Source organism: Erythranthe guttata, chromosome 14, assembly GCF_056151865.1.
Source record: "Erythranthe guttata isolate IM_541 chromosome 14, IM_541, whole genome shotgun sequence".
NCBI lineage: Eukaryota > Viridiplantae > Streptophyta > Magnoliopsida > Lamiales > Phrymaceae > Erythranthe > Erythranthe guttata.
This window is the reverse complement of record NC_142546.1, coordinates 22,765,974-22,887,869: the sequence shown is the minus strand read 5'-3', so window position 1 is coordinate 22,887,869 and position 121,896 is coordinate 22,765,974. Positions and strand designations below refer to the sequence as shown.

Here is a 121,896-nt window from a genome sequence, read left to right as displayed (position 1 = left end):
ATGTCAATCCTTACTTTATTCCCAAATCAAAATGTCAACCCTTACCTACACAACTAACATTCCTAACTAACTTAACGACGTGCCCCCTACTAAATTCTTGGCAAGCTTTTTTCCCCCCTAATTTGTCACCAAACAAATTAAATAATAAAAATAATATGAAAAAAATAATTAATTTCCTCGATTTATTATTGCTATTGTGCAATGAATCTAACCACGGAAGAACAATTAATATTCAAGAAAAATAAACAACTTGTTAAAGCTTAGCTACTATAAGATCAATGAACCATCCATATTTACCAAAACAAAAGGAATCTTTTTAAATATGCCTTTTTGAGGTATAATAACTAATCTAACTAACTTTGTTCCTTCTCCTTTTTCATTTTCCGGCTATCTTCTTCATCCATACATGCATACATATATATATAAAAATACCCTCTCCTAAAATAGTAGGAATTTAAAAAAAAAAAAAAAAAAAAGAGATATTTCTTTTAATGGCATCATCGGAGATGTCAGAATTATCGAGAGGGGAATCCGTAAAATGGATTCTTGAGAAAATAGATATTGATAGCATGTCGGAGGTACCGATTTTGGGAGAAGGGCAAGCGGGCCCCGCTTCGAAAGAGGGATATTTGAAGAGAAAAACTAGCAGTATAATGAAGAGGAACCGGGTTCAAGATTCGGGTCCTAAAATGGGTAGGACCGAATCCACTGCGGCCAAGGGTTTGATGAGCCTCCGGTTTCTTGACCGGACGAGGACCGGGAAAGAAGAGGACGCTTGGAAGGCGATCGAGAAGCGGTTCAATCAGAATTCCGTTGACGGAATGTTGTTTAAGGACAAATTTGGGGTCTGCATTGGTACTTTATTTATTTTAATTGTGTGTATTTTGTTTGTTGATTATATTGTGCACGTGGTGAATTTTATTTACGAAACGTGTTTTGTGTGTGTGTGTGTGTGAAGGGATGGGAGACAGCAAAGAATTTGCCGGGGAGTTGTTCGAGGCTTTGGCGAGACGAAGGAATATCGTGGCGGAAAACGGGATAAATATCGAACAAGTTAGGGAATTCTGGGAGGACATGACAAACAATGACTTGGATACTAGGCTTCAAATTTTCTTTGACATGTAAGAAAACTTTCAATGTGTGTTTTTGTGTGTGTGTGTGTGTGTTTTTTTTTTTTATGGAAAAAAAAAAGTCAAAATAGGTTGATGAATTTAGATTTGACTTTTTTTTAGGTGTGACAAGAATGGTGATGGGCAGTTATCAGAAGATGAGGTTAAAGAAGTGAGAATCATCAAACTAATTAATTATTATTACACACCTTTCTTTTTGTTTAATTTCTCTTTTTTTATTATTATTTTTTTAATTTTATGAATCAAGAAAATGTTTCTAATTTTTGTTATTTTTAAGGTTTTAGTAATGAGTGCCTCAGCAAACAAGCTGTCCAAATTCAAGCAAGAAGCTTCAACATATGCTTCTTTAATCATGGAAGAGCTTGATCCTGATCATCAAGGATACATAGAGGTTTCTCTTAATTTATATATATTTATATTTATTTAATTTTTTGAAAAGATTTATAAATATATAATTACCTCGAAAAACAGATGTGGCAACTCGAAACACTATTGAGAGGAATGGTGACCTCGAACGAAGGCAAAAAGCCCTCGGAAAAAACCGGAACACTCGCAAGAACCATGATCCCTAAGGAATACAGAACCCCAATCAGCAAATTCTTCTCCAAAAACACCGAAAGATTCTACGAGAATCGTAGGAGAATCTTCGTCCTCGTTTTTTGGACGTTCGTAACACTCTCCCTATTTTCTTGGAAGTTCTACCAATACAAGCAACGGGCCGCTTTTCGAGTCATGGGATATTGTCTCTGCTTCGCCAAAGCCGCAGCCGAAACTATAAAATTCAACATGGCCCTCATTCTCTTGCCCGTCTGCCGAAGAACTCTCACAAAACTCCGAGAAACTTTCCTCGGGACAATTATACCCTTCGACGACAACATTAATTTCCACAAGCTCATCGCCATCGAGATTCTACTAGGGACAGCTGTCCACATAATCATGCACATGAGCTGCAATATCGTGAGACTTACAACGTGCCCGAAGGACCAGTTCGACGCTATTTTCGGACCGGCTTTTCATTACAAGCAGCCGACTTACTTGGGCGTGGTGGGGACCACCGTCGGAGTCACCGGTGTTCTAATGACTGTTTTAATGATTTTCTCGTTCACACTCGCGACGCATTCTTTTAGAAGGAACGTTGTTAAATTGCCGTGGCCGTTTCACCATTTGGCCGGGTTTAATTCGTTTTGGTACGCTCATCATTTATTGGCTATTGTGTATGTGCTCTTGATCATACATGGCTACTTCATATACCTCACTAGAGAATGGTACAAAAAAACGGTACGTTTTTTTTTTTCACGAATTTCTTTTTCGATTTTTTTTGTCTATGAATAATTTATATTAAAACGTATATATATTCGCAGACGTGGATGTATATTGCGGTACCGGTGCTGGCCTACACTAGTGAGAGAATACTTACGCTGTACGATCGTAACTACAAAGTTGACATTATTAAGGTAACCACATTATTCAAAACGATTTTCTTTTTCTTTTTTTTCGGATTACGAATTCGAATTCTTGTAATTACAGGCTGTTATATATACCGGGAACGTGTTAGCGCTGTACATGAGTAAGCCGCCGGGATTCAAGTACAAGAGTGGGATGTACCTTTTCGTCAAGTGTCCCGATATTTCAAGTTTCGAGTGGTAACATACATATAAATATAAACAATGTTCTAATCGAATTCTTGTTAATTAACGACGTCGAATTATTATTTTTATATAAAAAAAATCGATTCGGTTGTAATTTACAGGCATCCGTTTTCCATCACTTCTGCACCAGACGACGATTATCTAAGTGTTCATATACGTACATTGGGCGACTGGACTACAGAGCTTCGAACCCAATTCGCAAAGGTCAATTACATATTTAATCGAATTTATGACTATGAATTTAAATGTTCGTACAAAAATCCATAACCAATGTTTATACAGGCGTGCGAACCTCAATGCACACAACCAAGAAGGGGAAATCTAGTGAGAATGGAAACCAAGGCATATTCGGACACTCGACAAGAGTGAGGAAACTAACTTTGATCTCTACACTTTTAATTCTTTTTTCATGTTGCGTATATCTTAATATAATTTCGTGACAAAAGGTTCCCGAGTATCTTGATTAAAGGGCCGTACGGAGCGCCAGCTCAGAATTACAAGAAATACGACATTCTCTTGCTCGTCGGATTGGGAATTGGTGCCACGCCATTTATTAGCATTATTAAAGACATAGTGAACAACGAGTCTGTAAGTATATATACTACTTATTATTTTTAGCCGAATGCAGTTTCGGATTTCTTTTTACGCAACTTAAAAAAAACATGGGATCGAAAAAGAATCAAAACTTTCATTTTGCAGGTGCTAACGGATGATCTAGGTGGCGATAAGAAAGGTCCGGAAAGAGCGTATTTCTATTGGGTGACGAGGGAACAAGGATCTTTCGATTGGTTTAAAGGGGTTATGGACGACATTGCAGAATACGATCATAACGTAAATCGTCAAAATCTTTTTTCTTTATTCTTCTTGAAATTTTATTTTTTCTTTATCAAAATCTTTTTTCTTTTATTTTTTGCAGCATATTATAGAAATGCACAACTATTTGACTAGTGTGTACGAGGAGGGAGATGCCAGGTCAGCCCTAATAGCAATGGTGCAGTCACTGCAACACGCGAAAAACGGGGTGGACGTTGTCTCGGAAAGTAGGGTAAGAGATTCTCACTAGTACTACTAGTCCATGCAGAGCAGAACAGAACATATATTTTTTTTTTGTTTTCCTTTTATTTTTTTTTACTGATTTTAAGGTTGTTGTCTGATCGAACTCGCAACCGAAATACATATAGATACGGACACATTTCGCACGGCCCAATTGGAGGAAAGTTTTCGGCCATTTAGCGAGCGTACATCCTTCGACTCGGATCGGTAAATAAATCCATCACCATCATTTAACTTCATATATAATTAGATAATATCATTAATTCTTATATATTAATGAAATTGTTTTATGTCTGGAAAATTATAAAATTAATTTATTTTCTCAGGTGTTTTCTACTGTGGAAGTCCGACGTTAACGAAACCGCTAAAAAGGCTGTGTCAGGAGTTCACGATGAACACGTCTACACGGTTCCAGTTTCACAAGGAAAACTTCTAGAAGAATGTATTGATTGATTGATCAATTAATTTGGGCTTAAAGAGATGAAATGCTGATCAAGAACAGTTACACTGGCCTGGATAATTTAGGATATAAGTTTTCGTGTCGAGGTTTAGGAAGCAAGACTCGATGATTGTTTTATGATCAGTGATAAGATATTATTGATTTTTTTATTCTTGTAGATATATGTACAATTATAGTTGTGACTGTGATGCGATGACATGCGCTTTCTGATGCATAATCGCATCTTCAATTTCTCTTATTTAATCATCGAAAAAATGACACGAAAACTTGTTACGACCTTCGTGTTATGCTCAAAAGTATAAATAGAAAGAGAACTAAGTTGAAACGGAAAATAATGGAACGTATTTATTACAAACTTCAAACGATTACAATAAAGAGTGAAATCGGGAAACCTATAAACTGAAAAAGGCTTCGAGGGATCTACTCCATGAACACAGAACAGCTAGAGTTCAGAAGAAAGACGAAAGACAATTCACGAAAATCAGCTCCCATCTACGATGGGAAACTTGCTATTTATAATACGTTAAAAAATAGAAAGTGCTATAAATAAACGAAAGTCGTTAAACGCCATCGATCACTTAAGTTGAGATATTTATTAACTTTTGGAGCTAATAGGACAGACCCCCTTGTGTTATTTATAATCGTTGAAAAAATCATCGTGTTAAACAAATTAACAAAAATCTCCTTATGTTTTATTTTAAAAAACACAGCCCCTTATTTCAAAATTAGTTGTTAGGCTCACGTAAAATGAGTCAATGACTATAATTTCCCTAGTGAATTTTTTAATAATATTTTAATTTTAATAAAAGAAAATAAAAGGAAAAAAGAAAAAAAAAATGGACTCTATCTTCTTCCCGACGGGAAAGATGGCCCTTTTGAATAGGAAGGACTGAATTGAAAATTTTAAAAATTTCTTTTTGGTGCTGAAAATTCTGGGGTGAATCTGTAAGTTTTGAAACTTCTAATACAAAGGGTATTTAGGTCATTTCAGGTCCTAAAACGCACCCCCAGATGCTAATAGGGCGAGTGTAGAGCATGATAACCTGTCAGGGGCCTTTTCGGCTTTGACTAATTTTCGTAGGGGGTCCTTGCTAAAAAAAATAATATAGGGGTGTTTTAGGCAATTAGAGATTTCACAGGGGTAGTTTTTGCAAAACAAATTGCTGACTTGGAGGTTGCCACCTGTCTCCTTGTCAGAGCTCGAGTAATATTTATACTGGATGAATGTTAGATATCCACATTTAAAATCCATGTGAAATGGACTGAAAACAAGAATCTATATATATATAATTACATATCCATTTGTCACCCCTCCTATGTTTCAGGTACATTGTTGGAACCAACAATCATAGTATAACTAATTTAACTAACTCTTCTCCTCTCTCTCTTCCGTTGTATCTGCAACCCACATATATAGTACATACTATCTATATACACACTCTCCTGGAAGTTGTTTAAACTTTTTAACACAAAAAAAAGAAACAGAGAGATATTTTTATTTTGTAATGGCATCGTCGGAATTACCGAAAGGAGAATCGAGAAAATGGACATTGGAGAAAATAGAGATAGACGGAATGGCGGACGTAGAATCGGGCACCGCGAAGGAGAGATATGCAAAGAAGAAGGCAAACAGCATAATGAAGAGGAATCAGGTCCACGATTGCGGGCCCCACATGGATTCGTCGCCGTCGAGTGTGAACAGGGGTATAATGGGCCTTCGTTTTCTCGACAGAACAACCACCGGGAAAGAAGAAGAGGCCTGGCTAGCCATCGAGAACCGTTTCCACCAGAACTCCGTAAACGGAATGCTTTTTAAGGATAAATTTGGCGAATGCATTGGTATTTTTTAATTATTTTTTGATATATATATATATATATATATATATATATTTACATTATGTAATTTTATTTTATTTTTGGTCTTTTTAATTTGGTTGTGAATGTGCATGTGTTGTTGTGTGGGAATGAAGGGATGGGAGATAGCGAAGAATTTGCAGGGGAGTTGTTTGAGGCGTTGGCGAGACGAAGGAATATCGTAACGGAAAACGGGATAAACATAAAACAAGCGAGGGTATTTTGGGAAGACATGACTAACCATGACTTGGATACTAGGCTCCAAATTTTCTTTGACATGTAATAAAACTTCCCACTGTGTGTTTCTGTGTTTTTTTTTTTTTTTTTTTAAATTATTCTAATTTCTAATGAGACTAATAAATTTAGATTTAATTTTGCAGGTGTGACAAGAATGGTGATGGAAAATTATCAGAGGATGAGGTTAAAGAAGTGAGAATCAACTTACTTTTTTTATTTTATTTTTGTTTAATTTCCTATTTTTTTTAATGAATCAAGAATGTGCTAATTTTTTTGTTATTTTTAAGGTTCTAGTAATGAGTGCTTCAGCAAACAAGCTGTCAAGATTCAAGCAAGACGCTGCGAATTACGCTTCGTTGATCATGGAAGAACTCGACCCCGATAATAAAGGATACATAGAGGTCTCGATTCATTTTCTTCAACCGATCTCTCAAACTCTTCTCCTCTTTAATTAAATCCAATCATTTTTATATTTTTTCCGAAATAGATGTGGCAACTCGAAGCACTATTACGAGGCATGGTCGCCTCGAACGAAAAGGACAAAAAACCCCACGAAAAAACCGAAACACTCGCACGAACCATGATCCCTAAAGAATACCGAACACCTATGAGCAAATTAGTGTCGAAAAACACCGAAAATTTCTACGAAAATTGGCGCAGAATATGGGTCCTCGTTTTTTGGACAAGCGTGACGATTTCCCTATTTTCGTGGAAATTCTATCAGTACAAACAAAAGGCTGCTTTTCGAGTCATGGGATATTGTCTTTGCTTCGCCAAAGCCGCCTCTGAAACTATAAAATTCAACATGGCCCTAGTTCTATTACCCGTGTGCCGAAGAACCCTCACAAAGCTCCGAGAAACTTTCCTCGGGACGATTATACCCTTCGACGACAACATTAATTTCCACAAAATCATCGCCCTGGAAATTTTCTTGGCCTCCATTCTCCACATACTGATGCACCTTAGCTGCAACTTTGTTAGATTAGCATCATGCCCGAAAGACGAGTTCATCGCTATTTTCGGACGGGCGTTTCATTACCGCCAGCCGACTTACTCGGATCTGTTGGGAAATACCATCGGTAAAACGGGCATTATGATGATAGTCCTGATGACTTTTTCTTTCACACTAGCAACGCATTCCTTCCGGAAAAACGTCGTTAAGCTGCAGGGGCCTTTTCGTCATTTGGCGGGGTTTAACTCGTTTTGGTACGCTCATCATTTACTGGCCTTTGTCTACATCATGTTAATCATCCATGGACATTTCGTTGTCCTCACCCACGAATGGTACAAGAAAACGGTACAACACGTCAACTTTTTTTTTTTCGAATTTCAAACGAGTTTTTTTACATAATTCACGAATCGCTGTTGTTGGCAGACATGGATGTACGTAGCAATGCCGATGCTGGCCTACACGAGCGAGAGAATACTCGCCATTTACGACGACAACTATGAAGTTGACATCCTTAATGTACTATAATATATATACCATTTCTTTTTTTGTTCAAATTATTTTATTGGTTTAATTAATTTTAATTGTTCATAAATTACGGTTAATTCTCCAGGCCGTCGTGTACACGGGAAACGTGTTAGCGCTATACATGAGTAAGCCGCCGGGATTCAAGTACAAGAGTGGGATGTACCTTTTTGTCAAGTGTCCTGATATTTCAAGTTTCGAGTGGTAATATTATCATAACACATGAACTCAATTAATTCTATATTTTAGAAAAAATAAAAAATCTTAATTATTTTATATGAATTGTTAATAGTTATTAATTTGCAGGCATCCATTTTCGATCACATCGGCACCAAACGACGACTATCTAAGCATCCACGTACGCACATTGGGAGACTGGACAACCGAACTTAAAAACTATTTCACAAAGGTTTAATTATTAGATACTTTTGCTTTATGTATATATATATATATAAATATAGCTCTAAAAGAATAATCCTATGGAAACTTACGCAGGCATGCGGTCGATCTACGCAACGAAGAGGGGGAAATCGAATGAGAATGGAAACCAGGGGATATTCGGAGATTGACGAGGATCAGTACGAAATTTAATTCGATAATCCATATATATATAATATATATATACACATGATTATATTTTCATTTGCTGATAACAGATTCCCGATAATCATAATTAAGGGGCCGTACGGAGCGCCAGCTCAGAATTACAAGAAGTACGACATTCTTCTGCTCATCGGTTTGGGAATCGGTGCCACGCCTTTCATTAGCATTATTAAAGACATAGTGAACAATGAGCCTGTAAGTAATAATCATAATTAATTAGCCGAAAATATTTAAATATATATAAGTTCGTCGTCGTATCGATTAGGTAAGAAAAGGCGGGGAAAAGAAGGGTCCGGAAAGAGCGTATTTCTATTGGGTGACGAGGGAGCAAGGAGCTTTAGACTGGTTCGAAGGCGTTATGGACGACATTGCAGAATACGATCATAATGTACGTATGTAGGTCTACTAATTTAATACTAGCTACTCCGATCCAAGCATTGTTATAAACTCGATCGGAAAAAAATAATTTTAATTTAATTTAATTATCTCAATTATATATATTGATGCAGCATCTGATAGAAATGCATAATTATTTGTCGAGCGTGTACGAGGAAGGAGACGCTCGATCAGCCCTAATTGCAATGGTGCAGTCATTGCAACGTGCGAAAAACGGCGTTGATGTCGTTTCGGATAGCAGGGTAACAATTACGCATATAGATAATTATACACACACACACACACACACACACACACACACACACACACAAACTAACAAATTTGTATATGTACACAGATACACACACATTTTGCACGGCCGAATTGGAGAAAAGTGTTTACGCATTTAGTCGATGCACATCCATCGACTCGGATAGGTAAGCATAGTATATAAACAAACTGAATGAATATATATACAATGTAATATAATCATTTTTATGTTCAGGTGTTTTCTGTTGTGGAAATCCAACGATAACAAAACCGCTCAAAAAGCTCTGTCACGAATTCACCATGAATTCGTCGAGCCGTTTCCATTTTCACAAGGAGAACTTCTGAATATATTAGAAATTTGCGACGAAAGCTAATGCAAATTGCAGGTCTAGAAACAGTTACTCGTCGGGGCCTGGAAAATTAAAGTATATAGCGATCGATCTAAGTTGAAAATCGAGCTTCACTAGATCGAGTGTTCATGAATTATATATGATCATTCAATCCAGGCCAATGATTTTTTAATTGATTTCATGTCATTAAATGTATATATCTAAACAGTCATATATATCAGCCCTCTATGTACAAAACAAACCAACGTCTCTTACAATCGCAACAACAGAATTCGAGCAGTCGTCGTTTAATTAACATAGTTTCCATTAATTAAAACCAGAAGAAGGGGGAAATTTTTGAACATATATAGCTCCACTAATTATATTGTGGACAATATACAATTTAATCTATATCATTTAATTAAAATATTAAAAAAAAAATTATTTTGTGCCATTTTTTTCCCGAATTGAATATTTATGACTAAAAACAGTTCGGGGCCACTGCCCCCAAACCCCCTGGCAGAAATTTAGTCCCACGCCATTGGAATGGTAGGTTTGAAAGGAAATTTTATATATATATATATATATATATATATATATATATATATATATATATATATATATATATATATATATATATATGCACGTGATTTTTGAATGGTAGGTTTGAAGGAAATTATATATGTATATACAGACAAATGAAATCACAATATGCAATGCTTAACAGAAGAAAACAACCGATCGAGGCTACAAACTGATTGGCAAAAGTCAAAACTATTAAGACTGACACTTGATTTTTAATCACTACAGATTAAAGAACACGTGCGAAACAGAAAACAGCCAACAGTACAGTACAATTAATTAATTAATTAATTAATTAATTAATTATAAAATATATAAACTTGTCTGCATGGTAGTAGGGTAGACTAGTTTAGAGAGAGAGAAGTACAGAATGCAGAGAGAGAAAGTAAGTGCGTGCATGTTATATATGCCAATATGGCACCTATATTATTAATTTGAAAGATAGCTAGGGTTCATATATAAAGCTGCTGGCGGCGCATGCATGCAATGGTTAATAATTTTCTTGAATGCTTATTACACAGTAGTTGGTCTGAGGGGAAATAGCTCTAGGGTTTCCAGGGGCTTCTTCTTTCTGTAGTAGCGCACCGAATCCTGGCCGTTCTTCGTTTCGATCGAGCAATATTCTTTCGGAAGATCTTCCACCGTCCATGTTTGTTCACGACGGTTCATCATCATTCGGCCTCGATCTGCAGTAACCTCCTTTACACCAACGTGCACACGTATCAGTCAATTTAGCTTATAAAATAATTAGGAGGCAATAATGAAATCGCTTGGCTTTTAGTACGTACCTGTGGGAAAAGTCGTTGTTCGGGACAATTGAACAATATTTGATCATGGGCGAAGGGAGAAGGGGTAGTGTTATGATAATTGTTAATTAGTAGCTGCTGATGATAGTACAGTTGGGATTCCTGCTGTTGGTGCAGTTTGTTCCTGAGATTTTTCCGATCCCTGGCTTTGCGGTTCTGGAACCAGTAAAGCACGTTTTTGGATTGAACCCTACCGTAGAGGGAAAGTTGGGCGGTGATTCTCCCTATCTGGGAAGGGTTTGGCTTAGTCAACCCACTTCTGTACAGTGCGTGCAGTACCATTACCTGCTCTTGCGTTGGACTCCATCGACTACTACTACTACTAGTACTACTGCAATTAGCTCGTGAAGGAGACATGCATATATATATGTTTGTATGTATGTATACTTTATTTAAGCTGGTATATAGTTTTTAGGGTTTACACTACTTTACAGTTATATGTTATAATATGTGATATGGAAAAAGTGTAGTGTATGTATATATTTAAGGGCACCCCTGAAGTATAGCTCATGTAACACTTACCCCCTTAAACTATCATTTGTAACACTTACCCCCCTCAACATCAATTATTTTATATTTTAAAATTTTAAAAATAATAAACATAACAATCTAATAATTAACGGTTCATAGAAAATTGAAAAGTAACTAAAATTAATTATTGAAATTTTTTTAAAAAGTATTCTATATTGGGTAACAATGAATGAAAATATATCTAAAAAAATTAATGAACTAAACTAAATTTAAATACTTAAGATTTCTATTAGTTATTTATTGATTTCTTAAAATTTATCGATAGAGTATCTTTGATTAATTGGTCCAACAACAATTAGATGTTATTTATTGAATAAATATCCAACGCAAGATAATATTTTTAAATTTTAAAATATTGTATTTTTCAACAGATATTTTTAGTTGTATAATTTAATTATCTTTTTAATTATTCCTTTCAATAAAATAATTTTTTAAGGTATTAAAATTTAAAATACAAATTAAAGTGTGATTGAGGGGGGTAAGTGTTACAAATGATACTTTAAGGGGGTAAGTGTTACAGAGGGTATACTTTAGGGGTGCAAACTGTATTTAACCCTATATTTAAACAGAAAAGGTGGATTGGATTTGGGGGTTGGGGGAGAAGCTTTAGCTAGAGCTAGAGAGAGAAAATTGGACGGATGAGAGAGAATTAATTTTGTACCAAACAAAAGTGCTTGTCATTACTTACGTCGTCAGCTGCTTTCCAGCCGGGACATTCAATTCGGACAGGCGGGCATATATATATGGGTAAACTTCATTTTACATACCTGAACTATACCCAACGTATAAAATACCCCCCTGAACTTCAAAATGCATCAAAACAGCCCACATTTTTTATGGTCAACGTTAAAAATGTTAACACCGTCAGTTTTTTAATAAATCCGTTAGTTTTAAAGGGTTTTTACATTTTTGTCCCTAAAATCTTCTTCCTCCTTTCTTCTTCCTCCGGCCTTTCTTTTTCCCCATTTCTACTTTTCTTCCTTCTTCTCACAAAGGTTTCTTCCCAAACTTCATTTAAGAAAAAAAAAGAAAAAAGATTCTCACAGCAAAATAAAAGATCAGCCTCCACGACCTCCACAACCTCGTCTCTGTCAAGAAACGAGCTTCAATCTTATAATAAGATCAAATTGGATTTATTTTCAACTGGGTGGAATTTGGGTGTGCTCAAATTGGATGGGGTCAAATTAGATTCTGACCATTTTCTTGAATATTGGGCTACTGGGTTGAATTCAATTGCTTTATTTAACTACAAGTTCCAGAGCTTTTTTTTCTGTTTTTTTTTTTTTTTTTTTTTTTTTTTTTTTGTGTGTGTGTGTGCGTGTGTGTGTGTGGGTAGGAAAGTACTCATCTATTAGGATTATTGCAAAAAATAGTTTAATCGTTTAGAAACCCAGTTTTTTCCCGAACCCCCAATTTCATTTTCACATTTCCGGTGGAGAATTGTACTTTGGCGACGGAGCTCGCGGATTCCGGCGAAGCTTACGTGTTCCAGTAGAAATATTGTATATTCCATCGGAATTTTTATATATATATATATTAAACTCAGGGCCGGCCCTGGGGTGGGGCGAGCAGGGCCCACGCCCAGGGCCCAATTGGCTAGAGGGGCCCAATTTTTCATTTTTTATATATTATATATTTTTTTATATATAAAAATTTATTGTTTTATTATTAAAAAAATCATAATCTTTTATTTAAAAAAAGATCTTCTATTATTATTTTTAAATTTAGTATTAAAGTAGACATAAAATTTTAATATTTTATTTAGTCAAACAAAAATTTATTACATATTTCTCTAACATTTGTTCTTAAATTCCCGTATTATTAGTTATACAAATTTTATTCTCGCCCTGGGCCCCCGAATACGCCGGACCGGCCGTGATTAAACTAAGGGGTAAAAATGTCAAAACAAATGCAGAAATTATAAACATAATTTTATATGCAAAAGTCAAAGTGCCACGTCAGCACGACCAAACAGATTCTAAACGGAGGGGCTGTTTTGATTCATTTCGAAGTTCAGGGGGGTATTTTATACGTTGGGTATAGTTCAGGTAGGCAAAATGAAGTTTACCCTATATATATTTATATACAGACAAAAGGGTTCTTTTCTGTGATATTAATTATTATTATTAATAATTAACCAGCATCTCTAGGGTTTCTAATTGTAAAATCTACACACATCCACCAAAAGTTACAGCAGGTACAAATATTCTTACTGCATGCAGTTCGTATTAGACACTGAAAACCAAATTATTAAACTACGGTGTATTAATTACCTACACCCTCAACACATTAATTACTCCAAAAACCCTACTCGTTTTAGACCTTCGGAAAATCAACCGGACGTCAGATCTTAGACCAGCGGTGGTGAAATGATGAACGGAAAATGATAATTACTATAAGAGAGAGAGTTTGGGATAGAGCATAAATTGTTCTCATTTATGTTAAACCGTGTCTCTAATCGGGGACTTATTACAAGACTTTTTATCTAGGAAGATCTTTCTAATTGCTACCTAGTTTAACTCGCTCTAATTACTTAGGAAGATCTGATCTAGTTCCTTTTGTATTATTAGTCGTCATACCTCTTCACTTGTCATTTAAGATTTAAGATTAATATTTTAATAAAATCTTTTACGATAAGACTATTTTACTCCAAAATTATAATTTACTTATATTATTTCAGATTTATTATTTTTCAAATTGCCAAACTCTATCACGTTCCAATTGTATTTCTTCTTCTTCTCTTTATTTCCTCTCTACGCCTCCATCTCTCCCCTTGCATCTCAGCCCTGTCGCCGCCATCTCTCCCCTTGCAACTCAGCCCCGTCGCTGCCATCTCCCCCTTCCACCTCAGCTCCGATGCCGCCAAGTTCTCCCTTCTCCCTCCGTTTGCGGCCGCCTCTCTACTGCCGAAGCCGCTCCTCACGCCCTGATGGTGAAAAATTCTCTCCATCTACCCAGCACTCCGGTGATGAAACATTCTCAAACAAATCCCGTCTTCATCGCCGGATCTGGAGATCTTGGTGTTGTTGACGTTGCCGCCATTGCTATAAATTTCGATATAGTTGTATAAGACAAGAACAATAACTCACAAATCCCTATCTACCTCTACTCATCGTCTTCGCCGCCAGATCTGGTGATCCAACCGCCGCCGCATCTTGCCCCTTCCACTTCCACCCCACCGCCGTCTTCTTTTTAATCTTTTTTTTATGCTTTTGATGTTGAGTATCTTTCACAAAAAATAGTTGTTTATGCTATTGTCCTATATTTATAGTTGTTTTTGTTATTCCGCTATTTTTATAGTTGATTTCGTTATTCTGCTATTTGTTTTAGTTGTTTTCAATATTAAGCTATTTTTAGTCGTTTTTGTAGGTTTTTGTAGTTTTTTGAATAGTTGTTTTACAGTTTATAGTTGTTTTTTATTAAAAAAAAATGGCAAAGAAATAGTTGTTTTTGGAAAAAATGCCAAAAATAACTGAAAATTAAAATTAAGAAAAATGAAATAAAAAAGTCAAAATTGTAGTCAATTTCGGAAATAATAAAGTTGGTTTCAGAATCTGTATAGTTGGTTCCGAACAAAAAAAAGTGAAATTAAAAAAATTAAAATATTTTTTAAATAAAAAATTAAAAGAAAAATATTTTTTTAAAGCTATTATTGTTAGTTTTCAAATAAAATAATAAAAAACAAAAAAATTAAATTTATTAAAAAAAATTATGGAAATATTATAGTTTGCAGATGGCAATTTATGGAAAGATTTGGAAAGCGATTTTTTGGAATATAATCAATCACGCACGATCGTAGGGATCTTAAATTTCCAGATTTTGTGTGTATGTCTTCTATAAGGCTATTTTCGGGAATCATTAAAATAGTGGGTTTCCTACTAATATTAAAAATATGGATGGATCCCCTCTTTATTAAAAAAACACTAGAGGGGGTTATGACTGATACTCCCAAATTACTGAGGTCGAGATTTAGGATTGCTCCATTACTAATACTAATTTACATATATAATTTCGTTATCTATTTAGAATAACATCTCCGAATCTTCTGCTTCTAATGAGTAATGACTCTCGTACAACTTGCCATCTACCTCGTTGATTTGACCGCGAGCTTCTATCTTTGACGTGTATTGAATCGCTGGACCCAATAAATTTCATTCGGCTCATACATTTTATCCTTGTATTATTTTAATAAGCTGAATATGGGGTGTTCGGCCCAAACTTGTAAAACTCATCCCATCATAATATATATATATATATATATATATATATATATATATATATATATATATATATATAACTTTCCAAAAAAATACAAAAACCCCCCAAACTGCAAATAGCAAAAAAGAAAAAAAAACTCGAAAATTCGAAAATTCGAAATCAAGCTTGAAGGTTGGGCTTCGATTTTTTGATGTAATTTCGACTCTTTTATGTGAAATATGCATTGGGTAGGTCGATGACGGAACCAATTTCATGTTAAAAAGCCCTACAAATCGATTTGTGGGGGTTTTTTTTTCGCAAAAAAATGTTGGAACGCCCAAGATGGGCGCCCAAATGCAGCTTGCACGCCCAACTTGGGCGTGCACTGTATGAATAGGCGTCTAAGTTAGGCTTTTACGCGTTTTGGGGGGTTTTTGGATTTTTTTGGGAAGTTTTGGGGTTATAGAGAGATAAGGTGTTTTTTGTTATAAACCGCAAATATCAATTTTCAAACCACAAATAGCAGGAGGTCAACAATACCTGCCGGGGAGAGGAGTTTTTTTACGGGTGGAAAAAACGACGTCGTATTACAGAAAGTAGATTAAAAAAAATGTGAAAATCAAGCACACATGTCACAGTCGAGCTGGTTAGAAAATAAAAGAAAAATAAAAGATTTGGGGATGGTGATTGGACCGATGGAACGAGACGACGACGTTTGAGGATTAGTTGGGCCAGAAATAAATGAGAAAGAAAAGGCATAAAAAAAAAGATCTATCCCCATATATATATATACTTAATATATATATTTGGTTTTTTTTTTCCGGTTTTCCAGAACCATCATCTGTTCAGAAGTGGGGTCATTCAAAATTTGAATAATATATATTATACATCGGTAAAGAGAATAAAGGCGTGGTATCATTTTACATAATTAATGAAAATTAAATATGAAGTTAATTTATTATTGTTATTATTCCAATATTTTATTGAATCTGATAGTTACTTGAGTGCTTGGAACATTATATTAGGAGTAACTATTTTACAGCCCACAGAACCTACCAATAGGCATTGAGTACGTACAAAGTTAAGATCATTAATCATTACCAACTGCATGCATGAGAAAACTGATTTTTGTCCCCCTTTTAAATTTTTAATGGCTCTGCTCCGTTTTTCTTGTCTGAAAACTGCTTTTCGCCCAATACGTACGTACGTGATTGACACTCAATATATATATATATATAGATATATAGATATTCTGATTGTGTACATATATATATATATATATATATATATATATATATACTTCTTGAATCTCAGAGTACGTACGTACAGTGGCGGATCCAGGATTTTTGCCAAGGGGGTTCGAAATTGTGAAATAAAAAATTTAAATATCACTTTATAAAAATAGTGGACCAAAAATTTACAATTTACAAATTTTAGGTGAATTGTGAAAATATTTAAAGAGAAAAAAGTTGAAAAATGTTAAAGATTTGAAAAAAAATCCAGGATTTTTGCCAAGGGGGTTCGAAATTGTAAAATAAAAAATTTAAATATCACTTATAAAAATAGTGGACCAAACATTTACAATTTACAAATTATAGGTGTATTGTGAAAATATTTAAAGAGAAAAAAGTTGAAAAATGTTAAAGATTTGGAAAAGAATCAATTTTTGAGAGGGTGGGGTATCGAACCCGCAACCTATTAGTGAGTTAAAGTCTAACTTTACCACCTCAACCAATAGCCTTTTTTGTCAACTTATGTATAATAGTACATATTTCTTAAACTCAAGGGTGTGCAACTGCACACCCTAGACCATAGGTAGATCCGCCACTGCGTACGTACAACTTTATTTTTCATTGATGATTTATATATGTACACTCGCTTTCCAGTATTATATTTTCAACTAATTACGTATCCACGAAATCTACCTGAGAAATTAAATATCCAACAAGCTAACACATAAAACAATATATATAATGATGTTCCCCCAGCAGGTGCCTTAATTGTAATTAAAGATTAATTAATTAATTTTGTTCCAGTTAACTCTATAATACATTAAATTATTATAAACTCTTTTATTACTACCAAAAATAACAAGAGTGCGTTTTTTTATAATTTCAACAACGTCGGATACTCGGATCGCCGAAACCTAACGTGTCGATTCGTAAATATTATAATACCCAACGGAATTTTAATTCTACGTGCTTCATATATATTTTTGCCCTTCTATCTGGGGTTAGATACATACTATATATAGTGTTTCCCAATAAATGTCATTCAAAACGTGGAGCCTATAATCAAATCAAATCAGACCTACCGCTATTTATACTCCTACCTGCCTCCACTTACATGCATATATCTCTTGTTTTATATATATATATATATATATATATATATATATATCAATTAATCAATATATGAATGTAGGGCAAACTGTATTTCAAGATTTCATCATAAATATTCAAATCCTGATTCTAAGGTTTAATTTTCAAGAATAGTACAATAATTCCAAAATTGGAATTAATTTATAGTAAGTAGTAGTAAACCTTATAGAAAGTGTAAAAAAAGAAAGGATTTGCATTGATTATATAATTGCCTCTTAGGTAGTGTAAAAGGTCGCCTACTTAAATGCTTGCAGTTATTCACAAGCACGTTTCTTTTCCTTTTCCAGACATTATTTAATATTATACATACGCATTCATGACCCTATTAATTATTCACATGCAAAAACAATGACAATTTTTCCATTTTTCTTATTTAAAAAGAAAAATTAATATAAAGAAAAAAAGTTGAAGCATGTTTCAGAAATAAAACAAACACACTATTGATGTATTACAAAACAACCTGCATCACACAAATTTAAACTACAGCACTGTAAGAAAGAATGGAGAATGCCTTCAGAAAAAAAAAAGAGATGTCTTAACAACCAGTCACAACAGACTAGCTCACCACAACCTTGAAATACAAAAACAAGAGCACAAGTTACCGGATTTCAACTCTAACAGCACGCAAAAGGAACGAAGAACGCCAGAACAAATCAGCAGCTAAAACGCCATTGTCGCACAACTTCATCGTCACTGTGCACCTTCAGAGAGTGTGAATATTTTCAGTACTGTTGCAAGATGCTAATATTCTTTTTTCAGAATATTAATAAAAATTTAAAATCATAGAAAATATATAGTACCTTTCAGAACACATTCGTTTGCAAATCATCTAGTCCAGGATCTACAGTGGTTTCTTTCTCCTCGAGAATGGGAGCGTTGAGCGTGGGAGGGCTCTGAAGGTGTTTAATAAACAAATTAGCCAATAAATTGCGCTTAAGCATAATTACAATGATAATAATAAGAATATAGTCTGTATGATTGATTAATTACCATGCAACGAACAAGAGCCCAATTGATACCACGGAAGAAGGGATGCTGCTTAACTTCGTTAGCACCTTCTCGTGATCCTAGTCTGTTTTTGGGATCTCTGTGCAGCAATCGATACATTAACTGCTTCCCTTGGAGACTGACCTGTACCCCACCATATTATATTAAAACTCCGGTAGGTTGCTACTACTTCATAATGTCCTATTCATGATCAAATTATTCTTGCTGGATAAAAGAACAATCCAAAATAGCTATCAAAAGGCGCGCACCTCTTTACTTCTTGGAAACTTTAAATCCTTGTGTAGAATGTTTGCAAAGGTCTTCTGCCTCGTTTTCCCCCTGAATGGTGTATATCCGTAAAGCATCTCATACAAGAGAATTCCTACAGAGCAACAAGAATTCAATATCGGTCATACGAAACTCTTTCATATATAAAATATAAAATATAAAATATAAAATATAAAATATAAAATATAAAATATAAAATATAAAATATAAAAGAGCATTAACAAATTACCAAGAGCCCACCAATCCACCGCACTAGTATGGCCTGCCCCAGTAATGATTTCCTGTCGCGAACAATTGAACAGGTCAGCACTAAAAAAATCTATATTGAAATGAACGAAACAAATGAAGAAAAAAAAATGAAATAAAATTACGTATAGTCTATAGGAAAAGATACTAACCGGAGCTATATATTCTTCAGTACCAACAAAAGAATTTGATGCTCTCATTGGTTCCGCCATAAAGATTGGAGCAGGTTGACCTTTTTGACCTTTATGCCGTCTCTTTTCATTTATCTCTGGTATCAAAAGCTGCACAATGCACACAATAATACTCGATTATTTTGGTTGATCATGAGTCGTTGTACAAGGTAGATTGTAGTAGATGAAGACAGACCTGTGGTTTGCAAGATGTCAAACAGGACAAATCAAAGTCCGTCAAAGCGACATGCCCATTGTCTTGAAGTAGAACATTTTCCGGCTTTAGATCCCTGTATATTATACCTGCAGCAAGAAACACAAAACGGAATATAGTAGAATGCTCCACGCAATTTGTAGTAAAAGTGATATTACGCTCGGGATAGAACTTTTCAGTCTTCTCTGGTGGAGCAGCTCCTATTTTTTAATTTATACAAATAACATACATAAATAAAGTTTACCTTGACAGTGCAGATACTCCAGTGCCACAACTACTTCAGCAGCATAGAATCTATTAGAAATAACATAACCCTAATTCAGTTCTACGAATGTGCATTATTAGGGTTTTAAGAAAAACAGGTTATTATTTACAGCCAAACTGATATTCACATATATAACGCATGTATTGCAAACTGCAGGTCTATTACTTCTCTTTGCTGGAGATTATTCTAAAATCAGGAGTTTGGTGAATTCCACATTCATCTAGTATTGCAATATTAAAGCATAAATACTGAATTCCCTTTCAAGAGGAACGATCACTGCCTTGTAACAATTTAATACAGCCACTTGTGATAGTGACAATTAAAATTACAACACTAAGAGAAGATTGGATAACAAGACGAGAACAGTTTATGAATACAACCAATAGTCCATCACGTATTATTTCTTGAGTCTAGAACTATATATTTCACATATTTCATAATAATTATTTTGTATAGACTTTGTACCTTACGGCATCTTCCTTGAGAACTTTAGTTGGCTGCCTATCGAGAAGAAGAAAGAGCTCTCCACCAGGGCAGTAATCAGTTATCAAACAAACATGAGTTTTGGTCTGCAAAGCATTTAGTTTTCAGAGTAATCAGAAATAAGATATTCACAAGTAGTATTTTCTGTTGAAAAGAAAATTTCACTTTCTCAGCAAAGATTTGTTTTCCTGTCCACTGAAGTTCCTAAAATTGATATTGACACATGCAAGTGAAGGACATTCCTTGTTATCATCTAACCTGAAATGAAGCATAAAGAGCCGGAAGAAAGGGGTGATCTAACATGTCTAGGATTTCTCTTTCTGCACAAGCTCTGTGAACCTGCAGAATTGGAATAGGGGTGCCAGTAAAGCAAAAGGATTGTACAGACGATCTGTAAAATGCACGGTCTAACATGATGGCACTAAGCAATATTATGATATGCAATTTTGAGTCGTAAAAATATTTCAAGCTATAGAAAGATACAGTTCAGGTGCACAACCTTGCAAATAAACTATACAATTCAGCTCCGTACCTTGTTTCGATTAAGCATTATACCCTTGTCCATTGCTTTCATGGCGAAATATTGCCCCGTTCCACATAGTTCTACTAGATGGACACTGCAAGCATTTAAAGCATGAATTGTTTCGTCTATAATTCTAAAGAGTTCTACATACTAGCATGCACTTTTTCATGACATCATCGTGCCTTTATATAAATAGAAGAATTCCTTTGATACTGAACATCAGGTACTGATGAAATTGTAAAACGAGTAAAACATTACGAACAGTTATAAAATAATATATTTAAAAACACATACCTTCCAGTATCACCAGATCCTAATGGTTTTATTGGCTTAAAATGTTTCAAGCTAATCTCTTCCCCTTTATCTATAACCTACAAAAAAAAATGTACACATAATTCATTGGATCAGGAAAGGAAGTAGAATTTGATAATAGTATCCCGTACAAAATAAGAATATAGATACAATCTTTTATGATTCACAGATGCCTCCGTCTTTCTTGTGCGCATAAACAAGTCCAAGAAATTCAAAACAGTTAAACATATAATAGTACCTCTTGAATAGCATTCCAGGAAGGGCTATTTCTTCTATGAGGCTTTGGGCGAACAACCTTTGAATGATTTTTCCACAAGTCCTCTGGTTTCTGCATGTCGTGTTAAATCATTCGAGTCCGATTAGAAGTCAAAGACCAACAGAACATTCAAATGTAAGTATTTCAAAGTAAATCAGTAATTACCGCATTGGCATCCGGAAGCTCTCTGACAGCATCGTCAATATTTGCAGCAGTTTCTTTCACCTGAGAATGAATGCCAGTTATTATTTTTATCCGAACTTATTTGTTCACTGAATATACCTACATATTCTATATATCAGTATTCTCGCATCATTAATGATTAAAGTGGGCTTAAATCAGAAGTTATATGAATAAAATGCGTTTTAATAACCGAAAAATAGAAGAACAAAGTTGCACACCAGTTTTGCACTTTCTGTTGCTGTTGCCTCGGGGATACAGTTATGGAGCGGCTCAACATGTTGACTTCCATCTAATTGCACTCCAATAAAATACTGAACTTCTCCCTATTCAAAAAGACAGAAAACAAATAATTAGTATTAGGAATATACATTTTCGACTTTGTACATCAAAACCACAAGCAGTGAAATACTAATAAAATAAAAAAAATCAGGGGTTTCTCATGAACAAATACCTTTTGATCACGCATAGGCTGGAGATGAAACAGATTCCAAAACTTTTTGCCTGGGATATTAAAAAGGTAAAAAAAATGAGAAATATTTAGCCAATCAAATTCATTAGATCTCAGGGAAAACGTCACATCGTACAGCTTATTGTCAACTTAAATATACCCAACTGTGCTCATATTTTTTTTCTTCTAATTACAATAAATATGAATCTCCTAACAGAGAATACAGTCATTCATTTTCAAGAGAAAGGTAATATGTTCGGGAAATCATCAAAGTCGACTAAACATACCACTTTTAGTGTAGTTGATGAGCTGGACTGTGACATCCTTTTGGTTATCAATGGCATCTCTTATCTTTCTAACAGTAGCAGGATCAGTTTCAGGCCCTTGAAGAAATCTGCCAAATCACACAGTAACTTTTCAATATTTGAATTGCATAACGCCTTGATTATTAATTGCCATTCCATTGGTACAGTAGCACCACACTCAGAGTTCAAATATGAAGTTCTGACCAATAACAAAACTAAACTATACCTGCAATTTCTACCCAAGATTTCTTCTCGACTGTACTCCGTCAACTCCAAGAAACTATCAGAAGCAAATATCTGGAAATTGTATGAATTTAAAGTTGTCAATCAGAAAACTTAAAAAAAAGGGGAAAAAACACCTCACCCACAATTTGATCACAATATATATACACAAGAAATGCAGCTGAAATTTTACTTACAATGGGATTATCTGGTAGTCTAGGATCAGTAATGACAAAATTCTTCTCAATACGTTCAAGTGTAGTGGCCAAATCAATACCCTTTCTCATTTCCTTCTTCCTTACTTTGTCATCCAAACTATCTGGCCGCCCATCATCCTCACTCTCCGAAGAAAATCCGTTTTCTTTCTCATCATCTTCATCAGCGTCTTCAATTCTAAAATCAGGCTCCAATTCTAGGGTTGTACTCCCCCTTCGCCCCCCCTTTTTCAAAATCCTACATAATTAAAATAAAAGACTCAATCTATGCACATACTGTAAAAATAAAATGAAGAAAACGATGATTCTAATTTTAATTTTGTGTTGGTAATTTACCCCATGAAAGACCGGCGAGTGGGTTTCCTCTGAGGTTTATCAGGGAGCTCGTTGATTTTCTGCATGGAGCTTCTCGTACCGGCGTGTGAATGCCGCCGACCAGGAGGTTGGTGGCTATCGGAGCTCCGCCGTGTCTCGCCGTCGAATATTTCATGGTCGCCGGATTTTCTGATGTAGGGACGATTGGTTGATTCGCTGAGTGCCCTTGTTCGGGGTTTCTTCACTGCCTCTAACAGCTCCGTTACTGCACTTGACGCCTTCTCCTTCTGACGTGCTATTATTAAAAAATATTATTTTTTTAAAATAAAATGAATTATATTATTAAAATATTAATTAACTTGGAAAATTAAATGGAAAGTAGAAATAATCTAAAATAAATATAATAAAATTGAAATTAGTAAATTACCATCGTAACGGATCAACGACTCGGGTAGGCCATTGGGTCGGGTCGCTTTCTCTTTGATTCCTTCTGTATGTTTACTTACCTCCACTTGCATTCTACATTTTTAAATATTTTTTGACATGTAAGAAATTGATTTAAAAATCAAATATATTTATATTTTCTTATTAACATGTTTACTTGTTAAAAATTCAATTAATGTTTAATATTTTAATAGAAATTAGTATTTCTTGGGCTGAAAAAAGGAAGAATTATTTGCTGGATAAGAAAGATGGGTTGTATAATTAAGCCCTATTTAATCTGATATGACTCGTGCATGTTATGAGGGACCATGCAGATTAATACTACGTGGACCACAATTAATAATTCATCTACTTAATTTAATTAAACTATTCCTTAATCACAATTAGCAGTTAAGAGGCCGACAAAAATTCGGTCAGTCTAACTCAAGATTCTCTTAATCTCCTACTTTTTTTTAATCGGTCACACTATTCCAAATATGGAAATTATCTGCCCAACATTTTATTTGGCGTAATAAATAATATATTGTAGTAAATTGCAAAAAGAAAAAAATGTGAATCATTTTAAATTTAATATATGTGTTACCCAATATATTTGAGGACTTTTCCAGTTTCATCCTTGATTGGTGCAATAGTTAGCAAATTCCAAAAAGGGGTTCCATCTTTCTTGTAATTGAGCAACCTCCCACAATAAGTGGACCCCCCTTCTAATGACTCCCTGATCTTCGCCACGTCCTCCGGGTCGGTGTCCTTCCCCTGCAAGAACCGGCTGAACCCGGTTCATAAGACGAAATGTCATGCATACCCTTCTCGGTAATAAAAATACATGATCGGAAAATCAGGATTTTTTACCAGTTTCTGCCGATGACCTCCTTGGAAGTGTAGCCTGTCATGTTGAAGAAACCGGCGCTGGCGTACATGATCGGAAAATCAGGTTTGCTCGCATCCGATACGACGAACGTTTGCTGGAACGTCGACAGGGCATCTTTCAGATCCTCCGACACCCTCGGAAACCCCCTCTCCCTCCCTACTCCGGCGCCGCCGTCGTCGGACATGTCGCCGGAGCTCCTCATAGAGTTGCCGGAGTCCCTCCTCGAGTTCCCCGGCTTGTTGTTGTCTTCGCCGGAAGTCCTCACCTTCACCCCCTGCGGTTTGCCGGTCTCCTCGTCGGTCTTCAGAACCAGGCCCCACTCCGCGGCCCTCTGTGCGGCGGCGCCGACGACTTCTCCCTTCGCCGGAGACTTCTGGACTTCACGATCGCTGAATATCTCAGCTATAGTCTTGGAACCCAGCTGCGGAGGAGGATGGGGAGCAAGTGATGACGGCGATGCCTCCGCCGCCGCCGCCGGCGTTTGCTCCTTGAGCGCCATCCATGATTTGATACCCTCAGCAGTTGTTCTCCCGGATTTGGAGGAGAGGTTTCTTTCGGGTTCCGGGTCGGGATTACTGGACCAGCTCTGCCACGTGGGCGGTGGCCGGAAAACGGGATTCGGCGGCGTCCGGGGAGCGGCGGCGGAATAGGTAGAGGGATTGAAAACTTCCAGCGATCCACGTGGATCCCTCGGTAGAGGTGGTGTAACTGCCGCCGCCGGCTTGTTGCGCGAGTTTTGATCGGTATTTTCCATTTCTCTGCATGAACATTATTAATTAAAATAAATATTAACACACCATATATACATATAAAAATTATTGCAAAATTGAGTGAAATTATTTAATATGACAAATATATTATTAAAAAATTGGTGGATTTGTTGATATTTTGCTATAGTTGAAAGGGGCTGGACTTAACTCACAAGAGGGCTGAGATTGCTCCACATGTGACACTAACATAAAGAAAGAAAGTTATGGTTCATACGAGACCTTATCGGGCAATAAGACAAAAGTTGGGGGGCAAAAATGGAATTTCATGTTCTGCTAGAAGACAATTTCTTGTATTATATTTTATTCCTGATTATCATCACTATAGAGCACTCTGATCAGCACCTCACATTCTTTGGGGGGGCAGTTTGGTCAAGATAATTATTGCATGTTGGAATATCAACATTTTTAAGTGGGAACAGCAAAAAAAATTGGTGATGAAAATTAAGAGTAAAATTCCAAATTAGTGGGTATAGTTCCATGAAATAATTAAAGATCGTTGCTGTCAAGATAATGACTTGAAAATACAACGTAACTCTCTCTCTATATATATATTTAATAAAGAAAATATTGGTAAAGAATTCGAACTCAGTTCGTTAGACTTCAGCACTCTCCTATTCTATCAATTAATAGTACATACTTTACACATATATCGACCGATAACATGAAATACGAGACTATAACGAAACTGCACACACACAAAATCAAGAAAATGAATAGTTGCAAACATGCAATATATTTGGAAATCTTTCACTTGATTGATTACATTTATGTATTTATTAAAAAAAGAAAAAAAGAAAAAAAAAATTCCAACTTACCTCAAAGGAGAAGTCATGATGATATTCAAACTTCCTTAAACTTGGCTGCAAGAAAAGAGACACTGATGCTGACAATGCAAAAATGGTGATTGTGCAAGAACATATATATAGCTAGAACATTAGAATTTAAAAAAGATTTAGCCTGAGAAATTAAATTAAATAAAATAAAAAAATCCCAGATGCAGAAATAAATTGTAAAAAAATAATTAATGGTGAGAATAATTGTCGAAAAAGGGTTTGCATCCCATGCCTGCCCACCTACACTTCACATGCCTCTAACACTGATCCCTATATATGCCCTCCAAATTTCTATTTATACATTATATTCATATATTTATTTATATATAATTATAATTATAATTTATATATATCCCATCAATTCTGGTCATTGAGTAGATCAATATATATTGCACAGAATTTTTTTTTGTCTCCTTGTTATTTCCCACATTTGGTTTATCAAATTTTCTGATAATTGTTAATTAAATATGTTTATTTATTTATTTTACAGACTGGAAAAAATATTAATTAATATTGAGTTGGCGACAAAAACATATATATTGCATGCAATATAAATTAAGAAAAAAATACAAGAGGAAATGGAGGAGACATGGTCTGGGACTCATTTACTTGTTTGTATCTGCCACTAGACTTTTCAAAAAATCTGCACATTTATATTACTATATATTTTAATTTGTTATTTTTATTACTAATTTGGATAACTATATATATTATATTTGATCTTGCGAAAATAAAATTATGTCTCAATCTGCAAAAACTTTTTAAGACAATAATTATTTGTTAATGTGGGGATCTGCATGCAATTATATTGTTGCTAGTTGCTACTACTTTGGCATTATAACTTTATAAGCCATTAGGGTAGATTAATTTTTTTCATGTTAATTATTAATTAGTTGTTAATTACAAACAAATCACATATTAATCCGAGACAAGAACCCTGTGAATATATCATGCTATATATCAGTGATATATTATGGGGTCCCTAATTTGTTTGCATGTGCATCGATTAGACATTATGGCATGTTCTATGTTGCTATAAATATGTATTGTAATAAAAATAATAATTCATAAAATTGTAAACAAAGACAATTTATATATTACGAAATTACCCCAACATTGTTTACGCAAAATAAGGGGTCAAACCGGTCAATATAAAGAGTTATGATTCAGGTTCACGTTCTGGTGTCTGGTTTATCTGTCCTATTGCACGAATGTAAAATCTATTGATTCCTTTTTTTTATTCTGCAACAATTCAAGCTATATATGTGGTAATGGTCAGATGTACGTTAGAATTGATTAATTAATTAATTCTGTAATTTAAATTAGATTAAATTAATATGGATAATTAATGATTATTATATGTAATTACGTTATCATGAGCACACATGTGACTTCCTTGGTTCCGACAAAAAAAAAATATACACAAGTGAAAAATAAATTAATATTTTCTGTGAGCAATAATTTAAAAAATTGTTACACAGGGGTGTATTGAGTCGAAAGTTAAAAGTATAGGCGCACAATTAATAAAAAATAAGGTGAAAAGGATTGAAAGGAAAAAGAATAGTTGTGGCATGTGGGGCCCGAGGCACGTGAAGCGCCTTTTTCAAGTGTGCAATCTTATCTATACGTCACATCGGGAACTCTCATCTTTGCCTCTTATGTATCTATAATCTATACATACAACCAAAACTCTATTTCCTTTATAAATTAAATCTAATCAAGTAATCATCTTTTTTTTGGGTATTATTTTTTGAATCATATAATAACTTAGTAGAGTAGGATTTATATTTTTAATTAATATATAATTAGAACTGACAGTTGAGTCGGGCCGGGCTTAATCGAAGTCCGACGACTTGACCTGATTATATTTAATTTGAAACTAACCTTCTTTTACTAATTTTAATATTACAAATCACCAAATTTTACTTGGTTTTTGCAAATTATTACTTACTACGTTTACAATCAGTTTAAAAACTGAAAAGTAGTTTATATCTATAGTATAAGAAGTGAAGGGTGTTTTAGAACATTTTGATTGGTGGGTGGGTCCGTTCGCAACTACACAACGAGTGGAGGTTCAATGTCCTCAACCGGGACGAGTTGGCAAGAAATGCAGCTACATTGACGCGGACTTAGCACTCCGACGATCAAGTCAGTAAGGATAAATATGTTACGATGAATTTTAGGAAGCATGGATCATTCCATATGAGATGATGTGCAGCCATTTAGATCCTTCTTACCCGGATCCCAATAGCTTCCCAAAACCAGGACAAGCGCATGCCTATCGTCGATATCATCATTGTCCCTACCAAAATTTCGTCCGTCCACCGGTATTCTAGGCCATCATTTTCACAATTTCTTGATTATTTAAATTATAACTTTGACTTCCCAAACCGTAAAATTTACATTTCGTCGTTGGACCATGAAATTTTGGGGCTCGAAAGGGACTTTGGGAGGGATACATATTTTCGAATATGATGCATTTGGAATTTTACTTTTTGATGAAGATGCATAATTATCCTTCTCCTATCTCCATCCAAAAATGTTTCATTTGACATTTTTCCAAGGTTTTTATATACTCACCTCAAAATTAATTAATCCATTGACCATGATTAATAATCAACTATTAATTACCCATAAAATAGAATTATATTCACCTAACCTCCCTTAAAATGATCTCAATATATGGCCCATAAGAGAAGCAAGGCACTGCTGGCCCAATAAACCAAAACTCGGCCCATAAATACGGCCCATTAGTACACAAACACAAATCATTAACAGAACATTGTTTAATTAGCTTCCCTTTTAATGTCAAAGTCATAATACAACAATGACAAAAATGAAGTTAAATTGTTAAATTACAATATCTTATAATATTTATATGATATAAATAAAATTATTATTTTAATTTTTCTAATGTGGCCACTATTCATTGTCAAATGACCGTATAACCCCCCATAAACCTACAAAGTTACAAAAATAATTAAAAAAAAAAAAAAAATCAAATTTACATTCCTGCAAAAGTCAGAAAAACACAAGTAAGAAGGACATTTGCATGAAGAATGAATCAACAAACAAACAAACACAACCTCAAATTTGTCCATCAGATTTGGCACTCTCACTCCCAACACCAGAACAATTCTTCTCTTCTTCGTCCCGTTTAAGGTTGTCCGAAGAACGGCTCCTCCTAGGGTTTTGAACGGCGTGGATTTTAGGATCGTACGTCTGGGAGGCGAGATAGTTCAATGCCGTTACTATATCTGCAACAAGTGGCCTCATGCTAGGCTGCTCTTGTATGCACATTGCAGCTATTGCCAAAGCTTGGTATAATCCTCGTACTGGATACATGCCCTGCAGCGCGGGGTCCGCCATCTGGTGGAATTTCTTACGGTCCTTAAATAACGGCTTCGCCTACAAAAATAAAAAATAAAATCGTAAATTTTTTTTTCGGACTCAAATTTCATCAAGAAACTAAGGAATTGCAAATAACATGTTCATATATATAAAAAAAAAAGGGAATATTTCCCGGGTTTATAGCATTGGGTACCCCTGTGATAACTATTTGTCAAAAAAACTTCTCGTATTATAAATATTAACAAAATTCCCCCCTATGATTCAAATTTCTTAGCAAACTACCCCTGAGAAACGTACCATTTAGGGGGATTGTGTGCTAAAAAAATGAATCATAGGGTTCTTTTTGCTAATATTTATAACACACTGAGTTTTTTAGCAATTTGGTATAACAGAAGGGTACAAAAGGCAATAAATTCAATATTTATGAGTAGTTCTCCCCTGTTCTAAAATGTAACTATCTGCTCCTTGAATTCAATAGTTTTTATTTTTTAATGTGTACATAACACTAACTCATTCAACTCGATTTTTGCACGATTTTTTTTTATTTTATAAAATAATAAATATAGAAAAAACTAACCCATTCGACTAGGTTTTGCTCCGAACCGGTTCTTCTACTATCAATAGCTCTCCTCCCCGTAATAATCTCCAAGAGAACAACTCCAAAGCTATAGATATCCGATTTGAACGTGAGTTGACCGGTCATGGCGTAATCGGGTGCGCAGTAACCGTACGTACCCATCACTCTCGTGGAGACATGTGTCTGGTCCCCAGAGGGCCCCACTTTTGCCAGACCGAAATCCGACAATTTAGGATGATACCCCTCCCCCAGCAAAATGTTCGAACACTTCAAATCACGGTATATAACCGGCGGCGTCATCTTGTTGTGCAAATACTCCAACCCGTCTGCCGCTCCCGCCGCTATCTTCATTCTTGTGTTCCAATCCAATAACCTTCTAGAAGTTCGAGGCCCTTCACAAATCAAAATACATAAATTAAAAAATAATAAATAAATAAACGGGCGAGGTGGGCCCCACGCAATGGTTGAGCCAGCATAGGACCAAACAGGGCCACGGCCCCCTCAACGTTAAAGCTACTATTCGTGTATAGTAGCTTTAACATTTCTTAAGTAAATAAATAAAAGCACGAAAAAAAAAAAGAGGTTGGGCCCACGACAAACCGTGTAAATGATCCTCCAAAGAACCGAGAGGCATGTACTCATAGACCAAAAGCCTTTGATCACCCTCGGCACAATAACCGATCAATTTAACGAGATTAGGGTGCTCGGCATTGCTCAATGTTAGAACTTCGACCACGAATTCTCTAATCCCTTGGCACCCGTTTCTATCTAGTTGTTTTATTGCCACAACCTGCAAACGGAAGACAAGCAACCAAAAAAAATAATAATAATAAAAATTTGATTTCACGCGAGAATATAATTAATTATTGATTTGTTATTTCGTTGCTCGTTCAACTGACCTCACCGGAATCTTGCAGAGAGCCCTTGTAAACTTTTCCGAAACCGCCCTCGCCAAGAAAATGTTCATCCTTGAAATTCTCGGTTGCAGTTACTAAATCAACCAAGGCAAATTTCTTTGCCTTGAAGCCATCAGTTTCTGTATCGCTATTAGGCTTCGGACTACTCGCTTTTGTCTCTTTCTCCGGGATTTTCGAGGAAGAAGGAGACAATACCTTGGGCTCCTCCTTCACAAACCTATGTGGGGTCACCTTGGAAAAATCTAAAACAACACACCATTAATACAATAAACAACAATTTTTTTTTTTGTAATACATTGAAAATTAAATCTCTTAAAAAGAAATTGGAAATTAGATCATCCTAATACAAACAAAAAAGAAGACACTTGTAATAAAACATTTATGAATCATTCGATTTCAGCTTCCAAATCAACAATGTATACTGTATACATACAAATTCATATACATACATGCATATGAATATGAGATCATATCAAATAACAAAGGGTAAAAAAAAAATCAACATAGCAAAAGATACATGCAGTTCATTCAAACTACATTATCTCCCCATGAGAATTGCACAGCCAAACATGCAAATAAATTTAAATATAAAAATAAAAAAAATAAACAAACAATAAATATCAAGAAACTGGAAATAAATAATCAAATCCTTGATGGTTATTAAGAAAATATATTTTTAAACAAAATAACAAAAGATCGATTTTTTAGGAGAACCCATAATCGGAAAAAAATTAAATAAATAAATTGAAATAAATTCAATATTTTAGAGATATATATATATAAAATATACCTGGAGGCGACTGTATATTATGATGATGATGATGTTCATCTCTTCTAAAACGATTATCTTTGTTACTATTCTTTCTCTTTTTATATTGCTTTCTATCAATCGATGATTCTCCGCCGCAAGGGAAACACCCCATCCCTTCTTCCTCTCTCTCTCTCTATTTCTTTCCCTTTCTCTCTCTCTCTCTCTATATCTATACACACGTGATTTATTTATATAATTTCGGTGTATTTCACATGCTTTTTTTTTCTCAGCTACAGATTACAGAGAACGGGGAAAGAAAAAGAGTAATACAAAACGACGAGTTTTTTTTTTTTTTTTTCCAGAAAGAGAAGAAAGGAAGAAGAGAGAGAGAGACAAAGAGAGGAGAGAGAGAGAGAAATCAACCTTAACATTTGTTTTTGTTTTCTTTTCAACCTTTCAACGTCATACACGGGTTTCTATCCTCTGCAACGCACGCGCAGTGTTCACATTAAGACCCTCCAACGGATGTCTGCCACGTCAGACTAGTTGCCGCACGCGTGTACGACGTGTGCGCTTCTGAATGGGTGAACTTATTTCTCGGGATGCACGGGATCTTTTTTACATGCGTTTTTTTTTGTTATATGGTAATGCTTGTCTCACATGGCTGTGAGGGGAGATATGTGACGGACGCGGTGAAAAGTAAATTAAACAGTGGGCCCCGCTTCGCCTGCCGATGAGTCATTGGTTAGATGGGGCTGCAATTGCTAGGCTCGGCGGAGGCGTTGACTATTCGAGATACAGCCAGTAGGAGATGGACACGTGTTCAGGTGAAGTTTGATTTGCTGTTCCGCAATTACTGCGCAGTTAATTTTGGGGAGCCTTTATTAATTTATTTTCCAAATTTGGTGAATATTTCCGATTTATGTGTCAGTGGGAGATGACAATATTTTATTTCCAATCTTTTTAGATTTTACTGACTCGGTAAAAAGAATAAATTAGGAAAAATTAATAATTGAGAAAGTGGAATTTTTCGATGAATCGATCGATCGACTTTAATCGAACTGAAAATTCAGTATGTACTAAATACCGAACTGAATGCCGAAATATTTAATAAATATTTATTTATTTTCTTTTCTTTTGATTTTTTAAGATAATAACAAATTATAAAACACTTTTAGATTGATATTTTTTCTTTATTTACAAATTAGTCTCTTTTTACAATCACTTTTTATTTTTAAGGTCGATTGTTGAAATTTGAGTGTCAAATTTAAGAATTAATTAATTTAAATATTACTTTTTACAATTTTTAAAATATTAAAATATAGGATCGAATCCTGGCAGCCGCAGTGTGGGAATTTCAACTCCAAATGAGGGTTGGTTCCTTGTGGGCACCAGGTCCGGGTCCGCTACCTTAACGGGCCGTTGAATTACCATGATTTACATCCTCCATCAATCCTTGTCGGGCCAAGGGATGGGGGCCCCTAGGGCGAGGGATTCGCCTTTTGGTGTTACTTATTTGCATTACGTTTCTCGTATAATAGTTTGTAAATTGTAAATTATTCAAGACATGTAAATCATATTTGAGTTATTTGACACAAACCCACTTACTCTAAGAACTGGTCTAGATATGTTCTTTTTTTAATAATTTATTTTATGAAAAAAAAAAAATAGAATCAAAAGTTAGTTTGAATAGCATTATTTATTATTCGGACAAAAGATGTGGTCTTCTATAAGTAAATATGTGTGACTATGATTCAACTTAATAATTAGAGGTTTAGACGTGTGGTGTTTCTCCCATTATGGTTATTAGGAATCAGTTGATCTTTGGATATAATTTGTCTGGTATTGACTAAATTGCACGCCCCATATCAGATGTTAATTGGAATTTTATGATTCTAGAGTCACATCACTTGATATAGTCGAAGTATGATGACCTGAAAGAACAAAGTGGATCACTAGTTCACGAGTTTGATGACTTTGAGATACCTACGATCAGGGAATACGTAAACTGAGTAGGGAGTTGATCCGGCGGAAACTCCTCCGACTCTCAAGTCAGGTGCGTGGATAGCAAAAGTCGTAGATAGAATATGAGCAGTTGTATAGTTCGAATATTGAACATACATTAAGGAATGAATTAAAACCTTTATTTATACCTCATTGATTGGGCTGAAGTTTAATTAGTTGAAATTGTCGGACCCAAATCTTATTTGAAGGTGATTGGATCTCGGTGACAATAGTCTTCAATATTGGGTTCGTGTCCCACTAGATAAAAAATTGCAGGTCCATTGGGTTAGCCCAATTAGGGGAGGGATTTGATTTGGGGAATGAATTTGAAATGACTCCAATTTTGGAGTCATTTGAAATTCATTACTATTGCTCCAAAATCAACTAAAAAAGGGGGTAGAGATTTGAAATCCATCTCCAAATCCCTCAATCCAAACACGTCCGAAGAATTTGTGATTATGGATTTGAAATCTCTCCATCCAAATGCACCCTAAATTTTAAGTGGAATTTATGTAATGTTTTCATAACACGAGAGTTCTCCTTGTAATTAGATATTACCTCAGGGCATGACAATGTAATTTACTCACTATTTATTTAGGAGTAAAAGTATAATTTCTAAAATTTCCATTTATTTATAATTTATTTTATTGATAATAGTATTCGCAAGAATTATTTTTGCTAACCATTTTAGGTAATAAATAATAATTGTTAGTTTAAAAAGAAATAAAAATTGTGGAGGTGCCCGAGGACCGGTTGAACCGGTCTTGTTGAAATTCCTGATTAATGGGTATTTCATTAGCAGGCCCAACACTTTTGTGGATTACAAACATAAAGCCCGTAATTCCGGGCTTAAAATCGGTGTTCAGCCCAGTCCGTTTTGGCGGGAAATTTGAGCAGAGCCACAGGTGAAATACCACTACTCATACTATTCTAGAAGGAAAATTTTGAGAAAATGGCGAATAAGCTCATCAGTGAAATGAATCTGCCTAAATCAATAGCCAATGTGTTTGCCGCTCGTAATATTATCACTGCCAAGGTACTACTGCGTTCGTGTTCATGTTTTTTTAATTTTTTAGGGCATGAGCTGAAATTTGATGTATCTGTAAAGAATGACAACACGGTTGGAATTGGGCATTTTTTTACGGCGTAATCCAAATTTGGTAAACTCGAATAGGTGTTTGATGCAATCTCTAGGAGTAACGAAAACCTGAATCTCATGATTTTTGTTGAATTTTGTCTGCTTCTAGGATGCATTATCGCGAAGTGAGTTCGAGTTGATGGAGTTGTTGGATGTCGGGTTGGAGGAAGTAATGGTTGCAGTGGCACATATTAGTGAAATTGCGTGCCCACCGAATCAGACGGTAACTGTATTATGGATGAAATTTCGGGAATATGATTTTCATAGTTGTTTCGGTTAGCATATTGATTTTGCCGAAAACTGTTGTATCGTCTTCTTGATAAATTTTTTTGACTGTGATATTAGGCTATGTCACTGCTGGATCACCGGAACCAGAACGAGTACCTGGCAGGCCATCTTCCCACTCGATTAGAAGGCCTTGATGCAGCACTTTGTGGTGGAATACCATTTGGCGTCGTGACAGAGTTGGTTGGTCCTGCAGGAATTGGCAAAACACAGGTAGATTTATGAATCTATTGGAGTGTATTTGTAGTAGATATTTGTGATGGTAGCTTTTGTTTAGTCAGCTAATCTTGTATTATTATTTTTGTAGTTTTGTATGAAGCTCGCTTTACTGGCGTCTTTGCCTACTTCGCATGGAGGCTTAGGTGGCCGTGTAATATATGTCGACGTGGAATCAAAATTTAGTTCGAGAAGGTATCTTTTTTAATCAGCTAACGATACCGAATCCGCCCAGTCTTGCTCCACTTTAAGTGTCTCCACATCTGTGTTTTAGGATGATAGAAATGGGGATTAGTAGTTTCCCTGAAACATTTCACATGGGAGGCCTGGCTCAAGAGGTAAGCAATTTATAATTTTCAGTTTTATCTTGTCACGTTTTCATGCATATCGTATCATTTTGTGATTGTTATGATTCATTGAATTTGCTATTCAACCCAAGAATTTGTGGCTCATGTCCTGAAATATCGTATCCCGTAGATTTGCTGCAATTCTATTCTTGATTTGTAGGATACTGTTCATCATACTATGTTTCTCTGTAGGTGACCTAAGAATGCTGGGTTTATTTACTGCACTTTATTTGAGTTTCTTCTCTGTTTTTTTGGTGGCAGATGGCTGGAAGAGTTCTAGTTTTGCGGCCAGCATCATTATCTGAATTCACTGAAAGGTAGACAACATCCATCTCTATGTGGTTTCTCAGTACTGACTGTATGCAAGTGTAGATAAGTTGGATACATCATAAAAAACACAAAAATATGTCACGTTAGAGTGATATGTCTTTTGCTCGGGGACAAAAGAAAAATGTCAATAGTGATGGTGATTTTGTGATTATATACCTATGAAGACGAAAAAGAATGCCAACCTCATGGATTTTGTTCTTACTTAGTTAATTAGTTATAGCTTAATGTCTCTAATTAAATAAAGTTGTTTTGACTTTAACTAGGTAGTGTGTCATCTGGAAGCTGATAGCATATAGCAACAGTTTCCGTTGCTGTCGGTCCTTTCTTTGCTATTAAATCAGGTGGAAGAGCCTCAACAGACTGAACAACACCAGATAATTATTCATGTCTGTCAAAGAAGCAGTTAGCTGTCATCTTTCCTAGATTTACCTGCATTTTTCAGTGTTAACGTCAAACCAGTCTAACATTATAATCTAAATAAAGGAAATATGCCAACATTAAAAAGCACCCCAATCTCTTGAGGCCAATGGACAAACTGTGTTTCTTCACTGTCTTCCTTTAAATATTCATGTTTATCTTATAATCGTCACGTTTTTAACCTTCTTCACTAGTATCTGGAGTCTGGACTTGTATGTTATACTATATTGTACCAGCCTTAATTTTAAAATGACAAACTATTATTTACCAACTGTTACTTAGAATGAAAATTTGCCTGTTATGTGACCAACTTCATATTTATGTAATTTGACAGCTTGCAACAAATAAAGGTTTCACTCCTCCAGAATCATGTAAAGCTGCTTATAATTGACAGCATGGCAGCTCTAGCTTCTGGGTGATTTATTTTCCCTTTGTTCTTGGATATGCTCATATAAGTTTCATAAATTCATGCTGCTTGTGCTTTATACTGTCCAAGTACATTTAGATACATGATGCATTTGAAATGCTATTAATGTTATTTATACAATTGTTTACATTGCTTCTTAAATAGTTCTACCTTTCTATTTGTTAGATGATACAAGTTTTTTGCGTCTATTGCGTTTATCGAAACTTGACACGTTACATTATACAGTTTTAGCTCATGCACGATATTCCTATGGCAAAAAGGTTTATAATCCTCATTAACGCTCTTTACCTCCGCAATTTTGTGTCCCTAGAATATAGAATACAGAATTTAGATGGCAGCAAATTCCTGAAACAACTCAAATGAATTCTGGTGTTTTCTCCTCTTAATTACAAGAAACCCGAATCACACTTTCAATGCATTACATCTATGCATCATACTATAATTCATATAATTGAATACTATTATCTTCTGATTAATTTTGTCTAAGAAGAACATTTTCGTTCTTGCAGAGAATATGGCCAGGGGCCTCCTAGACATCACCCATTAGGTTGGCATATCTCATATATCAAGTGAGACCTTTTGACAGTTTAGTTTATTGGTTCTTTTCTTAAATCTATTCATTGATTCCATTCTTAAATTCAGATCACTAGCAGAATTTTGTCGGATTCCTGTATTGGTGACTAATCAAGTACGATCTCAAAGCCGTGATGAAGCTTCCAGATATTTATTCCAAGGTAGCTCTTATGCTCCACTAGCCTCAGATATGTTTCATTTTTTAACATATGTTTTCGAAAAGTTTGGCATAGTGTAAAAAATAAAAACCTGTATGAGAGAGATCCAAAGTTCGGCTAATCCTGTTCACAAGTGATTTGACTTCTCATTTTCCAAAGATGTATTGGTTTACTTAGTTTGTAGGTATGATGTATACATTAAAACTGGGTTGCCTTCTACAATATGTTTCAAAAAATAGTTCAGAAAATGAACATAACAAACACATTGTCTGTGCATAAAATGAAAAACTGTTTTAGGATAAACGATACCTCAAAAAGCTTTCTCTTGAACACTTTGCTATTGAAAGTCTTGATGCTTTCTGTTCTGAACAATTTATTATATTATGTCCAGGTGCAGTAGAGGGCAGAGCTGACACTACAGAAGATCCCTCAAATTTTGATTCTCATCTTGTTGCTGCTCTGGGGATTCATTGGGCTCATGCTGTTAGCATTCGCCTTGTCCTCGAATCTAGATCAGGTTTTGTTTCATTTACTATGCAAGAACCAAGATTGAAACTTATTGTGTAGATAAATAGGATTACATGAAGCTTGTATAATTTGTAAAACAAAATGCTTAAATGGCGTGAAGTGAATAACACTACTTTTTCATTTCATAGTAAGCATGATTGACGATCTTTACAATCAATGTGATTCAGAACTCTTGTTCACATAACAGTGCGGAAATCTGTTTACTTAATAGTATTCATCAAATGATTACTGATCGTAAGAATTGTTGGTTGCAGGACAAAGGCTAATAAAGATAGCAAAATCTTCAATATCTCCATCTGTGGGATTTTTCTTCCACATAACTTCATCTGGGATTTCATTGCTTAACAATGAAGGAGTGGAGATGATGGGCCCGCAAGCCAACAAAATACACTGCCAAGGTTTGATACTAAGTCCTCGACTCATGCATATCTTTTAGAGTGGCAGCAGTATAAAGATTGTGATAAATAATTGAAATAAAACCTTGACTCCTACAAATTCGTGCACATCATTTAAAAATAAAACAGTAATGGCTAATCCATCTATAGTTCTCGTTTGCTATTGACTTTGCAATATGACAGATGTCGTGTTTATGTCGTAAATGCAGGCTGATATGCCTAATTGGGCCAACCCAATGGGCCTACAATTTCTTTACCTACTGGGCTACGAGCCCAATATCGAAGACCAATATCACCGAGGCCCAAACACCTTCAAGTAAGGCTTGGGCCCAACAAAGCAAACCCAACCCAATAAACGACATATAAATAGAGGTTTTACTCATTTTATTAAGGTACGTCCTATTAACTGAGCAATACTACAATACGTATTCTCTGGACCATTTCTATGATCAGCACGTCTGACTTGAGCGTCGGAGGGGTTTCCGCCGGATCAACCCCCGGCGTAGTTCACGTGTGTTCATTTCGCAGGTACCTCAGGATCATCAAGTTGTCAAGCTACCGATCCGCTTTGCTCTCCCAATACATTTTCTACACTACCCCAGGTGATCTACTTTTTAGCATCATCATTTTGGCGCCGTCTGTGGGAACGATGCAAACCAGATCACGTAGCCAACAAGATCCTCCTGAGGCGTCTGCTCGGAGAGAAAGTGACACAGCTAACGACCTCCCATCTCGTGGAGGCTCTGGCTTGCCACCTCCTCCACATCCCATGGATCCGCATCGCGAGGTTCAGGTGATCCCCCATCGGGACCCACCACTCGCCGATCCACCGCTCCCTGCTCCTCGAATGGTTCTAATAACCGAGGATGCGCTTCAACGCATGATAGCAGAAACTTCAACTCGCGCTGCCATAGAGGCCGTGACCCAATATATCGCCACGATGGGAGCAAATGCTCCCAACGCGATATCAGCACCTGCTCCACATGTGGAGCCATCTATGGCACCACCGCCGTCGACCCCCTGGGGGCTTACATATGCCCCCAAAATATTTCGCTCGCCAAGGGTTATCGACTCCCTGGGGACTTACATCGCCCCCAAAATATTTCGCTCGCCAAGGGTTATCGACTCCCTGGGGGCTTACATCTGCCCCCAAAATATTTCGCTCGCCAAGGGTTATCAAATCCCTGGGGGCTTACATCGCCCCCAAAATATTTCGTTCGCCAAGGGTTATCGACTCCCTGGGGGCTTACATCTGCCCCCAAAATATTTCGTTCGCCAAGGGTTATCGACTCCCTGGGGGCTTACATCTGCCCCCAAAATATTTCGTTCGCCAAGGGTTATCGACTCCCTGGGGGTCACATCGCCCCCAAAACATTTCATTCGTCACAGCAGGAGCCAACGCTCCTCCTCGTGAGGCCCCACTGGGTCCTCAACATGATCAATTTCTACTTAATTCTCGAACGGTTCAGATAACCGAAGAAGACCTTCAGCGTATGATCACGGAAGATCCAACTCGTGCTGCCACTGAATCAGTGGCACCATATATCGCCAAGGTGGGGCATCTCACCCCAGTGGTCCGTGATCGCCTCATCCTAAATGGGGGGCTATCCCATCCTAAAGTTGGGCATCACATCTCAATGGTGGTACATCCACTTACCTTTCAACCCCAAGGGGTTTCACATCCCATCAAGTGTTTCACGTCCCTAGTTCAAAAACAGAAAAAATGGTATGACGCGCACGCGCGAACCAATGGCACAACCATGCGCATCCACCTCAGACCATAGGTCTCGAACGCCTCATCCTACAGTGGGCAGTTATCCCCATCCTAAGGTTGTGCATCACCCTTACCTTTCAACCCTAAGTGGGTTCACATCACATCTCAAGAGACGAGTATAATCTCCCTACTCAAAAAATAGAACATCCCCAAGGGGGTGCACATCCCATCTCAAGGAACGAGGATAATCTCCCTACTCAAAAAATAGAACATCCCAAGGGGGTTCACATCACATCGCAAGAGACGAGGATAATCTTCCTACTCAAAAAATAGAACATCCCCAAGGGGGTGAATATCAACCACCAAAAAAAAAGAAAAAAGAAGAAGATGAAGAAAAAAGAAAAAAAAAAAAAAGACTAAAAAAAAAAGAAGAAGAAAAAAGAAGAAGAAGTTGAAGAAAAAGAAACAAGAAAAAAGAAGAAGATGGTGAAAAAATAAGAAGAATTAGAAGAAGTTGAAGAAAAAAAAACAAGAACAAGTCGAGCCAAGCCGACCGCCCCCCAAGCCGCGCGCGCGCCTCCAAGTCTCGAGGCGCGCGCGCATCAATTTCTAGATAAAAAGAAAAAAAAAAAAAAAAAAAAAAAAAAAAAAGAAGAATTGCGCAGCAAAAGCGTGCGCGCGTGGCGGAAACGCGCCAAGCGCGCGGCCCCCAGTCCACGCGCGGGTAAACAAAAAAAAAAAAAAAAAAAAAAAAAGGCGGAAAAGTCCTGACAGTCTGCGCGCGTGGCAGCCACGCGCTTACACGTGATTCGCGCGTGTGGGACACGCGCCTGCAGCATTTTCCACCTTGTCAAATCGCCATCACGTCATCTTTCTCTCTCCGAATTAAATGCATGACCCCCCATAAAGCATTGGCAGCTCTTCAACCTATGTCTACGTAAATAAAATGTGGCACAACCCCCAATAAAGTTTTGCACAACTTCTCTCTCCTATCATTAATAGCGCGCGCCTTCCCAAGGCGCTGCGCGTTTGAATGCGCGCGCGCACGTTCTTCCAAGCGCGCCGCCTCCTACTTTGGAGCGCGCAACTCTCGCTATTCTCTACCAAATTACGCGCGGTTTTCACCTTGCTTCACCAAATCGCGCGAGAATTTCAACGCGCTCCACCAAATTTCACGAGCTCTTCAGCGCGCCTCACCAAATCGCGCATGCTCTCACACGGATGAACAAAAAATATTATTTCTCCACACCATGCCAACAATTAATGGTACACCACAACATCGATCTACTCTCGACACGATCCAGTACCCTTTTTCGACTAGACTTCCACATCGACTCGAGAGTGGGGGGCTTGCAACACAACTCCCACGAGGAGCCAATTCCCTCGGGTCTACCATAGCGAGATAACTCCCACGAGGAGACCACTCGCTCCACCCTATAACCCGTTGCGAGGTAACTCCCACGAGGAGCCAACTCCCTCGAGTCTCATAACCACAGCGAGATAACTCCCACGAGGAGACCACTCGCTCTGTCCCACAATTCGCAGCGAGACAACTCCCACGAGGAGCCAACTCGCCCGATACTACAACCCGTAGCGAGACAACTCCCACGAGGAGCCAACTCGCTCGGTACTACAACCGGCAGCAAGACAACTCCCACGAGGAGATAACTTGCTCAGTCATATAACCCGTTGTGAGGCAACTCCCACGAGGAGCCAACTCCCTCGGGCCTACTAAACCAGAGCGAGATAACTCCCACGAGGAGACCACTCGCTCCGTCCTACAACCCGCAGCGAGACAACTCCCACGAGGAGCCAACTCCCTCGGGTCTACGAAACCATAGCGAGATAACTCCCACGAGGAGCAAACTCGCACGGTCATATAACCCGTTGCAAGGCAACTCCCACGAGGAGCCAACTCCCTCGGGCCTACGAACCCACAACGCGATAACTTCTACGAGGAGACCACTCGCTCCATCCTACGACCCGCAGCGAGGAAACTCCCACGAGGAGCCAACTCGCTCGGTCCTACGAACCCACAGCGAGATAACTTCTACGAGGAGACCACTCGCTCCATCCTATGACCCGCAGCGAGATTACTCCCACGAGGAGCCAACTCGCTCGGTACTACAACCTACAACGAGATAACTCCCACGAGGAGACAACTCGCTCGGTACCCCAACCCGCAGCGGGACAACTCCCACGAGAAGTCCACTTGCTCTATTCCACAACCCGTTGCGAGACAACTCCCACGAGGAGCCACCTCGCTCGGCACTACAAATCCGTTGCAAGGCAACTCCCACGAAGAGCTACCTCGCTCGGTAATAAGACTCGCCGCGAAACAACTCCCACGAGGAGACAACTCGCTCAGAGCGACCTCGATACGCACGCTCCTCAGTCGCGCGTCATCCAATGCTTCTACAACTTCGTTGCGAGACAACTCCCATGAGGAGACAACTCGCCCGAAATTCAATATATAATCGCAAGCTCAAGATAGCACGATTACGACCCTAGAAACACTTAGAAATATTATGGGAATCTATATAGCCTGGCCAGCTTGATTACTCAAATTTATCTCCTTGTTTTCGATGGGTCCTTCATTAAAACGTGGCCACGGTCCAAACATACTTACGACCCACGAGTTCTAACAAAGGGCACGATCCCCATATAAAAATCTTGAGAGCCTGATCCCCTCCTCAAGTACATCACGCAGAAGGCTATATGTAAACACATACAAGCAACGCGTCAAAACATTGAAAATGTCGAAAAATAACAACTCCCACGAGGAGAATACTAGCTCCGTGCTATTCCATTATCGTGAGACAACTTCCACGAGGACGTAACTCGATCAACTCGATTACCCCAGAGACAACTCCCCCGAGGAGATTACTTGATCCGTGCTACTACATTATCGCGAGACAACTCCCACGAGGAGATAACTCGATCAACACTATTACCCCGCGACAATACAACTCGCACGAGGAGATAATTCGCTACTACACCGTCGCGGGACAAAACCGACGACTCAATTAACTTATATCGCGGCAACTTTGTCGCGCTATGCGCCAACGCGCATTCACACCCCTCCGACACACGCTCCAACGCATTTTCGCATACCATTAGGCCATACGCCAACGATCGACTTCTACAATTTTTACTCTCGACACGATCTGAGACCCATCACAACATGGCCCCCACATCGACTCGAGAGTGGGGGGCTTAATGATATGCCTAATTGGGCCAACCCAATGGGCCTACAATTTCTTTACCTACTGGGCTACGAGCCCAATATCGAAGACCAATATCACCGAGGCCCAAACACCTTCAAGTAAGGCTTGGGCCCAACAAAGCAAACCCAACCCAATAAACGACATATAAATAGAGGTTTTACTCATTTTATTAAGGTACGTCCTATTAACTGAGCAATACTACAATACGTATTCTCTGGACCATTTCTATGATCAGCACGTCTGACTTGAGCGTCGGAGGGGTTTCCGCCGGATCAACCCCCGGCGTAGTTCACGTGTGTTCATTTCGCAGGTATCTCAGGATCATCAAGTTGTCAAGCTACTGATCTGCTTTGCTCTCCCAGTTCATTTTCTACACCACCCCATATGATCTACATATTAGCATCATCACAGGCCATAGTGGAATAATTAACTGTGACACAGAAGTACTGCAATGAGCAACTCGGTGAGACGGATGAACAAGACATTGAATTTCACCGTTACCCGTAAACTATTCGATTCTCTTTAACTCAGTAGTCATTCTTTTCTCGAATGTGCTCGATAATACTTGCAGCTTTACCTTATCTATGTTACCTGTTTATCCAATCTGTCAAATATGTTTATTTTACTTCACTATTTTTCTAGTAAGATGAAAAAACACTTTTCCTTGTTGCAGCAAAATAGGTTGAGACAGAAGGTGGTAATCTTAAACTAACCCTGCTGATTTATCCTGCCTTCTCCAAGTGGACCAGTACTCTAGGTAAATGGTTTTTGCTGCTTATGACTTGGTATACATAGAATTCTATTTATTTTATCTGCAAACATTATCTTATAGGAAAACAAAGTTACTCGACTTTTTACATATGTTCACTGAAAAATCAATTTTAGCAGCTAACGTAGAACCACATCACTCCGATTTCATAGCAATTTAAGTTGTATATATGGTTATATATATATACAGAAGCGTGCACACACATGAAATCATGTTGTTTTCACTATCGATCTTCTCGTATAGCTGTAAGATTAATGTATTATACACTGTTTGAATAATCACCTGGAGTAACCCTAAATTTAATGCATAATTTTTGCTTAGAGATACTATACAAGTAGTAGGGTCAGATACTTCAGAGAATACCTTTGTAATTTTAGGGATACTTCTTCTAAATCATATTAAAGAACTATAAACCATCTTGCTTGACTGCTTTTTCAAGGCCAGAAAAGGCAAAGGGTACCTTGTGTTATGTGGATTTATTTATTTATTTTTTATTTATATAATTATTTGCATCTATATTCTATATACTAGTTTGCTCACAGTCACACACACATTAATGTGCTACTTGTGTTGTTTGGTTTGCCCACTGTGCCACTTGTCTGGATTATTCATTGCCCTTATATCATATATCCAAGTGTAAAAACCTATGTATCATATGCATCATGTGTCTATTCTTGTTCTGTACTAAAATCTTGTTTTCATCAAACTTTGGCATTATTTTAGGATGTATCTAGACTGGAAAAATGGCTAGATTTTGATGTTATTTTAACTCACACTTTACCCTCTTTTATGTCCATATATACTTCTATATTGCTTTATATCTTATATATAATCATATAGAGAAAATTCAATTTATGAATCTAAATTAATTGCATATCAAATACTAGGGGTGAGCAAGTAAAATTCAATTTGTTTTTCAATCTTATTTATAATTTTGTGTAGTAAAAATAAAATAAAAAATATTAATGATGAATGAAGTGGTTGAGAATTAATGGTGGAAGGGTAATTCGGTAATATTATCGTCCGATGTGCTTTTTTCAAAAATTAAAAGCAGAGATAGGTGGGGGAGAGTACAAGACAACGACATTGGAAAAGGAAAGGTATAGAAATGCAGTACCATAATTTGAAATTAGTTATGGAAATAGATTTAAGTGTATAAAAGGAAAGGTTGACAAAATAAAAAAGAGAAACATATATATATATATATATATATATATATATATATATATATATATACATAGTACGATATTTTCCACGAATGGAGAGCAAGTGATCCACGTCTCCCAAGGTATAATACCTCGTACCCCCCCCCCCCACCCCCACCCCATCTCTGCCGACACACTACCCACCCCCCCCCACCCCCACCCCCACCCCGGTCGCTTCAGTGACTTGTACTTTCCTTAAAATAATCAGATCTTTGTATAACTATTGTTGTTGAAAGGTGGATTGCTCTATTATTGGCACAACTTTGTTGTCAGTCAAATTGTTGGCTGTAAATAGTACTAATATACAGATAAGTAAATATAAGTTAGGGTAAATTACATCCACACCCCTGAGGTATGTTAAAATAATTTTGAGTTTCCTGTAGTATTGATAATTACATTCACCCCCTAAAACATAGTTAGAAGTTCTAATAGGATAATGCATTGGATACATTATTCCAATAGAGTTTCTAAGGACTATTAGTTTCAGGAAGCGATGGAGACAACAAAGAGTTATGAGTGATTTAAGAAATATTGCCGGAGCCATGTCACCCCCTAACTCTATATTGTCTCCACCAACTAGCTAAAAGTAATAGTTCGTTAGAACCTTAACGGAATAACATATCCAATGCATTCCCATTAGAGTTTCTAACTATGTTTCAGATGGTGAATGTAATTATCGCTACTACAGGTTTCTTAAAGTTGTTTTAACATACCTCAGGGTTGTGAGTGTAATTTACCCTATAAGTTAACATATATGAGTTAGAGCTGAACCATGCAACACCCGTTTAAGTCCAGGTGGCAGGTGCGGATTGGGTGGAAGGAGATCCAAGAAAGGATATGGTTTGGTGGATAATCCAATGAGGCCTATCTTACCAGATTTGGGAGAAAATTTAGTTTTTAAAAAAGTGACTTAATTTAAGGTTGGAGAATTACCTCCTTAGGGAGGGCACCCCCAAACAACCTAGTTTTCATTATGTGAATAACTAAACTTATAACTGAAATTGAAAATGTTTGTTTATTTCTGTTTTCATTTCATTTTTATTCGTCAGCCAAAACGAATTTGTGTTTTTTTTTTTTTTCTTCTAAAATTCCTAAAATAAGTTTTCCTAAAAACAACTTTAAACATAGTTTGATTGCTAGGTGTATTTTGCTAATGTCAAATCACGAACGTTACACTTATTTTCAAATTATTCTCCGAAAACATATTTTTTGAAAATAAAAAATATATAACTTCCAAAACCATTCTAAACATTACTTGCGAGGGAAGGGACCCATTAAATGATTCTAGAGCATGTGGGTGGGACCCATCAAATTGCTTATAGTATTAACCAAGGTTGTAAAAATCGGTAATCGGGTCCGAGTCGGTCAGGCACCGACTCACGATTAATCGGTGCGGCGGTGATTAATCGGTGATAAATCGGAAATAAATCGGTGTTTAAAATTTAATATAATATATTTGTAGATATTATTTATAAATACTCAAAACATAGATAAAAAATATTTAAACATAGTTATATCTCGATCATTTATATATTCTAATAACATAATAAACGTTTAATAATAATAAGATCATAATACATGAATATCCTTATAAAATATAAATAAAAAGGCAATTTTTTTTGAATTTACATACATTCTTGGCATACATCATTAGTTCTTTAACAATAATAATTAACATAAACAAAATAAAGTATAAACTCATTTTTTTTTTATTAAAATCCCAACTTTTATTTTGATTTATAAAAAAAAAAAAAAAAAAAAAAAACCGATTTTTGATCGATTTTTTGCCGATTTTTGCCACCGAAGTTTGACCCGCCTTAAAGGTTTGACCGCCTCGGACCGCCTCAAACCGCCTCGGACCGCCTCAGACCGCCTCGGACCGCCTCAAACCGCCTCACAGGCAAAAAACCGATTTTTCAAACCTTTACACTAAAATCGTAAAGGTTTTGGACCGCCTCCGCCTCGGCGGCCGATTAATCGGCCGCCTCGACCGATTTTTAGAACACTGGTATTAACCATAAGGGCAGGGGCGGATCTAGGGGGTTGACAAGTATGCCATGGACCACCCCAAAAAATGAAAATAAATTTGCCTTAGTGGCAAAGATCTCCAAATTGTTAGTTGAGGTCATGAGTTCAACTCCATTATGGAACAAAAAAGTATTGTTTAATTTTTTTGTCTAAATTTCTTCTGAGCCCCTCTCCCATACACACATTATATTATATCTATATTACTATTTAGTCCACCCGAAATTCAAAATATACAAAAAAAGTCCTAACTTTTTTCTTTTTCTTTTTAGCCCCTCTCCCCAAAAACACATTATATTATATCTATATTATTATTTAGTCCACCCAAAATTCAAAATATAAAAAAAAAGTTCTAAATTTTTTCTTGTTTTTTTAGCACTTCTTCCCAAAAACACATTATATTATATCTATATTATTATTTAGTCCACCCAAAATTCAAAATATACAAAAAAAGTCCCAAATTTTTTCTTCTCCTAATTTATCCAAAAAAATAAAATAAAAAGTTTCAATTTCTTTTTTCCCTTCTCCTAATTTATCCAACAAAAAAAGGTTCAAAATTTTTTTTCCGGGGGCGCTGCCCCCGAACCCCCGAAAATTTAACCCCACTATACAGAAAATTCTTGGACTCAGCACAGTCGGCATACCCTGAATTTTCGTCCTGGATCCGCCACTGCATAAGGGTGATAGATGGAAATATTTATTATTTTCATTTTATTTAATTTTGACAGTTGAGGTATTTTAGGAGGAAAAAGATTACAAGCTTGAAGCTAACACTTGTGTCCATGATTAGTAAACCAACTTACAAATAATTAGTCTAACTGTGCCTTAAACATAATCAAATGCATTAATTACTAGTAGTGTATAATTTGAGCATTTTAAAATAGATGCATGAAAAAAAAAATCAAGTAAAAGATTTTATTGGTCAAGAAATCCGAGCAAAAAGTATATATTTGGCGACGTGGCTAATTGAAGTCCGAGGAAACATATTATTATTTTAATGAGGATGATTAGCAGAGATCTGAGTTTGTTTATGAATTAAACTCGTGCTTAATGATTCAAAAGAAAAGTCGTTGGGGGTGGCCCCCACCAAAGTCGCGTCTTACCCTCTTTTATGATTATTATTTTTTTATTTTTTAGTGTTTTGTTTGGGAACAGGTCATTTGGTTGCTTCAGAAAGATGGACAACTGTCTGTCTTTTTCTCTCTCCTCTCTCTCTCTACAACCAGTGGGAAAAAGGTAATTATTTCTTTTACTTTAATTAATGGCATATTTATAAACTAATATGTTTACTTGTTCTAAGTTTTTCGTGAATCACATGTTGTTTATTACTTCTTAATTCTTATATCACACGTTTATATTTTTTTTCGGTTATAAACAGTAGCGAGTCCAGGAATTTTCAGTGGATTAAATGATAAAAATTGAGTGAGCTAAATAAAAATGTATACATATATAATGGAAAAATAAATGTTATTGAGGGTAGACTTGGACTCGAGACACTGAGTATAACTCAAAACATTTTATTTGATAAAATAAATACTCTTCTCCAGTTACGATTGAGTCCGATTTTACCGGACACTAGTTTTCAAGTAGTGTGATGATTAAAAAAAAATATTTTTATCAACTTTAGTTATGAGGATAAGATTAGTTAATATAGGCCTTGTTTGCTTACCTATGTCAAATTACATTGAATTAGGTGAGATTGGATTAATATTCCATTGACTAATTAATTATTTAGTTAGTAAGATGTTTGATTCGTTAAATTAAATTTTACATTAAATTTGTTAAATTCTGATATTAATTGTAAATTGTCTAGAAAGTCTTTTAATAAACAAAATTAAGATATTATTTTAAGGATACAATTGTATTTTCCTCCTATAATAACTCTCTCTGTACTAAATTAATCGCACCAAATAATAACATTTAATTGCGGGATTTAAGTGTAGTAGCGGGCTAAAATAAATACGAATCTCATCAATTAAACATTTTTTTTAAGGAAATCAAACATCTTACTAACCCCTACTATTTAGTTAATAGAGCTTAGTAGCATTAAGCAAACGAGGCCATAAGATTAAATAATTTAACAAAATTCAATTATATTATTGGACTTTCGACGATCCAATAAAAATATATCTAGAAGATAAGATAAGCCTTGTGAATCGACCCGATAAGTTATTGACGATATCAAACACTAAACAAAGTCAAATTATATAGTTAATTATAATTAATCTCTCCAATCAAACGAGACTTTAATTATACAATACAATGATTATAGTACGTAGAAACTAGGTTTGGTGGGACCAATTCGCCTAAGCTATATGTCCCACTCACATGTTTTAGCCCCTATAAAGTTTTATTCTACGATATATATTTCTTAAATTGAATAGATTATATTGAATTACGTGTGTAATATGGTAAAATAATTTTGATTACTTTCCACAAGTTTTATGAAAATAAAAAAAAGTAGATTTGTAGAAGTTGTAACGAAAAACATGTTCCAAAGTTGGACCAATAAAAGATTACTCTAATTTATACTTTTAAGAAATAAAAAGCAATTTATATTTATTTATCACTATATTTGTTGGTATAATATATAAGTTGAAGTAGCTATGAATATCATGTACAATTAAACACGTATTTACTTTTTAAATATATGTTCGAATCTCCACAACTCACCAAATCGACCCTTACAACAACTCATGAGTCATTCTACCGTAGTTGTCCAATAAATAAACATAGTTACTTCACCAAAATTAGAAAATAAAATAAAATTGGTAATAGAAAAACATTGTTATTTTTCGTTGGTTTCTATATAAAATAAAATAAAATAAAATAAAATAAATAAATAATAATAATAATAATAATAATAATAATAATAATAATAATAATAATAATAATAATAATAATAATAATAATAATAATAATAATAATAATAATAATAATAATAATAATAATAATAATAATAATAATAATAATAATAATAATAATAATAATAATAATACAAGGACGGCTTTAATTAACGTTACTGGGGGAATATCCTACTTTTTGTAGCTTCTTGGACCAATCTCCAATTTCTAGAGATAAATGGTGTCTAATTGTACTAGAATATATTCAATTTTTAAATTCAAATTTAATATTTTCTAACTAATTAATTGTAAAAAGACATTAAAAAGACTAAAATATACTTGATCATTTAATAATGTAATAAGAAAGATTTAATAATTAGAATTAAATTAATAAATCTAAAATAGGAAAAATACATTTAATACATTATTGAACATTTAAAGTGACAAATAATATTAAATAAAATTATTTTAAAATTAATTATTATAAACAGGGCTAAAAATATGTACCATCACACGTCCAATCTCCATTAAAAGCTATGCAATTAGACTCTTCTCTCTCATGACTTTCTCTCTCTACATATTTAATATCTATGTATTAAATTAAATATATATATAATTAAACGAGTGGTGTGCGAATAAAAAAATACATAAAAGATTGAAGCCTCGGAGTTGTGCATGTATGTATGTATGTATATATATCTTGTTGAGTGTGCTTATAATTTTCTTGATCCTTTCTTCCTTTTCACCCTTTTCAAACCCATTTACTATATTTCTCTGTAAATAATTATTATTATTAATAATAAAATGTCAAGTGGGAACTCATCTGTACTTCATCTCTGCACATAATTCCGACAACGTACTCCGCCGGAAAGAGAAAGAGAGAGGCCGGAGAGAGAGAGAGAGAGAGACACACACATAATTATTTTGTAGTAAATAAATTATTAATCAATTACAAAACGATGTTTGATCTCAATCTGAGCGCAGACTGCAGCAATGGGAAGGCGAAGCTCGACGCCGCCGATCATTCTGACGGACAGTCTCCGGCGGCGACGACGTCTCTTTCGTCGGTGGTGAACAGCGACGGAGGAGAAACCAGTTCCAGCAACGGCGACACGTGCTCCGCACGCGCCGCCACCACCACCTTCACATTCGACTTCGACATACTCGCCGCTCCGGTCGATCGTGGGTTGACTTCGGCCGAGTCGGGTTTGGTGACTCGGGAGCTCTTTCCGGTGAGTCGACTCGGCAGTGGGAGGCAGATCGCCGACGCATCGGCGGTGGAGGTACAACAGCAGCAGCAGCAGGTACCACAAGCTCAAGCGAAGAAGAGCCGGAGGGGGCCGAGGTCAAGAAGCTCACAGTACAGAGGGGTTACTTTCTACAGAAGAACCGGCAGATGGGAATCTCATATTTGGTCTGTTTTTAATTTCAATTATTATTTATTTATCAATTAATCTATTTTCCACTCCAATTTTATTTATTTATTTATTAATTTTTTTTTTGCAGGGACTGTGGGAAACAAGTTTATTTGGGTGAGAATAGTAATTATTTTCTGTATTTAGCATTTTAATTCGGTTAATTTTTCGAGTTTTTATTGATTGTGTTCGTACTCGTTTCCGATTTTAGGTGGATTCGACACTGCTCTTGCTGCGGCTAGGTAATTTTTTTATTTAATATGGATCATATTTGAATTTGTTTGATATAATTATTGACACGGTTCGTTAAATTTGTTTACGGCATCAGAGCTTACGATAGAGCTGCAGTAAAATTCCGGGGTGTCGATGCCGATATCAATTTCAACCTCAACGACTACGACGATGATATGAAACAGGTTAGAGAAAAAGTAAAATGAATCCGTTATATTGTAATTACACATCAATTCTAAAAAAAATTTCGATATTTTGTGAAATACAAGAATTTTGTGTTTGTTGGGAATTGCAGTGTAAAAATATGTCGAAGGAGGAATTCGTGCACATACTGCGTAGGCAGAGCAACGGGTTCTCGAGAGGCAGCTCGAAGTACAGAGGTGTCACACTCCACAAGTGTGGCCGTTGGGAGGCTCGAATGGGCCAGCTTCTTGGCAAGAAGTAAGTCGAAACACCCTCCACTGTGTGTGGACTGTGTTTTTATTTCTTGATTTCTTGATTTTCTTGATGCAAAACCCTAGACATGAAACTAGTTATTAGGATTGATGGGAAAGTACTTGTGAGTTATATAATTCAACAAATGTTTTAAGATTTTGAAAAGAGTGATTTTAGCGAAGAAAATTAAATTACAATGAATCGGGGATCGTATTTTTTATTGGTGAGGGTTGCGATGTGAACTGCAGGTATATATATCTTGGGCTATTCGACACTGAAGTAGAGGCTGCAAGGTCCTAAAATGATTATGATGAAATATTGAATTTATATATATACATTATTATAAATTATAACCCTGAAATATCGAAGGAGAAAGAAAACATCAATAGGGGTGTGATTTGAATTTTTGTGTGGTGATTAATTTAGGGCTTACGACAAGGCAGCAATTACGTGCAACGGTACGGATGCCGTCACCAACTTCGACACGAGCATGTATGATAATGGGGAGATGATTTCAGAATCACATAATCAAGGTATAACGCGATTTTTATTTTTTTTTTTTGCGAGTTTTGTTTACTTTTTGTTGTATGTTATTTATTTCGATTTATTTGATGAAGTTGTGTGTATTCTTGATGGTGTGAAAGTAGGTGCGGGAGACGATCTTGATTTGAATTTGGGGATGTCGAGCTCTTCGCCAAACGAAGGTGGAAATTTCAAGTCCCATCAGTTCCATCCTTACGAAGTTCAAAATACAAGAACGTTCAAGGTGAATTCGAAATTTGCCACCGAAATTTTTTTTTGACTAAATATATATATGACAAGTAAAATCAAATGGCCTATTTAGTATTTTCTGTAGAAAGATTTATCGTCGTCTCTCTGTTTGCAGGTACAAATCGAAAACTCTGCTGCTGCAGGAGTAGGTAACAATCTAGTGCAAATAAAATCAGAACACCCTATTATGTTGGCTGGTGTAGATCCTAAATTTGCTCCTAATTATTATGAGGTAACCCCATCGACTTTTCGATTTTATTATTTCTTTCCTTTTCGCCCGATAAAAATGAAAAATCCAGTTACAATGCCTACAAGCCCGTCGCTTCGACATATTGATTGATTTCGGAAATTATTAATATAGGGACAAACAATTTGGCAGGGAAGATGTGTAGCGGTTTCTCCACGACAACAAGTAGCTAACTGGGCTAGCCCAATAGCAACATCGTATGTTGCAGCATCATCAGGATTCTCCAATTCATCGCATTCTTATCATCCGACGGTCCAAAACGTCTGCTTCTCGACGGGTCCCACTACTAATAATTCATCCACAAACACGTCTCGGTTTTACTCGCAGATTACGTCTTTTTTGCCTCGCCCTTGATCAATCAAGTCATCTTTTGGCTTTAATTATGTCTATAAATGCGAATATAATCGGGGTTTTTCGGGATTTTTTTTTTTGTTATGTCGTCGTTCATTTCTTGGATAGTGCTTGTGAAGAACGATATGAAAATGAGGCAGAAAGTGTGTAGGTCTAGTTTTTCACGTTGAATTTATTCTAATTTTTTGCTGTTAGATTGTTATTAGTCATAATGCACTAATCATACTAATACAATTACTATAGCCAATCAAATCAAACCATACATTTTATTTATTTACAATATTGTCCTTTTCTTTTTTCACTCTATTTTAACTTATAAATTATAATTTGGATATATTATTATCATTTATATTATTACTAGATTATTTCAATTCAGTGGAGTTTTGTCTTAATAATTTTCACTATTTAAAAGACTAATAATTATTTAAAAGAAAAGGAAATGGCGAAGCTATTATTGAAGTGAAAATAATAATTAAATATGGAAAAGACATCGAATCTGAGGTGACTGTTGAATGGCAGATTCGGTATCATTGTACTGTCAGATCAGTCACTTTGTGTCCCAGAGTGGCTACGGGCTATTGCCGGTCTCCGGTTGTGCTTAGTTTTTGCTAAACTTGGGTAATTTTGTAGGAATCTTTATATTATTATAATATTATTATTCCAGACGTAGCAGTAACTAGTATTGTATATGTTTTAAGATTTCGTACGGTTCATAATAGTTCATAGTACAATCGTACTTTCACACAGTCACGTTGTTTTCCATCTTACGTGGACAGATATAGTAATTTACTAGTGCTTGTTCAGCAAATGGCACGTGATTCAAATTATTGAATTAATTAAATCGTTTCTTTCCGATTCGGGTTAAATTTTCAACCCGGTTCAGCGCGTTCTCATAGAGAGAATAATTATAATTTTCTAATTTATTTAAATAACCTTTGAAATTGTAAGATATATTTTATTCAATTTTTAGTTTTAATACCATAATTCAAAAGATATTTATAGTTGGCAGAACCCACTAAAATGATATAGGCCCATTAATGAATTATTTATAACATGGCCCATTTCCAAATTTCTCTCAAGTGTAGCCCAATGTTAGATTTAGCCCGGATTAAAAGTTCATCTTAAATGATATTGACCATCCATTTTTACTTCACTGATCTTGACCGTTCATCCACTCATTCATTCAAACAGTACAAAAAATGTATGTACGCAAATTAATTGAACCCACTTCTTTTATTTCAAATGTAGTTATTTTCACAATTTTGTACCCCACCAAACCCGAAAAATCGAAAAAAGAAAAGAAAAGAAAATAATAAAACACCGACCAGGAATCAGTGGACGGAAAATTAAAGTAGTCGGCGGCTCTTTTAAAGCCTCCCATTTAAACGAAAAGTATAATATTTTCTTGTGTAACAATCGAATCAAGCCTCATTCTCAAGCTCCTTTCACCTGCAAAAAGTGGTTGCCACAACTAACATTATTACATCATAAGAAATCATATATATATATATATATATATATATATATATATATATATATATATATATATATATATATATACATACACTACAAGTTATGCAAGAGTGATTTACCTGTTGGTTTCCAGACTCCCCATTTGAGAAGGTTCGATCCTTCACCAACCTGAAAGCAGCCCTCGTCAGACTAATCTCCGACTCACTCTTGTCTCCTTTAAACGGGAACATTTTACAGACTTCATAGGCCCACTCTCACAAGTGAATAATTCAATACAACAGCCACTTATTCGGTCATTCATCTATGTGCCAATCTTCGAAACCCTAACGCAGGTTCGTCAAAGTCCGACACACAAGAAATCAAACAACCCCAAATAAGAAGTCCAATTAAATCCCGTAAGCCCCATTGTATATATTGCCGGAACTAGGCATTCGCATTTTGGAATCTTCATAACCATTGTAGAATTTATTATTATTATTATTATTATTAATGCTATTATTATTATTGTACCCCAATCTCTCATTCCTGAGTAGTTCTGCCATACCCAAGTTATTCCCACCTTGTACCTCATTCCAGCTATCCCATTGGCCGTTAGAAGTTATACCATTTCTAGACTGAGGATGGTTGAACTGAGAATATGGAGAGAGATTATTGGCTAGTGTTTGCTCCACAGCTCTAGAAGGAACTCCATAAGCATCACCATGGGGAGAAAAACTATCCCCCATATCAGCGTATCTTTGACTCTGATGTGGAGGAAGCGATCTTTGCAAAAACGATTGGAATCTCGCCCCTTCGTATGAATTCTGCTGTGAAGAAAAATTTGACCTCAAGTCTACGCCGGAGTAGTTGATGCCAGCTGGAACTGTGCCTTTGCCTACTGCCAAAATTGCAGGATCCATAAACTCGATATCACCGTCACTAATGGTGTTATTACCACCTGATAGTGTGTGGTAAAGATTTCTTGAAAAAGGTGAAGAATCAAACATTTGGTTCCCTGCAAAGTAGAGAGATAGAACTGATCATTAATCAACCGTTATTTTTGTAACATAAATAAGAACCTTAAAAGGGTTTAGAGGTAAAGCTTATGAAACTAACCAGGGACTGAGTCCAGTATTTGATCTGTCCTTTCATGAGAAATAAAGCCTGGTGGAGGTGCCCTACTAGGCACAGAAAATCCTGGAGGGGCTGATATTTGAGATCTTGAACCTGTTTGAAGGCATAGCAAAAAAGACGAGAAATTAAATAAATAAATGACATAACTAGATTACGCAGAAGAGATGAATAAAAGACTTGACTGATGTACTCGGAACTATTGTCCAAAAACGACTAGAAAGAATAATGGAATTATACCAAAAAATAAGCTCTAGAAAAATCAATAGAAGTGCAAGTTTGCCTATACATCAACCAGTGTTTGCTTAACATCACAGCAGACAAGGAAAATAAAAATGATCCTCCTTCCCTAACCAACTAGAAAAATGGTACATTAGTATTATTGGACAACTGTAATTTCGAAAGTTTAAGAAATCTTTTTGGAACTCAAAAACCGACCAAACTTTTCTCACTGGTAACGTCCTACAGGGAAAACATGATCACTTTTTCTTGGAATGATCATCAATTTCCCACTAGAATGATACATATGCTAAGTGCATGCACACAATCACATGATTCAAATAAAATGATATACTTCAAAGAAAATTATTGGTAAAGAGAAGAGAATCAGTATTAGCTTACCAGAACTTCTGTTAGAAGATGCAAAAGAATGATTGCCAGCAAACATCTCTGATTCCATGCCATTGAAAACAGGAAAACCATTGCGACTGGCTAACGTTTCATGACGCAAGTTACTGTTAGAGAAATCATGACCAAAAGAAGGCTGCTTAAAGCCTTCTTCAAAGCGATCAAAAAATTGTCCAAAATCAGATGTTTGGCTAATGGGCTCCTCTCTAGCAAACGAAAACCTTGACTGATTGCTATTATGGATTTTCCGTGAAATTGGTATCCCAAAAGATTCTTGCCGTTTATCAGTTTCACCTAACAACTTAGCCAAGTTCTGAGGTGAAGTTAATGACTCATCCCATCTATCAAAGCCAATCGATAACATATTAGATATTATACTGCTCTCTCCCATATCAGAAGCCCCCCTAGCTACTTCACCTTCATATCTCCCCAGCACTGACCTTTTATCCTTACCAGGAAACAAACTAGAATATTCAATATCATTAACCTCAGGATTCCTGAGTATATTCTCATGATATGCATGAGGAAAATATGAAGTAGAACCTGCCAAATTTCTGTGTCTATCCATGGCCTGATTATCCACATCAAAACTTGTCAAACCATTAGCATTACTATACTGAGAATAGGTACTAGAATGATTTGACAGATGAGACAGAGGAAAATCTAGTACTCTGTTGATAGGAACCTCAGGATCCTTTAGTCTTTGGTTATCAAAAGACAATAATTCGTCTTCTATTTCACGCAAATCGACTTTTGTTGCTTCACTTGGCATTCCCAGTCCAAGATCAGACTTGACATCTTTGAAATCGAGCTGCTCACTTGTATTTGCAGCTCCTCTTCCAGACATTTGAGAAGTAGCCGGTTCTCTAGTGTACTGGACATGGCCGTTTTCTAAAACATGGTTTTCATGAATGCTCATTGATAAAAAATCAGAGCATACATTCTCCATGTTTCTATCTTTGGCATCAGTAGATTGTGTGTCTGAAATAAGTCGACCAGAAGTTAATGAAGAGTCAACAGTAGTATTATTACTATTAGGTAACAGATTGGTTCTTGATAGCAGCTTGGTTGTTGATAGGCCATGGGACTCTGTATTTACGAGCAAGTTGGCAGGATGTACAGATGCGGAGGAGCTCTCGGAAACAATAACTCTACTTTCTGTCTTTGATTTCTCTTCGGATGGTCCCGAAGCTTCTGCTAAACTTTTATCTTGAGAACTAATGTTTTCTTCATTAGGGGCCAATTCTTTTCTGGTATTACTGGCAAATGAGGAAATCTGACTTTGGCTTGCGCTTGCAGTTGAGCATGCCACTGTCTCATTACACATATCTGTTTTCTGTTTAAGGGGTCCATTAGAACATTCTACACTTGTAAGCGAAGACTGGTTATTTGAAGCACGAGTTCCCCTGATAAAGAAAATAGAACGGTCGGAAACAGCCGCAAGTAAAATTACGAATAAACAGCAAGATATGAACATACCATGACGCTCCAGGGGGGAGAGCAGCAGATCTACCAGAGCTGCTGTTTGGTGGAGAAACTCTAGCACTGATTGTTGAGTTCTGCTGACAGAAACAAAAATCTTATTACAAATATATAGTGACACAACGAACACACTGTCACAATTCTTCACTCCATCAACTGGATGGGGAAAAAAATTCCTCGTGAAATTAATACCCAAAAAATGACTTAAGTTGGCCTCAGCATACTCGTGAGAAATGCCACAATATAGAAGCAGAAATATGAATTCAAATGAGCATATGAGAACCATTAGTTGGAAAAGACAGTGATTTGGGGCCGAAGGCAAGAAACAAGAAACTCTTACATTTGTATTTACAGCAGGTTTACTTATAAGCTTCCCAGATGAAGCAGGTGTGTTATTGATATACTCGTCGACTGGTGGAGGTAACACATTTCCTGAACGCCGTTGTGTACCATTTGAGGGACCAGTAATTTGCTGAACCCTACTCCATTCCCATCATTATGCAAGTCAATCAGATACTTAAGAAACAAATGCTAAAAACCTTAAAAATTCCTAGACGATGGTAAAATCAAGAAAATAAATATTAAAGATTTTATAACAGAATCATCACAGAGTCTCATGTCAACCTAGGTATGAGGGTGAGCAAAAAATACCAGAAAAATGATTAGTGAACCAAAAATGGAAATCTATGCCATTGTGAGCCCTCCCAATTTTAAAATCATTTCGATGGTTTTTTGTTTCTGAAAATCCAATATTCGGTGTATGTTTGGCACAACAGGTCATTGACCAAACCTTTAGAAGCGAATACATATATGTTGTACATTAGAACCACATAAACATATCTTGTACTGTTAATAATTTCCCCCAGATTTCCCATTTTATGTTCGTTTTTCTTTCGAGTTCCCACTGGCGACCACACCGAGTTTCTCTTCCTTAGTTCCTCTGTTCCCCAAAATTCTCATCGATTCTTCCTCATAATTCTATGTGTCCACTGTCTAAATCTAAGTAGTGACTCACAAATAGTTGAATTACGTGACACTGCAAAACTAGGACAAATCCCAACCCCAATCGATCCAGCCTCCTTTTCCATAACCAACTAGATCGGAGCATCTTGCTGAAAGAGGATGATAGTCTCCCTCATGATTCTGGGAGGAAACAAAAGGCAGTAGAGTAAATCTATTTTTTCCCTCCCCATATTTTTCCTTTTGTCTGTTGTGTTTTTGTATTCTAGGATGAACATCTTCAAGGGGAAGTGAATGATTTCCAACAGCGCTGATTTATTATTGTATTGTTCAGATTTTAGGACTTCTTTCCGAGTTTTATTTTCCAGTTATGTTGAATACCAAACATGAAAACATGCCGGGTCAGCAACATGATTGCATGAACCGCACAAAAATCGACTAATACCAAACGCCGAAAGAACCATCCTCGAAGAAACCAACATTGTTGGTTTTCAATTTTCTTGAAACTGATATAGTCGGTACATATACGGTATTAGCCATAAAACAGAGCCAAACCTCCCCATGCTCACCCTCTTGAATAAGTTGGGTAGTTCGTGACATCAGGAAGACTGGCACTCCAATTCTTGAGGGTTAACAAAATTTAAAGCAGCAAAGAATAGATATGCATGTATACATGCACAATCAGAAAAATAACTAAACGAGCAAATCAGTATATGAAGGAGAAGGACAATATAACTGAACATTATTGGTACATCAATAAATTGATGGAAAAGGAAAAATATAACTTAATGCATCTTGATGCAGATATACCTTGTGTAAGCAGATACTATTTCGTCCTTAGTAAAACTGTCCTCATGTGAACCAATCTCGTGCAAATATAGACAATCGACGTTGGTGCAAGGCTGGACAAAAAGGTAAATCTTTTCAGGTAATTCACGTCGATCAATATGTTGTGCATATTCTAAGCATGCGTAACACAATATATTCTTTATCCATTAATTTATTCCGAAAAGGTAATAATATTCATACCGCGCTTCTCAGCCACGCATGGCAGTATTTAGTAGTGCCGAAGCATGCCCTGCAATAAGGTTTTCAGAAACTATCTGCTGTGATAAAAAGAGTTCACACAGTATGCAAATGCAGGATGACACTTACCTCAGGGGTCTAGCATCCAAAACAAATCCATGTACTGACTGGATACATCGAACAGCTTCTTCCTCCTTTGAATATGTGATATATCTAGGCAACAGAACCAATGGGTAATGCACAAGTAAAATAGACAGAAATAAGGAGACCCAAAATAATTGCTAAATTATTGGAATAAGATACATCAACCCGGAATCATAATGAGCCACTTCACTCAAGAATGAAAATGTGGGTAATCAATGCTTCAGAAAATGTAATCTTTAAGCAGAAATCAATATGACAGTTAAACTTAAGAAACTTGGAACTTACACACTGCATGTGCTATTTGCAAACTGTTGTATAGTACCAGCTGCTGTCCGGGAGATAGAAACCTTCAGCACCTTTCCGTACTGACCAAAATATTCTTTGTACTGAAGAATCTGCAACCAGAAACAACATTAATAAGATAAAAGAAGGAGAAAATGGGAGAACGATCGGAGAAAAAGGCACGGGAGTCAGTTACATCTTCATCTGCCAAACTAAGCGGCAAGCCCACAACATAAACGAGATTCCTCTGGATAACTCGTACACTAGCAAGTTGCTTCCTTCCTTCTGAGATTTTGCTCTTCCCCTTCTGTGACTTAATCTTTTTCTCCACATTCATCTCAGAAACAAGCCTGTCACAATGATGATATGGATCATAACAAAGCAGTGAACACTATAAATTTACATCCCACAAATGCAAATTTCCCAGCAGCCATACACTTAAAACTGCACTGTAATTACCTTTCACAACTCGAAGCTGTTCCAACAATCTTTTCCTTATTATAGGGAGTACGACATGCTGGACAACGCCCTTCTGTCTCATCTTTCTCAGCCATATCCATAATATGATGCCAGCACCAAACACAAATCTGCACAAAAGTTAATTATCTGAAACAGATGCAGATGTAACAGACGCAGATCAGGCACAAACAATCTGAAATGTGCTGTATGGATGCCACCCTCAATTAACGAGATAAAGCCAAGAGCCTTAAGATGAGGTTGGTCTTGAAGTGCAAAAGTATGGAATATAAACATAGAAACGGAAAAAAGATACTGCATAATAGATAGTCAAAATGTGTAGAAAGCTTTAATCTAGTAACCATATCAATAGGATGACTCACATGCCTGCAACGTACATTCCTAACAATCAAAATATATGTTTTAGGACCTTCCCTTCTCAGTCTAGTATCAACAAGTATGCGGCTAACAGTACTGAATAATACTGATCAGCAAATTAATTAACCCATGCCCCATGATGACATGTGATAACCATTGATACAATGATTAAGCTGCACACCATGCCAAAAAAAAACACTTTTTTCCCTTACCTAAGCATGTAACAACTCAAGACCACCTTTTTTCCACTCACTCTCTCTCCTTCAGCCTTTGTTTACGTCTCTCTAATGATACAAAGGGGAATCTAACAATTTAGGCCATGTAACTGGACTAAAAATCAACAACATATGATACAAATTCCAACTAACAGTAAAGAAGTAAGAAAAAATAGCATAATGGGCATTCATTCTGTTATACGTGTAACAAAGAGCTGTGAAGCTTTGAGGGATCATAAAGCAACATACTCATATAAAAAAGGATTTAGTACCTCGTAGCCACACTTGCAAGGCTTCAGCTGCTGATCAGTCAAATCCATCTCCTCAGCGCATAGGGGGCAAGTCTTCTCTCCTCCGTCACTCATGATTGCCTTAAGAAAATCATAAATTAGAAACAGATACTAAATCCGACTAAACCATAGGTATTTTCACATTCACCCCAAATTTAAAACTGGAAGTAGATTCAACGCATATCTGCATACAATAATACAACAGTATACAATCCAGCTCAAGCAGACTAGCCTAAACAATATATCAATGCAGCTAAATTTATAATTTTGAAAAAATAAATGGAAAGAATTCGACCAATTGTAAAAAACAAAAACTATAATCTATGCAGGACTAACTAAAATTTGGGATAAAACTCACTTTTACCTGGCTAACCTAAAGTCAAACCCTGAAAAAACCTTTAGCTACAATAGGCTACAAAACTTTCCTAATTAAAAAATCCCCTCACCGACCAGTAAATCTTGAGCAATTCCAGCCGTTAAACAGAATTCGATTAAAGAAAAACAGCAGAATTGAGTTCCACACATACAGAATTAGTCAGAATTAAAATCCAAAAGAAACACCAGACTAAAGACACAAAATTAAACTCAACACAGCCAATCGAATCAACAAAACTGATTCAAATTCAATCATAAAGGATTAATTATTCTAGGTTTCAATCGAATTAGGGATCCGAAACACGAATGAGATTGGAGATACGGCGGGACTTACAGATGATGATTGGATCGAGAAAAAATTGGATACGATAAAATAGCGATACAGAAAATAGATACAATTATAGAGCGAGAGAAAGAGAGCCACAAAGACTGAAGATTCAGCGAGAGAGAATTACAGTGAGAGAAAGAAAAAGGTGAGAAAGGGTTGGCTTTGGGTGATGGGTTGTGTTTTTATGCAATTTTTTACCCATCTGGGTCGGTTTTCTGTTCTTATATTATTGTTTGGGTTTGGTTTTCGGGTTTTGTGCAGCATACGTCATAAATAATAATAATACGGCTGCAAATATTATTAATCAAAAGTTTTACTCAAACCCTAATTTCGATTTTGATTTTAACATGGAAACTAGGTTTTAGTAACTTTTTCAAAATTAATAATTAATAGGAAATTTTGTATATAATAGTTAAATTACTATAATTTAATACGTGTTTGACCAATTAATAAATTCACACCCAAACTTAATCTTATAAAATAATCGAAGTTTCTTTTTTTATTTTTTTTTATTTGATTGGTGAATTATGATAGCCTTCAAACCTTAATTTGTTTATATTGATTAAATTGCTAGATTTCGAATCGACTTGCTAACGTTTCATTGATCGAGCGACCTATACAGATGGTTGCGATTCTTTCAATATATGTAAAAAAATGAATAGATAAATAAAATAAAAGCTAGTGCTAAGCATCGCCGTAGAAGTGTAAACAAGTCGAATTTAATGCGATTTCAATCAATTTTTTAGGAGATATATAAGTTTATTTAAGAAAAAATATATATATATTTGTTAAAATTTATGGAGTCCTTTGCCTTTGTCGGTTTGCAGTCGGCGTTGTCTTATTAAAATTTCAAAGTTTGTTTTTTTTAATAGAAATATGGTTGTTGATGTGTCATGTGGGACCGGGCCAAGCTGGCGTATTTATCTTGGGCCTGATTTTAAAACTTTAACAAGTTCAAAAGCCCAATTTAAATAACTTGGCCCGACTGGACACTACTTAACTTGTAAACAAAATCCTAGCCCAACTATTTGAGAAGCCCAAGTAATCACAAATCCAAGTTTATGATCAATCATTATAGGGCTAATTACAGGCAACCCATAGGTAATGTCAATTTACGAAAAATCTTCATGTTTGGGTAATTACATTACCACCAACTATGTTTTGTCTTATATGTTCATGTTTTTTTTTTTTTAGTGCCAATTTTACTTGGGGGTGTTCACCCAGTCGGTAAAACTACCGAACCGAATTGAACAAAAATTCAATACGTGCATATTTCGGTTCGGTAAATCGTATGAAATGTTAGCGTATCGAAATTTCGATACCATTTTATCGAATAAACACCCCAAATTTACCTACTGAAGAAGTTTTTTCGTACGACAATACATAGCTGAAGAGGTTGTTGTAATGAACCAAACAATAAAACTTTTCTTTTTCGTAATTTAACTTTACCTCAGGAGGTAACCGTAATTTGCCCATCATTTGCAATATGTAATCGAAACAATATCCACACTTTATAAATGTCGCCATAAAGATCTAATCAAACTTCCAATGTTCTTTAAATATTTACCAACCAATAAGAGTAGAGTCGAAATTAGACGGATCGGCAAGTGTCATTTTCAAAATATTTTTATTTTTTTCAAAAGTGTAAAACAGTTTCCGATTCGAATACCCGGAATTTTTCCGAAATAAAAGTTTTGATTCGGATCCCGGTTACATGTCTAATTTGCATCATTTTAACATGTTGCATATAAGTTATAACTTACCCATTTATTGGGATTCGAATTAGAGATATTATTTTATTAAAATTAGAAATATTCAAATGGATGTAAAATAAGAAATTTTATTCCAATTTAATACCAGCAAACGTGGATAAATTTTATCACATAAGGGAATATTGTTTGTTTTCCCATTGAAGAACGTCGTACACACCAAATTGTGTACCAAATTCATGGCGGAGAAGTGGGTCTCTTTAGCTGCCTTTTTTGATTGGTTCGTGATCCGTTGATTGGCCAGTTTGGAATGGAATCTTAAAAATGCTAATCGTGTTCACACTTGGCTTGCCCAATATTTAAACGAGTTTACCGATAATACCCTTTACCAGAGGGCTAATCGCATGTGGCCGGTTATACTTCTGTTGCATCTTTTGTCACCCAATAATGAATATTAATATAATTATACTCACTCTTAAAATTTATCATTTAGACATTTTGCACCCTCGAAATAAATTAATAGCACTTTACATCATAGAAACGCAATATATCATGCATAATTCACCCATAATGAATTTTTAAAGCTAATAAATACAATTTAATATTTTTAGTGGTATTCTTTTAGGATGTCAAACGTGAATTTTTATCCATCAATCATTTTAAAATTATAAAGTGCAAAAATAATAATACATTTCATCAACATATTTAAAAAAAATATTACTTATCACAAAAAAATATTTTACTAAAAAAAACCTTCAGCTATTTCATTATCATGTTACCTGAAAATCATATTTTCTTCCAAATATATCTACATAATATTTCCACCATTTACAATAAAAGACCCATCAATCGATAATTTAGTGATAAAAAATATTTTATTTTATTATATAAGAAAATATAGTTTTGCCAATAATTTAGTGTGATTTTTATGTTTTTCGCACTTTGTGCGCTCGAAATTAGGTTGGAAGTTTAGAAAAGTAACAATATAATTCGTTATTTTGAACCCTGAAAAAGAAAAATCCAATAAAAAATGAAATTCTCTTTATTATTATTCAATTCATGGATTGTGAATGATTTATTGTGTTTTGTAGGTGTAAAACGCAGTTATTGGTTTTCTAGGGTGCAAAGTGATAAAAAGCTCTATTTCGAGGGTGCAAAATGGGATTAAGCCACATATATATACTGGGTTTTTTTCGAGGTTCAAAATAACAAATTAAATTTACTTTTTTCAACCTCAAACCTAATTTCGAGCGCACTGAAAATAAAAATCACACCGAATTAATAAAAAAACTAAATTTTCTTATAAAATAAAATAAAATATTTTTTTTAACACTAAATTATTCGATTGATAGATTTTTTATTGTAAATGATGGAAATATTATGTAAACATATTTGGAAGAAAATATAATTTTCAGGTAACATGATAATGAAATAGTTGAAAGATCTTTTTTTAGTAAAATATTATTTTGTGATAATTTTTTTTTAAATATGTTGATGAAATGTACTTTTATTTTTTGCACTTTATAGTTTCAAAATGATTGATGAATAAAAAAAATGATTTCACATTTACATCCTAAAAGAATACGACTAAAAATATTAAATTGTATTTATTAGCTTTAAAAATTCATTTGGGGTGCATTATGCCTGATATATTGTGTTTCTAGAGTGTAAAATACTATTAGTTTATTTCGAGGATGCAAAGTGTCAAATGGTATATTTGAGGGTGCAAAGTGGGATTAAGCCATATATAATTAGATAGTAGGAAATTACATCCATTACTCAACAGTCAACAGAACTACTGTAGTCAACAGAACTACTGTAGTAGCCATGAAATCGGCCACAGAGAATAAAAGCTTTCGAATTTTATATTAAAAAGGCAAAAGGTCGTTTTGGTCATTTCACATTAATCATAATCTATATAATATATAAAAGTTGAATTGCATAGCTAATTGATTGACATTTGGCAATTACAATTGATGACATGTAATCAATTTCATCCCAAGTGGCGAATTGATTGGTGGAAATAAATCATCAAAAAACATGTCATCATTTTCCAAAATTAGAGGTAATTAAATATATTTAATTATTTTATTAATATATTTATATCCTACCATTTATAAAATGCTCTAAATATATCAACTTTCTTAGAAACCCTAAATAAATTTATTTTTTTTATTTCATTTTATAATTAATTTAATTTGAATTTAGTCAAATTCGATTTAAAATCTTCCCTTATTATAATTGCATGATTGGTGGCGTTACGAATTTTTTTAATTTTAATTCATAAAATTGGATTTATATTAAAAAAAATATTGCAGAATAAATTATTTGATATTATACATTTTACATGAGCATGACAAGAGAATATGTATTTTTTTTACTAATTTAATATTATATATTAATATTATCTGTAAAAAAGAAAGATACATGTTTGAATTTACTATCTTGCAAAAATTGACACTATTTGTTATGCCATGTGTAGAGTAATGTACTCCCAAATATGTACCATATTGAAAATCATACTACATGAGTTTCATTTTATTATTTAAATAACTATTTTTTCTTCACTGAATCCAGTGGCAATAAATTTTACGATTGATTTAACCTTTTAAATTATATACTAATTAAAATACAAATTTTATCATGATTATACTAATATATTGAATAACCTAAGTGAAGCTTAATCAAATCATAAAAAAATGAATTGATTTTATATATTTCAAAATATAATAATATATATCTATATAATATATAAAAGTTGAATTCCATAGCTAATTGATTGACATTTGGCAATTTTAATTGATGACATGTCCTCAATTTCATCCCAAGTGGCGAATTGATTGATCGAAATAAATCATAGAAAAACATGTCATCGTTTTCCAAAATTAAAGGTAATTAAATATATTTAATTATTTTATTAATATATTTATATCCTACCATTTATAAAATGCTCTTAATATATCAACTTTCTTGGAAACCCTAAATAAATTATTTTTGAATTTAATTTTATAATTAATTTAATTTGAATTTAGTTAAATTCGATTTAAAATCTCCTCTTATTATAATTGCATGATTGGTGGTGTTACGAATTATTATAATTTTAATTCATAAACTTGGATTTATATTAAAAATAATATTTCAGAATAAATTATTAGATATTATACATTTTACATGAACATGACTAGAGAATATGCATTTTTTTAATAATTTAATATTATCTATTAATATTATCTGTAAAAAAGAAAGATACGTGTTTGAATTTACTATCTTGCGAAAATTGACACTATTTGTTATGCCATGTGTCGAGTAATGTACTCCCAATTATTTACCAAATTGAAAATTATACTACATGAATTTCATGTTATAGTTTAAATAATTATTTTTTCTTCACTGAATCCAGTGACAATCAATTTTACGATTGATTTAACCTTTTAAATTATGTACTAATTACAATACAAATTTTATCATGATTATACTAATAAATTGAATAACCTGAGTTATGTTTAATCAATTGATAAAAAAAACGAATTGATTTTATATATTTCAAAATATAATAATTCTCTTTGGTATTAAATTCATTTATCCACTTTATTTAATGGCTAACATTAAGAATATCAATTGTTTTGTTTAAAATGTATAATGGTCGTATATACTATATATTGTATTCCACTAATAAGTATTTCATTATAACTCTAATAAATATAGTTAAATATCTAGAGCAACACTAACCCAAAAGTATCAAAATGAGTTTGCAAGTATTTATGTGCTATTTAATATTTTATTTTGATATTTATCTAAATGTATTTGCTCCAACCATAGGTATTAAATAGTTGTTAATTAAATATATCTAATTGCCATATGTTATTTTCTAAATGGACACTAAGATGGTTAAATTCATAACTCATGTTTGATATTTTATACTCCATGATTGCATAATGTATTTTTACATTCTGAAAGATGAAATATCAAAATACCTCATTTCATAACTCTATTAGAATTAAAAATTACTATTTTGGAGTATAAAAATGGTGGTTAAATGTTTTGATAGCTCATTTAATAATGCCACTCGAAGTGCTCTTGCCGTAAATAGTTTATATTAATAATTCCCCTAATGTTTGTTTCCGTCTTACATTGACCCCCTTATGGTATGATTTTTCAAGGAATTTTTAATCCTTATTATACCCTGCACACACGACATTTCTTTATGGTACTTTTTAAAGACAAAAATTACCCTTAGGTGAACTTTACACGAAATCTTTATTCTTCTTAAATAACACTTTCACAAATTTTTATTATTACCATAACCACCCATGAGGGTAACTTTTGAGTTTAAAATGTACGATAAAAGAAATGTCACGTCTGCAAGGGTAGACTCCATATTTTTTGGGACATTATATGGAATTAAAAAGATTCCGTAAAAAAATCAACCATAAGGGGGTCGTGTAAGACATAAACAACCATCAGGAGAATTTCGGTAATCACCGATAAGTTGGGGTGTTTTCTGTAATTTAGCCTAAGTTCAAGAGGATTTTCATAATTTATCTTATTAACAATGATTATTGTTCTTTTACGTCTTAACGTTTGCTTATACCCTTATAATATTTTAAATAATTTTAATGTCAGTTTGATAATATAATAAATATTAATTTCTAATATATTTAATATGTGTTTTTTTATGGTTCATGCAGCTACCACACATAAGAAATTTGATATAAATGTTCGAGATTGAATATAATTATTTATTTATACTAAATAATAGATCATTGCAAAAACAGATCTGTAAATTAGAATTTGTGATTAATATTAGTTTTGGAATTAAAATTATAATTAAGATTCTTTGAATTAGTAGTAGTAATACTAGAAATGGGATTCATACTGTGATTAGGATTATTATAATATTAGATTATGATTAATATTAGTATTAGAATTATAATTAAGATTATGATTATGCTTAGTACGATAATTAGTGATATATATTAGTATTAGGAATATGATTAACATTAGGATTATTGGAATTAGAATTATAATTAAGATTAGAATTAGAATTAACATTAGCATCATTAGTATTAAAATTATTAGGCTTATGATTAGTGTTAGGAATAGGATTATGATTATGATTATGATTCGAACTATGATTAGTGTTATGAATAGAATTAGGAATACGATAAGGATTTGGATAATATTAGAATTACAATCATAATTAGCATATTTAGATTATCATTAGCATCAAAATTAGTATTAGCAATAACATTAACAATATTAACATATTAGTATTAGTAACATTATTAATAATAGAATTAGTATTAATATTAGTATTAGTAATAGTATTAGTATTGGTATTAGTATTAGTATTAGTATTAGTATTGGTATTAATATTAGTATTAGTATAAATATTAGTATTAACATAAGTATAAGTATCCGTATCAATATTATTATCGATACATGTATAAGTACCACAATATGTATCAGTACCACAATATGTATCAGTACCAATATCAGTATCATTATTAGTATCGGTATCAATATCAGTATCAGTATCAGTATCAGTATCAATATCGGTATCGATATCAGTTTCTGTATATATGTATATGTATCATTAGCATTCGATCATTAGCAATAAAATTAGTTTTAGCATTTATATTAGTATTAGTAATGATATTAGTATTAATATTACTATTAGTAATAGTATTAGTATTAATATCAGTATAAGTATCCATATCAGTATTAGTATCGATATCAGTACCAATATCAGTATAAGTATCAGTATCGGTATCAGTATCAGTATCAGTATCAGTATTAGTATCGGTATCAGTATCAGTATTAGTATCAGTGTATGTATCAGTATCGGTATCAGTTTCAGTATCAATATAAGTATGAGTATCAATATTAGTATCAATTTCAGTATCAATATCAGTATTAGTATCAATATTAATATTAGTATCAATATTATTAGTATAATATTAGTATTAGTATTACTATTTTTATAGCATCAGTATCAGTATGAGTAAAAATATTAGTATCAGTATTTGTATGAGTATCAGTATTAGTAATAGTATTAGTATTAATATTAATATTAATATTACTATAAGTATGCATATGACTATCAACATCATTATCAGTATTAACATCAGTATCAATATCAATATCAGTATCAGTGTCAGTATCACTATCACTATCGGTATCAGTATCAATATCAGTAAGTATTAGTATTAGTATTATTATTAGTATTAGTAATAATATTATACTAATTATACTGATATGAATACTAATATTGATACTAATACTGATATTGATACTGAAATTGATACTAATATTGATACTCATATTAGTATTAATATTACTATTTTTATCAGCATGAGTATCAGTATGAGTAACAATATTAGTATATGTATTAATATGAGTATCATTATTAGTAATAGTATTAGTATTAATATTAATATTACTATGAGTATCAATATGACTATCAACATCATTATCAGTATTAACATCAGTATCAGTATCAATATCAGTATCAGTATCAGTATCAGCATCACTATCACTATCACTATCAGTATTTGTATCAATATCAGTAAGTATTAGTATTAGTATTAGTATTAGTTATTAGTATAAGTATTAGTATTAGTATTAGTATAAGTATTAGTATTAGTATTAGTATTAGTATTAGAATTAGTATTAGTATTAGCATTAGTATTAGTATTAGTATTAGTATTAGTATTAGTATTAGTATTAGAATTAATATTAGACTATTAGTATTAGTATTAGTATTAGTATTAGCTTTAATATTAGTATTAGTATTAGTATTAGTATTAGTATTAGTATTAGTATTAGTATTAGTATTAGTATTAGTATTAGTATTAGTATTAGTATTAGTATTAATATTAGTATTAGTATTAATATTAGTATTAGTATTAATATTAGTATTAGTATTAGTATTAGTATTAGTATTGATATCAGTATTAGTATCAGTATTAGTTAGTATCAGTATTGGTATTAGTATGTGTATCGATATTAATTAGTATCAGTATTAGTATGGATATTAATTAGTATAAGTATTAGTATCGATATTAATATCAATATTGGTATCCATATTGGTATCGGTATTGATATCAGCATTGGTATCAATAAAGGCATATACATCTTATCTCTTTTGCAATATTTATAAGTTGTATTGTTGTTTGAGTAATGTGCATCACTAATTAAACGCGGTTAGTAATAAACTTACAGGTTATTTGAATATTTATTGTGTTACTTCTCTGCTACCGTGTTTGTTGTTAAGTTAGTTATTTTGCAAAAGATTGACACTGTGTAGTAGGTTGCATTCACCTCAAAATAGAGTTATACCATATGTTTTAAGTGATTTCACTTAATCTTCATATCGTGTTTGCGCGCTTCACGTTGTCTTCGTTGTAATATTTAATTTAATTTCATATGTTAAAACTCTGAATTAAGAGATAAAGTTTATGAATTTTTTATTTCCTTCCATTTTGTTTTACTTGAATTGGTGTTGTTATAAAGAGATAGTCGTTTACATATTATTATTTTTCTCATTTTAAAACTGACCTCCGTGCAACGCACGGGTGAAGAACTAGTTAGACCGAAAAGTAAGTATTCATGCCTTCCCGCTTCCACTGCAAACATCACTCCGTTTCTCAATTCCTCACCTACCCATCAAAACACCTACCATTTACACAGACCAATCGCAGCCGTCCATCTTCCACACGCCCGCCTCACGGTCATCCCAATCGGACGGCCGAAAATCATTATTCTGGAAAGTTCTCTCTCCTCGCTCTCATTATATGTAATCACTCTCGATACCTTTTACACAATATCCACAGCCCCACTGTTTGTGCTCTCCACACTTCCAATCCAATCCCTAGGGTTTTCTGCATTTTTTTTCATCGCTCTCCTTCTCGATCTATCTGTTTCTAAGGTTAGTTGATTTACGACGCCGTGTTTCTGCAACTGTCCTTTTCTCGATCGGTGTGGTTTGGCTTGTGTTTGACGTGGTTGACTTTTCGTGTTCATCCGTCGATTATTTCATCCCTGTGATTTCTGTTGCTGAACTGATTACTTATCTATGTACGTGTTTTGATTTTGATTTTGATTTTGATTTGAATCTGATTTTTTCCAGAAAGCTGTGAAAAATGGTGAAGAACTACCCAACTGTGAGTGAGGAGTACCTCAAGGCCGTCGAGAAAGCTAAGAAGAAGCTCAGAGGATTGATCGCCGAGAAGAACTGTGCTCCTATCATGCTCCGCCTTGCGTAAGTTTTCCTCAATTTTTTTTTGATACTGTTTAACCATTGATTGGATAAAATGTTGTAAACTAATCATCATTTTCACATCCGTTGATTTTTCTTTTTCTATTCCGCCATTAGATCTGGGAAAATATTGATATATTATTGCGCGGATCAGTCCATGGCTTCAATTTATTTTAAATACACAGACACTTGCAATTTAGATAATAAATCGTAAAAATAAAATATTAAAAAACTGTGAACGAGAGAAAAATTCAACGATCGAATTGATGTGATTTTTGTATAAGTCTAAGTGTTATATCCGTTTCCTATACATGAATGTTACACTTGACCTGAACAGAGGTGAAACTACTGCTGATGAGTAATATATAAGGCTATGAGGTTAACTTGGATCTGTTTATTAGCCTGTGTTACGATTAAAATATTCAAAGTACTTGTATCAATTAAGTTGTTCCGGTTATTTTGCCAAGTTTAGTTAAGTCTTCCTTTTGGTAATTACGTTAAAGTTATCTAGGAGTTTTATTTGTCCTTGCGATGAGCCATCGAGCCTGGTCTTCAAACATGTGGTTAGATTGATATTGATGATTTCAGTGCTATTTATCTTTTTTGGGTTATAGACTGGTGCAACTAAGGCATATAATTCTTCTTTAATTGTATTGAATCATATTCCAAGTGAGTTGATTGTGCTCCAATCTTGATTTTTAATCCTTAAAATATGATGTTTTGTGATTGCAGATGGCACTCTGCTGGTACATTTGATCAGTGCAGCAGAACTGGAGGTCCCTTCGGAACCATGAGGTTCGATGCTGAGCTGGCACATGGTGCAAACAGCGGTCTCGACATCGCTTTGAGGCTCTTGGCGCCCATCAGGGAGCAATTCCCGACCATTTCTTATGCTGATTTCTATCAGGTATTGTTGTCTTTATGTGCATTTTTATACTTCAGCATTGTACAACTGTTGTTAGTAAATGTGTAACGTTTGTCTTTTTTATTGTACTCAGTTGGCTGGAGTTGTTGCTGTTGAAGTTACTGGAGGACCTGAAGTCCCATTCCACCCAGGAAGGCCGGTTAGTGAAAGCTGTCTTTGCTTTACTTTTGTTACATTTTCTTGTAATGTTATTCCTTGTATATTTCCATATGACAAGAATGTTCAATAATTTCGGAAATGTAATTTGCTGAGAAATGGTTCATGATCTAAAATTTCAGGACAAGGCTGAGCCACCTGTTGAAGGTCGTCTGCCTGATGCTACCAAGGGTAAGACACGTGAACATTCACTCATTGATAGTTTTTGTCGAGGATCAACTATATCATAGTTCGAGTTTCCCTTATGCTTTCTTGCAAATATTTATCTGCAACTGTTATTACAGGATCCGACCATCTGAGGGATGTTTTTGTCAAACAAATGGGTCTGACCGACCAGGATATTGTTGCTCTCTCTGGTGGCCACACTCTGGTTTGTGTTTGCTATTATCTTCTGGTTTCCGAGATAGTACAAGAAGTTGTATGTACTCAAAAGATTTTATTTGTATTTGATACAGGGAAGATGCCACAAGGAACGTTCAGGATTTGAGGGACCATGGACCGAAAACCCTCTCATCTTTGACAACTCTTACTTCAAGTAAGACCACCATTATGACTCTAATATTACAATGTTGCAATTATTTATTCTTGTGTGAAAATATCTGCTTCTGTTGTGTCATAATTTGTTTCGTTTTTTGATTGTGAACAGGGAGCTTCTGAGTGGAGAGAAAGAAGGTCTCTTGCAGTTGCCATCAGACAAGGCTCTTCTTGCTGACCCTTCATTCCGCCCGATTGTTGAGAAATACGCTGCGGTCAGTAAATCTTCGTTTTTATTTGTCCACATTTGTCTATTATATAATATGTTTGTATCTTTACTAACGAATAGTTATTGTGTTATATAGGATGAGGATGCCTTCTTTGCAGACTATGCTGAGGCTCACTTGAAGCTATCTGAGTTGGGGTAAGCCTTTCTTTCCAGTTTTTTCTTGCTCTCTCTATTATTATTGTAGTATTTCTCATAATGTTGTCCGTGTGAAGGTTTCTACTAATCTTTTTGAATCTCGCCTTGGATTTGCAGATTTGCTGAAGCCTGCTAGATATAATGGTTCGTTCGTGTCAAGCAAGGGATTAATGGTGGTTCCTATTTTTCATCAAATTTATGTTGTAGTTTTTTTGGGAAAAACTTGTTGGATCTGTTGATCTTTTGTTTTTGTGCTTTTTTGGATTGATGTGTTGGATTTTGACAATGTCGGTATTCATCAATCGTTTACGGTTTTAATCCTTTCTATGAAATAAGTTGATGTTTATATATAAGATTTTTCATTATGCCTGCAAACTCATCAAAAAAAGAAATATATATGTAATTCTGTGATCTCTCTGTAACCACGTTTCTCATAATAAATTAGTGAAGTGACGATTGTAGGGTCTATAAATTTGTTATTGGATTTAGGTCCTAATGAACTAGTATAATGAAGTATATCGAGTTAGGTGGAAATTAAATATATGTACAACAAATTTAATTGTAACAAACTAACAATCAGCTGATGATATTACACCGTACGTGGATTTCTTAATTTTTTTTTGAGAGAGGGCTATGGATGTATAATGACTGCTTCGATCCTACACCTAATGATAAACACTCGGTGGGTCTTCTAATGTCACGTATTCTTTTTTGTACTTTATAGTTTATAATATATTTTCCGCTAGGGAATACCTTTAGGGATTTTAGAAAAAATACCTTTAGAAAAAAATAAAAAAAATACACATAATAGCAGAAGACTCGCCCGGTGATAACCGGGTGTAGGGTCGAAGGAGCCATGTATAATGGGAGAATTGCCCTTTTCGTCCATCATGTTTGACCTGACCGCACTTTTGGTTCCGGTTGTTCCAAAGTGTACAAAATTCAAAGCAAAGCCCAGCCCTACCATTATATATAGTTCCATTTTGCATCACCATTCAGTAGCTTCAACAGCACAAGCGCATAAGAACATGGCTACTTCGAATGCTGGTGGAAACGCTCTACCAGTCACCGGATATATTGGAGAAGAAGCTCCGCCACCAACCACCGCTGCGAAACCCAGCCGAGGTGGCTGGACCACCGCCCCCTTCATCTTAGGTGATATATCACCCCTCTCAACTTTCACACACACACACACACACTGTGAACTTGTTCACTCATTTAATTATGTGGTACACTGTAATAAATAAATAATCAGCAACCGTGGCCGGACTTACGCTGGCGGCGGGAGGGTGGCTGAACAACCTCATAGTATTCCTGATCCAACAATTCAACATCAAGAGCATCGACGCCGCCCAGGTCAGCAACGTCGTCAGCGGCGCCACCAACTTCTTCCCCATCATAGCCGCCATCCTCGCCGACTCATTCCTCGGCTGCTTCACCATCATCTGGATCTCCTCTCTCATCTCTCTCCTGGTACCCACACACACACACACACACACACACATATATATAAAATCACTTTCTAATTTTGTTTTTTTTAAAATAAGTTCCTATCTCCGAAATTTTGTCAACATACAGGGACTAATCCTTCTGGTACTCACCGTCACAATACACGGCCTAAAACCTACAAACTGCACCGGCGCAACCACCACGTGCGACACACCATCAGCGACTCAATATGCAGTGCTGTTCACAGCTCTATCTCTGGTTTCAATCGGCCTAGGTGGATCGCGCTTCACCCTGGCAACAATGGGGGCGAACCAGTTCACGAAGCTCGGCCACCAATCAACCTACTTCAACTGGTATTTCTTCGCTCTGTATTTCTCTTCATTCATATCCGCCACAGGCATTGTGTACGTTCAAGACAACGTCAGCTGGGCTTGGGGTTTCGGCATATGCATTGCCGGAAACGTCGCCGGATTGGCTCTGTTCCTGGCCGGAAAACGGTATTACTATTGCCAGGACAAAATTCAGGGGAGCCCTTTTACTAGCTTGCTGCGTGTGGTTGTGGCCAGCTTTCGGAAACGGAAGCTGAACATTTCTTCTGATCTAGGATCAGAGTGTTATTACAATGGAGATGATGGGGTTAAAGGCGGGATTACTGCAGCGGCACCACCGACAAACAGCTTCAGGTAATCAATAAAATTATTAAATTATATATTGATCGTTGTTTAATTTAAATTATGGTGAATTACAACCACTCCACCCAACCCCCCACCCCTCAGAGAGAAAGTCAAATTATAAAACACTCCCTCATATTTGGATAATTACAACCCCTCAACTATAAATCTTCTTACGCTTCCATTCTTATGATGTTAAATTTAATATAATCTTTTAGATTCCGTGGAATGTTCTCTAATTTGTACTCGTTTTGTGTTAAAATGCAGTTTTTGATCCACCACAATCTGATAGATATGAAAAAAAAACACATATTGCTTCAAAATATGAAGCTCGAATAGGATAAAACGGTACAAAATTGAGAATATTTCATATAATCTATAACATTCCACTAAATTTGACACCATAAGGGTGGACGCGTAAGAAAATTTAAAATTGATGGGTGGTTGTAATTACCCAAATATGAAGAGTTTTTTTCGTAATTTGGCCATAAATCAGGGGTTGTTGTAATTTATCCTTTACATTATTTATTATTATTTTTGGATGCTTCTATTACAATACTTGGATGCTTCTATTACAACAATGCTACATTATTATTCTATCTTTTTTGGCATAATTATGTTATCTTATTCATCACGATCAAGTTCACTGTAGTCAGTGGGAGAAAAGTTTTCAAGGTTTAAAATAATGGTGAGCATTATAATAATAATAATTAATGGTCCCTTTACGTACAGTCCATCCATACTCGAAAAGATTGTTTTTCAATGGAGTATCTTGGTCGAACTACTTAGAAGAATCTTGCCAAAGTTATTTTTTGACTTTCAAAATTTTTATTCAAAACCAAAAGTTATGGTCTTGAATTTTTCCAGATTTAATTAATAGGGTTCAATACAAATTGCACCCATGTACTATCGCTAGTGTCGCATATATATATATATGCGACAAAGTGACCCTTCAACTTAACGGTCAATCCTCAAATCTCTAACACCGTTAGTTTATGTAGTATAATTATCTTTTTACCCTTTTTGTGAAGGGTACTGAACCGGGCCGCACTGAAGACTGAAGAAGACATCGAACCAGCCCGGTCGAGCCCGTGGAAACTATGCACTGTCCAACAAGTGGAAGATCTCAAAACACTGATAAAAATACTCCCACTATGGTCAACCAGCATCATCTTAGCCACACCAATAGGAATCCAGATCAGCCTCACTGTCCTCCAAGCCCTAGCCACAGACCGCCACGTGGCAGGATCCGGTTTCCAGATCCCGGCCGGCTCGATATTTGTGTTCTCGTTGATCTCAACCGCACTGTGCACCAGCCTAGCCAACCACACCCTCTGGCCACTCTGGAGGAAGTTGACAGCTGGCAGAAGGAGGAGGGATAATATTCCCCTGCCCACACCCCTGCAGCAAATAGGCATCGGCCACGTGTTCAATATCGCCAGCATGGCGGTTTCGGCCCTCGTGGAGTCCAAGAGGCGGGGAGGTGGGCCCCGCCACGTAATGTCGGTGCTGTGGTTGATCCCGCAGATGGTCATAGTTGGAATTGGGGAAGGGTTTCATTTTCCGGGACAGGTGGCATTGTACTATCAGGAGTTTCCAGAATCTCTAAAGAGCTTCTCGACTGCTATGGTTGCTTTGCTTATTGCGGTGGCGTTTTATTTGAGCACCGCCGTGATTGACTTTGTTCGGAGGGTGACCGTTTGGTTGCCGGATGATATTAATCAAGGGAGGCTGGATTATGTTTATTGGGTGATGGTTGTGCTTGGTGTTCTTAATTTTGGTTATTATCTTGTTTGTTCTTGTTTGTACAAGTACAAGAATGTTGGAGTTGTGGAGGAGGATGAATCAAGTTGATTATATATGTATCAACTATAATAATTCAATAAATATTTCAGTGTTTTTGGTAGGGCTACCACTTGTGTGGAAATTGGAATGTAATTTTCGATTTTTTCCGTCGAATTTTCTCTATTTTGGAATAATATTTTTCGAATTCTGAATCTTCCGACGCCGTTTTTTCCGAAATATTTTGGATCGGAAATTGAAAATATATGAGATTTCGATTGATTTATGATCGAATTTTAATTTCCATTTTTTTTTTGAAAACTACACTTATAATATCAATATTATTATGCATTTTACATTTTAGGTTATTGAAAAAATAGAAATTTCTGAATCCTGTCGATTCCGATAAAAAATATATCCCATTTTGGAGCGATTTTTTTCATTCCAATTTCTAAAATTCCAATTTCCTATTTTCTTTTAACAAAATTGAAATTATTTTTCACTTCCCATGAAAAATAAATTTTTATTCTTCCGAAAATATTAATTCCGATCTCCGATTTCCACCCATAAAAAACACGTGATCAACTTCGAGTCTTCCACTATCAAAGTGTTCCACTATCAACAGTAAGAACTAAGAAGTCATGCTCATGATATATTGTTCCCTCTCTTGATGTGAAATATCATATGACTAGGTAAATGTCTACTGTGCTTGCTTTTACGTACACTTCTTTGACAACCTAAATAATTAATTAATTATATTTTTTTATTGGAGGTCTCATATAATAGGAGGTATCTTACATTAAACAATTAATTAATTATATTTTCTTCTAAATATTTCTATCTCATATTTCCACTAATGAAACTATATAATCCATCCATCAAATAGTTAAGTAAAAAATTTCATTTTATTTTGTAAGAAAATATATTTTTTTTTCAATAATTGAGTGTGATTTTTACTTTTTTGCAATTGATGTGCTCGAAATTTGGTTGAAGGTTGAAGAAAGTAACAATTTAATTTGTTATTTTGCACTTGGGAATAAAATAAATAAATAAACCAATAAAAATGAAATTGCGTTTGTGTTATTCACATAAGGGTGCATTGTAAATGATTTATTGTACTTCGAGGGTGCAAAGTGCTATTATTATTTTTCAAGGGTGCAAAGTGCTAAAAGACTCCATTTCAAGGGTGCAAAGTGGGATTGATTATTAAATAAGGTAATTCTAAATATGCATGCATTTAGAAAAATCGTCATCGTCTGGGCATAACGGTCTTTTGGGGTATAACGTAATAATTTAAGTAATAAAATAAACTCACCAACTCATTATTCATCAACTTTCAATACATTCAAAACGGGAATATAAATTATTATTAATTAGTAAAAACAAAAATAATTATTGATGTTAGATTTTGGAAATGGAAAAATTAGCCAGTAAAAATTATTATGAAACCATGCATACAAGTATAGAATTACTAGATAAGAAGCAAAAAAAATAATAATAAATAATAATAAATAAATAAATAAAATCGATTTCTAGTGACTTAGGGGATGTTTGGTTTTATTTCCAAAACCAATTTTCAGTTCTATACTATTCATAAAACCGAGATCATGTTTATTTCACAATTTTATAAACCAGAAAATCCCATTTTTTCTTATTAAATTTCTATTGAAAATACACTATTCATACTTTTTTCAATTTTCATACCTACTAAAGCCTACTACTAACTTATATATTTTATTTCATCAACTCATTTCCCTCTCCTCATTAATATCTACACTATCTTTCCTCCCAATTTCTCTATCTACTACTACTAAAAAAAAAATTAAAATAATAATAATAATAATAATAATAATAATAATAATAATAATAATAATAATAATAATAATAATAATAATAATAAAACTAATAATAATAATATTAATAATGGTAATAGTAATAATAATACTAATAAATAATAAAATAATAATAATTATAATAATTATAATAATATAAAAATATAAACAACAACAACAACAACAACAATAATAATAATAATAATAATAATCATCATCATCATCATCACTATCATCCTCCTCAATCATTATATTCTACTTTTGCACGTACTTTCGTAGAGAAAATTCACCACAACCAAACATATTCTCATTTCTACACCTACATAAAACTAAAAATACCCCTTCATCCAAACATATTCTCATTTTCTACACAAAAACCAATAAACTACTTTTTCCATCAGAAATTTTGAAAACTAGAAATTCCCATTGGAAACATAACCAAACATCCCCTAAATGGTCGATTTCGAAAAAAATGATTAGCAGCCAGCAGGTAAAGTAGTTAAAAAGAGCAAAAATATTATAATAATCACATAAATGCACAAAAAAACAGAAATCATTGCAAAAAGAAAACAAATATTAAATATTTATTTTTTTGTCTCTACCTCATTTATGAAGAAGAAATGCTCCATAACTAAAATGATTGTGAAATCAAAAGATTAACACTTTCTACCAAACGCACATAATTGAATCATTACTGAAAAAAAAATCCTCTTATTGTAATTTTTATATTTTTTATTTTAGGATAAAAACAAAAATCCAACTAACCCTTTTACCGGCCATTTATTCGAGTAAAGTTTAGTTCGTAGAGAAATACTTATTTACTAGCATAATTTCCAATAATTATTTTAAAGGTCCAAGTGTCCAACTGTTTGTGAATCGAAAGATTTATTCTTGATGAGGAAAGAGCAATAGTGGTAACCAATGTTTTAGAATGTTCCTAGATCAGTAACGAGGGTTACAATCGAAAAAAAGAATCTTGCATGCACAAACCTTAAGATTTAGTTAAGAGTCGGAGGGGTCAACGTTGGTGTATTTCGTACAGTCAAATGGTCCAATCTGATTGTTTTTCTTCCTCACCTGGAAAAAAAATTAAAAAAAAATCATGAAACATAAAACATTTTTGACAACTTGAATGTTAAGTGGCCGATTATCTTGAGTTAGGTTTGTGGCGATCATATCTCAAATTTACGATTTTCCATGTCGAATATTTGTATTACTTATATGAATTTATAAAAATCTACTAACAGACATGAAAGCTCGTTTAAACATTCAGAGAAGAGATAAAACTCAATGGCATACCGGAGACCATGGACTCGGCTCGGGTAGAGATTTGTCGGGGGGTGAGTTCTGCACCGCCCCACCTTTTCTTGTGAGAATGTCCTGTTAACAATTTCATGTTTGATCAATTAAATAAGATATTGAACTGATAGAATCAAACAGAACCGACAACAGTATAACGATAAACACATTTCAAGGGGATTTTTTTTTACCTCTCCAGCTGCTTCAATGGCAGCCAACCATTCATCAGAAAACGGAACAGCATTTTGCGGAGGAACAAGCAAGCAACTTCTCTCATTAAGACCAACCGCGACTTCGTTGCTGTGAAGCAAATAATTACAGTGAGAAGCACAATAGTCAGATTCGGGAAAATTTTAAAGACAACATACAAAATTAATCAAAAAGGTAAAAAAATACGTGCTAATAACACTTACTTCGGCGCTGATAGAGCTTCATTTTCAGAAACACTGGAACTTCGTAAAATGCTTAAGCATATTTCATTTTGCTCTGTAACAGAATCTTCCATAATCTCCAATGCATTATCTTGACGGGGCACATCAGCAGGGCTTTCTGACTGCAAGTAATTTTCAACATGCAATCTCTCATCACTATGCACAAGATTTTCATCTACGAATTTGGCGGTAGGTGATGCCAACAGTTCTGATTGGTTAGAGCAGCATTCAGTCAACGTATTGCTGTCTGGTGACTGCACCAGCACAGTACCCGAGTCTTGTATATTTGTAAAGTTGTCCATGTCAGATTCACATTCCTTTACTGACCTAGTGCAAGTTGACCAATTGCTCGATGAACCATCTAGTATAATTGGCCCCACCTCTGCCGTCTTTCGAGAAGTATTCTTCTGTGACACTTCATGAGTCGTGCTTTCAGTAAACGAACTGCAATAATCTATTTCTGCTCTCCGAGTGCTGCCCTGATAAAGACTGTCTGGCAAGTTTTCATTAGCATGACCGCTAAATGAATCATTAGTGATGATGCCCTTGTGTTTGGCCTCGTGATTGGAAGTCGCGTTAATTAAACTAGTAGGGCTTTCACATGGCACAGGATTACCAACATAATCGAACTCTGTGCATATAAGAGGCTGACTGATCATCTTGTCTTTATCAAACTCGGAGTCATGCATTTCATGTGGCGACTTAGAGCTTGTCATCTGAGTGTCGATCACTTTGTTTTCATGTTTTCTGTCCGGGAATATAGATAAAACATTTTCTTCTTGCTGGGAATTTTGAAGACAAGTTTGTTTCTCAGGCGGCAACCCGTCAGTTGTATTCAGCTCAATACTTCCCTGTGACTCCATTTCAACTTTAAGACAAGTACTTTGAACCATCAAATCTTTTCCAACCTCTGAAACTAAATTGGTTTTACTCTTACAGCCTCTGACAGTCGAAGCGAAAACAGCATTCTGCATATGGGTCTCTCCCTCCCGTAAATCATCAGCTAACACGCCAACAAAAGATGCTTCTTTTGAAAGATCTGCATCTAGATGCTTGGACCCAGAATATGTACTTTCTGCCATGGGTCCCCTGTGTTCTGAAGCTTCACTGCTTGCACTTCTACTGCAAGAACTTCCGTTCAGTTTGGACATATCCAGTTGCTCACTAGCTCTGTCGTTTGACTTCAGAACATACTTATCTTTATCAGTTCTCATATCAATCTCGTCAAGACAATATTCGAACCGGTCAGTCTGCTCCTTGCGAGGCTCACGACAATCTAGCTTGGAATTCTGCACATTGTGATCAAGTGCATCGTCACATTGTGTCCCAATAACAGCACCATGATTCAAGACCAAAGAGTTGCACATATTTTTTTCTTTAGGTGCATCATCAATTGCACCTGTTGTTTCAGACTCGTGGATAGCATACTTTTGTTCCAACCTTAATTCTGGAAAAATACTATCATCCATCATTTGTTCACGCCTTCCACTTTCTGAGGGCATTACAATGTCTATCTTCTGCAATTTTGCCTCCTTGTGAGATACCCTTCCTATTCTAGTTTCTTTGGGAAGATCTTGCATCTGTGCATCAAAAACGTAACTGTTGTCTTCAAAAAGTTTATACCCTATTGGTTCAGGATTGGGAACATCATAAAGCACTTTCACTGCCCCTTTCTGCACAGAGTTCCGATCCAAGTCTGGTCTAAGTATATCTGCAGCACTGACATGAGGTGATACTATACATTCTGATCTGAAGTTTATGGCCCTACTAACACTAGTTATACTCTCTGGGATTTTATTATCAGTCTTGGGTGTTCTTCTAAAGCTGTCTTGCAACCTTGGATTTTCAGGTTTACGAGACCCACAAACATCTGCATCTGTATCTCTCGATGACAAGTCGCAGAAGACTGAAGGTTTAGGCTGCAGTAGCATCAAAACATTAACAATAGTATAGAAGCATAACCACTTCTTTATTCTGCTTAAAAGCCTCTACATGGTAATCAAAGTCGTGATACCTGACTGAAAAATGATAAAGATGGTGACGGCATTCTCAAACCCGATGGCTTCATCACTTGATTGTGTGAAGGAATAGTCATATCCCTGACATGAGCATTCCGAGGAGTTGCAAAATTTACTGATTCATGTTGGCCCTCTGATGAATTCACTGGCTTGGCTGCAGTCAAACTACTTGAAATCATCTCTGAACCTGAATTGTTGGCTTTCTGAACCAGTAGTGGACTCGTATTGACGGATGAATGTCTTCTGAACGATGAGTTGTCCTGTAAAAAGTTGAGAACCAGCTACCGATGTAATCCAGCAACATTAAAGAAATCCTTGGTACTATTTGACTGGTAAAAAGTGATGCCTAGTTTTATGCCACTTTCGCTTAATGGGTAGGATAACTAGCTAGAACACTTTATACTTTAGTGCCTCTTAAATAAAAATTGTTAGGTTCTTACTGAATTTCCATCTGAATAGTGGTTTGCTCGCAGAGAACTAGCTTTTGATTCATTTTGGGTGTTCTTGAGACTTTTTGAGAAGCTCTTTGATCCTGCATTTCACTGGATGTTAAAATCTGCAAGAAAAAGTAACAAAGGAGACTCTATGCACCATGCCTCTAATAACAAAAATATTTCAATGCATTATCTCACTGAAAAAAGGTTCGGAATTTTAAAAACATATAAAGATATATCTAGCTAGAGTCATCGAACTGAGCCACTGTTTCAGCATGAAGCAAATTCAACACAAGTGAGAAGAATAACTTAACCATCACTCAGCGATTACCTGATGGTGTGGTAATCTGATTGTGCTTCACACAGTTTGCTCTGAGTATAGTACTCCTAGTTGTTCCACAAATTGAGCTAATACCTGGCTTTGAACCAGGAACTTTCGGCAGTTTTAAGTCCTTACCTGCAGCTTTGCCAACATTTAACATTGCAGGCCTTTTTAATGTACAGATTGTTAAGGATTATCCTATTCACAACTTGAAATGGGAAATATGCAGGAATTAAGAAACATCTAACTCAGATTCATATTACAGCATCATAATTAAAGGATATGATGATGAAGGTAAAGGTCGAGGACAATCACTGAGTCTCGACCCGGGTTTGGTACCACCACGTGTTGGAACTTTGTTTGGAGTCTGAAAGGTTGTAAACATTAGAATCAACTACCATCCTCTACTAAAAGAAGGACTACGAACAGTGAAACTGACCAGAGAAGTTGATGTGGTAGAGTTAGATGAAGATGAATCAAGCTTTGATGATGAAAAGTCCTTCTTTCTATCTGTACTCAAATCTTCTTCTTGTAGTTCTTTTACTATATCATTTTCTAGTTTCATAGGAAGCAGAGAACCACCACCAGTGTCTTCATCGATGAAAGGCAATCCTTCTCTACAAGACGCACCAGTAATGAGAGAGAGTTCTAGGGGATCCAAAACACCTGAACAGAGAACAAAGCATCCACACTTAATCCACACCTAATATTAGATACCAGTTAAGAAACAACATTCGACGAAAAACAAAAATAGATATAGAGTAAAAGTGACTACCTTCTTCAGTGAAAAAGGCTCTGTTCCATGCTAGGCTTTTCCGCAAATTAGACCCCCCTCCCTTTTTCTTCCTTTTCATTTGAAATGGCTCCAGAGAAAGGTTTGGGGTTTCAGATTTGTTTATATTGATATTCTCTTTGAAACAGTTACTTTTACTAGATGCACAGCAAGGGCTTGCTGAATCCAAAACATTTTCCAAAGCATCTGCAAGACAGATTAATATCGAATAAGTTCATTAGTATTCTTGATTCTCATTTTTTTCTGTTTTTGGCATTATCCATATAGTTTCTTCTTCATGTATCAAGTTATAGAAGTTACGGGCAGATAAATCATAGATTAGGCGAGATATATAAAGCTAAATGCATGTACCGAAAGTCCTTTGGGCTAAATGTTGTGTAGCACTCACATTCATAATGCGTTACTGATTCTCACATCCCTATAATCATTTTACAGGCCTAAACCTATAATAGAGAATGTAATAGAGGATCCAGTTTGAGTGAAATGTAACATAGTAGCGACCTACATCCCAAACTTCGAAATTCATGTCAGTTAACATTTATCTACATCTTCATACAAATTCCAATTCCCTTGTATAAAACATCAATTTTCGTACATACTGATTTTTTTCTCTGAATCTGACAAATCAAATATACTGAAAAAGGAATTCACCAAATCGAATTGAAAGATCTTCTTATAAACCGACATTGCATAAAATAATTCCCAATCACACACATACGTAAGAACTATCCACTAAATAGCAGAAATACTGAAACCCTAATAGCTGAAAACTACAATTACATCGGGAATTAATCTATCACGCCTAAATTGAAAGAGGAATTTTGAAACGGAAATAACAAAATAGAGATCTGACCGGATGGTAGAGCAGATACGGTGGAGTTGACGGTGGTTCGAATTTTCAGATCAGACCGCATATTTTTCCTCTTCTAGTGGCGTCTCGACGGAACGAAGGTGATAAAGTTAAGAAATGATTCATAAAAGAGACAATGTTTATATCTGAGCTTTATTGTAAGGAAATTCTCTAGCTGTTCAGGGAAAAGTAGCCTGAAAATCTGAAGTCTGTGAAGAGGGTTTGAAAGTGAGGGTGAGCGGGAATGTAACCGAGGAAGCGCGTGACGCTAATCGCCGAGGTAATTCGCCATCTTCCCCAAACCGTTACTCTGAAATTTGAAAATAAAATATAAAAGGAATAAAAAAAAAAAAATTTAAGGGTTTTAGCTGGTAAATCCATTTTGCCTAGTTTCTTATACGGACTAGTCCCCACTCCCCAATACTAGTATTTGAACACTACACTTCTTTTAAGTTCGTTTATAGTTATCTCCATATCCACTTGAAATGTCTATAATTTCCTTCATTAATTTTTTTTATTCCATTTTAGCTATATATATAACCAAACACCCATTATTCCTCCTTCCAATATATAATTATAGTTCCCAAACATGTCTGAATCTTTCTAAAAATACGACATTAAATCGAAGAAAAACATTATGCTTAACCCATACCCCCTTCTAGCACCACTGTAGCTCTGTCTGTCTACACTGCTACAATTTTAGCTCTCTGTCCTTGTCACTGTAGCTCTACCCGTCTACATTGCTACCATTTTAGCTCTATGTACGGAAAAATCGACGTATCTGATAATAGTTAGTTCATATAAGAAACTAACTATAAGCGAAACTTAAAAGGGAGAGTGTAGTGTTCAAAGTATAGTATTGAGACTGAATCGTATATGAAACTAGGCATAATGGATTTGCGAGCTAAAACCCCTTTTTTATGCTACTCGGACCGACAATTAGGCCTAACGGAAGCTCGATGGCTCAACTCGAGTTTGAGTTATTTTATTAAACCCGATTATTTATGAGCCTAGTTCGATATACGCCCAATATAATCTTGAAACCTACAAAAATTACATGAGCCGAATTTGGGTCTAGAGTAATGAGACCCGGTAGCATTTGAGCTTGAGCTTATAGTAATGAGGTTCGATGGTATATTAATTCAATAAGTGTATGCAAGGCTTTTTAACTAGCTCAATATTTTCCTTCAATTGATGTGAACGAAAATATTTCTTTTAGTACAAGACGATTAAGCTATAATTTATAGTAATGTGATCTGGGCAAATTTGGCCAGAGCTCATAGAGGCCCAGAAGCTCAATTATTGGGACTATTATTTTAGGGCTTAAAGCGCTCTCTCTCTCTCTCTCTCTCTCTCTCCTTTATCTCGAGCTAGGAAAAAAGAAACGAGAGAAACAGGCACACTTGATATATAGTCAGTTCTGATTGAAGTATAGAAGCAAAAAAACCTCGTGTCAATGATTTCTGTGTGAAAAAGATATAGAGCCAAAAGAACTTAAAAGGTAGAGATTCTAGGTATAGAAGGTCCCTCTTTACAACTTAATCCCTGCGGAATTGATTTAGAGCAAAAAATGTTACAAGCTCCCCCAATTGAATTTACCTTTGCATCTAAAGAATATTGAGTCAGCACTTGTAGTTACGAGTCTAATCAACTAGTATCAATTATCATGTGTCTTTTCCATACTTATGATACCGCTGCCACTGCAAAACTTTTCTTCTTCTTCCGGAAAAACGAAAAATCTCAACCAAAAAAAAAACATGAAAAGATACTAATCTTCATCGTCAGTTAATGCGGCAAAGGAAAAGGGTCTGAACTTGTAACCATCCCCACTGTAGAACTTGTTTTGAAATTCCACCCAATGAAGACGTAAAGCGTGGAGGAAAGCACTAAGAGTCTCCATCATGAGCAGTATAAATGACGTTGCAAAAGCAAAAACTACTAGTCCCACTAAACGTATGATAATGTTATTGTACCTGCATAATTGGCACGAACACAAGTCATATATTTGGAAAACTAATAATGCAATGCAACTAATGTTGTTGATACATTTGCGAGTACTTTCATTTTTTTCAATGTCAATAGAAGAGAGTTTACTATGTAAGAGTTGAGAAAACATCAGACTAGTGGAATTTAAATTGAAAAGGACAGATTGCTTGAGAAAACTTACCCCCAAGCAAGAAGGAGAACCTTTTCGTAGAAAACAGTCGATAATTCTGAATGGGCCAAACTGTAATAAAATATGATCAACGATTATACAAGATGAAACTAAGCCAGGAATAAAGAATGTGCAGAAAAGCATGTTGAAAGTGCTATTATACCTCAAAGCCCACAGACGGAGATATGATGCAGTATTGGAAACTGCACCCAGTATAAATTCAATAGCATGTATCATTTGATGCACAAAGACCTCACTAAAGTTGAACTCCTCTTCGTGCGGATGTCTTGCAGAATCAGGTTCTTCGTCATTATACATATCAGAGGTTCCAAGAACTCCATAAGTCCGCCCTTGAAATCTCTTTATTATGCACAAGAAAAAGACAAAGTTAATCACCGCTTTCAAAGGTTAAAAGACTTCAGAAGCTACACTAACTCTTTCGAAAATCTCACAATCCTCGAATATAGACTGAAACTACAATCGGACTAAAAGGAAAGTTCATCCAATCCCACATATTAACTCTTTAGGGTTGCTGGTTCACAGGAAAATGGTAACATACATATTTCCTGATATTGATGCAAACATCATTACAAGTCAAATAAACATGAATGTCCACTACATAGCTTGTTATTAACAATCAGTTAACAGAAAACATGAAAGCTATTTCAGGGATAAGAAAAGTTGCTTCAAACGGCAAATAGATTCCACACTTCCCATCGAGAGTCGGATAGAGCTCTTCATATTTCAACTAGAAAATCTGATCAAGACATTAAGAGACTCTGATAAAAAACTAGATGGTGTTTTTATCCCATGCTTATTGTTCATCCATTTACTAGGCAAAAAATGTATTTCTTGTACTCTTAAAGCATAAATGAAAACAGTGCTGCAGGTTCAAAGGAACAAATATCACCCTTCCCAGGATGGAGAACACATGAAAAATAAGGACAAGAAAAGAGAAGGGTACAGACAGTACCTCGGTATGAAGCCTCTTTAGAATAAAAGGTTTGGGAAAGAGCATCCATGGGGCAGCAACTAAAGCCGAGAATAACAATATAACCTGCAAAAATTAATTAATAATCATTTTTTGTTTAAAATAAGTATATATTATCTAATAGCAAAATCACAAGAAGATAGATAATGATCATGCCTGAAGTACGCCCTGACCCCAGAAAAGCTTATTATCACCCAAATCTTCAAAAGGACTCAAGAACATGTAAATCATTACATGATAGAGGTCTGCTTGAGAACCAGTACACCATTTAATAATAATGAGAAGAGAAAGATATCCAAATAGGCTGTTAAGAAATATCATCTGGGGCACAAACTGATACCTGATAGGAAAGCAAAAGAATAAGCCTCTATAGATAATTACAAAGTAGAGTCAAGAAGAGAGAAAACATACTTAATATCAAGTGAGTTGTTGAAGTAGCGTGCATTGAAATAACTTAGTATAATTCCTAAATTCATCTGTGCCAGGCCGAACAAAATAGACATTTTCATCTTTAGAGAATTCAGAAAAGGCAGCTCAGAACGACTTCCACGCCAACTTGGGTCCACACCAAATGGATATGTATCTCTATCTTTAATTAGACCAACTGTGCGAGTATCACTGTTAAGGAAGAGAACAGGTAGCAACAGAATGAGAAAAATTTCATGTGAACAGAAGACAACAAACCTACTTACGATATATCAACATTAAAAAAAAAAAGGGCAAAGGAAATTCAGTTATGGTACTGAAAGTGAGTGGGGAAATGAGATATATTCATGCGAATAAAAGAGAACCTTTTCCAGCTATAAATTTAAATGGGACAAAAAAAAAGGGAAGAATATGATCAGCCGTGGAAACTTCCCATTCATTAAGATGATTAATTGAGGTCCCCAAAACAAAAACACCTAGGGGTCAAATTCTCTTGGTTAACAAACAACATTTACCTACTTTAATTTGCTCCAGTTCAGATTCCAAGTGCAAGATAATTCACTCACATCAAATGTTTCATTGATGGCCAAGGATCAGTTAATGATTTATAAGGAACTGAACTTCCAAAATTTCATAGAAAATGAGCAAAGCAAAATCAATTTAAAGGTAAAAGCAATGGACGTCAATAAACCCATACGCTGTTTTGGTCTATATCCTAATGCGAATTCTACTACATGTAGTATGCAACTTAATAAGTTGTAAATGAACCCCAAATCATATTAACTGTCACATGCAATCATACTAATTAAGATTTCAGACTTCTATGACTCTTTGTTCCAACCGAGGAAGTGTATCCAGTTTTCCTTTATATCTTGTTTTCTAATGAATTTTTTTCTCCCTATTTCTTCATCTTTATCCTTTATATCTGACTGGAGAGTCAGAACAATACTAGGAAGGAAGAGGTCGCATGCAATTTTAAAGCTAATGAAATACAAAGGAACACAAGTCACCTCAATGATGAAAGAGAGGTACTGATTCCTACCTGCATGTAGCATCTCGGCAGCTGTAGGCAGAGCTACCAAATATGTGAAATGGAACGGAAAAGAATTCATTGTATATCAAGCCACAGTAAATAGAAAAGAGTGACATCAAAAGTAGGACATATCGGCCGCCAAATAGCATCTCCATGAAGCTGCCAAGTTTCTGATGGAAACAAACATTTGAATTACAAGGAAGAAAAGGAGAGGAAAATTAACAAATATTAGTTGACCTAAGCACATTTATAAAAACTTGAGTCAGCGCATTGAAGTTAACTTGCATCACCATCATATAGTCTATTATACATAAAAGCTGTGGTGGTTAATTTTCCTAATTACCTCACCTACTATCCTTGGCAAGCAAAATCACTTCTCTAATATAATATACATGCAACTATTACCATCGGCACCAGATCAACTGTTAATTGACAGTGACCAAATGCCAATTAGAATAACAAAAGGTTCGAGCTAACTAGAGTGATTAATGATTCAACAAATTTCTTCATAAGTTAATTTGATTCTGCAGTACTTTCTGTTGTTCATTTAGTTGCATTTACTACATAGCTGACTATGCACTATTCAACTCAAAAGACCTAGGGAAATTTGCGTAGTTTACATGGATTTTCCACACCACACAGATTGCATGAAAATCTAGTTCTCAATGCATCCTTTTATAAGCCTTATATTATGTACGCAAGAGCAACTGCGTATGTAATTTAGCACTTAAGATGTGAACCTGATGTACATTTTCTGTAGATTCCTCTGACAATTTCAGGCAAAATGGTTAAGATATGTCTTTCCTCATAAGTTACAACTCTTACACAGAACACGCTTTCAAGTTATCTACTTCATAAAATTCTGTAAACCTATACCTATCCACTATGTTATATTTCCAGCCGGCCTGTCCTAAAGAGACAGGAGTCTCATATAAGTTTAACACTTTCATAGAAAGATCATTATGCAGGAATATTCCAGCTAGTGAATGTTTCCTCCCCACAATAAACAGTCAACAGCAAAAGCTACAGCTAATTCAAATAATCATAAGAACCATCTATTTTATTTGAGGCTAGACACAGCTCACAGCACACTATGTATTCCTTAAGAGATAATTATTAACTACATGACATTTAAGAACAGGAAGCAACACAAAATAGCTTGCTCTTATAATATACCCACCTCAGCTACTTCAGAATCCAACAAACGATTAGCAAATTTTATTTAAAAATGGATCAGTTAATTATGTGAAAAAACACATGGAATACGCAACAACTGAAGAGAATTTTGAGATCCATTAAAAGGTAACTATGAGCAACGAAATTACATCCATATATTTTTTGCATATTTAGCAAGAAAACCTTTAAACGACGAATCTTAACAGTTCCATATATACCTGTGAACCAAACTTTTTCTCACGGGCTAGAAGAAATAAAGCTCCCAACAGCAAGCATATACCATGACCCCAATCCCCAAACATCACAGCAAAAAGAAACGGGAATGTAACAACTGCATATACTGCAGGATTTGCCTCCTGATATTTAGCAACACTGCCAAAAAAAAATTCTCATCAATACTGGTTTCAGAGCTAAGAACTTACAAACATAGACAGTTATACAGAACAAACATCATTAAAGCACTAAAAGCTTCAAAAAAATTCTAAACAAGTGAATATATCCAACCAAGCTACATAAACTAGAATCAACGTCCAGATCATTAACCACTGATGTACTCAACTATTAGTTACACTCTCTTAAGAAGCACCAACAACCTAGCTCACGGATTCGTGCAGCGTGTGGAAGATCAAGTTTTGAGTGTAGTCTGTTGTCTAAAGTAAAAGCACACTAAAGCATGTAAAAGAATATGTTCATGGATGAATAGTAATTTCTCAAATTAAGTTCTTGAACATATTCTTAAAAGTTTGGATTCTTCAGACTAGGAACACAGTAGCCCCAAACAACACTGACATTGAATAACAACAGTAGCAACCAATATCTCAATAATTAAAAAACGGCCCAACATGGAATTGCATCAGACAACATCTATAATATCCTCAAGCATACATAAGGAAGCTACTGATAGGAATTTACTGCGCCCAATCAACATAATGTTAAGGAATTTGAAGGATCCGAAGACTCTTTTAATTGCATTTCTACCTATCATATCTAGTAACACCTGATCAACATGGAATGAGGTAAACCTTATTCGGAGAAAATAAAGTTTTCTATAAGTTTTTAGTCAGAGAACCTCGAAAGTATGGACAAAAGGCATAGTATAACCAACAAATCCACATAGTATATAGAGCATTTGTTTCCAGACTCTCAAATAAAGCTAACAGTATGTTGCCTACTTTCTACGCCTCAGAATGAAAATGGAAACATATGGCACAGATCACCATAAGTCAGGGCACAATTCAACATAACCTATATATATATATATATATATATATATATATATATATATATATATATATATATATATATTACCTGCTAAATTAATGAGAACAAACAACCAACAGTAAAAAAATAAGAGGGCAGCTTATCATGTCCACAAAAGTAGATGATGCATTGACTTACCCATATGCATCAACAATTTCCTGATATGCATTCGTAAAATGGTTGGTCCTGAAGTATGTCGGAGGCAACTCGACTGAATCCATCACATGAAATATTATGCCCACTTGGGAATTACTATCAAAAGTTGCACGTTGCAGAGCTTCTTGAATCTGAAATGTTAAGGAATTCATCCTTTTCACTGAATTATATAAAATGGCAGTTACTCTAGGTTTATTTCAAATACGTAAAACATACACAATAAAATTAGTACCTTAGTCTTTGCAAAGGTAGGACACCAACCCTCTCCAACCAGACACTTTTTAGTGACATCAAAGTTCAGCATATTTAACGTGTCGTAAATAGCCTTTTCTCTTCTTACCTAGAAAGGGAGTTGAGGAAATAGAGTTGAGTTTCTACACTTGTCAGCAGTGATTTTAAGTTTGAGAAAAAGAAAACAAAGAACTACATCCTACCATATTCGTCCACCTAGAAAGCTGAAAGCTAATAGAGGTGAGAGCTGTGTCCCGATGACGTAGGCCAGCGTCTAAGGTTGTTTCCAACTCAGACAAGCGTGACAATACCTGAAAATGAGTAACTAATAAGAGTGGATCTATATGTATTCACAGATATAGTCTAAGCTACATATGAGCAGCAGAAGACACTTCATATATTGGTGATAATGTGTATGAAATATGAAGCAAACAAGTCTTTTCATACATTTTACACTATAATAGCACATGACAGAGCAAATATGTGCGTGAATCTTCCGTAAATGCAACAAAACACAGGCAAAATATTCAATAACATACTTCTCTAGTTATTTGCCTTCGTTTGGTTGTCTCTTCAGGAACTGGATAGCAGTTTGCGCCGAATGCTTCACATATCTTCAGGATCTTTTTTCTTGCCTGCTCACCTGAGAAGAATACCACAAAGATTGTGTTCTCAACCTGCATCGAAAACATGAATGTATAGCTCAATTACTGGAAACATTTCGGGCCTTTCATCAGTAAAGACAATTCAATATACACTCTAAAATAAAAAGAAGTCTGAAAAGCAAAATGATTGAGAGTTGGCATTCAAGTAAGAAAGTAAGCAGTACTGGGAAGTAAAATTAGTGGGAAAATGACCATTTCATTTGATGCAGGATTCATGATTTGATCATCAGCTGGTGCCTGATTGAAAAGCATATTGCCTCTTGTAGTGCGAAATAAAATTCTCTCAAAACTAAGAACTTTCGATTTACAAATGATGCCACTAACAAATTTCACACCAGATTGGTTTGATGGTTCAGGTTGCTGCAATGAGAAAATTCTACGTCAAGCACAATGTAATATGCCAAAAAGAAAGATGGTACCAAAGCATAAAAGTAATCCAGCCAAAAGAAGATCATACAACTCATTACCTGTTCAAGCAGTGATTCTGTGTCCACATAATCGTTGTTTATACAGACATTTTCATCTAATTCTGTCTCTTGTACTGCAGAATGGTTCCCACTAGGCACAAGAAAGTCACCAGCCTGAAAGTAACCATTAAAAGGCTTACATATGATGATCTCACTTATAATAGTGCCAAAATTATGATGATAACTGCAGTACTAAATACCAAGCTAACACAATATCCAGAAGCAGATGTATATATAGACTTATATTCACCTATCCATTCTTTTTTATGTTTCCCTTTTTTTTTTCTGTTTCTGGGTCATCTAACTCATGCAACCTGTACAATAATCATCTTAAGTTTTGTTCCTTAAACGAAGACTGGTATTCAGCTCACCTTACAGAATAGTCATACCCTAACTGCTGTCACTTTCAACATGAAATTGACACTGTCCAAAGATTGTGAAACTATTAAAAATTTCAACTGCAAACGCCCCCCCATCCCAAAAAGAGAAGGAAAAGAAAAAGTATTACTTCAATAACCTTATAATGTTATTTATGATGCTCCAAAATCAAGGGGAATGCTCTAGATATTCACTTCAAGTTTAATCTTTGCCACACTGATGAATAAATTGAACCTCGTGAGTCCTGCTCCTTAAATTATGCTTTTTTTTATTTATATTTTAGAAGAAGAATCGAGAATCTTTGTTTGTTTTTTGTTTGTTTTTTTCTTTTGCCTTCGTTAATGACTAACCTCTTTCGTCCACAATTTTTGCTCAATTTTCTTTATTTTATGAACAAACTATCCCATGTCTCATTAACATTGATTACGGAGAAATATGATGCCCTCTATAAGATCTTCCACTCTGTGGAACTATTAGATTGATTCCCAGACAAAAATAAATGTATAATATAACAAATATCTGAACTACTTCAAAGTAATTCTCGATATATTCAAACTAGATGGTACTAGTGATAGTTAACTTGATGAAATATACCCATTTATTCTTATACTTTTACACATAGAAGACTTAGTAAGTTTTTACCTAGACAGAATTTTCTACTGACAAAGAAAAAGAGGATAGATACTGATAGTGTGTACCTTTTGCAAAACCATCTTGAACTCAAGCAGCTCATTATATGTTTGCTGCAGTTTCTCGCTGTTAGTATTCATTTCAATTAGCTCGTGCTCATGCTCAGCAAGTCGACTCTAAGATCAAAAGAGAGAGAACACAAAGACAGAATTAGTTGTATGTGCTCAGGAAGTTGAATCTAAGATCAAAAGAGAAAAAAAAATGATGAATTAGTTGCATGGAAAGAGGAGATGGTATTTCTTGCATATATATGTCTATTTTCCAGTAGATGAAGCAAAAAAAAAGTAACATTAATAGTAGTTGGGAAGAATAAGAATAATATTACAAATAGTAATAATTTAAAGAAGAATAAGAAGAAACAAACAAACGAACAGACCTCCAATTCTTCTAATTCAATATCAGGTTGTGAAGCTGGATGAGATGGCGTTATACCAGCTTTATGTATCTGATCTTTAAGAAATCGTAGTTTTCTCGACATCTCAGCGCATCTTTTAACCTGTTGAAAGTATATGGAAACCAGAATATTGAACAACCAACAAAGGCGATAGCAGAGACATAACCAAATAAGAGCACAGTGACAGACACTCACAGAGTGAAGATTTTGGTTATACATAAAAGTGATTCAGTTCTACTTACAATAAGATCAAGAAAATAATTCACATGGCAATAGAAAGGGTATCTGTTCATTTTTTTTTTTTGGGAAAATAAAAGAAAAAAGAAGAATAACTCCAGATGTAACAACATGCCAGTAAAACCAGAACAATTCAAGCGCTTAAGTCGCACATACAGCTTTCTTCATAACAAGGTCTACATACTCGTTGGTTTGAGCTAAGATGCATTAGTACCAGTGAGTACTGTCCTGCAAACTACTCCAGGAAGTACATGCACTTGATCGACTTAATTCTCTTCCACCACCACAGACCACCCCAACAACAACCACACAAACATATAATAAAAATATACAAATAGTAAATTAACTGTATCTATAAAGGCTGAAGAGGTTTCCTTATATCAACTATTTAGCTTAATCAATTTAATTCATAGGCCTCATCACATGACCCTCTCCTGTCTGTTCATATAATCCCAGCTTTCTGTGCAAACTATCAACTTATGAACAGCTGGGATTATTTCAATTGTTCCATGACAAAAGACTGGCTGCTCTAACTCAAAACATTGAGCTTCAGACCATCAAAGTACCTAACAGAACCAGATAGCAGTAGCTGCCAGAAAATTAGGTTACTATAGTAAGCAAAAACTGCTCCGGATAATTAACCACTAGGGAAGAAATTTGTTTTTCTTACAACTATGTCGCTGTTGCTTGTACTGTTATCTCTGATTATTTTTAGATGGTACATAGTTGTTGGCGGGGCAGACTTCCTATGAAAAGAAATTGTCCATACGTATCAAAAGCAACAGAAACTTAGAATTGTTTCAACGGATGAGAGAAGAGTTTGCTGATAACAACAATTCCAGTATAACCAACAATAATGAAATGAAATTACCACAAAATTTTCAACAATTGGCTGACAATAGAACTAGTAGAATGGGGCAAGCAACACAGCGCATCACATTAAGTATAACACACGAACAACTGTAGCAAATGAATTTTGAAACTATCTCCAGCCACCTCAAGCAACAAGGTTTACAAATTTTAACATTGCGATTGAACTTCAACGTGATGAATTATTCTTCTAGTCGTAGCAATATATCCCAGTTGTATATTTGATTTTCTATTTCGAAAAACAATATACATCTGTACCAATTGAATCGTTTTTTTCATTTTTATTTTTTTGTAAAATTCGAATGAAACATAAAGTTGAACCATCTCACGTGCTTCGAAATTGAGGAAGTCATTTTGGAAGCGAGAGTTAGATTACCAGTGGCAATAGGAACTAGCTTATAACCAAGTATTAATTCGCAAAGTCTAGAAAAAGGAATGAGCATGGTAAATATCTTTTGAATATCACAACTGACAGTAATTCAAAATTACCTGATTAACAAATGTTCTCTGGAAAGGGCTTTTATCCTCATTTAACTGCCAGCAAAAATAACACAACTGAGTGCATCATTTTAGCAAAACAAAGAATAAGCAAAAAACTAACCACAAGCTTAAAGTAGACTTCTATAAAATGGTATGAACAAAAAGATTCCAGAAAAATCTCAAGTGTAGTTATCCATTAACATCATAAGCTAAAACAATAAAGATCTTGATGTATAAAAAAATATGATCACTTAAAACTTCAGAGCCGATCGCCTGTTTAATGTTGCCAAGTATATTCCCTTTACTTCTTTCTTAGCATAACCAGCAAAAAATAAATGAAGGGGAACACAATCGTCTATGCACTTTTCAGAATATCCCCGTGAATCGGCTATAACATATTAATGTACTCAAAATCCTTCATAAGGATCAATTGCTTCTATGAAACAAATTATGTGCATCTTAATTACTGATAGACATATAGAATCTTGGCAAATTGTTAGAGCCCAACTCGATTAACGAAGAACCATTTTCTAATCAGCGAGTTAACATCAATGGCAACACTAGATCAATACTACACCCTATAATCGTAATAACGCATTTTACGCAGCAATTTAAACACTCTTCCGTACTTCCACAACACCTCTAATATAACAATGGATCAGAAAACCAAAATTCGATCAGTAATAGAACGTCCAAATACACTCATCAACAATTTAAATAAAAAATCAGCAATGAAAAATAGTTAAGAAAGGGAGATCTGAGCGTACGTCTCGGAATTGGAGGAGACCGAGTTGGCCGAGATAAGAGACGGCGCGGTGAGCAGTCTCGACGGGGATAATAAGCTGCGTAAAAATCATCTCCTCGGAGCGCATCAGATCCATGCTCGGCAAATTGTTTATGTACTCCATTTTCCATCCACCCAACAAACCGCCCCCGATTTAATAATGTCCGGATCACAGCCGCTCACTGCCACCCCTTCTTCAGATCTGAATTTGATCACGGTAACGTAGAACACACAGCGATGGGGGAGGTTTTAGTGACTGTGAGTGTGTGAGAGAGAGAGATTCTCTGGAAGGTCAGTGTCGGTTGTACGTATAGGTGTATGTATATTTTGGGGGTTAATTATGTGGCAGTGGTGGTGGTGGTGGTGGTGGCAACTGCCGTGGGAGAATTTTGGAGTCGTTTTCGGTTTTATTTTAGGTGTGGTGGAGAAGAGTAAAATTGAAGGAAAGGAACATGGAAATTCTATTCTGTTCACGCTACGCTGACGACTTTTTCCGATTAAGTTAAATCGTAATTAAGGGATATTTTACTGTAATAAAATTTCCTAATTTTAATTTAAGATAGTTTTGATGTTGTGTAAATTATAATCGATCTATAAATTATTTTGTTGGAATTTAAATTGATTTAATTTAGTTAGGGTTGAAATTGGATGGAAAAAAGTTCAATTAGCACTTTCGGAAAAAAATCATGTTTTTTAAAGTGAGAAACTAATGTCAATTTTGTTCCAAAACATTACGGAAATTATAAATCAGAATTTCGAAAATGAAAAAAGAAATATTATAGGGTCGGACTTTTTGTGTGAAAATCTTATTTTTTTAATTCACCTATAAGATAAGATACACATAATAATATCAATCAAATTTTAATATGTATTTCAATTTCGATTAGAAAAATAGAAAAAAAATTAAAAAATTGTGGAATTTTCAAAATTTGGAATATTATCCAAAATAAAATAAAAATTCGATTGAGATCCAAAATTTGAAATTTGTGTTCTATTTTCTACATCTATGTATAGTGTTATTTACACGTTTTCCTTAATTTTTATGAGACATGAATTATAATCTAATTTTCGGTCCTATTTTCAGTATTATTTACCACCATTTTCCTTATTTTCTTAATCTTTTTTTCACTCTCTTACTCCACACATTATAAGGTCACTTTTAAGTTTTAATTACATTTTGAACTTAATAAATAATATTGTCTAGAAATAGATATTCATGATCAAGGTCAAACTTTCAAAAAAGACGATCGCAATTTTGCTTGAAAATTATGTGTGGGAATTAGGGCGCGATCCCAGTGAAAATCCTCAGACATTTGGATCATTATTTGAACTTCAAAGAAAACTAGAGAGGATTCTTAATAGTATATTAGCACAAAAATGATAATTACCTTTGATTTTGATTTTTGAAGATTAACATATATTTATGCATGTTGTTAAGTTAGTATGATTTTGGGCTGTTAATTAAGCTTCACTAGACCCAAGTGGCCCTGAACTTATAATATTGAACTTCCATTTATTATGACGGAGATGGCGGCCCATTGAGCCCAATTGTTATTAAATTATATATAATTCGGTGAATTTTATCAAATCTTATATATAAAAGAAAGAAACGCTAGGCAACCATAAGAAACCCTAATGTCATATTTGTAATTTTTTTCAATTTTTATCAAATTTTTATCTCCTTAATATTATTTTAAATATTATTTTCGAATTTTATCATATTTGTATCCCCTAAATATTATTTTAAATATTATTTTTTATTTTTATCAGATTTTTTTCTCCTAAATATTATTTTTTATTTTTATCAAATTTTTATCTCCTAAATATTATTATAAATAATATTTTTTTAATTTTATCAATTTTATATCTCCTAACTATAATTTTAAATATAATTTTCAACTTTTAGCAGATTTTTATCTCCTAAATATTATTTTCGAATTTTATCAAAGTTATATCTCCTAAATAATATTTTAAATATTTTTTTCGAGTTTTATCATGTTTTTATTAGTTTTTTATCTCCTAAATATTAATTTTGTTTTTTATCAGAGATTATTGTCTCCTAAACATTATTTTTGATTTTTATCAAATTTTTATCTCCTAAATATTATTTTAAATAATAATTTTGATTTTAATCATATTTTATCTCCTAAATATTATTCTAATTATTATTTTCGTATTTTATTAACTTTTATCTCATTAACATTATTTGAAATATTATTTTCGATTTTTATCAAATTTTTATCTCCTAACTATTATTAAATTTTATTTTCGATTTTTATCAGATTTTTATCTCCTAAATATTATTTTTTGATTTTTTATCAAATTTTTATCTCCTAGATATTATTTTAAATATTATTATTGATTTTCATCAATTTTTTATCTCCTAGATATCTTATATATAAAAGAAAGAAACGCTAGGCAACCATAAGAAACCCTAATGTCATATTTGTAATTTTTTTCAATTTTTATCAAATTTTTATCTCCTTAATATTATTTTAAATATTATTTTCGAATTTTATCATATTTGTATCCCCTAAATATTATTTTAAATATTATTTTTTATTTTTATCAGATTTTTTTCTCCTAAATATTATTTTTTATTTTTAACAAATTTTTATCTCCTAAATATTATTATAAATAATATTTTTTTAATTTTATCAATTTTATATCTCCTAACTATAATTTTAAATATAATTTTCAACTTTTAGCAGATTTTTATCTCCTAAATATTATTTTCGAATTTTATCAAAGTTATATCTCCTAAATAATATTTTAAATATTTTTTTCGAGTTTTATCATGTTTTTATTAGTTTTTTATCTCCTAAATATTAATTTTGTTTTTTATCAGAGATTATTGTCTCCTAAACATTATTTTTGATTTTTATCAAATTTTTATCTCCTAAATATTATTTTAAATAATAATTTTGATTTTAATCATATTTTATCTCCTAAATATTATTCTAATTATTATTCTCGTATTTTATTAACTTTTATCTCATTAACATTATTTGAAATATTATTTTCGATTTTTATCAAATTTTTATCTCCTAACTATTATTAAATTTTATTTTCGATTTTTATCAGATTTTTATCTCCTAAATATTATTTTTTGATTTTTTATCAAATTTTTATCTCCTAGATATTATTTTAAATATTATTATTGATTTTCATCAATTTTTTATCTCCTAGATATCTTATATATAAAAGAAAGAAACGCTAGGCAACCATAAGAAACCCTAATGTCATATTTGTAATTTTTTTCAATTTTTATCAAATTTTTATCTCCTTAATATTATTTTAAATATTATTTTCGAATTTTATCATATTTGTATCCCCTAAATATAATTTTAAATATTATTTTTTATTTTTATGAGATTTTTTTCTCCTAAATATTATTATAAATAATATTTTTTTAATTTTATCAATTTTATATCTCCTAACTATAATTTTAAATATAATTTTCAACTTTTAGCAGATTTTTATCTCCTAAATATTATTTTCGAATTTTATCAAAGTTATATCTCCTAAATAATATTTTAAATATTTTTTTCGAGTTTTATCATGTTTTTATTAGTTTTTTATCTCCTAAATATTAATTTTGTTTTTTATCAGAGATTATTGTCTCCTAAACATTATTTTTGATTTTTATCAAATTTTTATCTCCTAAATATTATTTTAAATAATAATTTTGATTTTAATCATATTTTATCTCCTAAATATTATTCTAATTATTATTTTCGTATTTTATTAACTTTTATCTCATTAACATTATTTGAAATATTATTTTCGATTTTTATCAAATTTTTATCTCCTAACTATTATTAAATTTTATTTTCGATTTTTATCAGATTTTTATCTCCTAAATATTATTTTTTGATTTTTTATCAAATTTTTATCTCCTAGATATTATTTTAAATATTATTATTGATTTTCATCAATTTTTTATCTCCTAGATATCTTATATATAAAAGAAAGAAACGCTAGGCAACCATAAGAAACCCTAATGTCATATTTGTAATTTTTTTCAATTTTTATCAAATTTTTATCTCCTTAATATTATTTTAAATATTATTTTCGAATTTTATCATATTTGTATCCCCTAAATATTATTTTAAATATTATTTTTTATTTTTATCAGATTTTTGTCTCCTAAATATTATTTTTTATTTTTATCAAATTTTTATCTCCTAAATATTATTATAAATAATATTTTTTTAATTTTATCAATTTTATATCTCCTAACTATAATTTTAAATATAATTTTCAACTTTTAGCAGATTTTTATCTCCTAAATATTATTTTCGAATTTTATCAAAGTTATATCTCCTAAATAATATTTTAAATATTTTTTTCGAGTTTTATCATGTTTTTATTAGTTTTTTATCTCCTAAATATTAATTTTGTTTTTTATCAGAGATTATTGTCTCCTAAACATTATTTTTGATTTTTATCAAATTTTTATCTCCTAAATATTATTTTAAATAATAATTTTGATTTTAATCATATTTTATCTCCTAAATATTATTCTAATTATTATTTTCGTATTTTATTAACTTTTATCTCATTAACATTATTTGAAATATTATTTTCGATTTTTATCAAATTTTTATCTCCTAACTATTATTAAATTTTATTTTCGATTTTTATCAGATTTTTATCTCCTAAATATTATTTTTTGATTTTTTATCAAATTTTTATCTCCTAGATATTATTTTAAATATTATTATTGATTTTCATCAATTTTTTATCTCCTAGATATCTTATATATAAAAGAAAGAAACGCTAGGCAACCATAAGAAACCCTAATGTCATATTTGTAATTTTTTTCAATTTTTATCAAATTTTTATCTCCTTAATATTATTTTAAATATTATTTTCGAATTTTATCATATTTGTATCCCCTAAATATTATTTTAAATATTATTTTTTATTTTTATCAGATTTTTGTCTCCTAAATATTATTTTTTATTTTTATCAAATTTTTATCTCCTAAATATTATTATAAATAATATTTTTTTAATTTTATCAATTTTATATCTCCTAACTATAATTTTAAATATAATTTTCAACTTTTAGCAGATTTTTATCTCCTAAATATTATTTTCGAATTTTATCAAAGTTATATCTCCTAAATAATATTTTAAATATTTTTTTCGAGTTTTATCATGTTTTTATTAGTTTTTTATCTCCTAAATATTAATTTTGTTTTTTATCAGAGATTATTGTCTCCTAAACATTATTTTTGATTTTTATCAAATTTTTATCTCCTAAATATTATTTTAAATAATAATTTTGATTTTAATCATATTTTATCTCCTAAATATTATTCTAATTATTATTTTCGTATTTTATTAACTTTTATCTCATTAACATTATTTGAAATATTATTTTCGATTTTTATCAAATTTTTATCTCCTAACTATTATTAAATTTTATTTTCGATTTTTATCAGATTTTTATCTCCTAAATATTATTTTTTGATTTTTTATCAAATTTTTATCTCCTAGATATTATTTTAAATATTATTATTGATTTTCATCAATTTTTTATCTCCTAGATATCTTATATATAAAAGAAAGAAACGCTAGGCAACCATAAGAAACCCTAATGACATATTTGTAATTTTTTTCAATTTTTATCAAATTTTTATCTCCTTAATATTATTTTAAATATTATTTTCGAATTTTATCATATTTGTATCCCCTAAATATTATTTTAAATATTATTTTTTATTTTTATCAGATTTTTGTCTCCTAAATATTATTTTTTATTTTTATCAAATTTTTATCTCCTAAATATTATTATAAATAATATTTTTTTAATTTTATCAATTTTATATCTCCTAACTATAATTTTAAATATAATTTTCAACTTTTAGCAGATTTTTATCTCCTAAATATTATTTTCGAATTTTATCAAAGTTATATCTCCTAAATAATATTTTAAATATTTTTTTCGAGTTTTATCATGTTTTTATTAGTTTTTTATCTCCTAAATATTAATTTTGTTTTTTATCAGAGATTATTGTCTCCTAAACATTATTTTTGATTTTTATCAAATTTTTATCTCCTAAATATTATTTTAAATAATAATTTTGATTTTAATCATATTTTATCTCCTAAATATTATTCTAATTATTATTTTCGTATTTTATTAACTTTTATCTCATTAACATTATTTGAAATATTATTTTCGATTTTTATCAAATTTTTATCTCCTAACTATTATTAAATTTTATTTTCGATTTTTATCAGATTTTTATCTCCTAAATATTATTTTTTGATTTTTTATCAAATTTTTATCTCCTAGATATTATTTTAAATATTATTATTGATTTTCATCAATTTTTTATCTCCTAGATATCTTATATATAAAAGAAAGAAACGCTAGGCAACCATAAGAAACCCTAATGTCATATTTGTAATTTTTTTCAATTTTTATCAAATTTTTATCTCCTTAATATTATTTTAAATATTATTTTCGAAATTTATCATATTTGTATCCCCTAAATATTATTTTAAATATTATTTTTTATTTTTATCAGATTTTTGTCTCCTAAATATTATTTTTTATTTTTATCAAATTTTTATCTCCTAAATATTATTATAAATAATATTTTTTTAATTTTTTCAATTTTATATCTCCTAACTATAATTTTAAATATAATTTTCAACTTTTAGCAGATTTTTATCTCCTAAATATTATTTTCGAATTTTATCAAAGTTATATCTCCTAAATAATATTTTAAATATTTTTTTCGAGTTTTATCATGTTTTTATTAGTTTTTTATCTCCTAAATATTAATTTTGTTTTTTATCAGAGATTATTGTCTCCTAAACATTATTTTTGATTTTTATCAAATTTTTATCTCCTAAATATTATTTTAAATAATAATTTTGATTTTAATCATATTTTATCTCCTAAATATTATTCTAATTATTATTTTCGTATTTTATTAACTTTTATCTCATTAACATTATTTGAAATATTATTTTCGATTTTTATCAAATTTTTATCTCCTAACTATTATTAAATTTTATTTTCGATTTTTATCAGATTTTTATCTCCTAAATATTATTTTTTGATTTTTTATCAAATTTTATCTCCTAGATATTATTTTAAATATTATTATTGATTTTCATCAATTTTTTATCTCCTAGATATCTTATATATAAAAGAAAGAAACGCTAGGCAACCATAAGAAACCCTAATGTCATATTTGTAATTTTTTTCAATTTTTATCAAATTTTTATCTCCTTAATATTATTTTAAATATTATTTTCGAATTTTATCATATTTGTATCCCCTAAATATTATTTTAAATATTATTTTTTATTTTTATCAGATTTTTGTCTCCTAAATATTATTTTTTATTTTTATCAAATTTTTATCTCCTAAATATTATTATAAATAATATTTTTTTAATTTTATCAATTTTATATCTCCTAACTATAATTTTAAATATAATTTTCAACTTTTAGCAGATTTTTATCTCCTAAATATTATTTTCGAATTTTATCAAAGTTATATCTCCTAAATAATATTTTAAATTTTTTTTTCGAGTTTTATCATGTTTTTATTAGTTTTTTATCTCCTAAATATTAATTTTGTTTTTTATCAGAGATTATTGTCTCCTAAACATTATTTTTGATTTTTATCAAATTTTTATCTCCTAAATATTATTTTAAATAATAATTTTGATTTTAATCATATTTTATCTCCTAAATATTATTCTAATTATTATTTTCGTATTTTATTAACTTTTATCTCATTAACATTATTTGAAATATTATTTTCGATTTTTATCAAATTTTTATCTCCTAACTATTATTAAATTTTATTTTCGATTTTTATCAGATTTTTATCTCCTAAATATTATTTTTTGATTTTTTATCAAATTTTTATCTCCTAGATATTATTTTAAATATTATTATTGATTTTCATCAATTTTTTATCTCCTAGATATCTTATATATAAAAGAAAGAAACGCTAGGCAACCATAAGAAACCCTAATGTCATATTTGTAATTTTTTTCAATTTTTATCAAATTTTTATCTCCTTAATATTATTTTAAATATTATTTTCGAATTTTATCATATTTGTATCCCCTAAATATTATTTTAAATATTATTTTTTATTTTTATCAGATTTTTGTCTCCTAAATATTATTTTTTATTTTATCAAATTTTTATCTCCTAAATATTATTATAAATAATATTTTTTTTAATTTTATCAATTTTATATCTCCTAACTATAATTTTAAATATAATTTTCAACTTTTAGCAGATTTTTATCTCCTAAATATTATTTTCGAATTTTATCAAAGTTATATCTCCTAAATAATATTTTAAATATTTTTTTCGAGTTTTATCACGTTTTTATTAGTTTTTTATCTCCTAAATATTAATTTTGTTTTTTATCAGAGATTATTGTCTCCTAAACATTATTTTTGATTTTTATCAAATTTTTATCTCCTAAATATTATTTTAAATAATAATTTTGATTTTAATCATATTTTATCTCCTAAATATTATTCTAATTATTATTTTCGTATTTTATTAACTTTTATCTCATTAACATTATTTGAAATATTATTTTCGATTTTTATCAAATTTTTATCTCCTAACTATTATTAAATTTTATTTTCGATTTTTATCAGATTTTTATCTCCTAAATATTATTTTTTGATTTTTTATCAAATTTTTATCTCCTAGATATTATTTTAAATATTATTATTGATTTTCATCAATTTTTTATCTCCTAGATATCTTATATATAAAAGAAAGAAACGCTAGGCAACCATAAGAAACCCTAATGTCATATTTGTAATTTTTTTCAATTTTTATCAAATTTTTATCTCCTTAATATTATTTTAAATATTATTTTCGAATTTTATCATATTTGTATCCCCTAAATATTATTTTAAATATTATTTTTTATTTTTATCAGATTTTTTTCTCCTAAATATTATTTTTTATTTTTATCAAATTTTTATCTCCTAAATATTATTATAAATAATATTTTTTTAATTTTATCAATTTTATATCTCCTAACTATAATTTTAAATATAATTTTCAACTTTTAGCAGATTTTTATCTCCTAAATATTATTTTCGAATTTTATCAAAGTTATATCTCCTAAATAATAGTTTAAATATTTTTTTCGAGTTTTATCATGTTTTTATTAGTTTTTTATCTCCTAAATATTAATTTTGTTTTTTATCAGAGATTATTGTCTCTTAAACATTATTTTTGATTTTTATCAAATTTTTATCTCCTAAATATTACTTTAAATAATAATTTTGATTTTAATCATATTTTATCTCCTAAATATTATTCTAATTATTATTTTCGTATTTTATTAACTTTTATCTCATTAACATTATTTGAAATATTATTTTCGATTTTTATCAAATTTTTATCTCCTAACTATTATTAAATTTTATTTTCGATTTTTATCAGATTTTTATCTCCTAAATATTATTTTTTGATTTTTTATCAAATTTTTATCTCCTAGATATTATTTTAAATATTATTATTGATTTTCATCAATTTTTTATCTCCTAGATATCTTATATATAAAAGAAAGAAACGCTAGGCAACCATAAGAAACCCTAATGTCATATTTGTAATTTTTTTCAATTTTTATCAAATTTTTATCTCCTTAATATTATTTTAAATATTATTTTCGAATTTTATCATATTTGTATCCCCTAAATATTATTTTAAATATTATTTTTTATTTTTATCAGATTTTTGTCTCCTAAATATTATTTTTTATTTTATCAAATTTTTATCTCCTAAATATTATTATAAATAATATTTTTTTTAATTTTATCAATTTTATATCTCCTAACTATAATTTTAAATATAATTTTCAACTTTTAGCAGATTTTTATCTCCTAAATATTATTTTCGAATTTTATCAAAGTTATATCTCCTAAATAATATTTTAAATATTTTTTTCGAGTTTTATCACGTTTTTATTAGTTTTTTATCTCCTAAATATTAATTTTGTTTTTTATCAGAGATTATTGTCTCCTAAACATTATTTTTGATTTTTATCAAATTTTTATCTCCTAAATATTATTTTAAATAATAATTTTGATTTTAATCATATTTTATCTCCTAAATATTATTCTAATTATTATTTTCGTATTTTATTAACTTTTATCTCATTAACATTATTTGAAATATTATTTTCGATTTTTATCAAATTTTTATCTCCTAACTATTATTAAATTTTATTTTCGATTTTTATCAGATTTTTATCTCCTAAATATTATTTTTTGATTTTTTATCAAATTTTTATCTCCTAGATATTATTTTAAATATTATTATTGATTTTCATCAATTTTTTATCTCCTAGATATCTTATATATAAAAGAAAGAAACGCTAGGCAACCATAAGAAACCCTAATGTCATATTTGTAATTTTTTTCAATTTTTATCAAATTTTTATCTCCTTAATATTATTTTAAATATTATTTTCGAATTTTATCATATTTGTATCCCCTAAATATTATTTTAAATATTATTTTTTATTTTTATCAGATTTTTTTCTCCTAAATATTATTTTTTATTTTTATCAAATTTTTATCTCCTAAATATTATTATAAATAATATTTTTTTAATTTTATCAATTTTATATCTCCTAACTATAATTTTAAATATAATTTTCAACTTTTAGCAGATTTTTATCTCCTAAATATTATTTTCGAATTTTATCAAAGTTATATCTCCTAAATAATAGTTTAAATATTTTTTTCGAGTTTTATCATGTTTTTATTAGTTTTTTATCTCCTAAATATTAATTTTGTTTTTTATCAGAGATTATTGTCTCTTAAACATTATTTTTGATTTTTATCAAATTTTTATCTCCTAAATATTACTTTAAATAATAATTTTGATTTTAATCATATTTTATCTCCTAAATATTATTCTAATTATTATTTTCGTATTTTATTAACTTTTATCTCATTAACATTATTTGAAATATTATTTTCGATTTTTATCAAATTTTTATCTCCTAACTATTATTAAATTTTATTTTCGATTTTTATCAGATTTTTATCTCCTAAATATTATTTTTTGATTTTTTATCAAATTTTTATCTCCTAGATATTATTTTAAATATTATTATTGATTTTCATCAATTTTTTATCTCCTAGATATCTTATATATAAAAGAAAGAAACGCTAGGCAACCATAAGAAACCCTAATGTCATATTTGTAATTTTTTTCAATTTTTATCAAATTTTTATCTCCTTAATATTATTTTAAATATTATTTTCGAATTTTATCATATTTGTATCCCCTAAATATTATTTTAAATATTATTTTTTATTTTTATCAGATTTTTTTCTCCTAAATATTATTTTTTATTTTTATCAAATTTTTATCTCCTAAATATTATTATAAATAATATTTTTTTTAATTTTATCAATTTTATATCTCCTAACTATAATTTTAAATATAATTTTCAACTTTTAGCAGATTTTTATCTCCTAAATATTATTTTCGAATTTTATCAAAGTTATATCTCCTAAATAATATTTTAAATATTTTTTTCCAGTTTTATCATGTTTTTATTAGTTTTTTATGTACTAAATATTAATTTTGTTTTTTATCAGAGATTATTGTCTCCTAAACATTATTTTTGATTTTTATCAAATTTTTATCTCCTAAATATTATTTTAAATAATAATTTTGATTTTAATCATATTTTATCTCCTAAATATTATTCTAATTATTATTTTCGTATTTTATCAACTTTTATCTCATTAACATTATTTGAAATATTATTTTCGATTTTTATCAAATTTTTATCTCCTAACTATTATTAAATTTTATTTTCGATTTTTATCAGATTTTTATCTCCTAAATATTATTTTTTGATTTTTTATCAAATTTTTATCTCCTAGATATTATTTTAAATATTATTATTGATTTTCATCAATTTTTTATCTCCTAGATATCTTATATATAAAAGAAAGAAACGCTAGGCAACCCTAAGAAACCCTAATGTCATATTTGTAATTTTTTTCAATTTTTATCAAATTTTTATCTCCTTAATATTATTTTAAATATTATTTTCGAATTTTATCATATTTGTATCCCCTAAATATTATTTTAAATATTATTTTTTATTTTTATCAGATTTTTGTCTCCTAAATATTATTTTTTATTTTTATCAAATTTTTATCTCCTAAATATTATTATAAATAATATTTTTTTAATTTTATCAATTTTATATCTCCTAACTATAATTTTAAATATAATTTTCAACTTTTAGCAGATTTTTATCTCCTAAATATTATTTTCGAATTTTATCAAAGTTATATCTCCTAAATAATATTTTAAATATTTTTTTCGAGTTTTATCATGTTTTTATTAGTTTTTTATCTCCTAAATATTAATTTTGTTTTTTATCAGAGATTATTGTCTCCTAAACATTATTTTTGATTTTTATCAAATTTTTATCTCCTAAATATTATTTTAAGTAATAATTTTGATTTTAATCATATTTTATCTCCTAAATATTATTCTAATTATTATTTTCGTATTTTATCAACTTTTATCTCATTAACATTATTTGAAATATTATTTTCGATTTTTATCAAATTTTTATCTCCTAACTATTATTTTATCAACTTTTATCTTATATATAAAAGAAAGAAACGCTAGGCAACCCTAAGAAACCCTAATGTCATATTTGTAATTTTTTTCAATTTTTATCAATTTTTTATCTCCTTAATATTATTTTAAATATTATTTTCGAATTTTGTCATATTTGTATCCCCTAAATATTATTTTAAATATTATTTTTTAGGTTTATCAGATTTTTGTCTCCTAAATATTATTTTTTATTTTTATCAAATTTTTATCTCCTAAATATTATTATAAATAATATTATTTTAATTTTATCAATTTTATATCTCCTAACTATAATTTTAAATATAATTTTCAACTTTTAGCAGATTTTTATCTCCTAAATATTATTTTCGAATTTTATCAAAGTTATATCTCCTAAATAATATTTTAAATATTTTTTTCGAGTTTTATCACGTTTTTATTAGTTTTTTATCTCCTAAATATTAATTTTGTTTTTTATCAGATTATTGTCTCCTAAACATTATTTTCGATTTTTATCAAATTTTTATCTCCTAAATATTATTTTAAATAATAATTTTGATTTTAATCATATTTTATCTCCTAAATATTATTCTAATTATTATTTTCGTATTTTATCAACTTTTATCTCATTAACATTATTTGAAATATTATTTTCGATTTTTATCAAGTTTTTATCTTCTAACTATTATTTTAAATTTTATTTTCGATTTTTATCAGATTTTTATCTCCTAAATATTATTTTTTGATTTTTTTATCAAATTTATATCTCCTAAATATTATTTTAAATATTATTATCGATTTTCATCAAATTCTCCTAGATATTATTTATAATAATCTGATTTTCGATTTTTACAGAAAAGGGTAAATAAATCTGATTTTCATCCCTAGCGAATTTTGTGACATCGTTTTACATAATGTCTGCAACATTTGAATTTTATTTCTTCCCTACCTAAGGCTTCTTCTTTTGGTAACCCGACTTTAGATTTTGTTTTTTATCTTCTTCATCCTATTGACTGTGTGGCAATTAGTTTACATCTTTTTCCATCATGGCTTATAGGTAATTTCATTTTGTTAAATTATGTGTTTCATTAATTTATACCAAAGTTTTCAAATTTTATGTATAACAATTATTTCATTTTATATGTTATTGGACATATTATTGAAATGGATGATTTGAGAGAATTAACCAAAAATGGGCGGAGCCACAAGCTATTGGAAGTCGACCTTCAAGACTTATTGTTTGTATGCGATATTTAATTTATTGTTTATATTTATTTTTGTTTCTTAATTTTCCAATTGTTAATTCCAGTGGCAAAACAGCCTGAAAATGAGGCAGTGGAGAAGGGCTTAGTTCCGATGCAAGATGTATAGATGGCCTTTTATGTTGTCGATAGTTTAGTTTTGATTATGTTAACTAAGTTATTAAATCTAATTACTTTTAAGCTCAACATGAAAGACATAGTTGATGATTTTTTTCCTGGTTCAAATTTTCAATCTACTGGTATTAGCTGATTCAATTCATTTGGAAAATTATTCAATAGTAAAGTTATTTCCTTTTTTTGTATGTAGTATACGTAATGATGTTCCAGTATAATAGAATTTTGATCATACGATACATCAAACGTTTGTTTATATTCTTACAACATCAAAACAATGCAATTTGTTGTCCCGTGCATCGCAGGGGTACAATTACTAGTTATATCATATATATTAATATACACATGTATAAAAATTCATAAAAAAACCTGTGTTAAAACTTAAAACAGCATGTCGTGTGTTGCACGCGCGGACTGTGCAAGTGAGAGTGTATTTGTTTGCGTGAAAAGCCAAAATTACCGTCTGAAATTCTTGAGCTCACGCTTTCCGTGACAAGTCTCACCTTGCAGCAAATCGCTTCCATTTTCGTCGAACGAGGTGCGGCCACTTCGCTCTCAGGCCTGCGTTGCTTCACTGAGCTGTAAGATCCTCTCACTATTTCGAAAATTTGTCCAAGTGTTTTCTATTATTCTTACGTTTAATTTTTCTGAAAGAAACAAAAAAACCAGAATTGAAGTATAATATGATGTTAGCTCTGATTATAGTTTTGAGATTTCTGATTAAGGGTTTAACTCATGTGTATGTACTTCTTATTATGTGGAATGCAATGTGTTCGATGAAATGCCTCAATGAAATCTTGCCGTGTATGCTATATTTATTGGTTTCCACATGGGCTACTGGAACTTGGAAATTGGAACACCAGGTTTGGTATAAGCTCAGAGAAAGCAAATGATTCCTTTCATAATTGAAGGCACTTTAGGAATTTCACTAGTATGGCTGTTCTTGATGACAGCAAGATAAAATTGGGCACAAACTCTAGGTTTAAGAATAATGATGTAAATAAACTGCAGTTCCAGAATATTTTTATTTTATATTGTATAATGTGGTTTGTTCTTGTTAGGTAGGCTTAGGGATACATGGTTGTTCTTTGGCGAAGCTTCCCATAGTGTGATCTTTTTGTGCTGTGATATTCTTGTTAATTCAATGGATGTTCGTCTGACTTGTTTTATTGTGAGAATAATTTCTTATTGCATTTCGACAATTTGGGTATGATGAAATTTCAAAACATCAATCAGGTAGTAGGATAATAATTGCTTCAGAATTGTCGTATTTATCTGGTTGTACTGGAAATTTTATGTTAATTGTTAACCAGTGGATTCATTTTTCGGGGAGTGGTGAACTCTACCTAACGATTAGAGATGTAGAATGTTGAAATTGCTACATAGTGGAGGGATCATTCCGAGCATCAAGAAATATCTCTTGCTCGATGGTTGATAAACGAACTTTTTTCATCAAGCGCTTGACCTAATGGTTTTTTATTTTATAAGGGATGTTATTCAGTTCACCTCCTTCAACTGAATTATTCTTGAGTTCACCACTCTGCCATGAATAGTGATCCCGTAATTTTTGTTTTCTTTACACTGCAATATAACGAGCCCGAAAAGGTCATTGTGTTCCATTACCCCCTCACCCCTAGAAAAGAATGTTTGTTGTTTATTTAGATATTTCATCTGATCTGATGATGAGAGTTTTGGTAACTTATTACTGTAAGTGAACCAAGAAGTTAGCTGGGAATTGCACTCTAGTAAATGTTCTTATCAAAACACGACTCTCTTTTCCAGTAAAAAACGAGGCCTGTATCTTATAGTTCAATCTCCTAACAGAAAACAAAATTAAATTCAGAGGGGCAGCTTGTATAAACATATCAAATAGTTAGGTCGAGGCCATGTCATTGTTCGTTATGCCAAAACTTCCAGAAAGAATGCTAGAATTTGAAGAATCGCCGTTACCACGATTTATTTAAATAGAGGGGTATTAATCATCAGTCTCACCATAATTGATTGATGAATCACATAATTATCATGGGGAAGTCAAGTCACACATCAAGAATCTTTATTAATTACATTTAGTCTTCAGTTTTCATGTTTTTGTACTAAACCTCATGGTCACAGTTTCTGGGCATTTGCTGTTGTACTCGCAGGTATTGCATAGCATCTCGGACATGGAAAAACAAACAGCCGACGACAAAATTCTTAGCTACAACGATGTTGTCCTCAGGAGATCGGATCTCGAAATTCTCAACGGCCCGTATTTTCTCAACGACCGCATCATCGAATTCTACTTCAGCTACCTCCCATCCACCTTTCCGGAAGCTTCTGAGGACATTCTTCTGCTCCCACCTTCAATCACCTTCTGGATAAAAGAGTGCCCCGACAGTGCAAGCCTTAAAGACTTCATCGAGCCTCTTCATCTACCCCAAAGGAAGTTGATTATCTTCCCAATCAACGACAATGATGATGTCACCGAAGCGGGAGGTGGGACCCACTGGAGCTTACTTGCGTTCGATAGAAACACTAATTTGTTTGTGCATCATGACAGCAGCGGATGTCTGAACAAAAATCACTCCAAAAGGGTTTATAAAGCTGTAGTTGCTTATACGGAGACTGATGCCAAGTACATTGAGTGCTCCAGTACACCGAGGCAGGTGAATGGGTTCGATTGTGGGCTGTATGTCACTGCCATTGCACGAGCAATCTGCAACTGGTGTGCAAGTGAGAGACGTGATTATAATATGGAGAGTTTATGGTTTTCTACCATTGAGGAGCAGATCACACCGTCACTTGTTTCTAATATGCGAAATGAGATTCTGGAACTCGTTCGGAATTTGATGGTGAAGCAGGAGAATCGAGTTGCTCGGAAGTGAAAACATAGTATCCAACAAGAACTTGTTGTAATAATTACGTGGTGAGCGTAAATGAAGTACGATATTTTGTTTTTCGAAAGCAGTTGTGGGTACTTACGTGGCACAGTGGAGGCTCTAAATGTTCCTTATGGCAGATACACCTGTAAGAACTCTGTACTCTAATCAGTAATTTTTTAATCTTTATATGATTAAAGCCTCGTTTGGTTGGGGAGATTAGTCGTGATTAACTAAACAATTGAACTTTGTTTGATGTTTGGTATGCCTAATAACTTCCCGGGTCGACCCGCAAATATTATGTTATCATTATCTTGCCTTTTAGGCAAGTTTTTTAATTGGATTTTCGAAGGTCCAATAATACAATTGTGTAACCACGTTTGGTTGCCAAGATAAGATTATCCAAGGTAAAATGAGATAATCTAATGAAACCCAATTGTATTATCTGAAATGTTAAATGTCGTTTCAATTTTACTAATGTCGTTTTGACTTCGAACCTGATTTTGACATATTTCTATTTTGATTTTGGCAAAATTCGAAACACGAAAACTGTAGTCCTTTGGGTTAGATTTCTAATTCAATTTAAATCCGCTAGATTGGATGTCGTGTGACAAAGTTATGCATGAATGAGTCACATTTTGAATTTTAGATACCTAATACATCAAAGTTGTGGGCAGTATCCATTAATTCATGTATATCTTTCTCGTCCGACATCCAATTTTGGTGATTCAAGTTGGATTAGAAAACTAACTCAGAATGCTACAAATTCTCTTTTTCGGGTTTTGCAAAATTTGGAATTAAAAATGATCGAAATCACATTTAAAGTCGTAACGGTATTATTAAAGCTCGAACGACATTTATCACATTTGGACCTTGGAAAATTGAATAAAAAACATACCTAAAGGCTAAAAGACAAGATAATGCATAGTAACATAATATTTGCGGGTCGACCAGACAAGTTATTAGGGATACCAAACATCAAATAAAGTCCAATTATTTAGTTAATAATGGGTAATCTCTGCAACCAAACGAGGCTTTAGAAGACTGATTTATCAGGTGGCAATTGGCTATCTGTTGACTGTTGCAAATAACATCTAGTTGAAAATAACTGACTTCACATACTTTGTGACCATCTAACCTACTTTAGCCCCTTTGTGAGCCGTTGTAAACCCGAATTCAACTCGTCTTTGAGCCATTTGATATATTGTTAGCTAATTTAACCCGATTTGGAAAATCGTAACCTATTTCGACTCGTTTCTAATCCATTTAACCCTTTTTTGAACCATTAAATCTATTGTGACCCATTTTTGAATGATTTCCACCAACTCAACCCATTTCAAAAAATATACGATACTTAGTCAAGCGATTTAACTGCGTTTTTAACCTTTTTTCACTCATTTCGAATCACGAATTTTAAAAACTCGACGAATATTAACATTTGAATCCGTAAACTGATTTGTTAAAACGTCACTTGTAGTCTGATTTCCGTGATTACCCCCTAACAGAAAATATTGGCCTTATTAGTTTGGTTTCTTGTCCAATTGATATCAGCCCACCACCCATTTCGGGCCGTTTTATCTGACGTCTGCAAAACAGGCCGGTTTTGCTTCCTCACATGCCCAGCCCCTTTCCTCCCCACTACTCCATGACTAACTTTATAGTTCTCATTTTATTTAATTTAATTATTATTCTAAAATTTTTAATCAGAATATAACGATATTAGTATTACTATATAATTTAACATTTGAAAATTTAGAAAACTATTATTAAACAAAAAGGATCGTCCACTGGTCCAACTATATAATATGATCATATTCGATTTGCCTAGATAAACATGCAATAGATGAATAATTAAATACCACTCTGTATATTATTATTTTAAAATTGAATCTCAAAGATAGATACTTTGCTTCGCAAGGGAGAGAAGTGTGGAAAACCTAAAAATGGAGCCCACCCACTAAGGATTGATTAAGACAGTGTTCTTTCCTCGTAAAACTCAATTATTCGTCGCCTAGCCTAGCCCGTATTTCAAATGCCACGTCTGCTTTTCACAGATTTGGTATCATCCTCGGGCCCACTTCCGCCGACCACTCACTTAACCTGGGTCCCACCTGTTTATTCTTTTACTCGGTTTTAGTTTTGGCCTTGGTCGACACTGTGAACTCGAACTCGAACTCGAATATTTCGAAATAACAGAATAGCTCGGTTCGTTCACACCCTAAATAGGTCATTGCATGCGAGTAGGATAGAGTCGTGTCTATACTTTTAATATTTATACGTTTTCATTCACTTTTCGTATCCTACTTTTTGGACGTGCCGTTTTTTATGTCCATTTTCCAGTTTTCTCAAACTGCTGTTTCCGAGTTCGTACTACATAACATATAACAATCTCTTTGAAATGCTCCTAGTAATTCAAATCACAAGGCTAAGATACAGAGATTCAAGTACTGCTACTTTTATTTTCTGTAATAAAAAATAATAAATAAATAAACCATAAGCTATGGATCTCATGAACAATAATTAATAGAAACATATCTTCTAGGTTTGTGCACATGATTACTTACAATGCCAATATGCGATACATATGCTGTCCGGCACAGCTTTCAAAAATCGCTTTCACTTTTGCCTCGTTGTTTTCATAATTTTCATTTGACCGGAAAAATAATCTTGACCGGTCAACATGTTTCGTCTGATGCTGTAATGTGTAACCATGGTCCTAGCTAGACAACCACAGTGTCCTATTGTGGACCCACCAAATTATTTCGCACACAAAAGAAAACCAAGATGATATGCCTAATTGGGCCAACTCAATGGGCCTACAATTTCTTTACATACTGGGCTACGAGCCAAATATCGAAGACTAATATCACCGAGGCCCAAACACCTTCAAGTAAGGCTTGGGCCCAACAAAGCAAACCCAACCCAATAAACGACATATAAATAGAGGTTTTACTCATTTTATTAAGGTACGTCCTATTAACTGAGCAATACTATCAACTGTATTCTCTGGACTATTTCTATGATCAGCACGTCTGACTTGAGCGTCGGAGGGGTTTCCGCCGGATCAACCCCCGGCGTAGTTCACGTGTGTTCATTTCGCAGGTACCTCAGGATCATCAAGTTGTCAAGCTACTGATCTGCTTTGCTCTCCCAGTTCGTTTTCCACACTACCCTATGTGATCTAAGTAATTAGCATCATCATTTTGGCGCCGTCTGTGGGAACGATGCAAACCAGATCACGTAGCCAACAAGATCCTCCTGAGGCGTCTGCTCGGAGAGAAAATGACACAGCTAACGACCTCCCACCTCGTGGAGGCTCTGGCTTGCCACCTCCTCCACGTCCCATGGATCTGCCTCGCGAGGTTCAGGTGATCCCCCTCGGGACCCACCACTCGCCGATCCACCAGCTCCTCTAATGGTTCAAATAACCGATGATGCGCTTCATTACATGATAGCAAAAGCTTCAACTCGCGCTGCCACAGAGGCCGTGACCCAATATATTGCCACGATTGGAGCAAATGCTCCCAACGCGATACCAGCACCTGCTTCACATGTGGAGCCACCTATGGCACCACCGCCATCGACTCCCTGGGGGCTTACATCTGCCCCCAAACATTTTCGCTCGCCAAGGGTTATCGACTCCCTGGGGCTTACCTCTGCCCCCAAAATATCTCGCTCGCCAAGGGTTATCGACTCCCTAGAGGTATACAGTGCCCCCAAAACATTTCGCTCGCCAAGGGTTATCGACTCCCTGGGGGTTTACATCTGCCCCCAAAATATTTCGTCCCAAGGGTTATCGACTCCCAGGGGGTTTATAGTGCCCCCAAAATATTTTGCTCGCCATGGGTCATCGACTCTCTGGGGTCCTACTTCCGCCCCCCCTCGAACGGTTCAAATAACCGAAGAGGACCTTCAGCATATGATCGCCGAACCTTCAACAAGATCAACTTCTACTTGCTCCTCTAACGGTTCAGATAACCGATAATGACCTTCAGCGTATAATCGCGGAAGCTTCAACTTGTACTACCACTGAAGTAGTGGTACCATACATCGTCATAGCAGGAGCCAACGCTCCTCTTCGTGAGGCCCCACTGGGTCCTCAACATGATCAATTTCTACTTATTTCTCGAACGGTTCAGATAACCGAAGAAGACCTTCAGCGTATGATCACGGAAGATTCAACTCGTGCTGCCACTGAATTAGTGGCACCATATATCGCCAAGGTTGGGCATCTCACCCCAGTGGTTCGTGATCGCCTCATCCTAAATGGGGGGGCTATCCCATCCTAAAGTTGGGCATCTCATCTCAAGGGTGGTACATCCACTTACCTTTCAACCCCAAGGGGTTTCACATCCCATCAAGTGTTTCACGTCCCTACTTCAAAAACAGAAAAAATGGTCAGACGCACACGCGCGAACCAATGACACAACTGTGCGCATCCACATCAGACCATAGGTCTCGAGCGCCTCATCCTACAGTGGGCAATTATCCCCATCCTAAGGTTGGGCATCACCCTTACCTTTCCAAGTGGTTTCACATCACATCTCAAGAGACGAGTATAATCTCCCTACACAAAAAATAGAACATCCCCAAGGGGGTGCACATCTCATCTCAAGGAACGAGGATATCTCCCTACTCAAAAAATAGAACATCCCCAAGGGGGTGCACATCTCATCTCAAGGAACGAGGATATCTCCCTACTCAAAAAATAGAACATCCCCAAGGGGGTGCACATCCCATCTCAAGGAACGAGGTTATCTCCCTACTCAAAAAATAGAAAATCCCCAAGGGGGTGCACATCCCATCTCAAGGAACGAGAATAATCTCCCTACATCCCATCTCAAGGAACGAGGATAATCTCGCTACTCAAAAAATAGAACATCCCCAAGGGGGGGAACATAAACCACGTAAAAAAAAGAGGGTAAAATCGCGCACGCGAAACCCAAGAACAGGAAGAAGAAAAAAAAAAAAAAAAAAAAAAAAAAAAAAAAAACCAACCCGGTCGCGCGCCCCAACCACCAGCGCGCGCGCGCCCCGCTCCCCTACAGCCATCGCGCGCGCTCCCCGCTCCCCAGCAGCCCGCGAGCGCGCGCCCCGCGCCAGAACCGTTTGCCCGCGCGCGACCCGCGCCCTAGCACCCCGCAACCCGACCGCCCGGCCGCGCGCGCCCCATGAGCCCCGCGCGCGCGCCGCGCCCCTGCTCCCCGACACAAGCGCGCGCGCGCGCCCTTCTCCCCGACACATGCGCGCGCGCGCCCCTCTCCCCGACACATGCGCGCGCGCGCGCCCCTCTCCCCGACACATGCGCGCGCGCCCCGGCTCCCCGACACGCGCGCGCGCCCTGCTCCCCAACACATGCGCGCGCGCGCCCCTCTCCCCGACACATGCGCACGCGCGCCCCGCTCCCCACACGCGCGCCCGCGCCCCCCTTGCCGCGCGCGCCCCGCCCTCCGACGCGCGCGCACGCCCGCGCCCCCGCTCCCTGACACGCGCGTGCGCGCCCTACTCCCCAACACGCGCGCGCGCGACCCCCTTGCCGCGTGCGCCCCGCCCTCCGACACCCGCGCACGCCCGCGCCCTGCTCTCCCACGCGCGCCCCCCTACGCTCTTGCCGGGTGCGCCCTCGCGCCCCGCTCCGCGCCTAGCGCCCCGTGCCCCGGTTGTCCAGCAAGCCCGCGCCCCGTTCCCCGCGCGCTCAGCTAGCCTGCGCTCCGCGCCCCATCATGCGCGCAAT

At 33.7% G+C, this 121,896-nt stretch overlaps 13 protein-coding genes across 25 annotated transcripts; 7 read left to right on the top strand and 6 right to left on the bottom strand.

Annotated features, from left to right (window-relative positions):
- The first annotated feature begins 241 nt into the window (after positions 1 to 241).
- Positions 242 to 4,566, top strand: LOC105959160 (putative respiratory burst oxidase homolog protein H). Of its 2 annotated transcripts, none has more exons than XM_088814148.1 (14): positions 242 to 855; positions 959 to 1,121; positions 1,233 to 1,281; positions 1,408 to 1,521; positions 1,602 to 2,408; positions 2,492 to 2,584; positions 2,658 to 2,773; positions 2,881 to 2,983; positions 3,062 to 3,144; positions 3,226 to 3,367; positions 3,479 to 3,610; positions 3,696 to 3,824; positions 3,961 to 4,039; positions 4,159 to 4,566. In XM_088814148.1, exons 1-14 carry the CDS (start codon positions 492 to 494, stop codon positions 4,266 to 4,268), a joined length of 2,484 nt encoding a protein of 827 aa, XP_088670274.1. In that variant the 5' UTR covers positions 242 to 491; the 3' UTR covers positions 4,269 to 4,566. The 2 variants fall into 2 exon arrangements, with proteins under 2 accessions (XP_088670274.1, XP_088670275.1); XM_088814149.1 differs by having other exon boundaries at positions 304 to 845.
- A 1,033-nt stretch (positions 4,567 to 5,599) lies between these two features.
- Positions 5,600 to 9,750, top strand: LOC105958731 (putative respiratory burst oxidase homolog protein H). Its single transcript, XM_088813923.1, has 14 exons — positions 5,600 to 6,131; positions 6,263 to 6,425; positions 6,527 to 6,575; positions 6,671 to 6,784; positions 6,871 to 7,680; positions 7,759 to 7,851; positions 7,946 to 8,061; positions 8,164 to 8,266; positions 8,353 to 8,435; positions 8,514 to 8,655; positions 8,726 to 8,848; positions 8,970 to 9,098; positions 9,194 to 9,272; positions 9,341 to 9,750. The coding sequence occupies exons 1-14, from the start codon at positions 5,798 to 5,800 to the stop codon at positions 9,448 to 9,450; spliced, it is 2,448 nt and encodes an 815-aa protein (XP_088670049.1). The 5' UTR covers positions 5,600 to 5,797; the 3' UTR covers positions 9,451 to 9,750.
- A 779-nt stretch (positions 9,751 to 10,529) lies between these two features.
- LOC105958890 (WUSCHEL-related homeobox 4) lies at positions 10,530 to 11,104 on the bottom strand. Its single transcript, XM_012982893.2, has 2 exons — positions 10,805 to 11,104; positions 10,530 to 10,715 (listed from the first exon to the last, which is right to left on the bottom strand). The coding sequence occupies exons 1-2, from the start codon at positions 11,102 to 11,104 to the stop codon at positions 10,530 to 10,532; spliced, it is 486 nt and encodes a 161-aa protein (XP_012838347.2).
- A 7,242-nt stretch (positions 11,105 to 18,346) lies between these two features.
- Positions 18,347 to 26,549, bottom strand: PHOT1 (phototropin 1). Of its 4 annotated transcripts, XM_088814145.1 has the most exons (25): positions 26,519 to 26,549; positions 26,261 to 26,305; positions 24,657 to 25,433; positions 24,391 to 24,573; positions 23,791 to 23,882; positions 23,385 to 23,658; positions 23,031 to 23,286; positions 22,838 to 22,908; positions 22,594 to 22,700; positions 22,310 to 22,359; positions 22,077 to 22,181; positions 21,841 to 21,900; positions 21,658 to 21,747; positions 21,402 to 21,478; positions 21,117 to 21,201; positions 20,843 to 20,923; positions 20,567 to 20,670; positions 20,081 to 20,130; positions 19,819 to 19,925; positions 19,605 to 19,733; positions 19,436 to 19,487; positions 19,188 to 19,300; positions 18,922 to 19,062; positions 18,732 to 18,824; positions 18,347 to 18,632 (listed from the first exon to the last, which is right to left on the bottom strand). In XM_088814145.1, the coding sequence occupies exons 2-24, from the start codon at positions 26,275 to 26,277 to the stop codon at positions 18,735 to 18,737; spliced, it is 3,111 nt and encodes a 1,036-aa protein (XP_088670271.1). In that variant the 5' UTR covers positions 26,278 to 26,305; positions 26,519 to 26,549; the 3' UTR covers positions 18,347 to 18,632; positions 18,732 to 18,734. The 4 variants fall into 4 exon arrangements, with proteins under 4 accessions (XP_088670271.1, XP_088670270.1, XP_088670269.1 ...); XM_088814144.1 differs by having other exon boundaries at positions 26,261 to 26,543; XM_088814143.1 differs by lacking the exons at positions 26,261 to 26,305; positions 26,519 to 26,549 and adding an exon at positions 25,594 to 25,797.
- Positions 26,550 to 29,049: 2,500 nt separating this feature from the next.
- LOC105959159 (putative serine/threonine-protein kinase PBL7) lies at positions 29,050 to 32,303 on the bottom strand. Of its 2 annotated transcripts, none has more exons than XM_088814147.1 (6): positions 31,914 to 32,303; positions 31,106 to 31,365; positions 30,807 to 30,996; positions 30,207 to 30,598; positions 29,365 to 29,686; positions 29,050 to 29,290 (listed from the first exon to the last, which is right to left on the bottom strand). In XM_088814147.1, the coding sequence occupies exons 1-5, from the start codon at positions 32,044 to 32,046 to the stop codon at positions 29,366 to 29,368; spliced, it is 1,296 nt and encodes a 431-aa protein (XP_088670273.1). In that variant the 5' UTR covers positions 32,047 to 32,303; the 3' UTR covers positions 29,050 to 29,290; position 29,365. The 2 variants fall into 2 exon arrangements, with proteins under 2 accessions (XP_088670273.1, XP_012838659.2); XM_012983205.2 differs by having other exon boundaries at positions 29,050 to 29,238; positions 31,914 to 32,284.
- Positions 32,304 to 34,800: 2,497 nt separating this feature from the next.
- RAD51B (DNA repair (Rad51) family protein) lies at positions 34,801 to 45,168 on the top strand. 3 transcript variants are annotated; one of them, XR_016029767.1, is made up of 14 exons: positions 34,801 to 34,914; positions 35,126 to 35,239; positions 35,362 to 35,514; positions 35,609 to 35,712; positions 35,792 to 35,855; positions 36,126 to 36,181; positions 36,946 to 37,026; positions 37,548 to 37,607; positions 37,681 to 37,772; positions 38,161 to 38,286; positions 38,552 to 38,695; positions 44,045 to 44,096; positions 44,307 to 44,495; positions 44,691 to 45,168. XR_016029767.1 is itself a non-coding variant. In XM_088813897.1 (12 exons), the coding sequence occupies exons 1-12, from the start codon at positions 34,831 to 34,833 to the stop codon at positions 44,086 to 44,088; spliced, it is 1,122 nt and encodes a 373-aa protein (XP_088670023.1). In that variant the 5' UTR covers positions 34,801 to 34,830; the 3' UTR covers positions 44,089 to 44,236. The 3 variants fall into 3 exon arrangements, 1 of the variants encoding a protein (XP_088670023.1); XR_016029766.1 differs by having other exon boundaries at positions 44,045 to 44,136; XM_088813897.1 differs by lacking the exons at positions 44,307 to 44,495; positions 44,691 to 45,168 and having other exon boundaries at positions 44,045 to 44,236.
- A 5,921-nt stretch (positions 45,169 to 51,089) lies between these two features.
- TOE2 (target of early activation tagged (EAT) 2) lies at positions 51,090 to 54,119 on the top strand. 4 transcript variants are annotated; one of them, XM_088812864.1, is made up of 10 exons: positions 51,090 to 51,889; positions 51,982 to 52,007; positions 52,102 to 52,132; positions 52,219 to 52,306; positions 52,417 to 52,562; positions 52,805 to 52,849; positions 52,983 to 53,089; positions 53,204 to 53,322; positions 53,443 to 53,559; positions 53,707 to 54,119. In XM_088812864.1, exons 1-10 carry the CDS (start codon positions 51,435 to 51,437, stop codon positions 53,926 to 53,928), a joined length of 1,356 nt encoding a protein of 451 aa, XP_088668990.1. In that variant the 5' UTR covers positions 51,090 to 51,434; the 3' UTR covers positions 53,929 to 54,119. The 4 variants fall into 4 exon arrangements, with proteins under 4 accessions (XP_088668990.1, XP_088668989.1, XP_088668992.1 ...); XM_088812863.1 differs by having other exon boundaries at positions 53,689 to 54,119; XM_088812866.1 differs by lacking the exon at positions 52,805 to 52,849.
- Positions 54,120 to 55,139: 1,020 nt separating this feature from the next.
- On the bottom strand, positions 55,140 to 63,271 carry LOC105959158 (uncharacterized). 2 transcript variants are annotated; one of them, XM_012983202.2, is made up of 14 exons: positions 63,078 to 63,271; positions 62,351 to 62,449; positions 61,489 to 61,616; positions 61,226 to 61,379; positions 61,033 to 61,142; positions 60,733 to 60,816; positions 60,607 to 60,655; positions 60,388 to 60,479; positions 58,958 to 59,096; positions 58,615 to 58,697; positions 57,130 to 58,541; positions 56,494 to 56,604; positions 55,518 to 56,392; positions 55,140 to 55,374 (listed from the first exon to the last, which is right to left on the bottom strand). In XM_012983202.2, exons 2-13 carry the CDS (start codon positions 62,441 to 62,443, stop codon positions 55,785 to 55,787), a joined length of 3,063 nt encoding a protein of 1,020 aa, XP_012838656.2. In that variant the 5' UTR covers positions 62,444 to 62,449; positions 63,078 to 63,271; the 3' UTR covers positions 55,140 to 55,374; positions 55,518 to 55,784. The 2 variants fall into 2 exon arrangements, with proteins under 2 accessions (XP_012838656.2, XP_012838657.2); XM_012983203.2 differs by having other exon boundaries at positions 58,615 to 58,694.
- Positions 63,272 to 72,371: 9,100 nt separating this feature from the next.
- LOC105959157 (L-ascorbate peroxidase 1, cytosolic) lies at positions 72,372 to 75,337 on the top strand. The gene is made up of 10 exons (XM_012983200.2): positions 72,372 to 72,710; positions 72,912 to 73,043; positions 73,773 to 73,947; positions 74,039 to 74,104; positions 74,244 to 74,292; positions 74,406 to 74,491; positions 74,577 to 74,656; positions 74,768 to 74,870; positions 74,961 to 75,019; positions 75,137 to 75,337. Exons 2-10 carry the CDS (start codon positions 72,925 to 72,927, stop codon positions 75,153 to 75,155), a joined length of 756 nt encoding a protein of 251 aa, XP_012838654.1. The 5' UTR covers positions 72,372 to 72,710; positions 72,912 to 72,924; the 3' UTR covers positions 75,156 to 75,337.
- A 577-nt stretch (positions 75,338 to 75,914) lies between these two features.
- Positions 75,915 to 79,142, top strand: LOC105959156 (protein NRT1/ PTR FAMILY 2.7). The gene is made up of 4 exons (XM_012983199.2): positions 75,915 to 76,174; positions 76,275 to 76,492; positions 76,598 to 77,151; positions 78,171 to 79,142. Exons 1-4 carry the CDS (start codon positions 76,048 to 76,050, stop codon positions 78,991 to 78,993), a joined length of 1,722 nt encoding a protein of 573 aa, XP_012838653.2. The 5' UTR covers positions 75,915 to 76,047; the 3' UTR covers positions 78,994 to 79,142.
- A 2,428-nt stretch (positions 79,143 to 81,570) lies between these two features.
- On the bottom strand, positions 81,571 to 87,339 carry LOC105959155 (uncharacterized). The gene is made up of 11 exons (XM_012983198.2): positions 86,904 to 87,339; positions 86,033 to 86,236; positions 85,697 to 85,923; positions 85,542 to 85,624; positions 85,267 to 85,433; positions 84,942 to 85,033; positions 84,498 to 84,761; positions 82,466 to 84,402; positions 82,244 to 82,352; positions 82,053 to 82,133; positions 81,571 to 81,830 (listed from the first exon to the last, which is right to left on the bottom strand). The coding sequence occupies exons 1-11, from the start codon at positions 86,962 to 86,964 to the stop codon at positions 81,756 to 81,758; spliced, it is 3,300 nt and encodes a 1,099-aa protein (XP_012838652.2). The 5' UTR covers positions 86,965 to 87,339; the 3' UTR covers positions 81,571 to 81,755.
- A 973-nt stretch (positions 87,340 to 88,312) lies between these two features.
- Positions 88,313 to 99,783, bottom strand: VHA-A1 (vacuolar proton ATPase A1). Its single transcript, XM_012983197.2, has 18 exons — positions 99,277 to 99,783; positions 98,519 to 98,563; positions 96,905 to 97,024; positions 96,537 to 96,644; positions 95,461 to 95,574; positions 95,186 to 95,353; positions 94,868 to 95,005; positions 94,532 to 94,639; positions 94,330 to 94,437; positions 94,080 to 94,228; positions 92,900 to 93,053; positions 91,515 to 91,675; positions 90,458 to 90,664; positions 90,203 to 90,386; positions 90,029 to 90,112; positions 89,219 to 89,415; positions 89,068 to 89,127; positions 88,313 to 88,873 (listed from the first exon to the last, which is right to left on the bottom strand). Exons 1-18 carry the CDS (start codon positions 99,415 to 99,417, stop codon positions 88,669 to 88,671), a joined length of 2,451 nt encoding a protein of 816 aa, XP_012838651.2. The 5' UTR covers positions 99,418 to 99,783; the 3' UTR covers positions 88,313 to 88,668.
- Positions 99,784 to 113,766: 13,983 nt separating this feature from the next.
- LOC105959152 (Cysteine proteinases superfamily protein) lies at positions 113,767 to 116,472 on the top strand. Of its 2 annotated transcripts, none has more exons than XM_012983196.2 (2): positions 113,767 to 113,885; positions 115,446 to 116,472. In XM_012983196.2, exon 2 carries the CDS (start codon positions 115,467 to 115,469, stop codon positions 116,166 to 116,168), a length of 702 nt encoding a protein of 233 aa, XP_012838650.2. In that variant the 5' UTR covers positions 113,767 to 113,885; positions 115,446 to 115,466; the 3' UTR covers positions 116,169 to 116,472. The 2 variants fall into 2 exon arrangements, with proteins under 2 accessions (XP_012838650.2, XP_088669477.1); XM_088813351.1 differs by having other exon boundaries at positions 113,781 to 113,885; positions 115,417 to 116,472.
- The last annotated feature ends 5,424 nt before the right edge of the window (positions 116,473 to 121,896 follow it).

Bases quoted from the DNA above. Each gene is read 5' to 3' on its own strand.
- LOC105959160 (XM_088814148.1), top strand. From the start codon at position 492: ATGGCATCATCGGAGATGTCAGAATTATCGAGAGGGGAATCCGTAAAA. The intron at 2,774-2,880 runs GTAACATACATA...TGTAATTTACAG, and splicing joins GATATTTCAAGTTTCGAGTG to GCATCCGTTTTCCATCACTT. The intron at 3,825-3,960 runs GTAAGAGATTCT...AAATACATATAG, and splicing joins ACGTTGTCTCGGAAAGTAGG to ATACGGACACATTTCGCACG.
- LOC105958731 (XM_088813923.1), top strand. From the start codon at position 5,798: ATGGCATCGTCGGAATTACCGAAAGGAGAATCGAGAAAATGGACATTG. The intron at 8,656-8,725 runs GTAAGTAATAAT...CGTATCGATTAG, and splicing joins ACATAGTGAACAATGAGCCT to GTAAGAAAAGGCGGGGAAAA. The intron at 9,273-9,340 runs GTAAGCATAGTA...TTTTATGTTCAG, and splicing joins ACATCCATCGACTCGGATAG to GTGTTTTCTGTTGTGGAAAT.
- LOC105958890 (XM_012982893.2), bottom strand. From the start codon at position 11,104: ATGGTACTGCACGCACTGTACAGAAGTGGGTTGACTAAGCCAAACCCT. The intron at 10,716-10,804 runs GTACGTACTAAA...GTTGGTGTAAAG, and splicing joins AACAACGACTTTTCCCACAG to GAGGTTACTGCAGATCGAGG.
- PHOT1 (XM_088814143.1), bottom strand. From the start codon at position 25,634: ATGTTAGTGTCACATGTGGAGCAATCTCAGCCCTCTTGTGA. The intron at 22,909-23,030 runs GTAAGTAAAATT...TACAATTTCCAG, and splicing joins GACTACCAGATAATCCCATT to ATATTTGCTTCTGATAGTTT. The intron at 18,825-18,921 runs GTAATTAATCAA...AAACACCTTCAG, and splicing joins GGGCTCTTGTTCGTTGCATG to AGCCCTCCCACGCTCAACGC.
- LOC105959159 (XM_088814147.1), bottom strand. From the start codon at position 32,046: ATGGGGTGTTTCCCTTGCGGCGGAGAATCATCGATTGATAGAAAGCAA. The intron at 31,366-31,913 runs GTATATTTTATA...GTGTTGTTTTAG, and splicing joins TAATATACAGTCGCCTCCAG to ATTTTTCCAAGGTGACCCCA. The intron at 30,599-30,806 runs GTTTGTCGTGGG...TGATTTGTGAAG, and splicing joins TTTGGAGGATCATTTACACG to GGCCTCGAACTTCTAGAAGG.
- RAD51B (XM_088813897.1), top strand. From the start codon at position 34,831: ATGGCGAATAAGCTCATCAGTGAAATGAATCTGCCTAAATCAATAGCC. The intron at 35,856-36,125 runs GTAAGCAATTTA...TTTTGGTGGCAG, and splicing joins TGGGAGGCCTGGCTCAAGAG to ATGGCTGGAAGAGTTCTAGT. The intron at 38,287-38,551 runs GTTTTGTTTCAT...TGTTGGTTGCAG, and splicing joins TGTCCTCGAATCTAGATCAG to GACAAAGGCTAATAAAGATA.
- TOE2 (XM_088812863.1), top strand. From the start codon at position 51,435: ATGTTTGATCTCAATCTGAGCGCAGACTGCAGCAATGGGAAGGCGAAG. The intron at 52,008-52,101 runs GTGAGAATAGTA...TTCCGATTTTAG, and splicing joins TGGGAAACAAGTTTATTTGG to GTGGATTCGACACTGCTCTT. The intron at 52,563-52,804 runs GTAAGTCGAAAC...TGTGAACTGCAG, and splicing joins GGCCAGCTTCTTGGCAAGAA to GTATATATATCTTGGGCTAT.
- LOC105959158 (XM_012983202.2), bottom strand. From the start codon at position 62,443: ATGAGTGACGGAGGAGAGAAGACTTGCCCCCTATGCGCTGAGGAGATG. The intron at 60,817-61,032 runs GTAAGTTCCAAG...TCTGTTGCCTAG, and splicing joins GCAAATAGCACATGCAGTGT to ATATATCACATATTCAAAGG. The intron at 58,698-58,957 runs GTAAGAGTTTCT...TGTTTCTGTCAG, and splicing joins AACCTGCTGTAAATACAAAT to CAGAACTCAACAATCAGTGC.
- LOC105959157 (XM_012983200.2), top strand. From the start codon at position 72,925: ATGGTGAAGAACTACCCAACTGTGAGTGAGGAGTACCTCAAGGCCGTC. The intron at 73,948-74,038 runs GTATTGTTGTCT...TATTGTACTCAG, and splicing joins CTTATGCTGATTTCTATCAG to TTGGCTGGAGTTGTTGCTGT. The intron at 74,657-74,767 runs GTAAGACCACCA...GATTGTGAACAG, and splicing joins TTTGACAACTCTTACTTCAA to GGAGCTTCTGAGTGGAGAGA.
- LOC105959156 (XM_012983199.2), top strand. From the start codon at position 76,048: ATGGCTACTTCGAATGCTGGTGGAAACGCTCTACCAGTCACCGGATAT. The intron at 76,175-76,274 runs GTGATATATCAC...ATAAATAATCAG, and splicing joins CACCGCCCCCTTCATCTTAG to CAACCGTGGCCGGACTTACG. The intron at 77,152-78,170 runs GTAATCAATAAA...CTTTTTGTGAAG, and splicing joins CCACCGACAAACAGCTTCAG to GGTACTGAACCGGGCCGCAC.
- LOC105959155 (XM_012983198.2), bottom strand. From the start codon at position 86,964: ATGCGGTCTGATCTGAAAATTCGAACCACCGTCAACTCCACCGTATCT. The intron at 86,237-86,903 runs GTCAGATCTCTA...TCTGTCTTGCAG, and splicing joins CGTATCTGCTCTACCATCCG to ATGCTTTGGAAAATGTTTTG. The intron at 84,762-84,941 runs GTAAGAACCTAA...AACTTTTTACAG, and splicing joins ACTATTCAGATGGAAATTCA to GACAACTCATCGTTCAGAAG.
- VHA-A1 (XM_012983197.2), bottom strand. From the start codon at position 99,417: ATGGAGTACATAAACAATTTGCCGAGCATGGATCTGATGCGCTCCGAG. The intron at 95,354-95,460 runs GTAATGAGTTGT...TTCTCATTGCAG, and splicing joins CAGAATCACTGCTTGAACAG to CAACCTGAACCATCAAACCA. The intron at 90,113-90,202 runs GCATGATCATTA...TAATTTTTGCAG, and splicing joins GGGGTCAGGGCGTACTTCAG to GTTATATTGTTATTCTCGGC.
- LOC105959152 (XM_012983196.2), top strand. From the start codon at position 115,467: ATGGAAAAACAAACAGCCGACGACAAAATTCTTAGCTACAACGATGTT.